Source organism: Molothrus ater, chromosome 3 (assembly GCF_012460135.2).
Source record: "Molothrus ater isolate BHLD 08-10-18 breed brown headed cowbird chromosome 3, BPBGC_Mater_1.1, whole genome shotgun sequence".
In the NCBI taxonomy this organism is placed as follows: domain Eukaryota; kingdom Metazoa; phylum Chordata; class Aves; order Passeriformes; family Icteridae; genus Molothrus; species Molothrus ater.
In genome coordinates this window covers 23392252-23536430 of record NC_050480.2, presented here as the reverse complement: position 1 = coordinate 23536430, position 144179 = coordinate 23392252, and the positions used below count along the sequence as shown (strand labels likewise).

Sequence of the window (144179 nt, the reverse complement as noted above, 5' to 3'; positions counted from 1 at the left end):
CCACAAGACACAGGTGCTCTTAATAAGTGCAGAGGACAAACACAGCCCTGAGGTCCCTGATAACCCCAATCTGCAGGGCCTTTGCTGGCCACACCACCAGTGATTGCAGAATAAAGACTATGAATTCTTCCTGCCAAGGACAAGGATGTGAATGCTCAATACACAAATCAGGAACTGCCATCTCTGCTCTTTTCTGTACTCTCATTAGATATCTCAGTAGGACTTTTCCGAACCACTCAGAGAAGTTTCCAAAAAATTTTTCAATATACTGTATTCTAATAACTGGGTTCTAATAACTTTTTTCCTCAAAAAAAAAAAAAAAAAAGAAAAAAAAAACAAACCTTTATTCTGATTTCTGGGTGGTAAAAGAGAAAAGACTTAAATTTAAAATGTTTTGGAGATCCTATGGGAAAACTTTATATTTGTGTGTGGTCCTGCAGTTTTGTCAGTTGTCTGACATTTTAATTTCCTGTTCCTCTCTTATGGTGAGATTCTGATTTCCGCTCTCTCTTTCTCCTTTCTCCATTACAGAAACCTAACAAGCATCTCCAGTTCTGCCATCTGTTTCCTATTCACTTTTATAAATATTGAAACAAATAATTAATTTGGTGAACAGGCATGATGTAGCCTGGCTCATCTTCAGTCAATATATAACTTCTAGCAGCCCTTTCCAGTCTTTGAATCTCTTATAGATATTAGCTCCTTTGCACAGGACTATTCATGGTCTAACTCCTCAATGAAACAGGTCCAGCTTTAAATGCTCCAAGGTTTTGCATTAGAAAGAGCCATTCTGTGTACTGTGTGTCCTCACAAAATGTTGTGTCAACATAGACCACTTGCAAGCCACTCTTTATAAACTTTCTCTATTTAGGCAACATAAAATATGAAAGAACTATCCACTGAGCCTGATAAAACAGCCATGCTGAGCAATGCACACTCTGTCCTCCGTGACTACACCCTCTGGCAGCAGGACTAGGATGCTACTGGGAGGAGAAAGATTGGGTCACCTTTTAAAGCAATCCAAGCTGTTCAAACTGGTATCACCCACTGCCTGACTATTCCTCTTCCACATGCCAATGCAATTCCCTGTGTACTGGGAATCTCAACCTAGGAGATTCCTCCTGAATGTCCAGTTGCCGTTTCCACAGGGCAGAGATTACCCTTTCCTTCTGTGGTTGGCTATGGGTAGTGTCAGTGTGATGCTAAACTGTGACAGAGCTGTTCAGTGTCTGTGCATCAAGTACAAGCCCTAACACAGTACCCAGGACTACTCCTATTGCTGCAGGAGCACACTTGTCCTACATGCCATTTTAATAGGTTTTCATTTTCATTTAACCATTTTCATTTTTCTTTACCCTTCTGAAATGCTACATCCTGCCTCTCAATCTACCAGAAAAGATTTTCTGTGAAAGATCATGCTAAACCTTGCTAGTCAGAGACATTCCAAAAAAAACCTCACTGTGTTGCAAAATACCAAAATCCCTTGAGGATGATTCATTTAATCCTCTATCTTCAAACCTGAGGAGGAATTATGGTAGCCCCAGGAGCACTCAGCATGGATGTGGATTCCCCTCAGGATGGTGGCAGGGAACAGGGTGTGCTGAAAGAGGATGAAGAGGCAGCTCAGAGCCCAGCTGTCCTTTCGGCAGTCAGTCCATCCTGGCTGGCCCTCCCCTGGATCAGGGTTGTGTTGCCCTGTCCCCAGGTGCCAGCAGCCATTGTGTCCCTTCTCTGCTTCTACAAACAGCCATGTGGACAAGCCAGACTAAGCCAGACACTCACCTTTATCTCAGTGGCCACCAAGGAGCTCAGCAAACCTTGCCCAAACTAACAAGCTTTTTCTCCTCAGACTTGTGACCATGACTCTGAATCCATCTTCTGGATGTTTTCTCAGATGAACATGCCTGTAACTTCTCCTTGGGGCTTAAGAAAACATTTTCCAATGCATTTTTCCATATCACCACACTCTGCCCCAGAGATGTCTCTCAGGAATATATATGGTGAGGTTACACATTCCTAGTCCTCACTGGGAATGGGGCTGCATAAGAACATTCCAATTATTTTAGGTTATGGAAAAAGTAATCAAGTATTTCACTCACCACTAAAATGTCATCATTTTATGCATTTCACAAAGAATTCTCTCATTATGTTAGATAGGCCTGGAGAGACTCCAGTCTCTGTGGGTTGCACGCATTCCCCCATTCTGTTCGGAAATTAAAAGCCTTACTCTCTTTTTCAAGAAAGCCAAGTCACTTGGTGCCCTGCTACTGACCCAAAACTTGATGGCAACACACCTGATTTCTCTTACAAACTGATCTGGCCTTTTCTGAATTCACTCCTAACACAGCTGTGTGCACAGCATATTCCCCACATGCTTTCTTAAAAATATTTGCACACAAAGAAAAAGAAAGCCCATGATAAGAATGACATCAGCAACCACTTGAGAAATATTAATGAGTGCTACCAACAGCACAGCCATTCACTGGCACTGAATAAAGACAGCAAGTCTATAAGGCCATTAATATTCCAATTTTAATTTAGCTAAATATTTTTATCATTATTTTGGCACAACGATGCAACAGTACATAAGCATTATACAAACATTTTAGCATCAGCAAGAAAGCTCAGCCTTTGAGAAAAAGAGTGTGTTAACAGCACAGACTTCATGAATGCAAGTAATTCTCACTGTAGGAGAGAGGCAAAGTGTTTCCTTACCTCTTACTCTCTTCCACATCACCACAGAGCCTGCAAGGCCAGAGAGAGACTGAACCTGGGACTGGGCACTGGACAAGCACATGAAAGGATGGTTCCAAACCCATATGTCCTAGAAATACAGCTCTAGGGCTTCAACAGCTGCTTGAAATCCAGTGGCATGGCAGTGATAAAGGCAGAGTAAGAAATGTCTGCATTGAGAAATACAATTGCTGTGCAGTCTATGTTGCTTTAATGTGAGCTCCTACTTAACTGGGTTTTATGTAGCAAAAGGCATCTACTGCAAAGCTTCTCATATTCAGCAGGATCTTTATAAAATATCTTTCTTCAAAATCAGGAAAGTTGAAGAGAAAATCTATTCCAGGAACAAGCAGAGCACATGTTCTACATTACCTGAAGGGCCAGGGTAAGGAGTGACCCTGATTGCATCTTAATAAAAAATGTCAGAGATTTCTTTTGAAAATACATACATATTGTTGGGACAACACACATTGGGGAGCACTAAAGTTCCCCTTCAGGATGGATAACTGTAAGCAGCACTTTTTAGTGCAGGCATTAGTGCTTTGTTCCAGTGAACCCACGATGACAAGAGAAAGTATCAGATATTACATCTGGTCCTAGACTCCTCTCATATGAGCAATCTCATTGCACTGGCAGGTCACACTCCTGCGCGTAACTCCCAGAAGGAAAGGTGTGCATAATTGAGAGCCGTTTCTGAGCCCCTCTAGAGCTGCCTTTGGTGGGGAGGAGAGGAGGGAAGAAATTGTGAATTATTCACAATTTTCAGTTTATCCCTAATCCCTTAATTCTGTCATTCTGAGGGTAGAGACTTTTGCTTAATGGCAGTGCCAGAAATAACAAGCTAGAATTGCATGTTTATGAAATGGGGCCTTAGTTACTTATTAGGATCAACTGAGCTTGAATTAATGTTGGCTCACATTCAAGAGCACTGAGTGGACTGAATAAGAGTCACAGTTTTAAAACTCATTAATGGTTGTTTGTTGTATATATTTAACGTACTAGAAATATCAAGCACTAGAAGAACTATACTTTTCTAATAAACACACAGATGTAGAAATGTATGGTTAATACAGAATTACATTCTTTGGAGTTGTAACTCTACTTACACCAGTGGTTGATAGATGAAAGACATGCTGAATTTAATGGGACATGTTATACACCCAAATCTGAGTTGGGCTGGGGTGGATAGACACATCACCCTGCTACCAACTGTGCTTTGATCTCAGAAGATAAGTGCATATTTTACAGGTGATAAGGCAAAATAGGGGAAAAGGTGAGTGTATGTAGAAATGCAGGTGTAATGCAAGTGGAAAAGAATCCAGGCCAGGTAAAGAGAGTAGCTGACACCGTAGATAGCATGGGGATGTGAAAAATTACTGCTGAAGGCTACTGAATATGGAAAAATAAATCCACATTTTGAACCGATAAAAATGCAAGATACTTGCTCCAGGTGACCTGAATGTGATCTGAAACATGGGATGGACAACCATTCACACAGTTTTAGTGTACTTTGCACATCACATGAATTCTTAAAGTACTTAGGTTTTGATTTTGAGGGGAGTTTTTTGGTTTTGGTTGTTTTTTGGGGTTTTTTTGGTTTGGTTTGGTTTTTTATTTTTTGGGGGGTTTTTTGTTGCTTTTTTTAGATGTGTAAAGGTCAAAAATGTAAAAGTTTGCCTGAGACCACAGCTGCATTTCTGAAGATTTAACCATGCAATGGAAATTCACATAGAGGCCACTGTGTCAGATATCACTGAGCACAAGAAATAAAGTTCAGCTCCACTGAACTTTTTATTATTTTCTGTTTCAAATCAGGAGCAAGCTTTGAAAGGAAATGCCACCATCATCCCACTTACCATCCTTTGGTTTGCACTTCAAACATCCTCAAGGCACACAAACTGGGTTATGAAACTAAACTGGAAGATCCACTCCAGTGGTGCATCTACTGCACTGTGACAAGTTATGAGGATGAGCCTCCAGGCCCAGACTGGAAACAGCTCAAGACAGGGCACCTGAAATGTGCTCCACGCAGACATCAGCTCCCAGCACCAATTGCTCTGCTCACACAAGCAGAATGTGGGAGCAGAGAGAGGGGACACAAAGTGCAACCTGTCAAGTTAACCCAGTTCTAAAATCTGTGTCCTTAACACATGATCAAGCCCCTCCTGAGCTCATTTCATCCCTACTGACAGACAGTATTTTACTAAATCAAACCACAAAAACAAAAAAAATTCAAATTATGGTCTCAAGGCAAAACATGCTTCTGAAAATAAAACCTAAACAAACTCAGAGATTTAACTGAAAACAATAGCACTAGCAACAACACATGGCAATAATAATAAAATAAACATTACAGGATATGATTTTTCATCAAAATATTCAAAACTATTTAAAACACTAATCTTGTCTGAGAACAAATTTTTTTCAATTTTGCTTGGTTGGTTGGTTTTTGTGGGGTTTTTTTGTTTGGTCACGTTTCTTGTTAGGGTTTTAGGGGTTTTTTTGAGAAAAAGAAGTCCCATTCTTTCATCCCCAAAGTAAAGGTAGGTAAGGCCAGACATATCTCAAGATGAGACACATGTAGAATTAATGTGTCCATGTAGGACACAGCCCTGTCATGCATACTCCTGACCATTTCCTACCAGAAGCAGAGGAAATTCTGCCTATTCTAGGCTGCATGGCCAGAAGCTTCAGGAGAGCAGTGTCATCTTCCTCCTCTTCTGGCAAGAAGGGAATCCTGTTACCAAAGATGGTTTCATTTGCAAACGCTTTCAGTCAGGACCAGAAATCAGAAAAGAAGAATAAAAACCTAGTTTAAAACATCAAATAGATTTACTCCTATACTGCAGAAAACACTGATATGCAATGAAAATCAGGAGTCTGTGGTACCTTCCCAAACACAAGTAGTTGTATTATGATTTGAAGGCTGTACTGTCTCATTTTTCAGCTCAAAGAATTTTCTTTGAAGAAAAGAAAACAAAAGTTTCTTGTTCTCCCGGATATTTTTTTGTGTGCTTCAGAACTATCACCTGGAGAGAACTGCAGAATGAAGACATTGAGAAGGATGAGGAAATGGGAAAAGCATACATCAAATTATAAATATGAAAGAATATAGTAGCTTTTAAACTAAAGCACATTTATCAAAGCAAGCAAAATAAAGGTTGCTGAAAAATCTGAAAAAGGTGATTTGGGCTGTTTCATGCAGTCAAATAAAAACCAACCCAGCATCATTCAGATCTCTCATCAATTAAGAGACATGATGACAACAAACTATAAGTGCATGCAGAAGATTGCACAGAACAATAAAAAAAGGAAAACATCACCATCCTGAAAATCATTTAGAGACCTAAGTCTTTTTGGAATCAGAGTGGATGACTTATCTACTCTACAACATCTGAGTAAAGAAGCAGATTTCTTGTGGATAAAGGGTGTCAGAAAGGATTCGTCAGACCCGGCATCATTTTGCAATCCCCCATAACATTGATTTCTTCATAAACTCATTTTGATTCCCTCATGGTTCTGGCAGTAATAAATCACAGCAGTTTAAAAGAAGGTCATGTACACATTTTCATATTTCATACACAATCCTGTTGCACAAAACAAATGATCTGGGGTAATTTGCTTGAGGGTTGTAAAGTCATCAGTTCGCTTTGGATTGACTTTAATATGTCTCTGTGGAATACTCTCATCCTTTTCTCCTTCAGAAGGACTCTGTACACTCATTTGTTCCCTAACTACTTTCAGTAAGGCCCAAAACTTATCCAAAATTTCACAGACCACAAAACTTTCTCTTACAGGCAAGCACTTTACATGAGATCACAGGGTCCACCTCTCTGCTCACTCTCAAGTGGCATCTCTAACCCTCGTTTTTTAGGTACCTCAGCTACCCATGTAGTTTGTGAGGAGGTAAAAGCACCCAGGAATAGGACACAAATGCCTAGTACCTGTCCCTAGCTGGAATCCTCTGATCTCCAGCTTTATCCCCTGGGGTTTTCATCCCACTGCTTCAGCATGATACAGCCCAGCAAATCCAGCCCTCAGGTGCTCAAAAAGTCTGCTCTGGTTATTATTGGTATGCAGGGACCTCATAACCTCAAAGTGACCAGGTTATGCTCAGCAGGGCTCATGTTGGACAAGAGTTAAGAGTTTCAGCTGTGTCAGACCTGGCTCCATGCTAAGTCAGTCCAATACTTTTGCTCCCCTTGTGCCCTGGGAATCTCTGTTATTCTGGTTTTCCCATCAACCGTGGCACGTCAGTGCTTTGTTAAGGAGAGCTGTGTGTGATGCTGCACACACAGAAATATGTCTGGTGTTGCAAGGCAGCTACACAAGATCACTCCAGTATAGAGCCTGAACATGAGCAATCTGCCCCTGAAGTATTTTCATTCCTTTTTGAGTTTAGTTTTACCTTTTGATCTCTAGGTTCAGTAATCTCTTACAATTATTACTGGTTTTGTTTGGAAATATGGTTGCATTTACTAATTTATTTATAAAGTGTCAACTTGTGCATAATATAAAATACAAACCAAATTTCTGAATTTCTGCATTTCAGGAGCTTTTTTTTTTATATATTATCATATACACACATCTGCTTACATTTTTATTACATTTTTAGGCCCACAAGAAAATCAAACTCAAAACAATACCAAGAATGAACACCAGTACGTAGCATAGATACTATTTTAAAACAGAGGTTTGGATTTCATAATTTAAGTGCCTTTTTTTTTTTTTTTGGCCAGACCAAAATACTTTACATGCTACTAACTTGAGCTACAACTTTTATTGTGGTTGAAATCCTGACCCCTCCTTGCAGCAAAACTGTCATGGTCCATGCTATAAACCCCAGAGCTAGCAAGAGATTAGGGGCCAAGGGGATTGCTCCAGACCCCATTTGCATGCTCCAGAGAGGAGTTATTGTACTATTTCTGCTACTGCTGTCTCCTCGCTTCACACATGGTCGAGAACCTTCCCTGCTCCCACTCTCTCACGCCTCCAGCCAGTCAACAACTTGTAATAAAAAGCTGATGCCAAAAATTAGAATCATAACCATATATTGAAACACTCCTCTGAAGTGCTTACATCCCCAAACCCATATGGACCCAACAAAGGATCTCAGAGAGAGAGGGGAGGGAGGAGAGAGAGACGAGAGCGTCTAGCTGAGAAGCACGTGGATTCATGCTAGCAGCAGCCCAGCAAGCTGCTGGAACTGATTTACCGCTAAAGCTGTTAAGCAATGACTGACTTCTTCCAATTATTGGTTTCACAAACAATAATCAGGTTAAAATTAGTCATCTGGATGTAAAACTTTGCTTGAAGGATAGGGAGTGCTGTCCTGTGGGAGTAAGGGAAGAGGGAACGCTCAGAAAGGGGAGACATGAGAAAGCATCCTAGAGGTGGGAAATGTGTTTTGCATCAGGAGAGAGCTGCAGGACACCATACAGCACACTTTCAGCTCACTCTCTCACCTCAGGGACTGCCAAATGCCACTGTGGTGACAGCAGGGATGAGCTGGATGCCAGAGTATGAGGTCTGGGGACATGTGCACACAAGAGAGGGAGAGAAAGAGACACACAGAGATGGAAATTTAAAGGCAGACATTAAAGTCTCAAACACATACTCCTGTTTTGCATGACTTTTCCTACTCTAGTCTCAGTTTGCAATTACAGACCAAAATTAACAACCTACTTTACCATCTGCACATTTATTTCTTTAGATTTAACCACTGCACTGCAAGCAGCCCAGTCTGTTTTAAGAAATATAGCATCATTGAGAGCTGATGGACCAAGAAACAGAGGTACAAAGGTATGGGATAACATTTTCAAAAGCAAAGGGGGCAGGTCCTGACTCTGGGGTGACCATCTAATTTATCACAAACCAGACACTTTTTTTTCAAAGCTTTGGTTTTGGTGACTGTAGCCAAATAACAAGAGAGAAAACTGGAGCCTGAGCACAAATTTCTGGCTCCTATCCTTTTCTTGGACCACCATGCTGGATTACCACCACTGCTAACAGCACTTCCACTGAGAATTGGCAGCTGGGCCCCCCGACAAAATATGGAGATATGCCGATGGGCTTTGAGCTGAAAACACTGAAGTATTTGCTCCATTTAATAAAGAAAAGCATCTAAATCTTTTAAGTTGAAAGTTCTACTGGGAAATAAGCAATAGGCATTGCTGTGTTCCAAATGTCAAGACTTCCATCCTTCTATAAATCGTAGTCAGGGCTCAAGCACGAGGGGGGAAATTCCCAGCACAATCCTGCACACCGCACACACCACAGCTCTAGAAAACAACAGCACTGAGCAACTGCATTATCCATACAGTTTTCCAGCCTTTTCACATCCCCAAAGAGAAAAAAGCTCACCCCGGGAAAGGAAGTGAGATACAAATTATGGGGAATACTTGTACAAGAAGAATTCAGCTTCCTACACACTTGGAAATATGACTGACTAGGAAACAATAGTAGTAGCTGTTCAGAGACTGCACCACCCCTCCCTAATAACTCTGTGTTTCTTTCAGTCTGCATGATTCTGTATAATTTTGAAGCCTATTAGAGGTGAAGGAAGCGAGGACCACTGACTATAAAACACAAAGGTCAAGACACAACCCCTGCCCCGGGAAGTCCCTCCACTGCAGATTAACAGCTGTTTTGACAGTTTAACAATTAAAGCATTACTCCAACAGTGCTCTGATTTTACACATCTTCTCAGCACATCCACAATGGAGCACTGCATCCTGGACCAAAATAAAGGGCGTTCGTATTTGTCTCAGCCATTCTTGAATTTTTGACCCATACATATTTTTGCTTTTAGTAGTACTTTCTTCCTTTTTCAGCAAGTAAAAACTTTTAAGCAGGCAAGCAACAAGAATTTTACAGCCATTATTTTAAAAAGCATATAGGAAATGAGACTCTAAAATCCACATTTATGTAATGAATGACTCCTAATCAGAGGAAGTCCTAGTAAGATTCCCTGATGTGCTGAAAGACAAAGATAAGCAGCACCAGGACTGCCAGGCTGACCTATACTGATCTCAGACAAGAGGCTTTCACATGAGGCTTCTTGCCCACAGTGTCACCACTTCCTGCTCCTCTTTGTTCCACAATATTGGAGACTTCATTAGATTTGCAATCTCAGGCTCATTTCCATGGCAACTGATGGCACAACAAAACACAAGACATTAAGCACCATACTCAGATTTCATCAGGAGAGAAGGAACTGGACTGTGGGCTGACAGAATTGTACAACTCAAAATAAATAAGTGCAACAAAAGAAATCAAGTGTCACAGCATGCTAAAGCGCCCGGAGGTAAAGGGGATTCAAACCATGCTGCACAGATCCCCATCCAGATCTGGATCTTAGCTGCCCCACTGGTTGGCATTCTTAAAGTCAGTGCTTCAACCTGTGGCACTGGGACTCAGGGAAGAATCTGTTCTCCAGAGAGAGTATCAGACCTAAGTCACAATGAGGCTCAGGGTCAACTCACTCAGAGTTCAACCAACTCAATTATTTCTCCTAATTGCACTTCTACTGGAAATGTTTCCTTATCTGAAGCCCCAGCTGAAAGATGTATTTTGAAGGCATGTGAAAGAGACTGCTTATTCTTACGCTTCACTCCTTTGAGTGTTTTCATTTCCACTGATAATACCATTTTTATTACCTGGCCTTTCTCTCCCTCCGAGAGAAATCTGCATCGGCACTAGAATCTTACGGATGATGGTGTCCCGCTTTCAAGCTGGACTTCTCTTTACAACATTTTCAGATTAAAAGACGTTGTAAGACTCACATCTAAGTATTTTTTGCAAGGATTCAAGTTTGCAAACTTGCATCCAATGTTCTAGTTTCAAAAGAAAATCATAACCATTTTTTGGATGGCAAAACAAATATCAGTATAAGAGAGAAGTAGAGGAACAATACATATTTAGATAAACCAGAAAGGTTTCAGACAGTGAACATTTGAATCAATTTTATACCTACAGCTTGAGCTAAGACTAAGAATTCAATTTGTGGGAAAAGCCCCAAAGCAGTCTTTGATCATAAAAAATTCACTGTGCTATATCCTTCAAGTAAGTATAATTCCCCTGGTTCAGATCTCCTCGGACCTCGTGTATAGAAGCTCATTTTCTTTGATCTGCTGTATAAACACAGTTGCACATTTGGGGTTAAATACATATAGGAGGTATTCCTGCATCCTGCTGGCATGGACATTTCTAAGCCATTCCCTACAGAGGATTTGTTCATTAACACATTTCTCTCCCTTAGTGTTCCACTGCATTGGCTTCAACGGGAGGAAAAAAATCCCAAATTTCTCTGATAGGATGTTCCTAGAAGCTGAATGAGGTTTAGACAGTTTTTTTTTTTTTTCAAGCATAATCTCCAAAAGGCATTATTTTAGAAAGACTGAGTGCAATGTGAACCAAGGTAAGCCAGGCTGGAAGACTCCATTCACAAGGACTGGTGAAAATCCGTCCTTAAGTACAGCTTTCAGAAGTTTATATCTATGAACTTCATGCGTGCACACTCAGAAAAAAACAGAGCGATAGCAAAATTTCAAAAATCTGGAAATCCCATAAAATCACTGAATCCTGCACAGCTTCTGTTCAAAAGTATAAAGTTACTGCAATTTGTTTGAGTCCTGTCAAAATCTGTGAACAAGTCTAGTCTGAACTTAACAAGAGATACTTCCTGTGCCTGAAGGACCTAACAGCAGCCCTTGAAGTTTGGAAAATGTCTCAGCATGCAGCTGCTCCATGGAGAGAAGCTGATGAGAGCAGCATAGCCCTGCTGAACGCCAAGTCCTGTGGAAAACCCAGGAGCTCAAACACAGCACTGATGGTTTCCAAATTCCCTTGAAAAATAAAATGAGCTCTTCTGAATTTCCCCTGCAGTGACAGACAGCTCCAGAGCCATAAATGATTGCTGATGTGGTAAGAAAGTCACTGTGATTTCACAAACATTAGACACATGGCTTGGGAAGGCATTTGGGAAGCAAGCTTTAGCATAAAGCACACTGCCTCTCCAGACTTCTGACCAGAGCACCTGTCTGCCAGCTTCCCAAATGAAATTGAGTTATGCACTTTTCTAGCAATTCATTCTCTTCCATCTGGAAGGACACTGTAATACTGTATACACCCTGTTTTCACCACACCTGTGTGACAGTGTGTGCAAGAGCACTGTTATTCCTGATACAGTCTCACAAGGAGAGAGGACACGAGAGCTAGACAAGCAGCACTTCTGTGTCTTTTCAGACTGGACATGTAATACAAGCATACAAATTTGACCCAGTGGTTATTGTTGAGGATGATGGGATATGTGTGGATAGTTTGACAAAGTGGAGGGAAATCCTGACTCCATTCCTCACTCTGCTAGGGTTTCCTACTTTAACTTCTACTAGAAAAATCCTGCAGCAAGAAAAATCAGCTGGTGCCTTGCCTTTGACATCAGGAAAGGTATGGTGTTATCTTTGGTATTATAGAAAATTCTTTTCTGTAGAATAGAGATTATTATAAAGTGCTCCTCTGTTTCCCAGAGGTCTCCATAGATAAACATCCAGAACTCAGATACTGTGATTATACAAGGAAAATGTAACTATAGACACTTCTTAAAACTTGACAGAATGAACACTGCACATTCACCTACGCGTTTTTTTAATTTTTCTTCTTTTTATGGCTTTGCCTATTGTAGTTCAGTAATTTTGTTTCCAGTGCATTTTCCCTAAGTTATCTTCATGTGGCATGAAAGATATCACTAAAGACAATGTCAGGCTGGAAACAGTCATCTGTTTTCTAGCTAAATCCTCCTACAAAGACAGCAACCAGCAACTGGGCTGTATAGAAGCTGAAACCCTAATGGTGCATACAATGTTTAATTGTGCATATGTGATACACACTATTTAGCTTTCTCATTGTTCCATGCAGCACAAGGAAATTCTCAGGAGGCTGAGAAGGGTCATATCCATGGCTGAATGAGAAAATAATCATTTAAAATTATCATTATAGGCCTTCCTCCCTCTGACTTAGCTGGGTGAACCCTAGAAGATTTAGAGTTCAGGTTCAGTTCAGATAAACATCCAAAAGTTCACAGGTTTACCCAAACTATCTGAATCTCTAGAGCCCCGAAATAAGCTGGAAATCTCCAGAACTGCCTTTCTTGAGGGATTTCCTGCACTTCCAGTTTTGGACAAAAATCAGAAATGAAAAAAAAAAAAACCACAATGTGAACCAAATATTGCAGAATCTCAGCAAAACTCATGTTATACTTTGAAAGTCATTGTCTATTCACATAGATCTATTAAGTGTTTTGATGATTTTTTTTTTTAAATATCAGCTTTTATGGCTAAATCAGAGCATATTTACTTTTTCACTTGACTTCTCCCAGTTTATTCTACTCATTTTTACCATCAAATTTTTGTGAGTGGAATCCAGAGCAAGTGGTAAAGGGAGGTTCTTTTCTTCCACACATTTATGGTACATCTACACAGCACATTTAGGTTTTTCACAGACTATCTCTCGATCTAAAATATTTATTAAAGCAGAGACTAAGAGGTAAAGAGAAGAGGCAAGAGACAAGGGGTAGAGTGAAGCAGTTTACAAAGTACTGACACTGGTAACAGATATCACTGCCATTGGCACATGAGCTGCTGGTTTCCCTCTCTGACACTGATATGGAAAAAACATCAGCAGCTCCACTATCAGCAAGAACATGACCCTCTGATCAGCTGCTGTTCACTTTCCCAGAGCAGATTTCCATCACCCAAATTAGCTGTGGCCAGTCATTTTCTCTGGTGTAAAGGTGTGGTTTGAATCACCTAAGACAGATGATCTGTATCAAACAAAGAGCACACTGCTTGGCAGCACTTTCCATCATCCTCTCCACTTGCACAGCCAGGGGAGAGCAGGGGCACCTTGCCACACGCCTGGTTCTCCTGGCAGGCTGTGCAGAGCCTTCCTCCTCACCCAACACCCTCCCCATTCACTCAGTGATGTGTTGTATCACTTGTACCAGGCCAACAAGAAGCAATTTCTTATCCTACCTAGTGGGGAAAAAGCATATCTCATAATTTGGCACTATCATCTGAGCCAATCAAAGGCCTACAGAGTTCAGTCTAAAAATACCTATAAGAAAAAGGGGGATGTACAGAGTAATTCTTTCCCTGCTGTATCCATCCAGCTCCCAGGAAGCTACCAGCCTAGAGACTTCCTGAACTGAGAGTTGGCACCTGCACCATCATGCTTGGTAGGAACTCACAAACCCATCCTCCTATAATTTGCCTGATCCCTTTCTGAACGTGCTGATGCTTTTCTCCAGGACAAAATGTGCCAATGAGGTCCACAACTTCATTGCACTTCTTTTTGCTTGTTCGTAGTTCTTTTTTAGCAAGAAACAATAAATATAGAAATATTTCCTTATTTAATTTCTCTATCCTTCATTCACTCTTATGGCTTTTAAAAATAACTATCATCTTTCCCCCACAGTCACTCTTTTCCAGCCTAGAATATCCATCAACCCCTTTGTCATGTAGAAGTCATTCCATACCATCTTTATGATCCATATCTTTGGGGTTTTTTTCTGAAAATGCTTAGGATTTTTAAATTAAATGTTTTCAAAGTTTCACATAGAAGATCAGGTGTGAATGTGGCAGGATGCTCTTGTTCTATACTTTGATTTCCATTCCCCTTCTACCAAATCCTAGCATTCTAGATGACTCTGCCATCATTTTGAGGTGACATTCTCAGAGACAGCCATAATGACATGTGAGATGTGGGAGTAGCTATTTCCTGCTAGTCATGGCATATGTGTAGTTTATGCTTGTTTCATCACTCTTCATTTATTCATATTAGAAAATAAGCTGAGAACAGAGATTCAGCATCCTAGTAGTATCTGCAGTTCTCCAGGGTTTTCCTGATTAGTTTCATGTCTTTAGAAAATCTTGTCCTTTTACTGCTTGTCCCCATTTTTAGATCAGGAATAATTTTAATAACATGGAACAGATTTTTGTCACTAACCTTCCACTCCTGTGGCTGCCATTCCTTCTATTGCATCATTGTGATGTTCTAGATAATTGGAGAAGTGTTGTCTACATTGTTTTCACCCATTTATTGGAGGCTTTCCACATCCATCCCCATGAAAGCATGAAATACCACTTAACTGACATAAGTTTTGAGTTAGAAGAGTGATTTCTTTCTCCTTCTTACCTCTTGCTGGGTGTCCATCAATGCTATGATAAATTAGCTCTTAAAAAAAGGACCTGTTATGGGAAGCTCAGCTTCCTACACATATTTTGTTTTTCTTGGTTGTTTATTTTTGTTTGGGTTTGGCTTTGGAGTTTTGGCTATTTTTTCAGACAAGTTCAGTGTTGATCTCAGGCTTGCATCCTACCAGCATTAGCTCAAATGCCTGAAATTATCCAACATGCCAAAAATGTTTTCAGGTTTTTGGTCCTGTCTCTCTTCCTGCACAACAAACATTGAGGCTGCTAAAATTTCACACCCTCCTGAAAAAAACCTCCCAGTCAATCAGGCAGCTGAAGGTGCTGTGTGCTGCACCACTCCAGAGCAATGTGTCTCACAGGGTCTGTGCAGCCCCTGATGAAAGGCAGCAGGTTTAAGCATGAAATCCCCTGTGGCTGCGGCAGCAGGTGGGAGTGGCTGTCCCGGTGTGCTGATGCTGGGGAGGAGGAGGGGCACACCACACATGAATAGCCAGGCACACACGGGACATCTTCTCACCAGATGGTGCATCAGACCTGCTGGAGCTCAACTCTTAATTAAACTAAGGGCCCCACTCAGTCACAGCATCAGTTTCCTCCCAACCAGATGTCGGCAAGGCACCACAAAAATTGCATTCAATGCAAGCCCAAACCCAGGCTGAGGGTGGCCACTGCCCAGGCCTCACGTACCATCTCTGTCAGGATAAGAGGTTTTCTCCAGCAGCAAACTGACAGCCCCTTTGTTCCGGGTCATCGTGCCATGAAAGCCCCATCTCTCCTCCATGGCAAACCTGAAACCAACACTCCTGCAGCACAGCACTGTTGCTAAGCAGGTATAGAAAACAGCCTGAAGCAGAGCAGGAAATTGTCTGTAGGGTTTACTCAAAGCTTCCCAAAGCACCCAGCTACATTATTTTTTCCTAGCAGATCATTACATTGACCAAGATAACCTATGTGTTGAAATCCCAGAGGCGCACCTGGCTAAAAGCAAACTGGCAGCAGGTGTCACAATGGATAACCTTGCTAGGCATTTGGAAAACATGGATAAATCTGTGAAGCCTTCAAAACCTCTGGATAGCATTTTCAGTAATGAATGGACAGAAATGAAAAGAGACCCAGGCCAAGCTGCATGTCAGCCCTACATCTTTGCCTCTGGATTGTCTTCAATGCAATACAATGATTTTAGGGAAGGAAGGTCCATAAGGCCCCAAAGAAGCAATAATGATTTAATTTATTTGGGTAAAACCTGAAGCCAGCAGCCTATCTGCAATTTTATTTGTTAAGCAATGGTTACAGAGTAGTACAGATTTTTATATCCTGGGCATTGACTCAGTATCAAATATTTAATGAAAAAAAACCCAATAAAAATAAAAAGTAGCTGATCCAAGGACTGGCAGTGACTGCATTCAAGGATCCAATCCCTCTCTTACCTCCAGTCCCCTCCTCTCACTTCACCCCAACTTTTCCCTCCTCCTCTGCCTTTCTCACTTGGAAGATGTTATTGTTTAACATGGCACATTCCCAAGCTGCTAGACCAGGACAGTAAAATTATTCACTGACTTAACTGTACTCTTCCACCAGTCACTCATTTTTTAAGCTTTCAGCTCTCCTTCCCTCCACCCCCACCTCCTCCATTCCCCAATGAAATTTGCTTTTTCCCTTCTCTCCCTCCCTTTTTGCTAGGCAGAATCTGGAAAAAAGAAACCAAGGCCAAACTCAACAAAACTACTGCTGCGTAAGAGCAGTCCTTTTTCACACACAGATGGTCGCTCAGAAGAATGAGCGCTTTATAAGACAGACATCGTGCTGGTCTTTGCAATCCTGTTCCCCTGGACCTCAGCAGGAGTTTTTCATCACCAAAGTGGATAATAACTCTGTCAGACACCTCATACACACAGGTATTAATAAAAAAAAAAAAAAAAAAAAAAAAGAAAGAAAATACTGCAGTGACTGATTTTACAAGAAACTGGGAATCTTAACGTGATGGCCAAAAATCGCGCACCATGATTACGCACAACCAATAGCTGTGTCAACAGGGGTTTATGGCAGGTTGCTAATCAGCATCCTGATTAATCAGCAGGGAATGCCCTTATGCATACAGCCATGGTTTTGCACTTTATGGACAACATTTCTGTGGCCAAAGTCCGTGTACCGTTGCACGGCCATAAACCTGCAGACGTTGTGTGCTTGTAAACACCCAAGTGTCCATAGGTTTCTCTGTGTTTGCATGTGGAAACCCCATTTTCATGGGTAAACAGCAGCGTACAGCATCACTGCTGGGTGCACCACAAGGTGCCAGAAGGTACTCATGCCTTTATTTTTCAAATTTGGCCTAATCTAAAAATGAGGTTAAACATTATTTTAAAGGAAAATTTAATTTTCCCCAGACTAAGATTTGATGACAAACAAGGTAGATTCCCATCATTGTTACTCAGATTCCAGACCCTTAGCTTTTCTTGTGATAGATCTAGAGTGTCAAGACCACATCTAAAAGACAAAGACAGCACCAGCATTGGCTAACTCAGAAAGATAGCTCCCTTTGTTTAAAATGGAAAAATATTTTCAGAATCTCTATATTTCACTACAACAAAAGAAGCAACACTAGAGAAAATCCCTGCAGGAAGCTTGAAGTAGGAGCTCTGTTCTAACAGTTATCTTTCTTCCACAAATGGAAATTCATAACACTTTTGTAACCCAGCATTTTCAAATTCAAATAGAATGAAATTATGTGTGAACTCTTGCCCTCTTGCTTCATTAGTCATTCCTTTCATTAGTCAAATGAGAAGGGGCAGCAGTTCATGCTTCTGCTCATGACAGAAGTTCTCACAACAACATATTTGAGAGCTATTCTGACATTAAAGTTAAAAATGTGCTCTGTATTTAATCTGATTCAATAAAGGCAGAGAAGAGAAATGCTGTCATCTCAGAAGCTTTAAGGTGGTTGCATTCCCAAACAGAAGTTAATGTGTGACGTCCTTGTGTCACCAGCAGACCACTGCTCAGGAAGCACTAAACAGTTATGGTGCACATGGAAGCACAAATCCCTGCTAAGGACCTGTGCTTTCCACAGGTTAACCAGCACCCAGTCTTCAAGCTTCCATCTCCATTTCTCCTTGAACACAGTGGTAGGAAATACCCTCTTTTCCTACTCTGACTACCCTATTTCTCCCATTCCTCCCTTCACCAGTCTCTGTTTCAGAACCATTTCTTTGCACTACTGAAGTTTCTGAGAAATAAACACCATTAACAACAACACGCTGATCATTTGTACTCTCCCCTGAGTGTAAAATTAATTCAGGATTTTGTTCAGGATCTGCCAAAGATCAGCACATTACTTACCATTAGAGAGATGCACAGACAAAGCTATGAGTGAAGACTGCCAAGAAATGGGCTTTGCTGTGCCCACCTCAGTTTGCTGCTGTCAAGCCTTCAGATTCATTTCCCAAACGTAATGAAACAAATTAAGTCAGCCTTTTCAGCATTAATCTCATCCATCATAAATTAATTTTTAGGGGCATTTTCCCATGGATTCAATCCAAGTGACCTGGATTCCATGCTTCTCTTCTACACCAATCATAAAAATTAACAGTAAGTGTTCAAAACTAGATCTCATACATATGGAGCATAGAATAAGATTTAGAAAAGTAAGGTTAAAAGTGTTTATAGACTTGGGGAAAAAGTTTAGGCAGCAAGTCTTTCAAAGTAACAAAGTTATTTGAAACAATTTTATATTAACACAGCACAAATAGATTAGCTATTAACTCTGAATGCACACAAATCACATATAGTCCTGTTTTCAATCAGTCTTTTCAAACATGTAGACAGTATTTTTTAATTATTATTAATGACAAGCACTCAGACTGCACTGCAACAGCAAAACTTTAATAAAAGAGGGTGAGAGGAAAGGAGAAACTCATAATAAAGACAGATTTTCAGCAACACATCTCTCAGCCACTCCCAATACCTTCTCTGGCATGGATGGTGCTGACCTCTGTGAAATAGAAATAGGATTGGTCTGGGGAGGAGGTTAACAGGCCAGTTCCTACAGTAAACAAACAAGCTTTTTAATTGAGGATCATAAACAGGGCAAGAAAAAATAAAAATCAAACAAACAGAAACCCAATAACAATTTTTCCTCTACAGGAAAATACATGGTGCAAAGGAAAATGTGTATTTCAATGTATTTTCTCACTTTCTTTCTCCACATGCCTCAGTCTGACAATCTGAGTTTCCCCTCCTAAGAGCATCAGCTGCAGTGATTACCACAGCAGCAATTTGTTGATGGCTAAAGGGGAGGAAAGTCTAAAAACAGATTGGGTGATGCATCCTCAATCTCCCACATTTATCAAGCCAACTTTAGAGAATTTTGTAATGCAAGATGAGCTCCAGAGTATTCAACAGGGACTTCTGTGTTTTCTTTGAGAATTTCACTTTTGCCGGGTGGGGTTTCAAAATGTTTCCATCTTAGTATGAAAAGAGGGGAGGGCATAAACCAACCCTGCAGTGCTCTGGCAACCTTGTGCAAGTCAGAAATGTATGGCTGTGAGTGATCTGACAGGGGCTGAAACCCCAGGCTCGTAAAACCAACCAACAGACTTCAGTGCTCTCAGTGGAGGCAGGATTGATCCCTGGCAATCCAGGATTATTAGGGCTGTATTTTTTCAAGCTGAACAGGGAATGTATTTCAGCTGGATTTTAACTCAAGAAAACGCTCTGATTGTAATGGTATTACTACCTTTCTAGCTTCCCCCTTGCTCCCTCCCTGCTTAGTTCCCCTGCCAGCATCTCCCCACCTTGTCCTCCAAAACACAAAGCTGTTTCTCCATCTCAGCCTCAGTCACATAAATTGCTCTGAAAGGCAGAATCCCCAGGCTCTCACGAAGCTCCTGCTGAAATTAATGAGACTTGGCACCACATCATCTTATAGAGAATTATTTGCAAGAGCAACACCTTACTTACTATTGGAGACAACACAAAAATCACTTCTCCACTGACAGTTTTCATCCTCAGCCCTAACTTCTACCCAAGTCAGGAATATTTTTCCTTTATATCTGACTTGACAGTTACTAATACTACTGTGAGAACACACCACCTGACTCTATATGATTTAGGAAGAGGAGAGAGCACAAAGATAATAGTTTCATTATAAGTTTTAAGTCTCTGTAAATCTCTCTACATTGAACCATTCCTGATCTCCCAGGAGGGACTTTCCAAACACTGAAGCCATGCCTATTTGGCAAGAACTACAGACAGGGATTTCTTTTTTAGTCTCCTTCGTCTCTACAGAGGGCAAAAATCTTGGACAGAAAACTTTGGCCCAGAAGCCTTTTTCTTTACTTGCAGCAGTTAGAGGCACAGTGATGGTTTTAATAGAGTTCTGTAATGACTCTATTGCTACTTTTTATGACCATTTCTTGGAGCAATAAAGTGGCAGAGGCAATGATATTGAATCACTAACTTTTCTACAGTGAAGAAGAGAGCATAATTAGTCCATGAAGTCATTTTCATTCAAAGAGCAAATGCATTTCTAACTCCCTCAAAACACAGTAAAAATTCTTTCTCACCTGTGTGCTCCTCTAGCCAACATCAGAAGGTAAACTTATGTTGCCCAGATACTTTAGGAGTAACTAGAAATGTCCCCTTGACTTCTATTTTCTGATATTCCTGCAACTGTTTCTCAGAGTGCCTGGAACAGAGCCCAGCAATGCATTCTGGACCACCCCAGGATCTCATGCTCCCCTGGGAACCACAGCATTAATGGGCAGCTCCACAGCCCTGCTTCTCCCACCTGGGCAAGTACAAGGCAGCTCCCTCCTGAACCACATCCAGAGGATAAATCAGGTCCCAGGTGGGATAAATTGCCCCCAATCTCTTCACTGGCCTTGGAAAGGGTTAAGGCTCCTGAGTTAGGTGCTTTGATTTGATGACAAAAGCAGGAGAGGATGTCCTGCTCATGCAGTAGTTTTTCTAATGGCATGGACTTTGCAACATAAAGGAAATACTTTTTCACCATGAATCTTTATAAAGATGCAGTCTGAAACTGAGAGACCCTCACAAGGGCTGCAGGGTAAAACTCAAGTTCCACTGAAGGAAACAGATAGTTTTTACCAAAGATTTCAATGGCACTGGAATTTCTCCTACTTGTGCCCTACAGCTAGGTTTATAAGCATGAGATCCCCCTATCTATTAAATAGAACATTTATTAACTTCACTTTTAGTGTATCTAAAATCACTATCTAAACCAATCACAGCTGAATGTGATGATTCTCATTAACCAAAACCAAATGAGTTTCCACTACAGTTCAGCTCTTGCTGCAGCTGTGACGTGGTTCTGTGTTATGCTGATCTCTAGTAAGGCATGTCAAAAACACAAACCAAAGGGGAAAATTATTTCATTTCCAAAGTAAATAAATGCTTTTGATCAGTACTAATACATGAAAGGCAGGTATTAAAAGTTAAGGGACATGTGGGAAATTGGTTCCTCACAAAGCTTCAATTAGCTTTCAAATTATCTCTCACACAGTGTGTACAAATACTACTAACCAAACTTCACTGAAAAATGGATTCTCAATACGTTTATTTACCTAATAGTTAGCACAAGGATAACAACACACATGCAAATGTAAAATAAAAACATATGTGGGGATCTTTTGCCCCAAATAAGAATTTGAAACAGATGTGCTCTTTTAACTGTATTTCTTCACCCAATGCTTTTCTCTTCACTGTTTGTATCTTTAATGTATTTTTTTTTTCAAAGGTACATAATAATTTATTCCCCCTTTTATCTGACAAGCATGGTTTTTCAAATAACATATTCTATCTTTATTTCTTGCTGGCATAACTCATCCATATCAATTGGTGTTTTGCACAAAGGGAGCTGACTGCAGTTCAACTGTAAGCTGGGATGCTATTTTCATTAGAACTGCATTTAAAAATCAACATAACAATGTTGTAGGATGAAAACATTATGATATTCAACATTGTTTCTGCAAGTTTTGTATTCTTAAATCTTCCATTAAACTCATGTTTTTATTGGACACTTCCATTCCACTTCTCTCTGCCTGTTTTCAATAGCAGTGTGTAATGTTTAGAGGGATAAATTAGCTGCAGCAGCTTTTCAGTCCCAGAACCAGAAAATATTGGAAAATATATCTGATGTCTCTTTTTGTCCTCAAAACTTTAATTGTAGCTTTTGCAGAAAAGCATTAAAAATTCAGTAAAGCAAAATTCCCTGGAGCAGGGAAACACAAGAGTCAGGTCTCTACCCAGTGGACCAAATCTGAATGAGCTCTGCAAGACGCAGATTTCAGGCTATGCTCACCTACACTGAAAGTTAGGAAATGCTCCTAAATTTCTGCTGGACCTAAATGGCAGGGTATGGGTAGCCAGGAAATGCAGGGACTGTGTTTGAAGGAGGTCCAGGGCTGGTCTCCACAGAGTCCTGCTTACTCCAGCATCACTGTTGAGCACCTCAAAACTGAAGCTTATTGGTAGAGCACCACAATTGAACCAGTAATTAAAATTTTGTGTTAATTTGCAATAAATCGACACAACCAAAATTCCCCATGTCGAGCTGGTTTACCCATGAAAATCTCATTAACAAAATCCTTATCTGTCCTTTCCCAGTGTTTTCATTCAGTCTTTCCAGTGTACTTGTTACATGACAGGACCATCAACTGCATGTCTGCTGGCATCTTTCACCACTGGACCCTGCCACATCCACCATGAGTCATCTGACTATGAGTGAAGAGAAAGTGTCTTCATGTTGATGTGACACAGGGCTTCTTTTCTTTTCCTTTCTTTTTTACCATCCTTACTTAAAATCTTTGAAATATCAGAATTGGGAGTTGACTTCTTAGTATTCAACAGTATTGGTAGCTTCAAAAGATGATATCCAAAAGCATTTTAAAACATAGTATCAAAGAAGACATCACCTTGGTAACAGCTGAGCAAAGCAGACATTTTCTGCACCCAGAAAATGTCAATGCTTCATATAATACAGACTTTATAAACTAAAATATTTTTTTAAATAATTCAATTCAGATTTCTCAAAAAGGTGATAATTTCATCAAATAAGGTAAGATTCCTCAAGGCAGTTGTCAAAAGACATATTTCTGGCCCAGTTGCTCAAACCTCTGGCTTTTTCAGGTATCTGATTCAAAATGTGTGGCAATAAATACTTTTTTAATCTTTTTAATGCCAAAGAATTAAAATATAAATGAAACAGGGTACTTTTTCTCCTTTTCATTACTCTGAAAAATGTTAGAATATGGTGCTATATTTTTTGACCAAGCAAACACATTCTGCTTGATGCAGACACCTGACAAAATTTAAAGCTACCATTTAAAGTCTGGCAAAGCCAAAGTGACTAAAAAGGGGGTCTTATTTAACAGTGTCCTATAAAAATAGTTTTATGGAAGTGGAGAGAGACAGGCAAATTCAGTAACTGGGGAACTTACAAGGACCATGATTACCAAAGAGTAAATCAGGATATTTTGAGAGCTTTGGCATGCTTGCTACCAAAATGCAGTTACACAACAATCAGACAGAAAGGGAAAAAAGTATTACCATCCAGCAGACCTGGCACATCTCACTAAAAGCTCACAAGAGAAAACCAAGCTGCAATAGCCCTACAGCAATCAAGAAAACCTACAAAGACTGAGACAGGGAGATGGCACTATAAAAATCATAATCAGACTCAGGAACCAGACTGAGTGAATTACATGTTGGCCTTTGAGAAGCAAATGAAAACAATCAGCAGAGAAATCCAAGCAGCATTTGGACATTAACCATTGGAAACTAAGAGCAGCAGCAATTCTCTGGGAGTTTTCCTTTTTTTTTAAAGTGAACTCAAGCAAAGCTAGTAAAACTTAGCAATTGTTAACATACCACCATAACTACAGGTTAATAATGTCCCATAAACTTCAAGAATTTCAAATTCATTGCTACAGAGCAGCTTATACATTCGTTTTTGCAACACACCCATTTTCACACTCAAAGACATCAGAAAAGCAGATTAAAGTTTATTTTTCTTTTGATAAAGAAGTTAAGCAGATTTTGGCAGCTTGCCATCAATTTGACCCCATCTCCCAACTTCCCCCCTGCCCAAATACTATAAATTATTCTTACAATGGTTGAGGGGAAAAAACCTGAAAAACTTCAAACATTCAAGTCCTTTGGCTGAACCTCTCAGGGGCATATCCCATGGTGACAATCTTTGACAGTGCCAAGTGGCTCCTACAATCTGCCATCAGGAACCTGGGCTGGTGAGTTTTGTTTGCCCGGGAAAAGGGGTGGTGTTTGTGTTCAGGGGCCTGTGGCCCGGAGTGGCCGTCTGGCTGCTGGAATTCTGCATTGCTCAGGATGCCTCCAGGACCCAAGCTGGCCCCAGTGCAAACTCAGGCTGGTTTGACAGTGCCAAGTGGCTCCTGCTATCTGCCATCTCCTGTTGATATAATTGGGGAATGAGCTCATGAGACAAAACCAGTAAAGGTGGCCTCTGAGGGCGAGCATAGCTGTGATTTCCTAAGCATTTGTATCCTACTGTGAAACTTTCGAACAAAAAAACCCTAAAAAGCTTCCTATTGCCAAAGTTTCAAATCCTCTATTTAAAAGGGGTTTCCTCCAGGTTCCTAAAGGCAGCTGATCAAAGCATGGCATTGTGCAGAGAGCACAATGCGCCTCACTTGTGCCCAAAGGCAGTTGCTCCCCTGTGGCAGCAGCGTGGCTGAGTGCAGGCTGGTGCTTCCTGCTCCTCTTCCCTGAACAAGCAGCTCTCAGCTGCTCTCTGGCCAGGCTGCTTTTAGGGAAGCTTAGTGTTAAGAGTGGGATTGCATTATAGCTATGTGGAATGAAGTGCCAAGGTTTTTTTGAGTGCTTGTAATGCTAAGTTGTAAATTAATTTGTAGCAGGCTCCAAAGGCAGAAGTTCTGACCCATCAGTTCAGGGGCTGGGACTCCCGTTGGACATCATGTACCGAGCTCTGACATAAGCATGCAAATATCTTGCTTGGAGCAAGAGGGGCTATGCTCTAATGGCAGCTTTTGGCCTGGGTCTGAAACTCAAATTTTCATAGATTTGAAGCAGCCACAGCTCCTGCTAGGATCAACAGGAGATGCAGGTGCTAGTATTGTGAATAGCAAGACTTAATCCAAGTTGGATACTCTTGATTTCTACTTGCAGTTGAAAATGGTGCTTCTATTGTCTCTCAGTGTCTCTTGAAGGTGTGGGGTGCTGTCAGGCTTGGCTGGCTGATATTTTCCAGCATTTTCAAGACCCCTCAGAAGTTTAAACAACTGTACATTACTGTTGTTATTAACACTCATAGAGTATTTATTTTATTATGACTTGGGCAGTATTTCATTCAGAGAAGCTCAACTCATCTTCTAATATTTATGAGTTATGGTTTGGTTCCTTGCCAGTCAATTTTCCAAAAACTAGTTGCTCTCAATCTTACTTTGTTCAGTGAGACAGTCTGAGCTCTTCTGGCTTTGGAAGCAGTGGATGTAAACATGTGACATTTCATCTCAGAAATGGCATCATTTTTACAGTGCCAGGGTCTGGTTCATCTCTGTTTTTCAGGTTGTGCTGCCATAACCCCATTTATTTCAACACAGCTGATCTGCAGTAATGCAGCCGAAAGTCAAAGAAGCTGGCCAAAATGCCTGTAGGGCACTACAATTTCTAAAAAGTAATACAGAAATGTGACTCAGCCTCTCAGATGGCAAAAACTCTCTTGCTGCATTAAAGTTACATGACTGGGATACTGGGATCTGTCTTCATTTCTTGCATATTTTATTGTGTTTTAAATGATGATTAAGGGAGAGTTGGAGAGTAAGGTATAAAATACAGAATGCTTGACTCATTAAGAGACAGAAGAGATTCATTAAAATGTGCTTTGTAGCTCCAAACCCATTTCTTACCCATTCTACAGAAACACAAGCTGCAGTTTCTTTAAAATCCACTGCCAAGAGGACAAAATGTTGTTTTCTTTCACGTTTTACCCCCCCCCCCCCCACCCCATACTTTCACTCTCAGATTAGTCCTTTTATTTATGAGCGAACCTGACTACATATCCATCCTCAACACTTTTGGGCCTCATCCACCAAACAAATGCTGTTTAATTTCTTCTGATTCCTTTTCCTGGTGAACTTCTTTGTTGTCTGTATTGTTACAGACAGAATTTAGTTCAAGCTTATTTCCTGGTTTCTTTTCAAAATAGAATCAGGATGATGATTTATTACTTGTATCATGTTAGGCCCTAAAAGCCCTTTCCTGGGCTCTTACTCAGTTGTTCCAGGAGCTGTATAAAACCAGAACAAAGGCAATGTGTGTGCTATTGCATGCTTTTAAACTGCTTCTTATAGAAAGGCAGAATTTCTCCTTACCCATGAGACAAATTCTCTTTTGCTCAACTCCATTAGCTGTATACCAGGATTGAAAAATCTGGTATATAATGCTCTTCATGCTGGCCTTGATAACTGCAATGGGAAGGAATGAGAGCTTGCCTGTTGCAAGAGGTTGCACTTCAGAGGATAACTTGATATTCAATTTTTAATGAAAAGGACACTTCATGTCTTTAAGTTATTTCCCTTGTAGCAAATCTGATGTCCCACTTATGTAAGTTCATCATTCTCAGGAGACTGAAAGTCTGGGCATTGGGGTGTCACAAGAAGATTTTGAAGGGGCTTAAACAGGATCCAGTTTAGTAAATTATTTGTACTTTTGACACCTAGCTTTCTAAGGCATAATTAATTTTTAAGCTAGCTGCTCTTGCTTGTGTAGAACTTCCCAGTTATTTGGAAGCCTTTACTGCTAATAATCTTTTCTGCCAATATATAAAAACAAATACTGGAAGACAGCAGAGCTCCTAGAGAGCCATGTTGCTTATATAGCTGCAGCTTCCCTGGGTATCTGCCACTGCCTCCAGGGAGCAGGATGCAATGAAACTGTAGATGCTCCTTTGAGGGATTCTCACTGAGCTGTTGACAAGTTCTTCATGGGCTGTGGACAATATACCACTATGCACTTGTGTCACACCACAGGGCCTCCCATTGACGCTTATCCTTCTCGTTTGGCCTCTGACCTCCACTGTTTGCCACTTAGGGAAGCAGCAGTTCAGAAAAGAAAGCAAAAGTCAGACCAAAGTAGCTTTCATCTACCTTGGATAGCCCCGCTTGTACTTCTCGCTGTTTGTCAAATTGCTCGTAATTAATGCAGATCCTGTATTTTTCCCCCATTTTGAAATGAAGTCCATTCTTGAGTATAAATGGACAAAACAGCATTGTTTCACTGCTACCCACATGTGTTATTTTTCACCTTGACATCATTATTTTTTTGTAATTTTTTTTTTTTTTTTTTTTTTTTTTGCATATCAGAGGCAATCCAGAACTAACCCCAGAGAGTTAAAAAATGTGCAAATGCAAATTCACAGGTTTAGTCTCTCTGCAGTGTCTGACTTTCACATGTTAGTGATCTGTGCTTGGGCTTACTGAACTGAAGGCCAAATGTAATATAAAAGTACAGTTTAGACAATCCATGCAACAATGATTTTGAATGTGCTCTTCTCATTCATCTGGGTAGTTAAAACATTCCCTTACAATTGGTCACTATATGAATGCCAATATTTAAGTTTGGACTGGAAGTAATTATATTACTCTGCATCCTGACTGTAGAGCTACAGCCCCCCCAGCTCTTCACTTGGTGATGCCAAATAATGACTTCAGTAGCCTCCAAGTCCATTAATAGAATTACAGGAGTGCTGAAAACCCTGTCTTTATCTGGGGTTCTGTGGTGTTGAGGTATTGTACAAAATCAGAATGAAAAACCACCTTTTATGATGTGTGGGTTGGAAAACAACCCACAAAGCCTCCTCCATTCCTCTGCTCAATCCCCAGTAGCTGCTTTCCCCCTCCCACTGGTTCTGGAAGTGGTCATCAAATGAAAGGGTAGAGATAGAGGGAGGGAAGAGGGTGATTTAATTAGAGATCTAAGGGGTTATTTTTTTCCCCCAGCATGTAGTATTTTTGTAACTCAGCACTTATTGATGTGTGATGGTTACAGACAGCCAAGAAACTGGCCTACACACACTCTCCTAGACTTATGATGGCAGACACAGAACCCTTTGATTTCAAGAATGAATAGTTTACCCTCTTTTTTTTTACAGTTAAACTAATCTAGAGGAAAAATTCAATGATAATAAAATTAGATGACACATACAGGAAGGATAGCCTGGAAAACAAAGCAAATGTTAAAAATTGGCAGTGGTCATTTACAAAAAGGACAAAGCTTTGTTGAAAATATATCCAAGAGATTCAGGAGCATAGATTTTATCAGAAGTCAGCAAGATTTAAATTCTAAGTCCCATATAGCATTTGTAGTATTTTCTCTGGAATTTATGCTTCAGTTTGGCAAAGATAAAAATAATTTTAAATGTTTAGTTTTGAATTTTAAGATGCAGAACTTCAGGAAATGACCGATTTAAAGATGTTAACTTACCAAATCTTCTGTTTTGATCAGAGGTTTCACAGTTTTAGCTGGTGGTCTTCAGATGTTACTTGCAAAACTATGCTTTCATTCCTTCACGAAAGAAAATAAGTTTCTGACCCTTAATAGGCTGAAAGAGCTCATGTTTAGAAACTATCTTGGAAATGAGAGTGGAGGGATTAATCAATGATTAATGGATAATCAACAGTTGTATGAATATATTTTAATACTTGCTTTTGGCAGGAGCAATACATTAAGTGAGAATCAAACCCAAAGTTCTAAGTGATGATTAAGCATTGAGACACTAGTGGTGAAAGGAAGCTAGTGGATATCCTAATGATTTAAGTCACTGCTGTAATCGAGTTACCTTCTTTCGCTGCTTCATTTCATGAGGCTAGGAACAGTGGAGCACAGCTGAACATTTTAATCCTTTCCCTGCCCTGCAATGAATTAAGAAGGTGGTCCCTGCTTAAAATAGATAGACAATTATCAGACCACTAAGACAGCCATTTGCAGCTCCATTCACACTGGTTCTCTGTGGATGCCAAGAGTTTGCAGGATCGAGGCCAGTATTTATAACTCCAATCTACTGCATAGCTCTTTTTCAGTTCTTGATTCTTAACAGGTGCTCTCCTCCGCCCAGTCTCTGCTGACTGTGAAAGCAATTGAAGGTATTATGGTTAGACACTAAATATATCACAAAGATTAACTTGATAAATGATCAATTCTGGCCTCATGCTTGAAATTTAAGTCAATTGTCCGGATGAAATGTGTAAATCCCTGTAAAACAGACATTTATCTCTCTCCAGACTTTTCAGTGCTCTGCACAAGATGAAAGCCAGTGAGTGGATAATTTTTTCTGGAGGTGATGCTATATTTTTTTCTTCCACAAGGAACAATTTCCTGGGATGTGGTGTCCAGCTGTGTGTATGCATGATTTACTGAAAATAAGGGACACAGCCACTTTGGAGAGAGTTTCCAGTGGTGAAGCTCTGAATGGCCTGAGATCTGATAGACATCCCAGGTAGAAAATGGGATCTTGCCTTCCAGGCATTGTCCCCAGTGTCCTTCTGGTCACACCCCTGTTCTTACGGCTTGCTCTAACAAGAGAAATGGGAGTATTTATTCTCCATAATAGCCTGCAGGCATTGTGCTGCAGTTGCTTTAGTGGGAATATTTTCTTTTTCTCTTACCTCTTTCCCTTCCTTTCTCTCTTGATCCTGGCTTCTCCTCTTCTTTTACCTTTTCTGGATGGGCTGTACATTTTCAAAGTTTAACACTTTATTTTTTCCTGTTATTGCCTAAGTGGCACGGCTGAAGTGTTACAGGCCAGTCATCAAAGTGCCTTTAAAAAGAAAATTGTCAGGGACTCATATATGGTTGAACTATATGTCTTTGCATAGTGATTTTCAGGGGTTATCAGAGGAAAATATGAGTTGCTTTGACAGTGGTCCCATCACAAGCTCTTATCTTCAGGAATTCAACCTCCTACTTTTACAGCCTATTCATAGTCCCTTTGGAAGTTTTAAACACAGCATGTTAGGATGTTGGTTAACAGCAAATAAACCTGTGTGCTGACCTGCCCATGTGCTAATAATAAGTCATGAGTCTGTTTTTTAAGAAACTCTGTCACAAATGGTGGTTGAAAAAATAAATGAAAGGCCAGATTCCTACAGATAAGACCATCCAGATGGAACTGCTGGGGGATAGGTTAATGAGTTGGCTCTGTAGCCTTGACAGTCTTCTTTCAGAAAAAAAGGGGCACGTGTTGTTCAGACAAGCCCATGGCCTCTGTTTTCCAAAAGTGAAATTTACCATAGAGTGAAGGGCCAGCGAAAGGTCTCTGCCTTGAGCTCACATGGGATTGGAAGAACAGATAAGGTTTGTGCTGGTGAACCTCATTTCTATGGAGCAAACTGGCTCTTTTGGGGAGTTCCTGAAGGGTAATTGAGCCTAGGCATGAACACTTTGTGCAGGCTTTTAATACACTCCTGATCCTTCAGGATTTACAGAGAGACCTGCATTTATGGTTTAGGGAGATTCGTGGTTATCTTGCTCATACCTTTAACTGAGTTCAACAGAGCCTGCATATGTGGGAAATATGCCATTATTTTTTGCAAGAATTGAATGGTTTTAATTTTTAACTTCATCTTTTCTTTTTGTTATATCACTAGAATAATTAGTTCCACTTTCCCATAATACTAATCAGTTCAGCATTTTCTGAAAGGACTTTTTGTATTGCAGAAATTACTTCCATTTGCATGGAATGTTGGATTTGCCTAAAGAAAGAAATTATGGGTTTTGCCAATAGACATCCCAGACATTTGGTACATTTTTTGGGGTGTTGGGACGTGGCTAGAGGGTAACACTAAAAAACCCCAATTATATGCAGCTATTATATCTTTTGAAACAACATTTCTATTTTTGGTATGTGGTGGCTGTTGCTTTATTTTTGGACAAAACCAGCATGGATAGCAACAGCTAAACTCCTTGGTCTTGGGAGTTGCTTCCTCTTTTGGCTGATGGACAATTTGCAGAGCTAGTTCCATGATTTCTAGTGTCTCAAGAGTGCTTTAGAGTTTCACAGCAGGAGATTTGTACAAGGGAAAGGAATGGTGTACAGGGAATTAAAAGGTCTGTAAAACTAGAGGCTCACTCTCCTGCGAGGAGTGATCTTGTCTAAATCAATAAACGTCCATGGTCTGTGTTTTTCAGCTCTGATTGTTAGGATTGTGTGTTCAGTCAGTGCATGCTGAGCAGAGCCAATATTGACTTAATAACATCAAAAAATGTATTTACAGCTATTTGTCCAAATTCTGAATAACTGTTCCTTTTGTTCTCTGTCCTTTGCTATTCCCAAACCATAATGCAAACAGATTTTGGCTCTGAGTCCAGTGAAGTATTTCTAAGCATGCTTAACTCCAGGCACATGACTACTCCAGCAAATATTTGGAAGACTTTCTAAGCTTAAAGGTAAGCACACACTTAAAGAGTTTGCTAAATGCAAGTTTTGTTTTTCCTGAGTATTTAGGAGAACAATATTTTTAGTGGCTGTGCCATGCACAATAAAAGAAGCTCCTGAATAAAGATCAGTATTACCTGTCATTCATTTTCCATTATTCTATAGTCAGCATTATCTGTGTTTCTTCTGAATTGTTTATCTGAAATCAAATATGCAGTAAAGGGGCATCTGTGAGAAGCTGCACTCTGATACATAGGGGGTCAGAAACAGTGGCTGAGCAAAAAATCTTAGGCATCCAAGATTTCTTTTGCAGAAATGCTATGTAAATACATAGGAAAAATAAATAAAGAAATATTGCTAATGAATAAGAAAGGAGGAATGAAGTGGCTCTGTGTATATTTTTACTGCTAAAGGGTATCTTTTTACTGCAGCTGAAGTGGTGCCTGCTAAGTCTTGCCCTGCAAGGTCCTATGGGCACTGCAGACACCCCATGGTAGTTGAGTAGGCTCAGCTCTCTCACACACAGCCCTGGCTGCCTTTGCCCACTCTGATCTCTTAGGAAAACTGTAGTGCCCAGCTTCTGCTAAGGGGGATAGCTAACATTTAATATTATAAAGTTATGCAACTACCAGAGTAGTATTGTCAGTGAACGAAAAAAACCTATTTGCATTTATAATGATTATGGTTCCAATTCCGGGGTAGCAGTTAGGGAAATGGAATTCAGAGGCATTAGGCAAAGATGTAGTCCCAGTTGAATTTTTAATTTTTAAAAGTTAGAACATGAAACTGAAAACCAACTGTCTGGTTATGAGGAGGACATGTTCTTTATGAGCTGTTCGCTTACATTTTCTGATGATTCATCTCCTGTGGAAATCCTTTGCCATGCCTTATAGACTAAAATATCATTCTGAAGATAGAGGCAGGATTCAAGCAGTACCATTCTCCCCAGATATCTTCTGATGAGGTGTCAGCTTCCTTTTGGCAGAGTCTGCAGGATAGATAAGGGACTGTGGCTACAGGCACAAAGGGCTTTTATGACAGGGTGAGCAAGAGAAAGTTTCAGATTAGCAGGAATTTGTATCTTTATTGTGCTTTTAACTTCAGTTTCAAATCTTAAAACAGATTTTTGCTGGTACATGAACTCAGTGAACTGATGTCCTTTTGCATTTTAATTTCATCACTCTGAGTCTCTGACTTCAAAGCCTGCTCCAAGTCTAGAGAAAAGTTTGCAATCTGCTTGATTTGGCCATAGAAATGTGGATTTCTTGTATGTGGTTACAAAAGAGGGGGAGATCTTGAAATTCACCAGCCATGACTAAAAAAATTCTACAATGTGTTTGGGAAGATCCATTGTATTTGCACCTGGATGAAGAATAATCTTACCCAGCTCTTTACTGTTGAAGTGAGGATTCCTAATTTTTAAGGAAACAAATAGAAGAAGCCTCAGAGATAGACTAATTGAAAATAAAGTGGAGTATAACAGCAAAACAAATATAAAAAAAACATGCAGGATGTATTTCTTTCTTCTTCCTGCCTTTCTCTCATATTTTATCTTACTTTGTGGTTTTATTCATACAAAAACTTTTTTAGATTTGCAAATCTCACCCACATATTCATGTTTTGGAGCTTTAAAATTATGACCTGTCAGAGTTCACTCTAAGCCTGAGGGATAGATCACATTCCATAAAATTGTTAAGACTGTCCATCAGATCAGATGGAAATCTAATATCTCACCACTTAGGAGTCACACTCAGCATTTTGTGTGGCCATCCTTTAAGATAAAAGTCAGTGGTGTGTGAATTCAATTATTTCACATCCATAAAACTTTCCAAATGTCTCCTGAGTTCACATGTTGTAGATATCCCCATATCTGTTATGTTACTTCAGGAAGTGTCAACTGTACTTTGACTTTATGGGAAATTAGATCAAAAAGAAATAAGTTTTAGTTCATTGGAAAAGGACAGTTAGAGCAAGTAGCTGGTGAAAATTAAGAAGGTTGGGTTTTAAATTCTTTAGGCTGCTGAAATAATCCATGTAGACCAAGAAAATGGTGATATTTCTAGCATTGCACTGTATAGAAACTGCAGAGCAGAAATCAGCAAAGGATATTAAGACCTCAGGTTTTGACCTGAACATTTCTCAGAGGTGATAAGAAACTTACGTCACATTCATCTTCATGACATCTTCATGAGAAACTGGATGTGTCCAAATGTAGCTCCTGATGTGTCAGATGTAGCACCTGATTCAGGTAATAAGCCAGGTGCAATTATTGTTCTTGTGGTGGCCCATCAGATCTATCAGTCCATTCTCATTTCCAGGGGTTCTCTGGCTAGTAACCATAATTTGACCTCTGGTGCTTTGGGAGAACTTTGACAACAAGGCAGGTAGTGGCCAATACTGAGCATTCCTGAACTCTGGTTCTGGATATGCATATCAGTCCGCAGACCCATCTCCATCAGAATCCACAAAGGTACATCAGGGATGTAGTGCTAAAAGTTGCCACTTCTCTTTGTGGTCCAGCAGGACTGCTGGGTACTCAAATGTTTCTGAAAGGAAGACATTTAAAAACATAAAAATAGCTGCAGTACCTAACTTTAGGAGCTTATCTCAAAAGTCCTGGTGGTCCATATTTGGGCAAAGCAAGTATCAAGGTCTTTGCAGTTTTGGTGATGTGAAGGCTGCTGGATAGGCATGTGGCTCCTTTTCCCTTACTCAACAGCAATTTGTTTATGTCTGCTCTATCTCACTATAGTCATTCAATGGCAGATGAGTATATAAACAATTCTAGGTTGGTCTAAACCAACAACATCCATCAAGAGTCTGGCCCTGTCTGCTCACTGGCACTCTGAATTTCTCTAACTTTTCCTTTTCTGTGTACTACATGAAGTCTCTTCTCATATCTGTGGAAGCAGATTTATTTGGCAGTAAAAATGTCCATTTAAATTGAAAGCTCAGTTATTTACTTTCTAGAATTGAATAGTCTTCAATAAATCAGTCTTTCTTTCTATTTCGTATAATTATTTATTGTTTACATCCCTGTAACAGACATATCTCCTGTAAAGCCTTTCAGCTTTAATCCACCAAAGCAGCGAAAATGTGATGTTGAAGTGCAACTGAGGCAAAGGAGCAGCCAGACCTCTGAATTTTATTTCCTACTGTTGGATAAGGGGCTGCCCTATATGATGTCATCTATCAGAAAAAGCAGTTTTCACTTGCTTTTTGAGGCAAAAATTACTGTCTCTTTTTCAAGGGGTTCTGAGGGCCTAGGAGAGAAGGACAAGGGTCCCTGAGAGGGATGTGTGGCTGCTGCCACTGAGACAGTGGCACATAATAGGCAGTGTGCTGCAGTAAAAATGCTCTATAAGCTTCCTAGATGGTAAGGAATATCTTGTGTAAAAACCCAAATGCCCAACTGTAACCCAGATACCTTTGTGTTTTTAAAACATGAAGTGTCTTCTGGAAGGAAGATTTAGGTCCTTGGCCACAGCTGAACGCCCTGTCCCTTGGAGTGCATCTGTGGGGATGATGAATCCCATGAACTCAGGGAGGATTTGTGGCCCTCAGGTAGAATATAGATTACATTTATTTTGTATGATTTCTGATTTCTACATTGGAGGTGGTAACTCTGTGCCAATATAGGCATTTATGTTGTGATTAAGGTGCCCTCTCATTTAATGCTATTCGATGACTTCATCCCTTCCGTAGATGTTTCACCTCTTTGTCTACACTTATTTACTGCTTCCTCTGCTGAAAATCATTCAAGTACACCACTGACTGAAAGTGCCTGACTAAACATTTTCTAAAGAAAAGCAGAAAAAATCTGTAACACTGGCTATGAAATGCACTTATCAGCGTGTGCTGTGGTATGGTAGGTACTCTGTATCACATGTGGCAAGAACCCCTGCTCTGTCCCTGCAGCTCTTCCTTATGTTGAAATTGCTTTCAAATCCAATGTTATTTCTGTCTACTTTTGGCAGCAGGGTTGGCAAGTTTAAATTTTGGGAGTCGGGGAATGAGAGAGTGACGGAACTGATTCGTGAAGGGTTCAGAAAGGACAGGCTGGCTGGAAGCAGACAGGACTGCTGGTGGGGCAGAGGAAGGTGAAATCCTACATGGAGCCCAGATGTCCCTCCCCCACACTTTCATCTCCCCCACCCTATAAGCTTCGTGTCAAAGCCGACCTCTTCCTGCTGGAGGACGGCTGAGGCGATTCCTTTCAGGGGCTGTCAGCGCTCCTCCCGCGACTGCCCTGTGGAGATGCTGTTGAGTGACACGAAACACTTTTTCTCCTGACAGGATTAGCGAGCCATCTCTCCACACTGCCCAGCTCCCCCTCCGTCTCCACCAGCTCTCTCCATGTGGCCAAAGAGGTATGCTTGTGTCTTGGACAACCGAATAGCATTGGGTCACTTCTCCCACATATGCTACTGACAGAGGAACTTAGAGAAAACTTTCACTCTTCACACACAGCTCCATTTTTGGAACAAGAACAGGAATTTCAGTCTATGTCTGTTTCTTTGATGCCTCTCCATTTCTATCTTGTGGAGGCATAGGGATTGTCCAATGTTCTGGCACTTCCAGATGCACTCCTGCTCTGTCCAGTCATCTCCTAAGGTGTTCTGTAGGAGTGAAAAGATGATCGTGGTGGTTAGCCCATCCCAGCGGAAATACCATGACTAATCTCTGCTAATTGAAAACTTTCCTCTTTCTGGGAAGATGTATGATGAAACTTTCCCAATGGAACTTCCAGAAGGAGGATTTTTATCCTGGATGTTCATTTTGACACCCCAGGTAACAGTACAAGACAGCCAGGGAGCTGTTTTTCAGGCCCTCCAGTGCATGATCAGTCTCACCATTTGCTGGGGGCAGGGGGAATCAAGACACCAGTAGTAACTTGCCTCTCCCAGGCTGATGTTTGGTGGTTATTCTGTCCTTTTCTTCATTGTCCCCTGACTGGTTTGTCTTTGTTGGGTGACTCAAGCAGATCTTTTTGATTCACTGCTTTCCCCTCATCAAAAAGCTCACTGTAGCTCTTTTGGAATGGCTGTGCTTTTGTTAACCCACATTAACTAAAGCATGCCAGCCACGTCTTAATCTTGCCCTGAATTTAAAAGTATACTTTTCTTATGCAAAAATATTGATGCAAATATGTATGAAAAAATACATTTTCCTCCAATTGCATAAATTAAAGAAAAAAAAGGAGCACAATTTTTCTTCATTCCATATGTAGTGTTGTTAGTATGTATTCAAATAATTCATTCAGATTGCAGTAAGCATGTGTATTGAAATCAGTGTTGGGTCTCCTTATGGGTTGAATCTGGTTCTGCACATTTACTTATATATATATATAAGTATATACATAATAATTTACTTATATACATATATAATATAATGTATTATATTACTACATTACAATATGCTGTCATGTTCAAATCTCTGAATTTATTAAGCAGAATGTAATGTGCCAGATCTTTACAAATTTCTCAGTGTCTTGATACTTGTTGTTGGCAGTATTATCATTAACATAGCAAGCCAAATGACCCTTGCACTAGATTTTCCAAGCAGATGTCGATGCAGGGAACTAATTTCAGTTTATCTCAAATTATTCTCCTTTCAGATGGTTATTCAATCCTTGAAGTATGGGACGATCCATATTCACATTATCCCAAGGGAAACTCTTTGAAAGAACTGTGACCTCTTTGCACTTGAAGGTTAGAGGAAAGCATTTTCTTCCAACTCTTTACAACTCCGCTTCTATATGTTGCCAACTCTACTAATCTTTTTGCCAAGGAAATCTTTTTGCCCTGTTGCTTTCTTTCCTATTCTACCCCTATTTTGTCTTGTTTAGGGTTATTTCTAGGGAAGAGGACTTGTTTCTTCTCTAAAGCAATCTTTCTTTGCAGCAGCCACTCAAGTATTATGGTCTTGCCATGACTTGATCCTTTTCAAAACACTGAAATGTGAAAATGGGCACTTGGATCCCATGGTGATGAGCAGGCATAAAAACACTTAGGTAGATCAAAAAGACTGAGTTGCTGAGTTTTGTGGCTTCTATTTGGATTTTTTATTTTGTTTAACCTGCAGTGTCAACTCTGAAAGGCATTCCAGACTGGAAAAGCCAGCAGGGAAATTATCTCAATCTGGTTTTGCACCATTCTTTAAAAGTGAGTCTTTTTATTGTCTCCAAGGCAGTGGCTACAGACAACTATAGCTGTGCTGTTACTAGCTGGTGCATTTCATGTAAAACTAGAAAATCCAGAAAACTCTCATTTCAGACTTGAAGTTTTGGTTTTCCTATGGCAGGAATTTGTTGTGTCACAGGGACTTTTCATGAGACACTTGAAATCAATTCTGAAGCATGCTGAAAGAGCCCCACGATTCTTCAGAGAATCGTGATTATTTTCCTGACACAAGCTTCCTATACTGTCTACCCAGCATCACTAAGATGGAACGAATGTCTGCTATGCAACAATAATGCCATAAAAAGGAATAAGAAAGGCAAAAGCATTATAAACCTACAAAGAAAACCACATGTAGAATGACCTCTCTTGATCTTTTCTATCAAGGCACCAAGTATGTGTCTTAATGTCCAAATCTAGCTAAATTTAATCTATATGCTGTCTACAATAATCCCTCTGGGGAATGCAATGCCAAGTGAACACACAGTGTTCTCACACTAAAATCCTCCGTCGGCATTGCTGTGGGTTGTCAGGCAGTCTCTTTGCTGCTCTAGCCTAAAAAAGAGGCCAAAGTTCAAGAGTTTCGTTAATTCCTTCAGGAAGAGAGGAAAGCAAAAACATGTATTTTCATTGATTGTCCATGTTTCATAGTTTGTCCAGACATCCAACTCACTTGGTTGTCTCTTTCTTTTGCTCCTTCTCCTCTTTTCCCCTTCTAGAAATAAAGGGGTTATAGAATTTTAATATCAGAAATGAGGATACTTAAATTATTCCATACTCAAGATTTTGCTTTAAACTTCTTGTCCTTCATTCATTTATCTGATAATAATTTTTAAGCATAAGCCCTTTATTTGATCGTGGTTCTTTATCCACTGAAATTTTACTAATTTTCTTTTCCTAGTAGTCACTAAACAATGACTGTTTCAGGAACACTGACTGCTTTGCAGGGCCCTAGCTGTATGAGATAGCTCCTTCCCTCTCAGAAAAGGCAACCTCACATAGCATGGAGCAATTAAACTGTTGGGAAATCTGAGAAACCCTGTGGTCACAGGAGATGCAATCCTACATTGACTGCAAAACTCCCTGCCAGATGAAATAAAAACAGCTATTAATTTCACTGTGTTATGAGCTAGGAGCCCATACGGGAGCCAAGCTCCAAAGCCATCCCTTTGTATGGGCTTTCTCTGAAATGTAAATGCAGTCATGCTGTCAAATAAAAACAGAGGCAATGATATTAATACTAGACACTGCTGTCACACTTGCAAAATCTGGTAAAAATGCTTTGTCTGAGGCTGATGTGTACCAGTTTGAGAGCCCCACTGGAAACTCAGAGATCACATTCCCTGTGCTAATTCATAGCTCACCCTTACAAATGCACACAAGTTATGGCATTGAGGCAAAAGAGATGAAAGAAGGGCTGGACTGGAATATGGAGGAGAGCAATAGATTACCTTGGTTAACTTGGTAGTTCAGGAGTTCATGAGAAGTTTGTGACTGCTGTTCTTTGTTTTTCTTCTGCAGAGCAATTTCCCCTGTCCTCTTCCGCCTCTTTCATGTTATTTATTTTCTAGTAACACCGACCTTCTGCACTGAAGGACTCTCCTACGTGAAAGGATCTCTCTTCAGCTCACATTTTGCAAATATATTTTCTCGCCCTTTTTTCTGGCTTGTGCATAAAAACTGTATTTCACATTTTAAGTCAACTCTTTAAAAGTACATTACTTGAAAATGTACATTCCCTCATTTTCATTAAGATCTGAATTAGTCTCTTAAGTCAGATTCAAAAATAAAGCTGAGCCTCATAAGTCACTTAGGTGCTCTTCAGACTTACTTTTAGGGTAAATCTTGCTAGTATTTTTTTCCCTGTGTATTGTTTACAATGATAATCTAATGTTTAGCCAATGCTTGGCTGTGGACCAACAGAGAGTTGTGAGATGACCAAGCTCATTTCCTGAGCTGCATCTTTTTGTTTTCATAAGAGCTCTTTATTTAACATTTCATTTAAGAAGCCTTGTGGACTATCTCTTGATTAGATTCTGTGTGTTTCCTGCCACTTGCATGAACTGAGAAATGTAGCCTTAAAGCCAGAGCCAATATAAATATTTTTTCATAGAGTGATGTAACAACCAGATTTCCGTTTCATGAAATTCAGATTTTCCTCCATTTTTGGAGGAAAGTTCTGAAAAATCATTTCAGTAGATTGCTTATCTAAGTGAAGAAGCCAGGGATTTAGCATTGTAGAAAAATACTGCAGAGACAATATCAGAAAATAAGGTTAACTTTTCTGGAGGAAGACTGGGATGTGTTCTTAGCAATATGTTAAAAAGTGGCTGAGGAAAACCTGTGTACACTTCACTGAACTGTCTGTAGGGTGAGAGTCCCCTTTGTTCACTCTTACATATTCACTGCTAGGCAGAGAAGTTATAAAAACCTTCATCTAATCTGTATAAAATTTTCCCTCCCTGAAAAATTTTTGGACTTAATTGCTGATTTTTGGGGCTCAGTTTGTAGGCCCATAAACTGCTCTTAGGATTCATAGTGGAAATCTGGACAGACCTCAAATGAGTGAGGTTATTCTGCAAATGTCCTTGTATGAGAGCAGCAGCCAGTCCAGAGGAAGAGTGTCGTGGTAGACATTCTAGAGAAGATGAAAAAGAAATTGTGCATCATAGTAACAACTAGACCAAGAGAAGAAAATGGAAATTTGTGCTATAGGCATAGCACTGGGGAAGAGGCCAGCCGAGATAGTCAAAACTAAATTTGGTAGCCCCCAAACACCAACGCCAGCGCTTTTCCTTTGGAAACAAAATTCACCATCCCAGGTTCCTGATGGCAGAGTGCAGGAGCCACTTGGCACTGTCAAACCAGCTCGAGTTCAAAGTGGTGACAGCTTGGCTCTGGGAGGCATCCTGTGCAATGTGGCATTTCAGGGGCCAGGCCAGCCAGCCACTCCGGGCCACAGGCCCCCGAACAACAACACAGCCTTTTTCCCTGGGAAACAAAACTCACCAGCCCAGGAATGGGGAAGCTGAAGACCTTAAGGAATCACTCTACTTCTCATCCCTTAAGGCTACACGCTGTAAAACAGAAAGGCATCCAAATTACCTAGACACAGCTTTCAAATCCACTTTCAAAACTCACTGGTCCTGTTCCCTCCACCCCCTTTGAAGTCAAAATTGGCTTCTGCTTGTGCAAGGAGAATCAGGCTGTTTGTCCATCTTTACAAGGAGAGGATCAGCCCTAAATATAAGTAGTGTCCCCTGGCTGCCACAGCTCACCAGCACGTGATCATTTCTTACAGGTTGTGGTTCTGAACAGAGCTGTACTCACTCCCTGGGATATTCAGTGTTAATGGAAGGAAGGAGAAGGAAATTGGAAACTTGCCTCTGCAAATCCCACAAAGTATTCTATAGGATTTTCAGAAATGATAGAAAAAGTCACTCACAAACCTCATCAACTATTAAAGAATCACAACACAAAAACAATAAACTCTTCAGAGTTCTTTGTGGAACACGGATGAGAAGAGTCTTTTGAACAAAAGCATAATAATTTGGCCTCTGAACATGGGAGGTTGGCTGACTTCAGAGAAAAACCAGGCAGCTTAAAGAGGCTGCTAAACTTCTTCTTCTCTGTCCAGCCAAGACTATCCCGCAAAAAGCCTATCCTGCAATAACAACAGGCAACTTGACTTCATTGGATGATGAGCACTGTAAGGAGATGCATAACAGAGAAAAAATAAGCAGAAAGAAACCAAAATTTACGTGAGTTCTATTTACAAACCCACCAATCCTTGGAAAATCAATAGTGTAGAATATGCACTGACCTTCAAGAATGAAAACTATGTTGAAAGGACTAAATATCACTGTAGAGTTAAAAGATAAACAGAATTCTTCCCTTCAACAGTCCCGGTAGTATGTGACTTTTAATAAATTATGTGAAAACAGATTTACAGGCTCATGCCCTAAACTTATGCCTCCTTTGATTAGAAAACATGCAAACATAATGATCTAGAGAAGCAAATTAAATTCCCAGGACTGGATCATATTCAGAATAAAAACAAAGAGGTTCTTCAAAAGCTAATCTCTCAGAAGTCTCAGCACAACATGATACTCTCTCAAGGTGCAGATTTCTCTACCTTGCTGCTTAAGTATGCTTTACTATGCAGAGCACAACAATAAAGAGCTTTTTTTAAATTCAGTTAAAAGGTAACAAATTATCTTAAATGACAAAAGAAGAGAAACCAGATCCTAAACCTGAAATTAGAAGCTGTAGGAATCAGATTCTCACACAGAGATGTCACTTTGCTTATTGGCTATTGGACTCATTTATTTTACTAAAATCTATCATAGTGTTTTCTTTATCAGCTATGTCAGACATTTCTGAATAAATATATTCAGATATCCAAAGCAACACCTGCAATGAAAGGAAGTGAACTTTCTCATTACACTGACCTGTAAACAAAGCCAAATGCCAAGGGTGTTCACCCTTATGAAACTGGAGCTGGCAGTTGCCTTCCTACTAATTTCTCAACATCCAAAATATGAACCTACAGGATGTACAGACCCTCCCCTCTCCAAAGCCTTCCCACTCACACTCTTTCCCAAAGACTTTGCCTGTAGAAAGGACCAGCACCACAAAACAGGAAGCACACCCCATTGCAAGAGGGCACCTGTGGAATCTGAGGTCCAGTTAAAGTTGCCATCATGGAAATGCTGAACAGGAACCCCACTGGCAACAAATTTGCTGACTGGTGTTCAGTCAGGTTGGGACTTTAGGGCTGGTGGTGAAGACAGAGCTATGGATGTCTTAGGTTCAAATAAACCAAAGGAGCTCCAATTTCATATCCCTCTGTGGGATAACTTGCGTGGCACAGCAAGTGAGCATGAGAGCTGCTATGGAGCAGAGGAGATCTCTAGGATTACATGGTTCTGAGCTCCCTTCCTGAGTGTTGTCAGAAATCCAGACCCAACACCTCAGGGCAGCAAGGAGACCCAATTTTTTCTGTAACTTTAGTTCATAATTTGTACTTCTGTATTGGCAGGATCAAGGACAGAGCCAAAAGCCCTGACTCCAAATTTCCAGCTTCACAATGATGCCTTTTCTTTCTACATTTATCTTCCTGATCCTCAATCTGACAATGCAACATCGCCCCAACCACTGTTCCCTAAGCACAGCTGGGGAAAAGATGGAGCACAGCATCCTTCAAACCTCTTCCATGGGGTCTAGCTTGACAGTGATGAGGACACAGACAGACAGCACTGCCTGTGCATGGACCAGTCCTGCCCGTGCTGGTGGGATGTCCTGCACATAGCTGATGTCAGAGCAGGCAGGCAGCTCCCTCAGCCAGAGCCTGGACACACAAGGCAGGTACAGCAGTGAGGTACAGACTTCAATTGATAGCTCCTTCCATCCTGCAGCAACCACCCCTTCAAAATCCCTGCAGAACTACAACTCCAGACAACTCTTCAAAGAGGGATGGGAGGAGTAACATATTGCATATTTACTATACCACTTCTGTGATCTTTGGTGCAAATTTTGCCCACCTTTTGCCTCTCAGTTACCACCTGTCACAGTTAAGGACCAACCCTATGAAGTGCTGAGATTATTAAATGCCTTTCAGCTGGGTTCATCAAGCATTCATTGAGTAGAGGGAACTGTCCTGGAAGCCTCTTGACTCAAGATCTAAACACACAGTTTATTGCCTTTCCCACAGTGTTTATTTGAATCATCTAATATTGTCTCCAAAAGGCCACAACAGAAGATTTAAAAAAGAAAATACTAAATACCTGGTTCCCAGACTAGCTTCTTCCTACAAGCTTTTCTGCAGAGCAAACCCAATTTTTGAATCAGGAAGGAAGATTTATACAGGCATATCTTGCCTTCTAGAAGCATCAGGTCAAGCACATGACTGATCTTATTCCAGCTGGTCACTTCAGACCAGTTACAAAAGCACAGACAAAGTTAACTTTAACAAGTAAGATCTTCTACAGATTAGAAGCACATATCTTTACACACATTCTCTTCTGTTGAACCTGAGGAAAACTTAAAGATATGTAAAATACCTGCAGGCTGATATCCCAATAGGTCACACAGCTCCTGGTTTTTCCATGTTCAGATTGGTCTTCGGGTTGTAATCGCTAATAATTGAGGGTTCATATTACAAAACCTGGGTAATTGGTTAAAAGCATGAATCTAAAAATTGTTAAATTATTTACTGTGTTCTCTCACCTGTATAGATATGAGGCAACAGAGTGGACTCTTAGGTTTACTTTATTATTTTTAAAGAAAGATCATTTTCTCACATCAAGTCCCTTATATGTGCATGTCCCAAAACTTTCTCTGTCTGGGAGGACACTGAGGACTGTTCTTCAACTCAACTGCAAAAGTTAAAACTGGGTTTTGGCATTTTGGTATTTAACTAGGGCATTCAGTGGTAATAGTCCTGCATTGTTCTGAGGAATATCTCAAATAATCAAACATGACTGAAAAAAAGACTAACATCGCTTTTATTGCTTTAAAATTAAACGTACATACGCATGATGCAAAAACTATATTAAGTAATCCAGAGTAATCTGTATAATTATTTTGAATGCATACTCTAAACCCCCTAATGTGTCAGCCTACAAGTCCACTTCCTATGTTTTTCTATCTGCAAGATCTGCAAGTAATTTAGTCTTGTTTTCACAAAGCGCAAAGACATTCCATTTGTTTACACTGGAGACAAATTTTACTCAATTGACGCAATTCCATTGATTAAATAATGGCTTTCTTCCTCATTTCAGACAATTTTAGCCTTATATCATGACATAAAAGAGGTAAGTGATTGTCATCTGTGCTCATATTATGTGACGGGCAGATGATCAGGTATGAGGCTCACTGCCCGGTGACAGGACCCTTTCAAGGACTGATTTCAGTCTGAATGCTCCTACCCTGCTCTGAAAGCAGCAGATGATTAAATAAGTCAACAAAGGGTCAACTATAGGCCAACTGTAGGTGATTTAACTGGAGGGACCTCTGGTAGGTCAAGTGAAATAAAGTAGATATAATTTGTCCAACTTCTGCATTAAAAATACTGTTGAAGGCCAGCTTCTGTGCATCTGCCATCTTTGTGAAACCCCTTTCTTAACAAGATTATTGGACATTCAGATCCTCTTTACAAACAAAATTCTGCATAAGCTATTCAGCATGGAGTTTTGCCTCAGAATCAAATGCAGATTTAGCTGTTGCCTTTGAAAGATAAGGAAAATAAAATCCTTAGCAGTCCTGGTGAATAAAGCAGTGTAGAAATACTGTCACAAAGAGAAATGTGAGAAATGGACACATTTTGTCGAAATGTGCATGCATGGTGCTCATCCCAAAAGCATTCCTGTACCTGTCCACAGGTTCTTCAAAACCTCAGCATATAACACAGTCCAGTTTTCAAGCCTTAAGCTTGAGGGAGGAATCAGCCAGCACACCATAAGCCCAGGATGGCTCTGTTGCTTGGGTCAACACAGGATGCCCGGTGGAGTGGGAGGGATGACAGCCCTTGCACAGGAGTGGAGCCGAGAAGGGTACAAGCACAGGGATGATGCCGGCTTGCACTTCATCCCTTTTTAGCTACCTACCAGAAAAGGCTGTTTAAATCTTATTTCAGCGAAGTACCAGTGACACCTAGTGGGCAGCTCTTCTGTAGTCACACATCTAATGGGGCAAATCCAGTTACTTCTCCAATTTCTTTGAGGGAGGCTACAGAGCAAGGCTCAGACTGAGAATGGTAAATTTTAGAGGAAGCTTCAAAGTTTTCCTACTCTATTTCCCTGCTCTAATGCAGAACCAACTACAGCATGAGATAGGGTTAAGTCAAGGAGCTTTACACCGAAAGAGTGTAGGTTTAGATTAGAGATTAGGAAGAAGCTCATCATTATGAGGGTAGCAAGACACTGGAACAGGTTTCCCATCCCTGGACATGTTCAAGGCCAGGTTGGATGGGGCTTTGAGCAACCTGATCTAGTGGAAAGTGTCCCTGCCCATGGCAGGGGGTTGAAACTAAATCTTTAAGGTCCCTTTCAACCCAGGCTATTCTGTGATTCTCTAATATTTGCTTTGGTCTTAACAAAAACTCACACAAACAGGTCTTAAAACCTTTCTGTGATGTAGCCACAGCCACAATGACCACATTTCCTCCTGAGTACTCCAGCAACAAGCTGGGCAGTGAATCACTTTCTGCACTACGACACTCTTTCCTTCCTCTCTTGCCCTACTCATGACAGACATGAAGAATGGGAGGTGCTTATAACTCACCTATTTACCTGGATGAGCAATTGCAGTAGCAGGATATATAAATGCCCAGACAGGTTAGTCACGTGCCTAGCCAGTCAACTCTGCAAATCACACATCCTCACTTTCTCACAAATGCATCACGCCTTGTCCAAAACTGGGTTAAATTTCACACATGCAACAAACAAACAACAACAAACAAACAAGGGCATACCTAATGACCTAATCAAATTGCAATACTTCATTCCAAAAGGAAAAGCATGACCCCTCATTTCTCATTTTCAGCAATAATTTCAAAACCAGCCTACTCAAAGGGCTCTGCTCACACACAAGCTAGTATTTAGAACATGTGCAACAGCAGCAGGGATTTTAGAAGGGACAAAACCAGGCAGTTGTAGCTCTATGTAGGACTTACCTGCATTTGCCTGTATATAATGTATCAGCAGCCAATCCTTTCCTAAATAACCCTGCCCAAATGATATTTCATTTCTTAAAACATGGTACAGACTTGTGAGGTTTCAGCAGCAATTCCAAACACTAAAACCAGCTAAAAGCTATAAAAACAACAGTAATTTATTTTCTGAATAAGATTCTACATAAGCAATTTATAGACACTCCTGAAACTTGCTTGAACAACACAAAGATTTTTTCGTCCTAAGCCTGTATCCAGACCTTGCTGGTTTCAGCTGCTGTGTGTGCTTCACACCACACAGCAACATCTGCTAGCAGTTAATTTGGAAAATGGGAGACTGTCACCACAAAATGTAGACCTTTTAAAATAAACACAAGAAAAATATTACCAAGCAAAAATAAAACTCCATCATAAATATAAGTGGGTGGTAGCTACACACTGGTAGAGAGGATTTTATAACAGATCAAACAAATCACCAGATTGAAACTGCCCTTCAAAGTGCCAGTTTCAAGAGACTAATGTTGTCAGGCTGAGATCTGGAACTCTCTCTCATCTTTCCTTGCCATTTTCCCTGAGGAAAAAAAAAAAAAAGTCCTAATCATCTATTTAGTTTCAAGTTATGGTAATATTAAAAATATAAACCTCCAAACCTAAATTTCCAAAGTACTCTGTCAGCAAGAAAATCTTGGTCTTTCTTTTTTATGAGCTCTAACTTACAGAGGAGCAATGGAGTACACTCCCTCCCAGCATCAGATGAAATATGCCTTAAAAACAAAGTCAGGACTCAGTTACTAGACCTTGGTGAAAGTGTTGTTCTCAAATGGACAAAACTGTTTTTATCAAATAATGGGTGTTGGGAAAAAAGCAAAGTTTTTTCTTATGTCGTTAAATTATTTAGTATTTAAAAATTTATAATAATTCTACAATCTTCAAAAAGAAAAAAATACTGTGAATATTTAATTTTAAAATGTAGGGGGAAAAAAATTCAGTGGTCCAGGTGGTATCAACTGTCAAAGGTCATTTTGTGAGCCTTTCCAAGTGGGGCTTAGTGGATTTTACTGTCAGGATCATATTGAAAGAAATGTCCTTCTCTCCTATGCCACTAACCCTCAGTCAGGAGCCACAAGCCTTCCTTTGTTTCCATTTAACTGGGAAGCCCATTGGCAAAAGGAAATTTTCAGCTACAACTATTGATGGAATCTCCTGTGCTGGCTTTTCTCCCAGCTTGGTGCCCTTAGGGAGTCTCCCCCAAGTTCTCACAAAGACTGCAGCATCTTTTGCCATGGAGTACATTGTCTCACACGAGACAGGCTCATGCTGGGCTCCAGCACTTCAGAGCTTTCACTGATCACAGGGGAGTCCTACACTCAAATGCTTAGGGAGAAGGGCTTTGTGCAAAACTTCCCAGGAATCACACCGAAAGGTACAATCATTCAAAATAAAGTTGGAGCATTAAGGCTCTCAGCTGGGGCACTTGGAGTGTTTTGGTATACAGGATGATTTGGATTTGGCCAGTAGGTTTGATAAAGCTGCAGCTGAAGATACTGGGAAAAAAAAAAACTAAACTTGTACTATCAGTGGGGCAGAATACAATCTCTGTTGAACATCAGCATTGCTGGGGGGGAGAAATTTAGACAAAGAGGCGAGCAAAACCCACAGAGATCAACTACCTATTTCCCATACACAGATATTTACACCTCTGTTGCTTTTTTCCTCATTCTGCCTTTTTTTCTGGGAAGAAAGGCAAAGAGTAAGTGCAGAGAGAGCCACTTCCATGGCTCCCTCTGAACATGAATGCTGTTCTCAGCAATTCAGGTTTACTCTTGCAAAGGACAACACTTCCAGGGGGCTCCAGGCAGTTCAGGCAGTGCCAGCTCCCCACACATGTCACCAGCTCTGGGAGTCGCACCTAGAGGTGAGAGTCTAAACCAAATTTGTTTACAGTGCTAATCTCTCACAAAACCAGCTGAACTTTTTGGAGACTCTCGACATCCCTGCTGCAGTCTAAAATTCTGTCTACCACTGGTTTGGGCCATTTTCGCCCCTCACAGGGGCAGAGTAAAAATTAATTCATTGATATGAAAATCTCAGGTAACTTCACAATCAGCACCATTAAAAGTCCACAAAAAATAAAGCTTCATAAGTAAAAGATGCTTTGGAAACATATAGGACTTAAAAAAGCCAGCAAAAAACACAGAATAATGATTCTGAATAATTGTTCATACATGGAGCACTGTCCATCCTGTCCCCTGTGCAAGGCTGAGCAGTTCCTAAGGTACAAGCTATGTACAGGTAGAGAGGAATTCTTCTGCAGTGAAAAAAGGCATTTTGGACAGTCTTGAGTGAAGAGTGCTGCACAGTGATTTTTTCTGGCCCCTCAGGTCTGCCAGGAGCTACAGGAAATGGTATTCCCTACAGCAAAAAGCTGGCTTTTGTAGACAACTGGATGTGCTGCAACTGATAGTACTCAGGTCAGATGTCAGAGGAGTTGTGGTGCCAGAAGGGTGATATATGGCTGGCATGAAAGGGATGGGGCATCACCATCACCTTCTATCTGAAGATATCAAAGACACAATTGGACATGAACAGATAACATCCACTCACACTTGGGGAAACAGGAATTCCAGTGCTTCCAAATATTTCTGTCCCCAAGGTAGTCCCAATGCGTTAACCCCTGTAAAATTTGTAAGTATGCAAGGATATATGGTTATCAAGATAGAAAGAGAAACGGGAAGAAAAGATTTCCACAAGCAATTTCAGGTGTGCCAAGTGACTGATTTTGCTGTTTGGTCTGATGACATGTACTAGCCTAGGCTTCCTCCTCCTGCAGGACAGATATATCCAGTGGACAAAGCCATATTTGCTATGGGGAGTGAAAGCTGTTATTGCCACCCTGAGGCTGACTCTATTCCCCAGACAGCCCTTGGCTAAGCAAACCTGGTTAACCACATCAGGTCTAGGCTGGTTTTCCCCCTCTTCTGTTGCCATGAGTCCAGCTACTCATTCATCTCCATCCTTTTGCTTTCAGTGGGGTGAGGTCAGCACACAGCACCCCTCGGACCCCACAGCACTGGAAATGATTCCATGCAGGAATCAATCTCTGCTGTCAAACCAAACCTGACTAGAGCTTGCCTGTTGGAGAGTCCTGTGTGTTTCACAGTGGTGATTGTGAAACTGGACCTGTTCACATGGGAAACATGCTGTGTGCTGGCCATGACTTCACCCATAAGCCATAGTAATCACAGATTGGGAATAGCACATCATCTGACACTTTTACTGGAGGTCCTCACTACCCTTTTATTACTGCAATATAAAGATACAGTCTGGCATTTAACTTTAATTACCTAATTATAATTGTCTGAGGGGCTCAGCTCTTTCTCACTGCATGTCTCACATCCATACTGAGGACTAGGAATCTTCCCAGTATGGTACAAGCGAATCCCTGGCGGCTTATCTGCCTTACAGGCTTTTACAGCTGAGATCTCCATATCCCTGTGTTGCAATCATTGTTTCTCCAGGAACTGCACTCCACATTTCAGAGCTGTAAGTTATGTTCCCCATTTCAGTTCTTCAGAGCAGACAGTTCTCCCAAGAAGCATTTACAGTTCTCCACTGACACAGCCTGGTTTGAAACTGGCAGGCGACCATGAAGACCCACACAAGTCAGAGCAGCCTTTGCTCACACGCTGGATTTGCTGCTGGGATTCCAGAGCTGGATTTTACGTCTGTCACAGGGTGTCTGTCATCACTTCTCTTCAGAAGCCCAGCAGGGTATCCCAAACAATACCAGCTTTGCAACAGGGAAGAAGGTTCCTTTCTTCCCAAGGTTTTAGTGGTAAAATCTGAAACAACAGAGTGAAACAGTGTGTGTCAGAGCACAGACTGGAAAAATAAAACCAAACCAAGCAAAAAAAAAAGAAAAAAGCTTTTCCGCCCACCCATCTTTCCTGTGAGCCCAAACTCTCCCTGACTTATGGCAAGCACCCTGGAAAATATAAGATTTTTCCAAATTAGAAGAACATATGTCCCAACCACAGTTCCTTTCCAGGGAAAATCATAGAAAGTCCTCCTGCATTTATAGTCTTCTCCAGTGGGAACCAGAAAGCATTGCTTACCCCTTCTCCTGGGAAGAATGAACAAGGAGTGGTTTCAAGAAGGACTTTGTGGTACTAAGATCCAGACATCACCAGCACCACTAATTTATAAACAGATGCCTTGGAATTGGTTACACTCTGCTACCTTCTCTCTGCAAAAAGAAAACAAAAGTTTTTCTTGGTTTCAGACTATGGTCTCAGCTCAGGACATGCACCACCACACTTTTGGTGATCTGTCCATCTGATGCTCTTGTCCCAGCTGTGTCCCCTCTGTTACAACCATCCCAGCATCCCAAGAACCAGAAGGCCACAGGCACCCATATGCTCAACACACAGCTGTGGACACAGGACCAGCTGAACATCAGCTGAGCCTGCACATCAACCACTTCCCTTCAGCCTCCTTTCATCCATCAGGTCCTACTGGTGGGGCCTGTCCCAACACAAAAATAAAAACTGTAGTGCAGTTGTCAAAAGGCCACCACTGCAGAGGCCACCACATGGGCCAGAGGACACAGGAGCCACAAGCAGGTGTCTCCCCAGGCCACCAGTGCACACTCCAGCCAAGGACTACGCTGAGATCCCTTCTCTGGGAGCCACAGCACTCCTTCACCACCTCTACTGCAACTCTGGGGTAAGATACAGGTCACTCCTAAAAGCTGCTCTCCTTCTCCCAGAAACGTGACTCAGATGCAAGACCCTTCCCAAAGGTTTGTCAATCAGCTCCCCATGTAGGGTCCCTTTAAAGTCCCCTTTTACCATTCATTAATCACACCAAATATGTGCTGCATTGTGCCTGGGAATTGTATTCTGAATTCTAATTATTTCTTCACAGTGATTTGAGGCTGTCCCAGCAAAGCCCTTTTTTTCCAGGGAGATTGAGGAGCATCATATTCATCTGTGGGCTCCTAATCCCTTCAGAGTAAAGACTGCTTAAAAAAGTTCTTTTCAAATTACTTTCAGCTTCTTTGGTTAGATCTTACAGGAAAGAATCCACAGAAGATCTTATCTGAACCCTGACATGCAATGACCTCTTTGCTCCATTTCATCACTGGTTCTACAGTCGTGTTATTAGGGATAATACTGGGAATTATAGGATTATCTCAGTCTTTCAGATACATTTTACATTGACTAATTTATTCTGTCTGTCCTTTCATGAATGTCTGATGTAATATCTGAGACAGAGGGTTCATAAGACTAAAGGTATTTGGCTTTCACCTTATCTCTGCTGTTTGTGGTCATATGGAACCTCAGCCTGATCTGCAGCTGGGTGCAACCAGTGTCTGACCCCAGCCATGTGATGGTACATTAGAAGTGCAATTAAAGTATCTGGTTAGCATATCCATGGATGGAAAGTTAATAACTGGTGCTCTGTGTGCACTGTTGTGAGTGCGAGCCATGTCTGGCTGCCATGTGTGCCCAGAAGCCCTTCTTTCTCAGGGGATGCTGAAAAGCTCTGTCACCACAAGTCAGGTGCACCCTTGATACTTTTCATAAGTCTCCAGAGGAAATTAATGTTGGTTCTTCCAGGTTATAGCATTTATATGATTAAAAACCCTACACCAACTGTATCATATGGAAAACAGAAAGGGATCACAACACAGACAGGTAACATAATCCACATGAAACGGAGAATTCAAGTACCAGTCTAATGTTCAGCTTCTGACAGAACAAAGGATGAGACCAGAGTTGTTTCCTTCATTAAAACATGCAATATCAGTGGGAGAAATGAAAGCAACACCAAAATGTGCAACCTGATTGTGACAGTGTGACAGAAGGTGAGCTGTAAAAAGGGAATAATCATCATTGAAGGTGACCTTTCAGTCTGTAGTTAAGTCCCCAATAACTTCAGCATGCTTTGTGCTAGGACATATGTGACCAACCTGCAGATATCAGATTTTCTGTATTCCACCAAGCTCTGAATGATTCAGTCCTGAAGAGTCCTTGTTAGTGTTTCCAGTTTTATGCACAGGACCAAAGGCACTCAGTTTATAAGGAGACTGGATGCTTAATAAATGCCTTGATGAGACACAGCGATAAGAGCTCAGAGGTCACTCCCATGGTGATACATCAGTATAAAACTGGAATAATGCAGCAGTGAGTCAAACCAAGGACATACCTATCAACCAATTTGAGGGCTCATTTCCTGACACGCTGCATGTGAGCTATGGGAGAGCTTCAAAGCAAACCCTCCAGGGAGAGCATTTTGGGTGAACTGTCCCTTCTGCCACTTAGTTACTCATTTGCAGACCCTTTTTGTGGAATAAGGCAAGACCATTTATACATACAGAGACAGGCTGTGTTTTAGGGAACAGAGGAGGTGTGCTCATAGTGAAACACATCTTGTGCCCAAAACACACCACCAAATTTTCCAGTAAACATCTGTACTAGTAGCTTGTGAATGCACCCTTTAAATCTTAGCTCAAATCTTAAAATATGTGAGTATAGCTGCACAGAACGTGACATTGTCCACACAAAAATTCCTCTTCAGAATCCATAAGTACTCCTGGATCCTAATTTGTTGTTTTCACTATCTCTGGATTTGCCTCATCAGAAGAATTCTTCTTTTAACCTGGTTCCATATCAAAGCAAGGTCTATCTTTGTTAACACACAATTTATCACAGAGAGGATGAAGATTTACATCTTTTCTGCCTGAAACATGAAGTAGTCTACCAATGCAGCTCAGCATGTCTGCAGCTGCGAAGTCACTGGAGCTCACTGTTGACTGGCAGGAGATCTTGGTTACAGAGGGGGTCCCACACTTTGCCAAATTTATAAACCTTAGAAGTCTAATTTTTGCATGGCTGAGCTGCTTCACCCACACAAAACTAAGGTGTTGAACTGGGGCTCCACTGTTGCAAACAATTAATTAATTGTAGTTCTTGGATACCACAGCAACAACATCTGGCTTGCTATGTAGAAGGCAGGTAACAAAATTTAAATCCCCATTCTTTTGATTTTGGCTGTTAGCTGTCACTCAGTGCATTCCAGCTTGAACCTTCTTCCACAGGCATGACGCAAATAACCCAGCTTGGGTCAAAGGAGACCCAGACAAACAGCATTTGCCTTTCACCAGATTGCTGTGCAGGCAGGTCCTCAGTGCCAAAGCAGAAACCAGTTCATTTTTTCTTTCCCATTCCTATTCCTTTCTCTGCTGAGCAAAGGAAAAGGTAGAACTAAAAAAGAACACATCAGACTTCTGGCCTGATGCATGCTTTCCTAGCTTGCAAATGCATTACATGTGGCATCTAGGAATAAAGTGTTCAGCCTCAAAAAGGAAGGGGAAATACAGAGGAATGAAACCTCGTGTGGGAACAGTCAGTGCTGCTCTGCCCTGCTTAGCAGGCTGAAAATGCCCTGCTTCAGCTGGGGCTATGTTTTCTCAACTTTCACTGCACTATGACCTTAGATGACCCAGCCTGCTGTGGATCTGGCCACTGTACATTTGATCCAGAACACTGAACAACCGGTGTAATTTTCAGTCAGTGCTAAATCTAATCTGACCTAGATTGAAAAGCCCTTACAGCCCACCTCTAATCCCTTTGGTTCCATCCAAGCAGTGAGGCCTATAAGCTAACACAGTGCATGAACTTTAAGAAAAGCAGGCAAACAAATCAAGTTTCACAGAAATCTAAAAACCCAGACTTCAGGAAATCAACCTCAGTAAAACTCTCCATATTCTGCAGAATAATATTTCTCTGTATTGCTCACTTTCAGACCATTCTGTGACAGTAAACAGATTTTACCTTTCTTCAGTCTCTCTAAGACCAGACTGAAGCAACACAATATTATATCTTTCTGGCCTTCTATAAAGGTACATCTTGCATGAATCTTGCAGGAAGCTAAAAAAAAAATAGTTACAATTTTAAAACATTTTGCTTCAGCATGCCAAACATTCCATTTCACATTTTTTCCCGTAAAATCACAATTCTCAGCCACAGCCACTTCATCAGTATAGAAATAGCTGATTTTCCCACAGTCTCTCCAGCAAGTCAGACAGCGAACCTGCACTAAGATGGTTCAATTTCATTGGAGTCAGCACCTACTGAGCAATGTGGTTTTGGTTTCTTTTAAGCATTCAAGAACTTTTCTCATAACAATGCCAGATGGCCTTGCAATCAAAACCTTTGCCTTCAGCCTGTCACCTCCAAACTCACTGCTGATAGTCTATGGACTTGAATTTGAATGCAAATACACAGAAGCTGTTTCAGATTTATTTTTCTGGAAAAAAACAAGTTACCTCTGAAATGACAAATCTTCCAACTGCATTATCTGTTCTCTGGCTTTCACATGCCTTTCCAAACATTATGTGAAAAAATGAGGAAGAGGGAAGTGAAAGAAAAATTTCTTGACTACCACCACAAAAGAAATTGTTCCTTAATTACAACCAGGACACCCTTAAGCTGAGAAGTGAAGGGCAATCTATATGACCTTTCCCCATAATTTCACTTTGAAATATGGAGTAGGCAGAACCAATTGATGTGAGCAGATTCAGCAAGGTAAACACCAGTGGCAACTTTTCATATTTAACAACATCAGGCCTTCTCCAGGACAAAGACTAAGAATGAGAACACCTGTTATGTACTCTTGCAAAATGTCCTGTGTATTTAAAAAGAAAATATTTGCTTATCAGTTGTTGCTGTATAATGTCAAACATACGGTAGCTACATGATATTTTAACCTCACCCCCAAGCTACAAGGAAATTGAGTAGATGGTTGGTTTTCTAGTGTCTTTAAAGTAACTAAACATGAAAGGTCAGACTTAGGAAGAAGAGTAGATAAGCTGCTCAGCAAGGCCAGCAGAGCTGAGGAAACATTTTCATATGCAATGGATATCCCAATGTTTGCTTAGAAACGTGTCATAAATGTAACATTTAGTGATGGTTTAAAGAACCCCACATGAATAAGTAGTGGAATTTACACAGGAAAAGAAAGGACATCAAAGACCTGATTCAGAGAGTATCTGAGTGGCTGTGTTAACACTCTTGTACCAATGCTAATTAACCTTATGATACACTACCACAGTTACTGGTCTTGTGATCATGCACCATAGTTAATCATACTTCCCACAGATGGCCTGCACTGAGACACTCAGAGCAGGGTCTTGTACGTATTTTTTGCCACAGTGTATTAGCCCTCTGTGATGACAAAATGATAAAATGCAAAAAATGTGCCTGGACCTGGCTGGGAATGACCCTGTCCCCAGTCACGCTCCAAAATTCTCCTGACACTTTTCCATGTGCCATCTCAGTCAGACAGCATTCACAGGGACACAGGAATGGGATTCATGGGACAGAAACATCATGTGCCTGCTTTGGCCATCGTCCTGAGCTAAAGCTTGGGCAACACTTCAAACAAACTGGTGAGTGGATGCTGTAAAATCACTACCTTAAAGGAGGTGCAAGTGCCAATTTGAATGAACTCTGTTTCATCTGATATTTTCCCACTGCAGACACTTTGCCCTAATTTTTATGAAATTTTGTTTAACTGAAGTTTTAAGTGTTCCCCCTGTCTTCCATAAGTTTGGGGTTTATTGTGCACCAATCAGTTCTCACACACACAGCATACAGTGCCCAAAAACTTCAGGTTAATTAACTCACATCTGGTTTTCCACAAACAGAAACACTATGTTCTGCTGCCAACTGCTATTGCTAGCTAAAGTGCTTTGTGCTCTCTCTTGTTTGGGGATGAAACCAGCGCATCTTTGATTTTTAAATCTACATTCTGCACATCTGATACCTTGTTAGAAAGCCAAGGGTTATTAATTTCAAAAACAGAAGGTAGAGTTTAATGAATAATGAATAGCAGCTGTTGGAAGCAAACTTTTGCAGCCCTGGGACCGTCTTTCCCTATGTTACAATTACACTTTGATTGACCTCAACAATAACTAACAAGCATGCCCAGCTGGATCATAAACCAAGTATATACTATGTCCAGATATGGTGTAAAATTTCACATCAATGAAACACTCACTGTCAGTCTAGCTTCATCCCATCATATGTCCATCAGACTTACAAATAAACCTACTAGAGCTGGGACATGGCATTTTCCTAGGAAAAAAAAAAAGTTCTTTACTGGCAATGAATGAACAGTTTAGAAAAATTACAATTACATTGGGATGGCTCGACAGCTGAAGAAAAGCCTTTTGCCATGACAGACATGTGAGGCTTGTTCACTGTGCAAATATTTAGGGCTTTAAGGAGAGGCAGGTTTCCAGGCTGCCTGAAAGAGCTATATCCCCATAGCTGGGAGGCTGAAAGCAGAAAAAGGTGAAGTTTGGGCTGATCAAGCAGCTGGAATATTTTCTCTATGAAGGAATGAGCTGCACTGGGATCTGCTGCTTTCAGGGGTCTGTGTGGGAAGCCCACGGGGTTCACTGGGGATACAGAACCTCTCACCTGTGGATAACCACATAGTGCTACACCTAAATTTGGGGTCTGACTGAACAAATGGGAATATAAATCCAGGGACAAACTGTTTACACACAAAACTAGAAAAATCTGGCCTGTGCTGTTTGGTGGATGAATTACTCAGAGTTTTACATCCTGTCTTGTCAGATAGGAACTTTGGTCTATAGCCAAGCAATATTAGGGATGAGCCACTGGTGAATAAAACACTGCAGCCTCTGGATTTATATACACTCTCAGCTTTCTAACACTTTATCCTCCCTCTCCTGACAGTTCCTGGTGAAATGGAAAAGCAACAGATCTTTCTCTCATTAAGTCATTGGATTCTCCACTTAGAATAGTTATATATTATTAGTATATGTTATTATTTGTATTATTATTTATACAGCTAAACAAAAAAAAATTGTCATAATTTCTTCCTGTCCATGAACTACATTATTATAGACACAAAAATCTTGTTACAGGTACTTTCTCAGAGGGCACAGCACAGCCATGCAAAATCACTCAGATACCCAAATATCCCAGATTTGGTTTTCCATTTTAACTCCCTTAATGCACTCTCTGAGACCCTATCATGGCACCTCATACAATCTGCACTGAGGAAGAGTCAGCTGAGCTTGCACGTGGTGCTTTCTGTACCACAGAGCTGAAACAACTGCACATCCTGCCTCTCTTCATCAGAAATCAAGGTCAAGCACATCCCACCCTCTTGCAGCTGAGAGTAAAGCAGATCCCATAACAAACACCAACACGGATTTTGCCTCTCCTCACACTGTTGCTTGTCTTTGCTTTGCATTCTCCAGCTGACATTTCTGCTCTATAATGGCTCATCACTGCTCTCAGTCTTAAAGAGAAGCCCTACTATCAGGGTTTCCTCATCTCATCCATCTTGATACAGAATTTCTTTATAGATTCATATCTGACCTCAAATGGTTTGCTCAGGGGAATAAATCCTACCACAGCAGGGATAGGTTGCATACACCCACTGATTTTGATGGAACAGAAATGTACTTAATTGAAAGGCAGCTGGCAATGCCTTGGTTCCAGCCATAGGGTTGCAGGTATAAAGTGTAGCTATGGTTTCATTTCAAAAAGCAATATACTGGGTTTTGGCAGAAGAGAAAGGAAACAAAAAACCAGAACAAAGTACTCACCAGCAGGTAAAATTACACACCACCACCAGGAGAAAGCAAATCCCCAGTACCTCACACCATCCCCTATCAGGTCATCAGGCACGACAGGCTGAGCTTGCAGCGCACACTAAGTTTGGACAGACCCCAGCCCCGGAGGGTGGATGTGGGAAGTGAATTCCAAAGCCCAGCTCAGGTGTCTCTGGCTGATTCCAGGTATGAGTGCTGTGCTGCAGGAAGGGAAGCAGCCTCCTGGGTAACCATTTGGGGCTTTATAGGTTCCAACTAACACCTTGAATTCTTCCCAGGAACTTATTAACAGCAAGCAAGGCTGATCTCAGGTGTTCCTGGCATGGAGCTCCACACTGTGCACCAGCTCCAGTTTCCAGGATCTCAGCACACGGCTCCATATGGAGTGCAGGGTGATAACATAATCCAGCATCAAGGTGTCAGAGGCATGGAGAGCTGGGACAAGGCTTCTCCACTGGACATAAAAGACCCATTTTTCTTAATAGTAGCATAAGGAGAGTAAAGACATGGATATTTTGTCAAAGACTTTTCTCAGAGTGTTTTTATGCCCTGGACACCACTAATCTTGGAGCCCTTATAAAAGACTGATTATTGACCTGGTCTGTGCTTTGAGAATTTTCTGACCTCACCCTGGCAAAGTTAATGAAGTTACCTATGTGTGAAAGCAGCATGGGGGGCCACAGCAGCCCCAAAACTCCTCAGGTGTGAAGATTAACTAGGATATACTTGGGAAATTTTAGTGGATAAAATGTCTGTGTCTGTTCTCCAAGAGTTTGTTTCTGCCATGCCCCACTGAAGGTTTAGTCAGTTCATTTCTTCACATTCTCAGGACTGAGCTGTACCAAGCAGCTTTTTGGGTTTGGTGGGGTTTTTTTGATCTATTTAAAGTCATATATAGCTGAGCTGATTTTCTCCACATTCCTTATTTTGTTACTTGCTTTCTCACTGTAATTACACGAACAATTCCAACTACTTTAGGACTGGAGGAAAATCTAAATACTTCCCTTGGTTCTAACAGACCCGTTGGACCAAAAGCAGAAATAAATACTGCTGAGTAGATTCCTACACACATAATGGCAATTTGGATTTCAGATAGTCCAGCTACAAATATCCAGCACAAGACTGGGGACAAAAGCACTGTCACACACAGATTTTCTCTGTCACCAGTTTAATAGCAATAACATGCAGCTGGGGTGCAAATTACTCTGGAGCAAATTAGTCAATTAAATAAAATTATTAGACACTCTAAGCAAAGAGTTATTTTAGTTTCTTGCCCAGTTGGAGATGAATAACAATCTCCTCTATGATTGAACTTGTACAGCACCTTATAGGCCCAGGCTCTGTGCAGAATTACCAAGGATGCATCAGGGTATTTGCAGTTAATTATCTTCCTCATAAGTGATGAGTCAACAACACAAGGCTCCTGGGCCAAGTAACAAAGCTGGCTGAAAAGTAGACATCAAAAGAGCACTTCAGTTAAAAAGCTTTCTAAGAGAAAGGGGTCACAGAAGCTATCTAGGGAGACACACTGACAGAAAGAGTGAGTGAAAGATAAGGGAGTGGGAAAGAGTCCTTCTCCATATTATGAACAGCAAGTATCAAGGAAAATTCAAGGATTCTGGTACCTTTAAATAAACAAAAAAATAACCTGTTGCTGAAGCAAAAGAATGTTAAAGTAACCATATCTTCAAAAATATCTCTTTAAAAGCCATTTACTCTACACTACTTGTCTAGAAAAGGACTTCAGGTCACTCTCCTCCTCTTGGAAAGAAGAAAAATGAATTAAAGTTCTGAACTGTTCCCACAGAAATGGTTGTACTTAGAGCTAGATATACAACAAGGAGATTATCTAAATGCCAGAAAAATGCATGATTAGGGGGTTGTCCCATGATTTTTCCCTTGCCTGGAAAGCAATATGAGTTGGACCCCATCTTCAAGCCCTTGTTTTCTCTGAATTTTCAATCCGAAAAGAAATTCTGGACAAGGAGAACCGTGAAATGAGACTGTGCAAGGCAAAAGAAAAAGGCAATATGTTCATTTACAACTGGTAATTTCTAACAGTATCAATCATATTCACAAGTTTCCAGAGTCTCAGCTCAGAGGCTTTGGAGGCCTAAGGATGGGAACAGAGAAACTGCCACAAAATAGCATCATTCAATGATATTTTAGCAAAGGTATCATGCTTCATGTGGTATAAACATTATTCCAGGAAGCAAATCTGCAGACAGACCATCCTTAAAAAGGTGAATGCTCAGATTCTATTAAAGTGAGCTCCAGCTCTAAGTTCTTCAGAGTACTGAAGAACTTTAAAAAGCTCACCACTATCTACTCTCAAAATCTCTGCACAGAGGTAACCATTTATTTAGGGCTTCACTCTAAGACAAATAATGTAATACATCATCTGAAAACCCTATGAATATAGAAAAGCAAAGCTTTTCTCATGTTGCTGTTCATCACCGAGGCAGAATTCACTCAGATATTGGGAAACAAGAGGTGCCTACGAGCATCACAACCAAATCTTACAAAAGACACAGAGAATTTAAATTAAATACATCTATGAATCTGAATGTCCTTATCTTAAGACTTTTTCCACTTCTATTCTGACAGGAGAGAACTTGCTCCAGAGTTTATTTTTACTTTGGGGTTTCCTAAACCATAGGACCCCTCATCTTTGTCAACAAATGTTAAGACAACCTAAATAAAAATCCTCTATCCTGTAAATTGTAATGTGTCTTGTATGCTGCACCAATTGTACTAGAACATACTCTACCTCCATCATAGGAAGAAAACATACAGCTATTTGGATTGGATTTGGCAGGACTGAAAATAAACCATAAAAATACTACAGAGATTAACCAGTCACACAGCACTGGAATCCAGAAACAGAAAAGTTTCCATTTGACAAAGAACTCCCTGTATCAAACCCTGTTGAGATGTACCTTACAGATACAGTCACAGTAAAAATGCACATGGATGTTAATTTTGTAATTACAGCTCCACTTCAGACTGACCCTGATTTTAATTGGGACTGACAGAAGCCCAGAACAGGGAGGAGTAAGAAATACTTGCTATGAAGTTGAAATCTTTCCTCCACTCCAACAGCAAATATTTTTATATTAGGTCACCGCTTCAGACTGTTTGAGCACCAAATCAAAACAGGTTTTTCTTTTGCAGAGGTGCTAGATAACCTATCTTTAAAGTATCAAAGGACAACATACAGAATTTGAGAAGATGCTTTCAGTATTCATGGACTTTTCAAAAATATTAGTATTTACTCCAGTCACTAGAAAAAAAATCTTAAAAACTGTAAGAAACACAACATCATACTACTAAAATATCATGAAAGTATTCTTTAAATTAAAAAAAAATTCAAAACTCCTACCACCTATCTCCATGTTAAAAGAAATCAGAGGTCAGATGTGAATCTAAAGAATAGCAAGTTAATAAAGTGTCCTCCTCTGAGCTTCCAGGAGAAGAAAAACAGAAGGGGGTGTTAAATCTTTGAATAAATCTCCAGTAAAGACAGCCAGAAATTATGCTGCCTTTAGCCACATGAAAGAGAATAGAAGGATTTCTCTTTTTAAATTACTCTTTATTGTCTGCTTTGTAAATCGTGATCACATGTGGTATTTATTACAATGAAATTTTCTTGTTGCTGTAGCCCTCTTGCTTGCATTTAGTGCTTTCTGTTTATTCTAAAAAGAAAAATGTCCAGAAATCCTTCAGTTCTGTGACTGAAATTTTCTGCTGGTGCACAAGCCAGAGGGTCACAGTGACAACCAAGGAGCCTGTGTAAAATATAGCACACATGTTTTTAAGTTGAGATTCAAAGCAGTAGGAAAAGAGTCTAGATCCCATTACCCCATCTCTCCATTTCATCCTCACACAGACAGCTCTTTATAGGTAGGATGGGAATTGAAGCCTAACAAGATTTTTCTGTGCCTGTGTAACTTCAGGGCTTGCACTCCTTATTCTAAAGCCCACCAGAACCATCCCATTAGGAACAATTATTTAAGACCTTCTACAACTGACTTTACAAACTTGCCAAACAGGCAAAGCCAATTCACGGATTGACACAAATTCACCTCCCCACTGAGGCCATGAATCACCACATATATTAAACTAAAGAGAGGCACTGATATGACCACGGATAAACACATTCCTGGCATTTTTTTTTTCCAGTTGAAAATTGACCCACGTTTGGTTTGAATTAAAGATTCATCGCGCTGAAACAAATAACTAAATGGAAAGATATGAGACCCTTTGAAGAGCGTGCAAATCAAATTTAGGTGATAATTAGCAGCAGACAATTGAAACCTACTGTTTATTTGCACAGAACCTGATGTTACTGAAACACGGCTTGAATTCAGGCACACTGTGAACCCAGCGACTGAGTTTTCAGGAATTAATTTAACAGTTTTGTAGCTGAGGTAGAAACAACCATGCTCTGAACAAAAAGAGACAAAATGACATGTGCTCAGACCCCTCACTCCAGCTACTGTCCCTTCCTGTTCAGTTACAGCTCTTCCAAGGTTTTATATGCTGTAATTTGTTTTTCCCCAGATTACTTCTCCTCCTCTTGGGAAAGCCAAGCATGGGGATGCCATAATTGGGAAGAAGAATAAGCAGCTCATAGCTGAGTTATAATGAAGTATTACCTCCTATAATGTCTGCCCAACTTAGTCCCTGTTTGTTTAACTTAGTTTGCCAGGGAGCATAAATATACGTGTCATCAGCTGCATGTTTGGCAAACGAAGCAATTTTTCTCAGGATGTGCTTGGCCTCAGCCTAAGAGGAAGCGCAGCTCTGCAGCACAAGTGAAGAAGAGAAAAATGTCTCTCCAGCACAGAGCAGGCTAGAGTAGCAACTCCCATAAGATAGATTTGGCCAGAGCATTGAAGTGAAATTTTGGTGTATTTTTCACTTCACCACATGTTTTATAGATTGGGGTTTTTTTTCAGTCAGCCTGAGCTACCACCAAATAGGAGGAGGATGATAAAAAATTTTAAAATATTAGAAATAATATATATTTTTTGATAAAGGGAAACAGTTATCAGATTCATGAATTCCACAGGAAAAAACCTGCAATCCTGAAGACAGAGATCTCCCTGTATCAGGAAACTGGTCCCAGTTTGAGCTACTAAAGCCTTCATTCCAAAAGGAAGAGACAGTATTCATTGCACACTCACTTGTATCTGCTGGAGGTAAGACCTGTGACAGTAAAATTTGATTCCTATAGATTGCTAATGCCTTCTTTTAGAGCAATTCTCCATGACAACAGGGGTGGAGGGATAGCCATGAGTGGGCAGAGAAGGGAACCCCTCTCCCTTACAGGCCCACCAGCAAGGGAGCAAGAGCAGCACCCCAGGCTGAGCAGGCTGCTGGGTCATTTCAGGAAGCAGCAAGGGCACCTCCTGAGGGGCTGGATTGTTGTTTCCAGCCCTGAGCATGGATCAGCAAGGGGCCATCCCTCACCAGGGAGAGCCCCTTGGGCTTGTCCTTGCTCCAGCCCAACCCAGTAAGGAAGCCACAGAGCTTTCTTTGCAGCTCCTCGCTGGGTTTTGCTCTGAATCTGCTGCTGCTAGAGAATTTAAGGCAGTCCCTCTCCTCATCACTCAGAGAGAAAACTCTTCAGCTTAAGAGTAAAGCTTTAAGGAATCTGCTGTCCCACCCTGCTTCCCACAGAGGTATTGCCCAACTTGAGTCCTGTGTCAAAAATAAAACAGCAAAGCCAACATGCTTTCAAGGACTCAGGAGATAAGTTTTGCCTCTTTGGGGACAGATAGCTCACATAATTTAGCACAGCTCCAGAGATCAGCTAGCTCTGGCCAAGTTTACATCCTTCAGAATAAATGTGGGTTTTCTTCAAGTCATTTAGAAGGTGTTCCCATACACCTACCCCTCCACCCAGAGAAAGCATATAACCATTAAATTTCCACATTACCAAAGCAGAATAATTTCTATTATAGCTAAGATTCTACTTATCATAAGTATGGTCACCTGAATTTTAAGCCTCTCAAGGGGAATTGGGGCCTGGTCATCTGACTGCTTTACCACACTAAAAGACTGCCACTAAATCGAGTCCTCAGTAACAAAACACATTCTTTTAGCTGTAAAAGAAGCTGGCAAAGCTTGATCCTATAAACCTTTTTCAGAAGTTTATGCTAAGATTATGTAGATTGTCATAAGGTAACATATATGAAGGAAGAGGGACCAAACCTCGCCTGAAGTACAGATCATATATCCAAATTTGTTAGAAATTTCAAAGTCCTGCCTGTGAGCTAGATGAGTTACTATCACAAGTGCATCAGTCAGAAGCAAGAAAGAAGTATGGCTCTAACTGGCAAGGCTATGCCAGAAGAAGCCCCCATGTATTTTGGCCAAAAGAAAAAAAAAAAATTTGTATTTCCTTTAAGGAAGTGGCACAAATAATACCAGTAAAGGAAAAAGAAAAGAAGGAAAAAAAAAAGAAAAACCAAACATCAATTCAACCAACCAACAATTTGTCCTTCCCTCTGGAAAAGAAAAGCTTTAGGACATAATAGAATACACTCCTTCTCACATTTAATAACATCTTCATGGATATTTCCCCTGATACAATATTATTTCTGAAGTCCACACCTTCCTCACGTCCCAGTTCTTTTTAACCTCACATTGCAGCTTTCAGATGTTTCATTTATGGCAACAGAATGCTTGTGGGAACACACAGGCAAACAGCTGGTAGAAAATGTTTGGGCTAAAAGGAAGCAAAAGGAGTTTTCTGCAAGCTCACAAGAGCAATCTTCAACAGGCCTCTGCCAAGAACACGACAGGCTCAGGGGATCGGGTATGGAGGATGAAATGGCTCCTCAGCACCCCTTTCCAGCCTTCTTTCCAAGCAATTCACTACCTCAGTCTGCAGTTTTGCTCTTATGTTCACTAACTGCAAATCACCTTGATAACACCCCTTTCCAGTGGCTTTTTATCTGGATACAACTGAGTTAGGCCTGCAATGCTGAAACAACCTTAGCACAGCTGCAAACACATTTTAATGCCTTGAAAAGTAAGTCAAGTGATCTGCCATAAGATGATCAGGTAAAATACAGGTGTTATTGTGTCATTCACATAAGAGTATCAACAGATTTTTTGTTTTCAACAGAAATCCACTGAATCAAATTTTAAAACTAGTATTTTCTATTTTGGGCTTGACATGCTTCATCACTGGCAAAAATAAAAATCAGTTGGGTGAGGGCTTCAGACAGGGAAAAGAAAATTAAAATTGAATGGAGTTTGATGTTCAGGAGCTGCAAAGACTGAAAACACAGGACTGCAACAGACAAGTTCAGGGACAACTGTGCAAGGTAAGTATTTCCAAATCTCACCACAGTCAACAGAAAACTTGAAACACTGCTCACAAATCAGAACTCTTAGCAGAAATCTAGTGTAAGTTACAACATTTTTAATTACAGACACCAGCTGTTTTTTTCCCTATTTGTACTTTATCCATAAAGAAGAGCAGTTTTTCAGTGAAGCAGCCCTGTAGTACTGAACACACTGCACCACAGCAAATCTCAGAGAAACAGGTTTATTCACCAGGCCTGGCTGAATGACCACGGACAGGCAGCATGGCAAATCTCAGAGAAGCTGGTTTATCCACCAAATCTCAGAGAAGCTGGTTTATCCACCAAATCTCAGAGAAGCTGGTTTATCCAGCAGCCCTGGCTGAACGACCACGGACAGGCAGCATGGCAAATCTCAGAGAAGCTGGTTTATCCAGCAGCCATGGCTGTATGACCACGGACAGGCAGCATGGCAAATCTCAGAGAAGCTGGTTTATCCAGCAGCCATGGCTGTATGACCACGGACAGGCAGCATGGCAAATCTCAGAGAAGCTGGTTTATCCAGCAGCCATGGCTGTATGACCACGGACAGGCAGCACACAGCTGTGGCACCAGCTTCTCCCATCACACTCAGCATCCTCCGTGCTCGGACAGGGCTCTCAGGCACATCCCTGGGGATGCCCTGTGCAGGGCCACGAGCTGGATTTCACAGATCCTGTGTGTCCCTTCCAACTCAGAACATTCGGTGAGTCTGTGCAGCCCTTCAAGACCTCCTGGTGAATCACAACACTGAGGTCCCCGTTAGGGTTTTTAGAAGGAGGAAGCCAGCAAGGAACGCTTCCGAGCCCTCCTGGAGCGGGGCTGTGGGGCTGGCACTGGGAAAGGGAGCAGCAGGAGCCTGCACCGCTCCCGCAGCCCCTGCCCGCACCGCAGCGCGAAGCACAAGCTGCTTCCTCCACCTCGTGGAGAATCGTGAGAATGATCTGCAAACCACAGACACCAAAAATTGATAAAATTCACAATATTTAAACCAAAAAAAACCCCAAAAAACAAAAAAACAAAAAACCATCTTTCCCGGGCCCAGAATGTTCCAGAATTTTTGGCAATACCTTCCTATTCTATCTGATCTATCATAGGTGCTTAAATCTCCCCTTTTTCTTATTAGTGAAAAACATCATTAAATAAACAAGAGATTCAGAGAAGCAACTTAGAGATCACTACTGAGAAGGAATGGTCAGATCTCAAGCTACTTGGAAAGTTCTAACATTTATATAACATCATTAGAAAGTGGGGAGCAATCTCTTCAGTCAGGGTGAGTTTCTTCATCTCACCGTGCTCAAAAGTTTGTACCAGTAAATATTATTGTTACTACACAAGACAACAACTCTGTTACTACTATTCTGGAACTATATTCTTAATAAAAGTGGGTTTATTTCGTTGGTGCTTATCTTTGTTTCATCAGCCGTCTTATTCTCCTTTATTTCAAGTTTACATGACAGTATCAGATTCATCTTGTCCTGATCAGCCCATTTGTCAGGTTCTAGTTTACTTGATACCTTTAAAAATGCTTTTGTGGATTTAAAATTTCCTGTATCTCAACTCTATTTTTGCTGGATTTTTTTTTGTTTGTTTGGGTTGTTTTGGGGGCGGGGCTTGGGGGGTTGATGGGCCTTTTTTGGGGGGCTTTTTTTTTTTTTTGTATAGGAGTAATTAACATTTCATTCAAATACATTTTGATAGCATTTAAATATTGCCAGTTTTCCTGACATATTTTGCTTTCATTGCCTCAAATTTTGTTTGCTCTTTGACTGTCCACTTACCAAGATGTTTTGGTTGAAGTATCCATAATGACACCCACCCCAACACAAAGTACAGGACCACACAGCTGAACTAACCCAATGTATCCACTGTGTGCTAATTGCATAGCAAGCAGCAGTGAAATTAGGTTTTAAAATCAACACTCCATTAAGACAGCTGGAAGAAATTCACACTTTGCAGTGCTATTGTGTCTGTCTGCCTACAGAATATACATACTGTTCTTTCTGAAAGGTAGTCAAAATGTAGAATAAAAATGCTCTGCAGGGCAAATTTCAGCTTTTATGCAGATTTTAGTGTTTACCAGCCCTCCATTCCTTCTCCTGAGAAAAAAAGGAAAGCTAAAAAACCTCAACCAAACAAACCAAATCCCACACTCCTAAAAGCTCTTTATCTAGGGATACCAGTGATTTTAGCCTAAACCCACTCACCTGGCTGAGGGCAAAGGAGGTCAGAGCCCTGTGTTAGGCTCAGTGCAGCCAGGCAGGCTCTGACATCCACACCCATCCAGTGCTGCATGTCCCTGGTTTGTGAGGGCTCTGTCCTGGAGAGTCCATCCATTGCCACATGCAGGAGAGGAAACAGGAGTGCACAACCCTGAATACAATTTTTGTATTGTATGTACATTTGTATTAAATGTACCCAAACCCCCTGCCCCTGTAAATGGCTGTTGCCAGTTACCAGGGCCAGCAACACTTTCACTCCACCTTTACAGGCAGCAGCTCCCAGCTGGATTTACCCTTTTCCCTGCTGCGGCTGTTCCCTGCCCAGCCAGCTGCATGGTAGATTGCCCCCTGGCTGCATCCATCACACCACAAAGGCACTAAATAAGTAATCATGTTTTTATCACAAGGGACACATTCCAAAGGACAGAAAAAGCAGAGGCTCAAGTGTCTGCACAAGGACTGGCTAAGTTTGCCATCTGTGCTCAGAGAGCAGCTGCCAGCTCTGCTTTCACCATGAGCTGAAGGGAGAGATTGAGACTGGAGGGGGGAGCTGGCAGCTACTGCAGCAGTGGGTAACAGACCAGGCAAGAGATATTAAAAATATTCTATGTCCATCCATGAAGATGGACATAGAATATTTTTAATAGTGAAAAAAGACAAGACATGTTAAAATGAAGAGCATTCACTGCATCCAGTGAACATTTTATGAATGACTGCCTGGAGTTAGAGCTACAGCATGTAGGAGACTCCCCAGCAGAGCATCAGTAGCTGCTGGCATTTGAATGTTCATTCACTAGACAGCTCTGCTGAAGATGATGCCTACTTTTCTGACAGTTGTTATTTTCTGTAAAATACTAACCATTTGACTGGTAACAATTTTTGAACATCTTTATCACAGTAAATTCTCTTTCTAAGTCGTAAAAAGCAAAAATTAATGCATTTTTCAATACATACCATCACTTGTTTATTTGCACAGAACCAGAAGTTACTGAGCTACCTCTGGAATAGACAAATAGAACTGCATATTCTGCTTTCCACCCTGCTTCTCATTTTTAAACCTCTTACAGAACATTGTCAAAGCTCCTGCAATCTTGTTAAGTAAATGAAGGGACAAAGGAAGCAAGTGAAAATACTCTTTTTTCTGTTCTTAAAATCAACAGACCTGTAACAATTTACATCTGCTCCATCTCCTCTTCCTCTCCATACATAAAACAATACTGGATTTCAAGTACCATCACTTGTGTGATCCCATAAAGTTCAGTTGAAAACTGCAGCCAGTACTGTACACTTAAATAACCTTTCTCCACAATGTTAACTGAATATTATTAGCATAGAGTTGTTAAGAATGAATAGGATGACTGGAGGTCACCTTGTCTAAGGCTCCTGCTCATGCAGGGTCACCTGGAGCATGTTTCCCAGCACAGTGTCCACATGACACAGTACTGCAGGATTTCCACAGCACTGCTTGATCTCCTTAGTCAATCACTCCATCAGACATGTCTTAAATTGCCTCATTTTTTCCCTAGGCTTATAGTTTTCAGTAGGTGCTTTTGGTGAAGGAAAAGGATGAGGGATTGTTTCAATGCCCTCAGAGATTGTTGGCTGCACTACTACAGACAGAGGAATAAATACAGTCTGTCTATAAAGATTAAAAGGATAATTACTGCAGCACAAAAAAGTCTGTGTGAAAGACCAACTGGCTCAATGCTGCGTAAGAGAAATAATATCTGGGGGGGAAAGTCTTCACAATGAGTCCTGGTTACATCTGTATAACATTAAAACTTCCTCTCATTACTCAGAGCCCACCAGAACCACCCCATTTGGCACAATTATTGAAGACCTTCTACAGCTGACCAAGCCCTTTACAAACTTGCCAAGCAAGCAAAGCCAATTCACAGACTGACACAAATTCACCTCCCCACTGAGGCTGTGAATCACCACATACATTAAACTAAAATTAAACTGATATGACTGTGGATAAATACATTCCTTGCATCTTTTTTCCAGTAGGAAATTGACCCACGTTTGGTTTGAATTAAACTCACTCACTGCACTGAAACAAGTAACTAAATGGAAAGATACGAGTCCCTTTGAAGAGAGTGCAAATCAAATTTGGGTGATAATTACCAGCAGATAATTGAAACCTACTGTTTATTTGCACAGAACCTGATGTTACTGAGCTACCTCTGGAATGGACAAATAGAACTGCATATTCTGCGTTCCACCCTGCTTCTCATTTTTAAACCTCTTACAGAACATTGTCAACTCGCCCATGTCAAAGCTCCTGCAACCTTGTTAAGTAAATGAGGGGACAAAGAAAGCAAGTGAAAATACTCTTTTTTCTGTTCTAAAAATCAACAGACCTGTAACAATTTACATTTGCTCCTTCTCCTCTTCCTCTCCATACACACAACAACACTGGATTTCAAGGTAAATCTTGCTTTTGGATTGCAGTACAAACATGCAGCTCTGTATTTGAGTATAAGGTTCTAAGGCTCCTGGTCACACCATTTGTGGCATGGTTTAATCCAGTCTTCAGTCTCAAATTCTTTCAATGCCTGGACCCTGGTATAAGATCCATAAAACTACTACTAACACCTTCAAGTCTGAAAAAGCATGGCAGATGAAAAAAAAAAAGTAAATAAGTCCAGTTTTCCCTGTCATCAATAATCTTGCCCTGGTATTTATTTCTACTCACCCAGCCAGGTAAGGAAGAAAATACCTTCACTCTGATTGGGGTAAATGCTAAACACATCCGCATGCAAATAGCAGAGTCTCTTAACTAGAGAGTTTACAAATTCAAGACATAAACATTAATTCCTCCAAAAGTTACAGAAAATTTATGGAAAATGGGGAGCATGTAAAAGATGACAATTTTTTGTAGGATCCTGCTTTATCAAAATTCCTCTGAAACAAACCATGCAGCCTCTGACAGAACACTGCTGAAGAAACAGGTCAAAGTGACTTAGGACTAGAACTATCCAGGAATGATTTATTACTTAGGTGATTAAAATTTGATTGCCAAAGGTTAAAACAAACAAAATCAGAGTGGGGTGGTATCTCTCTTTTAGCTTTAACAAAATCGTATGTGTTAATATTTCACTTTAAAAAAGCAGTTCTCAACTTCCTGGGAAGTGAGAATGAACTCTCAAACTGGTTGTCACAGGACTAAACTACCCTTCTCAATAGAGGAGAGTAACATAATGCATTTTCATAAAGGCAATGCTAATTACTACAAATATCTTCATGTTGTATGTTGTTTTCACTAAAAACTCAAAATTAATCAAATTTAACCTCAGAAAAACACAGTATAGTAGCAAATAGATTCCATACCTTCCTTGCCTCTTAATATAGACTTACGTTGTCAATGACTCGTTCAGTAGCATGAAAGTACCTCCCCCATTCCAAATACTTTGGAACTTACTCAGTTTTTAGCAATGTTCTTGCTCAAATTAACATCAAACCTTGCATATTAGATGTGTTCTTTCACAAACAGCTTTCAAACTGTGTGTGATCCCATCCTTGCAACTGTTAAGACACACAAATCCTCATCTGAGTAAAATATTCACTAAATCCATTCTTCACCCAGGTGCAAAGGCAAAAAGAGCAGTGTGTTTAGTATTATGTTCTCTAATACATGAACAGACACAGTACTGTAAAATTTCCTGTGTCTACAATACATCCTGTGTTTTTAAAATAAAGTTTAAGTCAATTAAACCTCAGACCCCCAAAAAATCCATCCTGCACACACCTACACACCCTCCTGCTCATCTCTTTCAAACCCTGGAGCCTCATCTCTTTCAGCCTCATGTGAATTTCCTTCTGGAGACACAAAGGTTTCCAAGCTGTTCCTGAGCACTCAGTAGAGCACCTTCCACAGTCTCAGCAGACACTCTATTTGCCCTTGCTAACAGAGGCTTCCAAAATCCCTGATTGATTTTGCCATGAAAGCAACATGGAATTGTTCAACCCCAATAGTATTAAATCCATGAATTTTTATGCTGTTGGCCATTTGTCAGCCCAAGGCATCCAGCAATGTCTCACTGTGAGATGAGCTTGATCAAGTTTCCAGTGATGGTTACTCCACTCCCTGGGCAGTCCATTGCAGTGATGAACAACCCTTTCAGTGAAGAAATTCCTGTTATATCCAGCCTGGCAGAGATTTGAGTCTTTGTTCTGTCACTAGCTGCCTGGGAGAAGAGGTCAATCTCCACCCTCCATATATATACATACATACATATATATATATATATATGTATGTGTGTGTATATATACCTCTCTGTGTGTGTGAAAAAAATACAAAGAGTCTTAGAATTCTGATGCAGCTAGTTCCTCCATTTATAGAACACTTTTTCCCCACAAGGTAAGATATAAAATCTATAAAAAAATAAAATGAGGTTTATCCTCAGCACAAAGCAGGGCACCTTTAAAGGTTTTTTTCTTTACACCAAAAATACTGGTTCAGCCGGACACTCCGTGTCCTTTGCAGGTTTTCTCCCGTAGCACAGGAGGCTCCCTCAAGCTTACTTGTTGTTTACCTATTGTAACTCATTATTATGCACACTTTTTTCCATGTCCAGTATGATGACCAGTTGCAAGATTAGCAGCACTCACAAATGCCAACCCATAAATCACAAATAACTCAGTACACCGACCACTACTCATCTGAAATCTGTGCATGCATTGCATCTGTGCACCGGAGCTATGAGCGGATCTCCACCAGACCTCCTTCTTTTCTCCAGTGATTTTCTTCAGCCAAGGTGAGAGCTGACCTCTGGTCACAAAGATAATTTCTCCCATTTCTTGAAGCTGTCTGACAAATGCATTGTTGAGGAAACTCCAAGGAAAAATGTGTATGATTTGAAAGGAAAAATTCAAAGGCTTATTAAAAAAACTTACTGAAGAAGAGAGAAAATCCTCTAAGTTTTAAAATGTTTACACTTACCTTTCCTTGTACCAATCTGAACCTGGCTTTTTTTTTTCCTTCATTCAGATCCCCAAAATGAATAGTGTTTTGACTTTCTTAAATCAGCTATGTATTAACACACACTCAAATCTTCATAAATTCTGCCCATAAATTGGAATAAACAAAACAAGCCCCAGTATAAAAATGTTATTGAAAAGCAGTAACAAAAATAGGCCATAAATTCTTTTAAGAAAGATATTCTCAGGTGAAGACACCTGCACAGTAGACTTCACATAAAATGTTTAGGAACACAAAAGGTTTGCCTGGTGATTAAAGGGAAAAAAAAAAAAAAACAAGGGTTAGCCATCCTAACCCAAAAAGATATTAAAATAGCATATAACTGGTTTTATGCATTTTGTTGCTGTCTGAATCCATGTGGGAAGCACTCAAAAGGCATATTTATTTTGTCTCATTGACAAAATAACAAATACTAACCATGAAGATGTCTACCTTTCAACAGTGCAGGCCCTACTCCAAGATGAGAGGCAGTGCCCATCACCAATGTTCCACTTCCACAGCCTCCAAAAATAAAGTGAGGTAGTTCCAGGCATAAGAGCTTTACTAGATCAGTCTCAGCATATTCTCTGAAAAATTCAATCACAGTAAGAAAAGGTTCATCATCCCTCTAGTAAAAGTAGGAAGATTCCCTGTACCACCTGCAATTGCAGCATCTTCTCACAAAATAACCCAAACACAGCTATCTATGACCAAATGCAGCTGACATGAAAACCAGCAGTGTGGATGCAGTGACCACTTCATCCAAAACCTTCTCATCTTCCATCTCCCTGAGGCACCAGGAAGATGATGCCTCTACCTTGTGAAAATACACCAGAGAAGGAGAGCAAGATGTCTCAAGAGCCTTGCTGTGGCAAGACTTCTAATACCAATAAGGCAGGACCATTGGCTCTCTCGGAATTTGGAGATGAACATTACTGAATGTAGTTATAACACCACATGAACCAAATCCTAGTAGTGTATGCTCAGAAAGATGCATAAGGAGTATGGAAAGTTGGCCTACTAAGTATATTACAACAGAGCTGCATCATGAAAAGCAGAGGAGTAAGACTTAAAACTGACACCAATCATCTTTTGGAAATGTGAATATTCAACTTGGTTAAATCAAGACAATCACAGATAGACATTTTTTCCCAAATCTTTGGCTGTATTGCAATGGTTGTTTCAATTTGTAATCTCCAACTAAACATTTCCTATCCATGGATTAACAATATATTTACTGACTTGTGTCTTTTAACAGTATTTATCCAACATAACAAAATAAACTGCAATTTGTTATACTTTTTTTTTTACAAAACATTTTATAAATATTTTTACAAAATGTATACAAAGCAATTTCAAGTGAGACATACTTTACAAATGAAGGTATTTAAGCAAATAAAGTCCATACCACGCTGACAATAAGTGACACATCCTCTTTAAGTGAAGTCAGTCTGTAAGGCCTCCCTACTCTAACAGATAAATTATACCAAAATCTTCAAAATGAACATAGTTTTCTTAATTGCCAGTTTAAAATTTGTTTTAATATTAGGCAGTATTAAATAACATTGAAATCACAACGCTGATCCAGCAAAATAATGAAAACATGTTTAAAGTCATGCATATTCACAATACTTTGCTGGACTTGAGCCCATATGATTAATAAATTTTTTTAAGCACCACAAAAATACAATTATTTCATTTTCTGCTTCACCACGTACCAGAATTCCTTTAGAATTGAATTCAAAGGAGTGAACAACAGAACATTAACAATCTAAGATCAATCTTACTAGGATAGTTCAAGGGGTTCCTCTCATCAGCAGTTCAGAGAAATGTGTCTGACCAAATCACTCACAATTACTTTCTGCAATTTGTCCTTTTTTATATGCCATTGTCCCCCCTTCCCAATGAGACCCAATAGAAGACACACAACCTGATACTTCAGTTTGTATTTGCTGTAGAGAGGCTGGAAACCCCATACTCATTTTGAGGTGGTACAACAAGCAAGGGGACTGATGAATGTGCAACTTCACTTTTTTTTCCTCAGAAGAAAAATTTAACTAGTTAGCATACAGCTGTGTAACTTACTGCTCTCCTTCCTAAATAGTTCAGAATGATAAATTAATTAAATTTCCAAAATGATAAAAGATGCATCAGAATACACAGCCATGAGAATATTATTAAATCTAAAAAGGCAATAGGTGAAGACTATCTTGTCAGTTTTGCCAATAAGAAAACAACTAACTGCCTGAGAGTCTACTCTGTGGACATCCAACCAAAAATTTAAAACTGGCAATACTTATTAATAATACATACAACACTTGGGAATGTTGGGTTTTTACAAACACGTACTTTAAAATTGGCACATTTTTTTAAATGGCAATTAGTAACATATAAAACCAGTTCTTCCATTCATGTTGAAGGGGAAATGAATTTTAAGGAAGTTCATCTCTCTCTCATTGCTTTCTAGATTTGGTTTCCTTTAGTGGTCAGACAGTGGACTGCAGCTCAGTACTGAGTTGCACTGTAATGTTCTACTATCCCAAGGATCTAATTCTGCTTCCTTCCGTGACACTCAGATGGAGTGAGTTACACACCAGCAAAACCTTTTGGTTTCTCTCCTGGCAATCTGACAGACAACCACAGCTTGTCACAATGAGCCTCTTACATCGTGAAAATCATAATCAGCAAGTCTGGAAAAGGGCTGGTAATGTTTCTGAGAAATGGTGGAGAAGTTCTGGGGGAGAACATGAGCATACCTTAGAAACCACAAAAGCTGTATCCTCCTGAGCAGACATATGTACTACACACACGTGACCAACGTCAGCGCGCTTATGTGCACAAAAGCACTCATGACCAAAGTAAACTAGAACAAAGCAGCATGGGCAGCAAAAAAAAGTCATAGATTAAAATAAATAAATAAAATAATAAGATTCTATCTTAACAACATGACAGCAAGCCAAATGCAAACCATGCAATGGTTTCACTTGGCTTTACAATATGAATTAATAATTACACATTTTTTTGATATGTTTAAACAATGGGATTGCTGATCAACTTTGGTCTGTACATATCTTGATAATAATGACTGCTACGGTGGATGATTTAACATTCTCTGACAGCAAAAAGCAAAAAAAATCAAAAATAAACACTGGCCTTTATATTTACTCAGAGTAAGGCTAACATCCTCTTAAAATATAAGCTACAAATACAGTTTTCAAATCAAAGTGCTTTTGACACTTGGTCTAAAAAATAAAAAAAACAACAAATAAAAAAAAAAAAAATTTATACCACTTCAGAAAGACTCAAGGCTGACTACATCCAATTATAAAATGCAAAATCTTTTCCTCAAGAGATAACATATATATGTATTATATATATAAATTCATGGCTCTATCATGGCCTCATCCTGTACACTTTGCTATTTACTGGCTTCCGTTCTACCTTCCTTAGTCAAGCATTTATTACTTCATATCATGCCACTGTGACTAAGATCATATAATATCATCCCACAGACTAAAGTTACCCACTACAAATATATCAAGTACTAGTTTCTGCTCAGAAAGCAATAGAAAAGCACTTAAAGTTTAAATTATGAAGCCTTGTAAACACACTGATGATTTCCTTCCAACTTAAGAATCCTAGAATACAGATTCATTAACAAAGCAAATAATCACTTCTGAATAGAGGTACAGTGGGTTTTCCAGAAAAACTAAAAATTTGATGATTTGTGGAAGAGAAAGGTAGGGGAGAATTGTTGCTTCCATCACTCTTTAAAAACATTTTCTTAATAAATATATCCTTTCAAATGACTGTGATTGTCAGTATATTACCGTATTATATAGGGCCTAAAAACCTGCAACCCTGTTACGTTGCAGTACTGCTCAATAATCAAAAGCACTATTATAATAATACTTGAAACAGTAAGGCCCTAACAGACTGCATTCTAACAAGGATTAACTTTACTTGGATATCTCACTGTAACCACAATGAGTATTGCTCTCAAACACAGAACAGAATCTAGTTTAGAAAGGTTAACCTTAAATGCATGTCAGGCTGTACTTGTGGTGTCATTCACATTTGCTTCTGCTAAGAGAAACAGAATTTGTCCATGGTACTGTAACTATTAACACTCTAAGATACTATTTACAGCTGCTTCTAAAATAGAGTCAGTTTCTACAACACTTTCACTGTGGTCTGGAATAAATTTTTCCAGGCAGTTCTCTTGTGAAGCAATAGGTGAAAAATTAGGGAACTCTAATTCAACCGAGCCACTGCTTGCCGCCTCATTTTGTGGCTGCCTCCCAGCTTTTTTAAGTTCCAAGATGTTTTTAAATGTAGTTTCTAAACTCTTACTGAGCAGTAAGTCTTCCTGGGGTTCACCAGAGCTTTTCCTGTTATCAGGATGCAAAACCTCATTCTTTGGAGAGCTCCTCAGAGTTTTGTCTTGAAGTGAATTATTACACATTACCTTTGAGAAAGACTGAACTGCATTCCTTGATATTTTATTGTGTGTTCCATGACTGCCTCTTGACACTATTTTTGACAAGTCTTCAGAACTCGAAGAATTCTCAGTGGACTTGGCAAGATCTTTCCCAATCATCCTTTCTTCAGAAAGGGCCACGTATTGGCTCTCAGAAGAACAATTAGCTTTTTCAAACTTTAAAGCTTTAGTGAGGCTCTCGGATTTTTTAGTAGAAGCTTTTCCTTCTTGTGGTGTCAGAATGTTGTTAGGCACTATAGGAAGTTTACTGTGATTTGTGGACTCTACTGAGCTGGATTTTGGTCGGTCTCTGGCTTGGGTTTTGGTAGTCTGACTTCGAGAAGGTAATGTTTTGCTAGACTGATGGTCACTTTTGCTGGACTGTGCTTCTTCAGCTGCTTTCTCAAATTGTTTGGCAGAACAACAAAAATCGGCCTGATAACCATCTGTAAATTAAGTAGCAACATTTTATTAAAATTACCTACACATCCAAATAACTGACACTGAAATTCAAATAACATCCACAGCTTACAGATCTGGGTCTTTAAGAGATGTTCATATGCTTACGTGTTCTGCTGTGTACAGTGCAGGAGATTAGCACTAAATTAATCAGCACACTGCTCACGCATGTGCACTGTAAAACCAGATTAAGGGCACTTCCCAGCATTCTAAATATGCAAATATGGTCTCTGAAGATTAATACTTTCTACAACACAACCTGTGAATGTCTTTTAAAATATGCAGATCATGCAGAACCTTTAAACAAATCGTAGCTGTAATCCTACACAATTAACGTGCTTCCAGGTGCTATGTTTAACAACATCCCAGTTAAAAACACTGCCATTTAAATGGCCATGGCACTCCAAGAGCAACACTTCATTAAGATGAACAAGAGTATTCATGCTTCAAACAGTGCTGGTCTTTCTGGCTGCAAGTAAACTCAGAGATTCTTCCCTGCTAGGATGGAGGTACTGCAGAAGTCATGACTGTTGTCAAAAGAAACTCGAAACATTTCTCTGCAGAACAGATAACTTTTTTTTTTCCCCACAAATAACTGCTTCAACCCTACAGTGTCTTTGGATTGTTGAATTCTGGAGTTATAAAAAGTTATCTTGCAAATGCTTATTCAGTATTTCACTAACTGGAATCCACAATAATCACTGCCTCACTGTGGCCACAACTATTTTTAAACACTCCACACTTAATAATGAAGTTCAGCGTTCCTTACCAGGATCCACAAGTGCAAGACGCTTTTCCCGGGTCAGAGATGCTCTTTCCTCCTGGTTAAACATCCTATCAATCATAACCATTTCTGCAGAGGGATTTATCCGCTGGAGGAAAAGGGAAAAAACAACCCATCTCTGGAGTGACTCATATCAATCAAAACATTGATAGCTTAGTTAAATTTCAGAGAAAAGAAACTTCTTTTATTATGTATTTGCGAAGAACATTCACAATTCAACGGTCCTGTCTCTGACCCAACCACTACTGAAACTCAGTCACGAAATATTACTCACATTGTACTGCAAATTTTATTTGGGAAAGACTTTAAAACACAGAATTGCTATTCCAGTTGGATGAGTTGTACTTTTTCAGGACTGAGTATGCTTACTACTGTATACCACAATTTTTTTACTTCATACAGTATCCTTCTCTTTTGGGGATCAACCAGCAAAAATCTTGAACTGGGACCATCCTATCATCTTCCCTGCACTTCTCTCCTATCCTTGTAACTAGCTGGTCAGAGCTGCATTTTGCTGACAATGCCTTCAAGCCACTTTGATTCATCCATCACAGAAAATGGTCACTGCACTAGGCCATAACATAGACAACTAGTTTCAAACCTGAATGCTACGTGAAATAAACTTTCAAAATTACTAAAGGGGATTTGCCATACAACATAAGAGATGCTAAAACAACAAATCTCAACCTCCATCCTCTCTTTGCATCTGCAAATACTTGCAAATATTTAATGGCTAGGATCTATTACAATGCAACTGCTATTTGTAGAACCATAGTAATTCTAACAGTTGTATTATGTACCCCTGTCTCTAAATATCTAAATGCCTATTACACTCAAATTCAAAACTTTTCCAGGTATGAAAACTAGCATATCTGAGGTCACAATGGCATTTCCTGATCCTTGTAAAACACATTCTTTAACTTTGTCAGTTTTATTTTATCTCATACCTGGGATTGTGAAAGCACTTAAATCAGAAGTACTTCTGATGAAGTTCCACCTAGCTTTTAAGGACAATGATTTCCTAAACTGTAATATGATTTGGCTTTAATTATAATATGGCTGGAGGCCTCTGAATGGACAACATCAACACTACTTCAGGTTCCATCAGCCACAGAAATACACAGAAATCACCCTCCTGACTATCACAGCCTGTTCAGTGTAAGAGCAAAGCAGAAGCAGAGAACAGAAGTTCATGCACCTGTTCTGTAGATTTTGTTTCAACAAATTTAATCCCATCCCTTAAACAGAGTGTACCTGGGTTCTACACCTTACCATTGCATCTTCTATAAGCAAACATCTGTATTTGTTCAGCATAGCCTGTGTCCTCTTCAGAAGTTGTGTAGCTACAGATTCAAATTCACTGTCCACTAGAAAGACAAAGTACACTTTCAAATACTGTTCTTCAAAAACCTGTACAAATTTTAAAATGATCCTTTTCTTATTGCTCTAATTTACATTAAGAATTCTCTCAATACAAACTGATTACAAACTTACTGCCAAATTTGAAAAAGAAAATTACCTTTTCTTAAATCTTCTTCTGTTGGAAGTGATCCCTGGCACACATGGTATGAAAGGAGCCTCTGAACTGCATCATTTAATGATCTGAACCGACTTTTATCTGGTGTCACAGCATGTACCTGATCCTTCTGTAACTGCTGCAGAATACTACAAAAAAATTAATGGTATATACTTAACGTACTGTACAGAGTTTTTACATTGACAAAAGTAAAAATTAAGGTTTCTGCAACAAAATTAAAACGAAATAGTGACTTACAAAGCTCCTTTAGTTAACTGTTTAGCAGCAGGCCTTTTCTGTCCAACTAAATGACCATCGACCTAAGTTCAAAATAAAAGACAAATTACAATATAGCTCCTCATTTGCAAAGCCTACGTTTCAGGAGTTGTTTCTGTCAATTAGGTACATCACCAACACTTACTGTAACCACCACATAAGTATAAACACTTTCAGCTATCTCCTATTTTCACAGGGCACCGTGTATCCACAAAATATCACTTCTCTATTTTTTGTATCCACAAAAAATAGGGAAGTGACATAAACCAAAGTCCAAAATGCTGTTTGTAGACAAATTCCACTGTTTTGCATTATACATACTTCACTAAGAAAGAGAAGATCAAAGTTAGCAGGTGCAAAGAAGGAAAGATAGAACTAAAAACTTTTTACAAATAAATCTGCTCATACAAACCCTCTCTGCTTTTCTCAGAAGATGTCATCTTGCCTGACATTGATGGATTAGAGTATCTATGAGGAAAGCAGGCTAAGGTTGTGCACTTAAATTCTCAAAAGCCACAGCGGATGGGGGGGATTGTAAAAGTCATTCTAGGAATTCTATTTCAGTGTCAATGCTACAGATATGCCCATCCAGTAGCGATCCAAGTCATTTTCTCCTTTGCTTAGACATTTAATGAAATCAAGATTTTCCTGGGAACACTCTCCTAAGACCCAAGGCTCTCTGAGGGGGTAAAGATTCATGGCAGACACACTGGAAGAGTATTTGCCTCAAAAAGCCTCCAACTTCAGATCACAAAAAGTAGTCACCACCAAGCAGAATGAACATCTGACCAACTATTACACAACCAGGCTGACCTCCTAACTGAGCACTACTGTACCTTCTGCTCTACTTGTACATCAATAAGACATAGAAAAACATTCCTGTCCTACTGCATTGACAAATACATTTACAAACAAAAATTTTAAGTCAGATCCTCTCCAAAAAAAACTCATACTGGACAGTGTTTTTGTACATACTTGCATTATGTGGGAGAACTTTTGATGGTAAAAGAAGACTGCAGTAAGGAATAAAACAGACAAAGACCAGGTGGAACTGTTCTGCTGCTTCTCACAAACCACTGTCTCCCAATCAGCCAGAGAACAGCTGAGTTTGTAAGAAATAATGAGAAGAGTAGGTCGAACTACTGGCCAACTCAATGAAGAATTGCTAAGTCATACAAAATTATATTCAGGGAACAGTACAGTCAGACTCTACTTAATGAACTGAATCTCAAAGCAGCATTCAGTGTATCAATTTGCAAAATAATCAACATTTATTATGCCAAGGTAGAATCTGTCAAGTTTGAGGGAGTTCATATACTCTACAAAAAACCTACAATGATTCCTTATTTGTTTACTCACTACCTCCCCTCACCCCAGTGGAGAAGAGAATTAGGAAAAAAAGTAAACCTTGTGGGTTGAAAAGAACAGTTAAAAAACAGAAACAAAATAAAATAAAGTTGCAATGAAAAAGAGCAAAAGAGGGAATTAAACCCAGAAGAAACAAGTGATGCCCAATGCAATTGCTCAGCACCCTCTGAACAATGCCCACCCCATTCCCGAGCAGCAACAACCAGCTCACAGGCAATTAATTCCTACATTTACACCCAGAACACCATGGGATGTTCCACAGAATGGGATACTCCTCTGGCAGTTTGGGGCAGCTGTGCTGTGTGTCACTAGCACAGCATGGGGCACTGGAGAGGCTGTGACTCGCAGAGTAAGCACTGCCCAGCAACTAAAACACTGGTGTGTTATCAACATTATTCACAGCCCAAATCCAAAACACAGCACTGTACCACCTACTAAGAAGAAAATTAGCTCTATCCCAGAAAAAAAACAGGATAGACAGGGAAACATATAAATAGAAGTGTTCTCTACCTGTATACTCTGCTGAACTGATGATGATCCTATCACTTTTTCTTGTGGCTGTGCTGTTCCTAGAGATTGTTGTATGATTTTTCCTCCAGAGTCCTGTCCTATAAAAAAAAAGTTTAAAAGATTCTTGTCATCCTAAGCAAGAGGGGAATAATTTTGTATCCCTATCCTGATAATTTCACTTGAGTTTTTAGGAAAGCTATATCTTATGCTTAAAAGCATTAGTGCAACTATCCTGTGGAGAAACCAGCCCATAAAAATTAAACAGGACTGTTATTTTGCCTGGAAAACTATAAAAATCCTCAGATATAAATCACATCACACCATGGTACTGCAACATAAGAAGAAATTCAAGTGCTGTAAGTTTAGCATCCCAACAATTTGCCTAAAATCATACAACAAATTTTATCAAACTTTTCAATACCAATCCTCCCTCAAGTGAATTACCCAAATTTTTCTAAAGCTCCTGGAAGTACTCTTCCAGGACAGCAAGCGTATTTCTTCCCCTAGATTTTTTTAGATAGGCAGACTTCCTCCAATTGCCTTGCTTCATAATCCAAACAGCATCTTATCAGTCATGCTACCTTACAACCAAAACAAGTAAGAATTTATTAGGTTTCTTTTCCCCAAAGACACCCAGCATACTGTGCATATTGTACAGAATTGCCTGGACAGCTTATACATAACAGTACACAAGGGGGAAAAAAAACAAGGTAGAGTATAGGACCTTATTCAAAAGGTTACTTATGTACAAAGAGAACAGGAAGGTTACTGCATTTTTCTGCTTGCCTTGAATGTACTGGTTTTGTTCTTTCAGTAGCATGGTGCTGCTTGAAAAGCTGCTGTTTTGCCATGAACAATGCACGAACTATTCTAACTGAAAGGGACGCATTCAAGAACAAAGTGAGTGATGACAGCCTGCACATAACCTTGTAATACTGATTTCTCTCCCCTCTCTAACTGAAGCAGCCACCACATTCAACATTCTAGAACTTTCATGGAATTTTAGCAGATGTCTATTTTGAAAAGTAAGTATTTCTATCTTCCTAAGCTGAAAAAAAAAAGAAAAATGAAAGAAGGTATAATTTTGGTGAGAGAAATAATTGCTAATTGTAAATATTCAACTGTTCTCTCTAGAAAATGAAGTGCCACAGTTGAGAAAAATTAAAGCATACATTTAACACTGAAAAAATATAGTTTCAATTCTTCTAAAAATAAAATTCCAACAACCTTTAGAACCCTATGAGCATGATGCATCTATCTAAGTGTGACACATTGAAGTAGAACGAATCTGTTGCTGCAGAAAATTAAGAAAATTATGTTAAAAAGACCTTAGTTGACCTGATAGTGTGTTGCTCAGAAGATTTGTTAGCTGAGGCTGTCTCAAATTGTCCTGTGTCTTCGATGCAGAAACTGGTGATGTCTGGTTCACAGCCTTTTTCTGTGGCACATACATAAAATAAAGAACAAATTTTTTAAAAATCACTGTGAAATATTTACTGAAAGCTTTAAGAAAAGCAAGGTAAAGGCACCTAAATTTCACCTCCATGTATACTTTTTTAACTTCAAACTCATCAGTGGTGAAATTTCACATATCTCAATCCCTCCAAGTTCAAGAATTTTATAAAGTAAATCAGAGGGGAACAGAAATTACACTACCAGCACAAATATATACCAGTTGCATTCTAGAAGACCAGTCATTTTCCACTACAAGTGGCCCTCAGAAAACACAGCTTCTCAGAGTTCCAAAACTGCAAGATGATGAAGTTGCTTTCCCAACAAAAAAAAAAAAACGCACAGTGGAACAAACCCTCCACTGCTCAGCAACTGAATGATACATGGTTTAGTATAAAGTACAATGTTTAAAATGCAAGTACAAACAAACTAAAAAGATTCTGGCAAATAGTGGCATTTGTTCTCTGTAAGTGCCCATTTACAGCTCTGAAATTCCAGCACAAGAACAAAATGATCTTTTAGAGCAGTAAGAAATAATCTGCTTTTATAACTGCTGAAACTGACTGACCCAGCACGTGACCTGCAAATAGGAAGATGTAGACATGTGAAGAGAAAGTCGGACAGGCCTCAAATTACTCATCTGCAAACAAAATGTTACAATCTGCACCAGAAGTCTTGGCAAAGATTACAAATGTGTTTCTGCAACATGTTCATACTGATTTTTTAAATACACATTATTTTCTAACACATTATTATTTCACTGCAGATTTTGGGTTTGGTTAAAAAAAAATCCATCAGGCCTTTGGAAAAAGAAAGATCTAAGTAAAAGAAGAGAAAAGAGAAAGATCTAATTAGTGCAAATGCATTCTGAGAGTGTTTCAAAATGACAAAAAATGACGACAAAAAAAAATTTTAAAAATGATAGACATTGAATAGCTTGTTGTTAACTGTGTGAAAGGTCACTGAGTTAAAATTGGCAATTCACTTTGTAACTTTATGAACTTTTTTCTTTTAAACTTTTGACTGTTTCTAAGTTCGCTTATGAAAACAGAAAAATTTGAGTTGAATATATACTGCAAGTGTATCTACTGGACAAAATAGACAACATCAAACCTTAAAAGTGAATTCCAAATTTTTTTTAAGTACTAGCTTGACTTCTTAGAGGATTATTTTTAATGTTATGCTTTTACAAACTGCTTTAAAAGGTATTTATTTTTAAGGATTCTAAGAAGCATTTTTTGTCTTTGCATCAAATTTGAAAGCTTCTAACAGCTCCAGACACACATTAACGGAAGTGCCAATGTGATAAACAACAAAAGAAAGCCCAAGAAGCCTTTTCATCTCTAATTTCTATAAGTCAAACCTTGAAAATGCATAAGTTTCAGTGAGGTCAAAAGATTTTTAAGTGCTAAGAATGAACTTGAGCCTTTACATCTAGCCTATGGTAAGGTTTACAGGAGAGCTTGCAATTGTATAAACTTACAATGCCCACTCCTTAAACAGGAGCAGACATAAATTAATGCTAAGCACTTCTGAAAATAATACTATAAATCACCAACAAAATCTTTGGGATTAATCGAAGTGTCAGAGTTGTTCACTGAGTGACAGATTTAGAAAATACCATGTGACATGACAACTCTGGGTTGCAGTAAATTTCAGCAGGTCCACAGTATTTGTAACAATACAAACCAGCAAATTAACATTCTGTGTATTAGCCAATTTTAGCACAGCTTAGAATCCTTTCTTTGGCCTACATTCTCAAGCAGCTTTCATACCTGACCAAAGGCAAACTGTTGCTGTGTTACTCCCACAGCCGTGTGACTAAAGGTGCTGACAGACTTGGAGGAGGATGCTGGAAGACGATGCGATGCACTGACGGCAACTTGAGCTCTGTTCTGGCCCAGCTGATCTCCTGTGAAGTTCCCTCCCGATGCGACAGACTGAACGGATGCTCCCAGGCTGGGGTGCACTGAACCAGAAGAACTTGCAGCAGCAAATCGACCAGAAGCTGACATATTTGAGGCTGTGGACTGCCCAGGTGACATGGTGGTAAAACTAGATCTGCCTTGGGAAACGTTAGCTTGGCTGGGTGACAAATGCAACACCGTTGGTGACGCCTGCTGCAGTGGCACCTGTCCACCAACAATTTGTGAAGTTCCATGATTTACTATAACTTGGTTTCCAGGAGCTGTGAATGTCTGGCCTGAAACAAGCTGAACAGCTGTGTTCTGATTATTCAGCATCTGTCCTGAATACGATTGGTTGGCTCTTAGCATGTTTGTGGAGTTCCTGTTGAGCATTACGTGCTCAGCAGACACTTGGCCAGGAACCAGCTGGGAAGGCTGAGTCTGAAGAAGTTGTCCATTTATGGCCTGGACATGGTGAACTGAATTAGAATTAACAGACAAACTTGTAGGTATGAGAAACTGGTTTTGAGGTGCGTGAGGCTGTCCCATAGGAGAATGGATAACAATACTACCTCCAGCATTGCTAACTGTCTGAGGTGTAACTGATTTTCTTGTATTTTGTTGCTGATTAACAATATTAACAGACATATGAGGACCAACTACTGAACTTTGAGGTGAGTTTGCAGAAGCAAATGGAATCCCTTGCTGTACATGATGTTGCTGTATTCCCAAGTTATTCACATTGTAAGCAGTCTGCTGACCCATCTGAATAGGCTTTGGTTGGATATTAATAGGAACTTTGTTAGAGTTTGGTGCCAAACCCCTTTGAATGATGATATTATGGACAGGCAATGAAGTCTGAAAATTTGTGCTGTTAAATGGAACAGTTACAGGTTGTGCTACGGGACTTGAATTTGAGTTACTGAACAGCGAGTTCCCATTTGGAGTTTGTCTATGAACCAAGAGGCCACTGCTCATGTTCGCAGGTGTTTGCTGACCATTGCCTTTCAGTATTATCTGAGATCCATCGAGGTTATTGATGGTCATCATGGAAGGTTGATTACTAAATGAACCAATCAGCTGTATCTGCCCAGAACTACTAATCTGGCTGCTATTAGACAAATGCTGGCCAGGAACACTAATTCCGACGTGTTGCATAAAGCCATGTTGCACACCAACTGTATTGCTTGCAAAAGATGCTCCAACAGGTTGCTGTACCACTTGAGTAACTCCTATAGGTTGCAACGTCTGACCTGAGTAATTAGAAACATTAGAAGCCTGAGTAAAGGATGCTGATGAAGAAGGATGAAGCTGAGCTTGTGCAAACTGTTGGCTAGAACCTACACTGGCATCCAAATATGCCTCTTCCGCCAAAGTCTGTTCAGTAATATTGGCCTCCTGCAAGGACTTCTGAAGAATATCAAAAGGCTGATCCTCAGTAAGATCAGGTAAAGGAGAAGACACAAGTTCATCTTCAAGAAACTGAAGGCTACTGGACAGCTGCAGTCCATCACTAGGCCCCTCTCCAAGCTGACCACTTACACCTTTTACAGACGACTTAGGATCAGTGTTCTGAAATGCAAAACAAGAAGTAAATCACTTTCAGAAACTCCAGTATCTGCTTTGTTTCCTCATTAGTTATTTTTCCATGCAAGCAAACTTTCTACACAGAATTAAACTCTTCCCATAGCATGTGGAGGATGATATTGACCCCATACAGTGAGCCAGCACAAACACGTCACAGATACCACACTCACACCCTCAGACTGCTGGAGAGGCTTCTCTCCTTTCCCTTCTCAAATCTCTCAATACACAGCACTTAGCTCTGCAGCTGCACTGTTTCAAGAGGACATGAAACACTCTCTAAGTGCCATTTTCCCTTCCTCGAGCTGAGCACTCTACTGACAAAAGGATAAAAGAAATGAGGAGGGAAAACACCTCCACTCTGATTCAGTTTGGGGCAAGGCTTCAGTAGCAACAGTAGAAGCAGAGAAAAGGCAGAAGAAAGCTTTTCTTCCACCAACTTCTATCAAATAAGATTCGCCTCCAAAATCCTACCAGCATTTCCATAATCACTTACTGTAAACTACTGACCATTTCATCAAGTTAAGGCATTATGCTAACTTCATGTTTAAAAAAATTTTAGAAACAAGGGAGTAAGAAAAAAAAAGTGTTACAGACTGTGGTTTATGCTCATAAAAAGAATACTGAGAACTATAAATATTGGAACTACCACAAATATTAAGTGGCACCTTTAACAAAAAAATCTGTCAAATCCACATCCATTAAGGCCATGATAAGGAAAATCAAAACGTATTTACTCTGGCCTACTGTCAAGATTTTCCTAAAACAAAGTTCTGTCCAGAAACTCTAGACAACACAAGCATCATGCTTCTGCAGATAGAATGACAAATTTAAATGCATAATAATACTCATGATAGTTTTAAGTTAGGCAAAGTACACCTTCTAAATTGCATGATCACATCTCAGCTATTCAGAAGCAACAACCAGTTTCTTTTTAGGTCAAGATAAATGGAAACTGTGGGTGTGCAATTATCAGTCACACTCATACTCTGAGCCTTCACTCCTTGAAGGTCATAGACGCTTGTTTTCACCTCATGTAAACAGTGTGAAGATGCTGCAAGCCGTAATTATCACATGCAACGATGTCCCCACCCTAACTTCAGTTCCCCAAGCATACTTACTCAGAATTGTACCCTAATCTGTATTTCTGTACCCAATCTGTATTTTCTGAAACTTCAGTCATGTTTTAAAATAGTAAAAGATTTTTCTGAAGATGTGATAAAATATTTTCAAGTTATAACTATTAAACTACAGCAAGCTTTTAACATTTATGTTAATAGAGGAATTAAACCACTGTTTAAATGTCTCAGTGTCTGAACCTCAGGAACACCTAAAGCTACAAATCAGGTTCTCAACTGTACCTAGCTACCACTGGGCAGAGTAAAAAGTAATCACTAATTAGGCCATAATTAGGACTCTTAATGTCAGGTTCAGAGGGATTCCCTATTGCATCTCTAAGTTGTCCCCAAGTAAATGACCAAACTCAAATCTTTTACAACTGTGTAACCTAAACAGTCCCAGTAATGCTATTCCAGTTAGTACAAACAATACAACTATTACAACTACCAATAATAACACTAATTATATGATTAACAGCTTAGAACTCTCCCACTGGAACAGAGAATCCCAAGTTTCATTCCCTGCTCCCAGGACTATTTAACATTAGAAAATAATTTTATATGCAAACACTGTAACCTTCCAAGTTAACATCTGAATCATTACTGTCCAGATTGAGAAGAGCCATGCAGAATGCTATGCTAATTTCAAGAAGAAACCAAAGCCTCTGCAGCTTCATGAATCTGCTTCCCAAGAAGAAGAGTCTTATTCTCACTGGCTCCATGAATATTCTGCTCTCTTATGCTGTCCTATTTTACTGTAACAGGAGAATGGAAGCAGCCACCCAGTACAAGCCAGGTAACAGAGCAATGGCTGGGGAAGCCTGGGGAAGCCTCTCATGACAACAGCCACAGGAAACCAACCTGGAATCAGCAGAGGTGGTACAGACTCAACTCGGGAAAGGCTGGGATGGGGCATGGGGGCCAGTGTAAGGGAGTGGGAAGAGTGCTTTCTTTTCCTTCAGTCAGCAGGAACTTCATCTTGCTTGTGTTAGGTGTTGGCTGAGCATGCTTACCAGCTGAGGCACTTGAACCCTTGACACTGAATTTGTAAACTCTGCCACTGAAAGGCTGAGACAGGCAGCAAGATCTATCTCAATCCTAATTTATGGTAGCAATTCTGAATATATACAAAGACAGAACTTTCAGTATCTGCAAAAACTTTAATGGCAAAAGCCTCAGAAGCGTTTAACTTTTCAGGTATCCCATTTTATAAGCAGGGACTATGAAACTATCTGTTTATGGTAACACTTGTTCCTTCCCAATGAACTGTAAGTATCTGTATTTGTAATCAAGTCATTCTTCACCTATGTCAGCACAGGGCTCTCACAGGAGGGAGGAGGGAAGAGAAGATGGAATTGGTGGTCCTTGTGAGACATAAAAGGACGAGGACAGAGCATGCTGAGCATTAAACTGTAGTATGTCATCCAAGGAACATGTACTAGGAATCCCTGCTCCTCTGATCACCTGCCTTCTAGATTACTTACCCCAAATTTCACACACCAGAAAGCTCTTAGCTTTCACCAAGTATTTTATTTCTTCCAACTGCTACTCCCACCTTGTCCAGAATCTCCCACTGCCCCACAAAATTACTCAAGGAAACTCACTTTCTGAAAATACACCTGAAACACCTGACTCCTGTGCCTACCTAGTCATGCATCAGAAGGATGCCTACAAAGAACTACTAGAAAGTCTAGGCTATGACAAATGCATGTCATGTCACCCTTTTTCCCCCAAACCTGTTTTTTTCTTAGGAAAGTCCTCAAACCCCACCTCTGCCAGTGCTGCATACAGACAGTCTGCTAACGGCCACAGCCTGGTACCAAGTCAAAGCCACGGTTCCCCATCAGCTGAAAATTGGGCATGCCCTGTTACTCTTGGTACCCTACTCCCTCACCATTATCTCAACAGTAGTGTCTTACACTACTGTGCCTACAGGAAAGTGACTAGTTCTCCACACACAGATTAATAGTTTTCAGAATTTCTGCATGCCAACTATTTAAGTCTACAAGTGTATCTATGTATCTATTATGAAAATGAGGCAAACAGATAAGGTAACAGTACAACAGAAAGAGGAATTACCAAGAAAATCCTATTCTATGTATTCAAATAACTTTATTGTGGGATTAACAATTTGGTTGTTTTAAAAAACACACAAATGAAACCAAAGAAATGTGGATCTAAAGGAATCTCTTAAGTCCTCCAGTCCAATGTTCGATCAAAGCATGACTCACACCCACACTAGAGCCTTGAATTTATCACCAAGGATTAGGATTCCACAACCTCATTGTGTGAAACATGGTCCAGGGCTGCACACTCCTGCCAAAATTACCTCCTGAGTCTAAAAAAAATTACAAAAAGCAAAAAAAAACCAAAAACCAACTCACTCATTAATTTAAAAAAAAACTGTCAGCTCAGAATCTGCATAAACTAAGAAACAAAAGGGATTCTAACATGCACAGAGAGCATATGAATGACTAGCTTTCAAGGTCTATCTTTGAGCACTACTACTCCTACAGTCACTAAAGCCACAAATGCAGTTTACTGAAAAATTACACTAGAGAGCATTTTCACTGCTCAGCAAGCTGCTTTACATATTTACAAAACACATCCCAACAGTGCAGTATTTTTCAATTAATTCCCCACTGAAATGCTTAAAATACTAACAGCACAAGATAGGTTCTATGTTGGTATTCAGAGCTTTCACATGAAAAAGCTGAAACCCACATCTACTTCATTCAGTTTTATGAAGCCAAGTAAAGCCATACAGAAGCATGCAATCTCAATACTAATGTAATTTATCTCCGGACCACTTACATTGGAGTTGGCGAAAATTGAATTTGAGTTGGCTACAGAATATTCTGCATTAGTCAAGTCTTCATTGCTCTGGTAAAAGACAAAAATAATGTTTAGAACTAATACAGTCAATTAAGTTTATCTATGTCTAATACACAGCAATGTACTTACAGATTTACTACTAGGTCCATGTAGAAAATAATTCAGCGCTTGTGGGTCCCTGAAGGGGGAAAAAGAATAAAGACATTAACACTTTTTGGAAGTCCTTTTTACTAATAAGGCTAATTTAATTAAGCCGCATACTGTACTCATGTAAATCAAGTTTCTAGTAAAAACACATCTTTCATCGAATACAATGCAAAGCTGAAAGTTTGTGTCATCTGGGGCTCTGTGTTTCTGCATCAGCACAACTTCCAGATGCTGATCATATCTGCTGCCATTGCAACAAGGCATTTCAAGCAAATAAACTATGTGGATCACAAAATGTTAGCTGTACTCTACTGTATTTCCCTTTATGAGGGTGATACTCATATTCTCTTGAAAAATATGGTATTTTATGACAGCACACAGTACAAAACCTAAGGAATATACTACCACCAAACAACATGAGAACTAAAACAGGTACCACCTCTTCTACAGCTAAACTGCAATGCCTTGTTTAGCTAGCACCTAATAGGGTATTTACAAACCTGATTCTTTGACGGGTTCTCTGTCACTTTTGAAACAAGTTAATAAAAATTTATGATTGCCAGAGTAACAGTTCCCGCATGAAGAAGAAGTGGCACCTTTTCCAAATGAAACCAACCATAGAAATAATTGACTAAATATTATGAATTTCAGTGTATTTAATTAACTTAGCACTAGCATGAAATAAAAACCATAATAAAAATGTAGTCGGATAGAATGAGTGTCAGAAATTCAAACAAATACAAATTACATTAATTTAGCTGTATGTATAGACCAAGTAAAAAGAATAAAAGGCTGTGTTACATAGGATTATTATAATGCAACAATTATACAGCATTTCCCTTAGCATGAGGAGTAAATTGACATGGGATTCTTTGATTTTTAAAACATGTTTATTGATTAACAAGTAATAATAAAACATTTTTTAGAAGCAGGAGATTATCATGTAAAAAAGCAGTAACTAAAAATGTCTCCTTCTTGCTTGATGGTCCTAGAAAATAAAGATGCATAAAGTCAAAGATCTTTCAAGCTCACAACCCTCTTCTAAAAGGACAAACACAACTCTACTCTTTTTTTTTTCCTTTAAAAAAAAAATCCCTGTGTTCATGGGTTTACAAAAGACCTGACAGTACTTGGCAGGGACGTTATTGTACTATTACGCTTACAATATTGAATTGGTTACATATATTTTTAAAACAAATGTCATTTTCATAGTAGATTTCACAGAATTTCAAAAATTAAGGAGCACAGAACTCATGATCTCATATAGGGTTCTATTATGCTCATGAATTTTATCAGTAAAATAACCAGGCCATTTAATACTAATCACCCTCACTGTCTTCCAATCGTGCAAAATGCAATTAAAAATTAAGAACACTTCATAACCTCAAATATTGTCTTTAGTAAGGAAGGAATTTTAAATGGCACTTACCAAATTACAGATCAGATTAAAAAAAAGTTTTCCGTTCTTCTAGATGCTTAAGACAATAATTGCTGCCAGCAGCAGCAAGAACACTGTAATTTTTCACACAAACACTTGTCTGTATAGAGAGCACTTCATTTTCTGGACCACCTGTGATCTTGTAGCAGGATCCTAATGATTCATGCTCATGACAGAGCACTTAATTGTGCCATGATCATCTTTATGTTCATGTTCCAAGCAGGAAGTGTTTCCACACGGCCACAATCAGAAACCTCGCACAACAGTTACTCCACAGAATGTAACTGAGCCTTCACTGGCAAAGCTTCTGCTACAGCATCCAGAGCAACCCTCAAACTACGGCAGCCACCCTGGGGCTCTTTTGGTCTTTCTGAAGTTACAGCTCTAACTGCTTTCACTGGAAGTTTTCAGGTGTGTGAGAAAGGTAAAAAGCCTAATTATTTCCTACACTTAGTAAAAAATTCTCGTATGAACTGGGAATGATCTTTTAGCAGCAGCTATGAGACTGATATCAATCTAATTTCTAGCAGAGTTTGAACAAAGTATTGGACATGAAAAGCTCAATCCTCTTCCTGTGTTTTATATGCATTTATAGCATATTATCTGTTCCTGAATACTGACACAAATGATAGCCAAAGGAAAGCAACTTGTCACATATACATTCCACACAAAACTTGTTCAAGCTTCAGCTATCCTAATTACTTTTGGAAATTGCCACACAGAATTATCTAACTCCATATAAATCTGTTATGGAAGTAAGGGGAGGGGGCCACAAAAAAAGCCACCAACAACACGCATGTCCATTCAAAGTCCCTGATTTTATTAAAATCAAGTATCTTCGACCAAAATGCTGGTAAATTCTTTGTTGTGAATAGGAAACAGTACAGAGAGCTATTCTTTTATTCTAGCATTTAGATGCAAATGTATATTACTAGTAGAAATAAAATATTTAAGTATTTTGAATTAAGAAAAAATAATTCAAAATAATAATTTTGAATTAAGGAAAAAAACTCTTCCCTTAAAATACAAGCCTAGTATTAAAAAAATATCTAGTTTCATTACTCAAAAAATTTAACATCTTTGGGGATTTGTTTAAAAAAATGTTATTTGCTATGAAGTTTGTAGTAGCATCCCTAGTAACATGCATCAACACTGATCTGGTATTACCACTACCTGAGAAGAGAATCCATTCTCCATGAACATCCATTCCTGAGCCTCTCCTGAGGAGAATGTCAGCAAGTGGACTGTCAGCTAGCATCCATTGGGATTAAAGGCTTTGCACTCCAAACATCTCCACATGGAAGACATGTAGCATGTCTGCTCATTTCACTGCAAGTCACCTCATCTTTAGACAATACCAAGATAGAATCACCTTCTAAAAGATGATTTTGCAAAATTATGATTCCCAACTTTTCTGCAACAATTCTTGTGGAAAACTTACCCAATAAGATCAAGGAGACAGGATTCATCATCGTCATCATCCATGACAACTAGAATAAAGGAGAAGGTGGATATTTGATATGTATCACACAAAAGTTTGTTTTCAACAACAAAATCAATTTGGAATATCTCAGTATTTTTATTAAACAATTTAAGAAGCTGACAGTTATCTACTATTGACAAAGTTTTTAAGTAGACCTGCACCTTCTACAGATGTCTGCTGATTTATCTCAAAATCAAATTCAGTCACATGCAAAGATTTACAAAATCCCATGCAATGTTTTACCACCCAGGGAATTTTTAGAATTTTAAATCAGAGAAATAAAAATGATTGACCAAACTGATTAAAAAGAACTCCTAAGACTTAAAGTAGTATAAATATCAACACTGAATGCAATCTAAGACTCCAATTAAAATGCTTCTATAGGAATTTATTCCCAGCTAATCCCAGAGAGGGAATAACTAAATACTACAGAGTCTACAAAGACTGTTACAAATTAGTGGCTGTAGTCACTAATTTGAGCAGCCAAAAAGGTAAACAAACTTAGGTCCATGTCACAAGGACACTGCTACAGTCTAGAATCAAAACTATAGCCAAAACATGACAAAGCATTAAAAGAAACACTGTTTTCTAACAGACCTTCCATAGCAATAGCCAAGTGTCAGTGTGACCACTTCCAGCTCCCCCTCAGCAATATTCAGGAGTGTATTTAAACTTGAGTTTAAAAGTACAGAGTTCTGACAGTCCTTTTAACAATGGGTAGGGAGGGAATTTATGTGCACTGCCCAACCTGAGGGCAACAATCAAATGCAGAGCACTGTAAGCCTCACAGTGTCACAACCACCAACTCCTCACACACTGCCTACTCCATCAGGGACTGCTGCACCAAAAAGTCTCACACTCACTCTCCCCTCCAACTGCTCCTCCTTCAAAGCTTCTGGCATAATAGGAGAGCCCAAAGCATATTCTGAGCTCTCCTATTCATCCCAGACTATCATCCCCCTTGCCCATAACTGTGAGGATCCCATCTAATCCACCAGTTCAATTATCAACTGATGTTACTGTTTCCAAAATTTCTTGGTACCCTGGCTTCCTTTAAGTTATCCACTCTCATCTTTACCATATTTTCTACTCAGATCAAGTTGATCATTGCATTCCATGCTTGGTTTTTTTCTTGATTCCCCTTAAAAAATTGTGCTGTCATACTGATCACTCAAATGTTATAACACAGTTTTGGCTTTAATTCATTCTGCTCTCTCTCTTATTTCTTGACAAATAGAAACTCACTGTCCCTGACCAGAGACCCACATGAATCATTCCTCATCCTGATCTCCGTAATGATTAAAACACTGAAGGGACTGAAGCACCTGCTATACAAGAGACTGAGAGCACCAGTACTGTTCTGCCTGAGGAACGGAAAACCTTAGGGAAATCTTTATCTTGTATATAAATACCTGGTGAGAGAGTGTTAAAAATACTGAGCCAAATGTTTCTCAGATACCCAGGGAATGAACAAGAGGCAAAGGGCACAAATCAAAATACAATAAACCAAAAAGTTTATGTAGACAGAAGAAAAAACTTTCCTCTTTTAAAACTCTGAGGGTAGCCAAATACTGGCACAAGTTTTTCAGCAAGGTCTCCATCCTTGGAGATACCCAGGACACAGCTGGACCACAGCCTTGACCTGAGTGCTCTGACCCTGAGCAGCCTGCTCTGGTTGAGTCTGCTCTGAGCAGGACAGGGGATAACGTGATCTCCAGATATTCATTCCCACCTTGGCCGTCTTGTGATTCTGTAACCTCTTTCCTGAAATTTTTCTATACTCTACTGGTTCTGAAAATAGCTTATATTGTAGACTAGCAGAGGGTACTGTGTCCTCTATACTGCAGAGCCTTATTTGGATTTTGTCTCTGTGCTTTAGCTTACAGTGATGGTGAAGCAGAAATGAAGCACATGTCAGTGTGAGGATCATTCAGTATCACCTCTCAGGGAAGACAGAAAAACAAAGCACAGCTACAGAGAACTACCTCAATGTTAACAAAAATCAGCATTCAGGAGGTGATTACCCACATTAAGAAAAGCAATTTCTCCCATGATTCAGCAATCCAGCTGCTTACTCTTGCATAGAGCCACCAGCTTGAGCACTGATATTGCAATTCAATGCTAAGCAAATGGCATGACATAGTATGATGTCAGGAAATTTAAATATAAATGTGTATTACTAAGAATAAATTAATAAGCAATTAGCATTCTGTTTTAACTGTACTGATAGTACTACTTACAGAAAGCTGTTATTTCCTCTAACTGCTGAAAGCATACCCATGTCTCAAGAACAAGATTCCAAAGTCTCCTAGCTAACCAAACGCAAAAATTTATACAAAGTCAAAATTATCCTTGTTTTCACACTGCAAATCTACTTTTGTATATCCCAACCCATGTGTCTGTGGAAATACTGACAGCATTATTTAAACATCATAAAATGTCTTTCCTTTACATAACCAAATATTCTCCATGATTTTATCATAATAAGGGTTCACTAATACCTGAAGTGATACCACAGAACTTTCTTCAATTAATACTCTGGAGGTATTAAAACAACTGACACAAATCAAGATAAATTTGTTAAATTCACTGAATTCTTCAAAATTTGCATAGAATGATCAGAAGGAAAATAAAATGCATGTAAATACTGGTGTGAGAAAATCCTAATAGCAATACATAATCTTCACCATTACACCCCCTTCTGAACATACACTTGGCTTTACGAGCTAAACGTGATACAAGAAAAATCTACCCAACATACTGCAAACTCCTGCGAGTTTACCCCAGATAACAAAGTTTTACTGCTCCACATGATGCCATATGGTATGGGACATCCCTTTGGTCAGTTGGGGTCTGATCTGCTGACTATTTCCCCTTCCAGCTTCTTTCACATCTCCAATCTCCTCACTGGTGGGGTGCTGTGAGAAGCTGAGAAGTCCCTGACTTGGTGCAAACACTGCTCAGCAACAACTAAAACATCAGGGTGTTATCAACTTTATTCTCATCCTAAATCCAAAACACAGCTACTAGAAAGAAAAGTAACTCTACCCCAGTCAAAACCAAGACAACATCCACCCTTTATTCTATACCAACCTCATCATGCCCAGATCCGACACTTTCCAATGCATCCCACATTATCACATCCACCTTTCCTGTCTTTTGCCACATATGCAGACATACAGGCCCATAATCTATGGGCCACCCCTCTAAGATGTCCACTGAGTTCATTTAGTCCAGGACTTTGGGCTCCATCTGTCATACCATTCCTTCAAAGTGAAAGAGATGGGAAATGCTGTTGGGATTATTACATGCTGAAGTCTGGTTCCATCACTGCTGTGCTCATCTGGTTCTACCATCGCTGCACTTTGCTCAGTTTCACCAGCACTCATTCTTCATTAATCTGAGCAACCCTGACAGCAATACCATTGGCATGGCATAAAGCAACCAGAGTAGTGATGAAATACAGTAGTATACAGCAATTAACGTCCTCACTGGTTGTTCTAACCCAAAATCAAATACCCTTGAGTACATACAAGACTTCCTCATCCCTCTGCATTACCCACTAAGTGCACCCAGGTCCTTGAGCAAATCCAATCCCATGGATGGGTCTGTCTTTGCCCAAGACAGGAACAACCCAGATTGCCTTCCACAACACAATTTTCTGTGTGCACTATAGGAACTTTATCCACTTCTACAGTATGTGAAAATTTTGATTGGGCAGGACCAGCCCTTTTAGCAGATCCCCTATCCCAATGTCTGTATGTCCCAGTACCCCTTGCTCTCAGAGTGGCCTTGAACAATCCTTTGTATTGTTGGATTTTCCCAGAGGCTGATGCGTGATAGGGAAGAATATATATCCAACTTTTTCACCTAGGAGTCCATGTGGTTGCTATGGAAATGAGTCCTGTATGTCCTGTGGCTTCCACGTGCCAAATCCACAGTCCAATAAACCTGGTAGTCAAATCTGGTAGTCCCCTTCCTTCACCCAGCAGGAGGCAGGGCCCCTCTATTCCTGGTCACAGTATTTATTATTACAAACACAAATCAGCCCCCACACTGGCGGGGTAGTATGAGAAGTTGAAAAGGCCTTGGCTTGGTGCAAGCACTGCTTTGCAACAACTAAAACATCAGTGTGTTATTCTCATCCTAAAGCCAAAACACAGCACTGTTCTGGCCACTAGGAAGAAAATCAACTCTGTTCCAGCCAAAACCAGGACACTGCAGGTTTAAATCTTTTTAACTAATGCCTATTTTCAACAAGGATTACCAAACGATTAGTGCCCTGTTAATTTCAGGAGAGCAACAGAGGCAGCAGCAAGCAATCTGACAGAGTACTTGCACACCCAAAAACAAATTCACCCAAAAGTCTAGTTCAAAAAGAGGAATTTGAGCAACATGTGACCTTGACACAGATGATCATTTAAAAGTGTGTTAACAAAAGCAAGGCTGTCCTGAGGAATTTTCCTAAAATCTTTCCTATGGCACAAACGAAAGAAAAGTTTGTCACTTTTCTTGCCAACTATCTTTTCTAGTTTTGTGACCTCCTCACTGTTTGTTAACATACAGAGGGCCACAGCAACAAGTGATGTATGGAATGGGTATAAACCATATTAAGCCATGAGAGTTTGAAAATAAAACCTGTGACAATGAGTGAAGTAAAGAGTTATGAAGCCTAAACCAGTGGTCTTCAAAGCAGGATGTGTGCAAGAAAATCCAGTGGGGTGCAAGAAGAAAATATTAAAACTTCACTAGTATATGAAGGTTTAATATACACACATATGCTTGTGTATGCAAAATAATATAAATATATTGGGGACACATGTTCAAAAATCTTACCAATAGGAGTGTGCAATCAAAAACATTTGGAGACCATTGGCCTAGACCCTTAAACATTGATTCACTTCTAGATTTGGACCAGTCTTTGGAGACCTCAGCCAGTGGAAGCTCTAGGTGAGGCCTGGCTGGGCCATTGGGACCCATCAATGCATCCAGGGCTCTGCCAAGAGCCCACACTAGAGACACCTGGGGAAAATACACTTTGGGAAGAGTCACACAAACTGCTGGAGCACTGTTACAATGTAGCCTAGCAAATATCTAATTATCAATACTGGTCTACAGTGTCTAAAAAAAAAAAAAAAGCCACAAAAAAAATCTGCTTATAAGTAGGCCAAATTCAGCTCTGCTGGTGCATCCAACTAATTTACAAAGGGCAATCCTCACTAATTAGTCACAACCCAGCACAGATATTCCCTGTAGCTTATTAGCAAAGCCCCTACCATTTTATTTCTTATTTCTGCTACCACAATGTGAATACAGGATATATTTCAACTTGGATAACATGTACTTGTGCAAGAAGCCCTGCCTATCCCGTCTGGGAAATAGCGAGAGTGCCCTTTATCACACGTTCCCAAACGGAACATAAGAGAAGTTGAAAGTAATAAAACTGACAAGGAAATCCCAGCTGTGCAAGCCAATCCTCTGGGAGACTCTCATTACTTGGCCTTAAAGCCTCTGCCTTCATTTCAACACTCTGACCTACTACAGAGCAAAGAGCAACAGAAGATGAATAGAGCAGTCCTGCCCTCCTCTCATCCACTTTCCCTGGGTCAGCTCAAGGCTTTGAAGAGTCATCTGGAACAAAAACTGATCTGATAAAATACATTGATCTGTTTCAACTTAGGATGAGCTTCTTGATTGGCTGTGGCTTGCCACAGGGCTACAGCAGCACCAGTGCCAGCACAAGAGAGGGAATGAGGTAGGTGGATAGTTAAACACAGGGAAGGCAGTCGTGCTTCAGTCAGCTTAAAGCACATGGGGGCTGTAGCACACATGTGAATACACACATCACCACAGTGCAGGCAGCGGGCCAGGGGAGCGATTATTCCCTTTCTACCAGCACTCGTGAGCTCCCAGCCAAAATCTGTTGGGCTTTTACACACAGACACTGCTCTTAAGAATACAAAACAACCTGAAGGAGTCCAACAGAGGGCAAGTAAAATCATGTGCTCACAGGAAGGAACTGCTTTTCTTAGGCCTGGACAGCAGAAGGCAAACCCAGGTGCTACCTGCAGCCTGCTAAAAGAGGGACAAAGATGAGCCAAGCAGGGTGCCTCTTGTCAGCACACAGCAAGACACAAAGCAAGAGCCAAAAGATCTAACACAAAAAATCCCAACCAGATGCAAGGAAAAACATTCACAAATAAGAATGTTCAAGCAAGGGGTTGGAATCATCCTCTTTGGAAATTTTCAAAACACAAACGGCCCTCACCAACCTGTTCTAACTATGAAGCATGTTCTGCTTACAGAAGAGGGCAGGGCCAGGTGGACCTTACCACCCTCAATTTTTAACCAACATGCTACACAATCCACAGTATCGTGTAACACATGCAGGGCCTATGACCTGCAGTGCCATTAAAACCAGATTTGACCAAAAGCAGTCCAACTATTCACACACACTTCAGATACTATCCATATTCTAGGAGCTGCAAACACTGGATTTTAAATTTACTTAAGTTATATTCCAGCTTGCAACAAGAGAATTATACTTCTTTCTCAAAGTCACTTATAATTTCATACAGCCTTAACAGATCGTTTCAGATACAAAGCAATAAACCTATTTTCACTTCCTGTAAAAAGCACAAGCTAATCTAGAACAGTAATTTCCAAAAAGTGTGATATAATCAACATCAAAATATGGTAAGTCACACATAAATAAATCTACCTGCAAAACTGTTGGTAAAATCTAGTTTTGTGCAAATACATGAGATCCATTCCTGATTGGCAGCATGACTCCTGAGAGTGAACAATGACCTTTGGAAATCGATGCTTTAGAGCAAGGTAATGACTGCTGTTGCTAAACCTTTATAATGGGAGATAATCAAACTTGCACACAGTAACATCCCCAGCACCTGAAGCAATTACTGTTGGAGTTATGACATACACCCAGTGATCCTCACAACTTCAGTATGCCTTTGTACACATCCTGTCAGCAGGAATTCTGACAAGATCTCTCTCATGCTTTATAATGAACCTGTCCTATAATATCTTCTAAATTGTTCTGTTGCTCTATCATTTTCCATTCAGAATTTTAATCTACAATCCCAACACAAGTATGGAATATCTGAAGTGCATTGCCACTGGAAAAACAATCACCACAAAACAAAACCAGAACAAATCAGTTACTGCAACAGTCACTGCAGAGAATGGTACTGCTGTGAACTGAGCGTGCTACATCAAATTCGTGGCATTTTCACCCCTCACAACCTTTCTGAGCACAGAGTAAGATAACTCCATTTAACCCAATCCATCCCTTGCTAAATTACATAAAAGGATTGCAGCAGCATTAAGTGACTCCACACTGACTGCAGAGATCAAACACCCAGAACTGAAGTCCTTACCTCACACAAAATTCCACCAAAACTCTCATTAATTTCCACAGTGCTAATATTTTGCTCTGTGTGCTTTGAACTAGGGGGGAAAACCCCAAGCTGTTTCATCATCCCCTGGGTAACATATCATCCTAGTGTGCACTTCTGATTGCTAAGGCGCTGTAACCACTGCCTGCCTTACCCTGTCAGTTCTCTCTCAGGTTCCTATCCAACAGGCAGCCTCGGATTCAGTGAAGGAAACTCCTAGACAGGAACAACCAGACCTCATTTGCATTCTCTGCAACACAGAAGTGTAAGAAAAGAGTGTAAACTCAAACCCTTATTATCATGCAGTTTATTCTAAAATTTAAAGTCAATACTACTTTTGAGCAATCTAGTATCTTGCAAAGTGAATTTCAGACTCTTGTAAGTAACCAAGACTCTATCTTATTATCAACTTAAGAGCTGCTTACCACGTCAAGCCCTGTGTTTTCAAGAAACTGATTTTTACATGGATGGAATACAAAAATTTATATTAAGAGGTATTTCCACTCCCCCCTCCCATTACTGTAAAAAAATTATATGCTGCAGGACAATGACAAGTACTCAATGGAAAAGAGGTAAATATTGAAAAATTAATTGCAAATTAAAACCTCACTCGGAAGTTGTAATTATCCAAAAATGGTCATTTCAAGACAACAGGAGTAAGGAAAAATAATCATTTTAAAATGCATTTTGTGAAACACAAAGACTTACTATTCACTCATAAACTAACTATGCTGTACTTATATCCTACAATATGGAATTACTCCTTATGAATATTTTCTTCTCCAGAGTAATCAAAAGTTACTACACTGTTGCAAAATCTACCAGGAACTGTGCTCTAAAATACAGCTAAAAAACTAAGAAATTTGGAATTCTAATCTAGTAACACAGTGCATTATGCAAGCATTACCTTCTTAATATTCAAAAATAAGTTTTCATTCCAAGAATCTAAATCTGAATGGTACTTCTAAGATAAATTTGCAGTGCTTGAAATTAGCTGTAAAACTGAATTAAATCATCAATATTTCAGACATCTGTATGCCACAAAGTATGAGAAGAAATTGGTAATTTTAAATATTCAAAAGAATGATGAAAAGCCTCTCTAAGAAAAACTACTCTAAAAAATAGAAATAATTCAGGAATCAGAAAAACAGCAACAGGAGAAAAACCACAAAAGTGCTTCCTCTCAGGAATTGCTAGGTGCAACATTATGCCTCTTCATGGTTTTTAAGATCTGGCAGATGAACACCCAAGAGCATCCAGCTCCACACACAGAAGGGTAAATAAAAACCACAGACAACCTACAATAGGCTGTTTATCCAACGCCTACATTTCCCTTTAGTAGGCCCTTAAAAAAAATACTGATTTGAGTTTGCCAACTGCAGTAACTTACCAAACTTCCAAAAACTACAGCGATATTTTAGTATGTTAGGGGGGAAAAAAGGAAATGTGCAGTTCAATTAACAGTATGTATGATAGTAATGGCTAATCCAGCTACAGGCAACACACCAGCTACACAAGTGAACACCCTGTGTGGCTGTCTACAGTCAGCTTCCCTGAGATACACATGTTCAGCACAGAATTTCTGATTTATTCAATACATTTTTTTTCTACTGCATCCACAGCTGTTCTTGGCAATATCAAAATCTTAACAAGACTTGTATCAGGAAACAGATTTTTTAAACCACATAGAGAAAATCCAGAGTAACCTCAGTCTGAAGGTCAGGACGCTTCCTTATCCCATGGGATCTCCCAGGCTAAAGGCTGGGCTCAGACCTTTCCTCCAGCAGTGACTATGCTCATCACTACACTATGGCCTGTTTTGGGCTCTGTCCTCCAAGCTGCTCCACCACATACCCAATTCCTCAGGAATTTCAATATTTATAAAACATTTTGAAAGGTCCCGGTTTCATCCCACAAGACGCACAGGAGGCAGGATCTCAGCAGTTCCATAGGAGGGAAACATTCACCTGCCCAGAAGATATGAGGTGCTCTTAAGCATTTCTACAAACTACTGTATGCTATAGTACAGACTATTAGCAGATGTTTTTGTGCAAAATAATACTCCAAGAAATGTTGAGTCAGTCCCTCAGATGGTTTTTACCTTGTTTCTGCTCAAGAATACACAAGCCCCATACTTCTCATTGTGAGCATATAGTTTTTAGAGATTTTGAAAAAATATTCTGCATGCCCATAACTTCTTTACGAACTGAGCGTTTCTCAGTTGATTTATAAACCAATGCCCAATTAATACCTTTTCATTGCCACTCTATTCCGTACTAATTTAAAAACCAAACTTTGCCACAAGCATGTTCAGATGAGCTAGTTAGTATCTGCTACCAACTGCCAATAATTAGCTGAACAGCCATTTATACTCCTTTCAGTTATTATGTTTGGGAGGTCTACTGAAAACTGAATAGGACTAATTGACAGATGTGTAACTACTTCAGCAGTGCAGTCCATATCAATCCAAATCCAAGCTGAAAATCCTCCATGCTGTCCTTCTTGAAGCCAATGCCTTGCTGACTGCCAATGGAAATTTCACCACCTATTTCAGTGTGGCCAAGATAACTTCTGTAGTTGCCTTATCTCAATAAATTCAAGCTCCCACACCAGATCGTGTAATTCCATGCTTGGATCAAGTTCACAGTAAAACTACTGCAAGATCCACCTGAGACAAGGCATTAAGATCAGACTTTACAAAAATAATCAGTCTCTTGCAATGAAGTTAAATCCTCCTCTCCAGACCTTCCCTCTCCATTTCACCATTGAGAAGGTATTTCTCAATACCTTCAATGAGAAAAAGGTTTCTGTGTTAGGTTTTTACAGTGATTTTACCTGCTTTCTATTTCTTTTGGTAAGGATTCCCTTAGCCCTAGAACATTTTTAAACTAGTGCAAGAAAAGAAAGGAATAATTTAAAAAAAACTTGATAGTCTCTCTGTGCTAGTTAATGATGGTAATCTTTATTTTGTCTAAAACCTCAACAATTCTCAAATAAAGCAAAATATTACAGATTGAGTAGCTGGGGTTTTTTTCAACTATGAAAGCAGGAACAAATTAACACTTGAAAAAAAAAGACACACATATTCATTTAACTATGTGATGATCTGAAAAAAACCTCAGTTCAGATTAGTGCTTACACATTTATGGTGGTGTAACAAGGGCACTCCCAAAACTGCTCCCTCTTTCAAATTACACAGTGGCAGGTCACAATGAATGTTAGAACAGTTTATTATTGTCACTGCTTTTCCTCTACCATAAGAAAGGAAAACACACTTGTTTTTGTAGACAATCCCCATGTCTATATGGCAATAAAAAAACCTTTCAAGTACAGATGCAGCTTATTCCAGCAGAACCACTGTAAGGAATTCTGCCAACTCTCTGAACAGTGACTACATTATCAAAGAGGCTCTTATGCCTGCTCTGTAGCCACTACTTAGACAGCAATGACACACTTTCATGCTGGCTGCTACAACTACCCTAAAAAGCAGCAGCCATTAGATTTACCACATGCCTAATGCAGCATGAAGAGGCACAATCATTGACCATTAGAGCCTCAGTGTGAAACCCAACTGCAGTTGTGCAGATACAACTTCTCTGGAAACCATGTGAAGTATACCAGCAAAACTCTGGAAAGGCAGCAGGCAGCTCACCCAGGCATCCCAGAGCTCTTCAGCTCTAGCCATGGGCTTTCCTCTGCTGGAAAACTCCATTAATAGAGAAAGGGACCTTGGAGGAAACTGGAAATGCAGCTTATACTAGCACAACTTTGGGGCTTTCCTCTCAGTAGAACTAAAATAAATACATAAACTGTACTGGAAAAGGACACGCGAAGGAGCTGCACATCCATAAAGTGATGTAAATACTTAGCAACAGTACAACCATCTCTGTAGCTGGGCCCACACATTTAGTGAGAGCATTTTCAAACCCAGGATACAGGTACTGCACACAAAACAAGCACTCCAAGTATGCCCAAAACAAGCACACACCTGAACACCCAGGTATCACACCAGTGAGTAAGCAAAGGTGCATCAATGGAAACACAACCAGGCTACTGTATCAACATGGTGAGTGAGCTCTGCATTCCTCCACAAGTGTAAACAAGTGGCACCCAATGCAAAGTGCTACTTGCAACAACAGCCACAAACTTTAAAGCTTGGAGAGACAAAAACACGTCTAAAAAGAACAGGTCTGGAATATTTAAGTAGTAGCCAACACAGATCTCAATGCAAGATGAGAATATACCGTGCTTTAATGCAAGCAGGCCGCTGTGCAGATTATATATAGTCATTTGGAAAGTACTAGGCCCTGAGAGAATATAAACCAGTCATTTTTATCCTGTTTCTGCCATTTCTTCACTATTTTCACAAATTAATGAAGAAAATCACACACAGTCTTCCAGACATTCAGACGTAAGAGAGAAATTTTATTACTTAAAAGTATGCTACCATTAAAAAAAAAAAGAATTCACCACCTTAATCCCAAGATTCCTGTTAATGAAAATAATCACTTCAAGAAGCAGTGAATTTAATGATGTAAAATTCCTGAAATATGTGAACAAATACTGCATTCTACATTCAAAATCTCTGTAAATAAGTTTCATAGCTGGTGTTTTATTCAAAGCTAAAATGCTAACAAGTCCCCAGGAAAGTCTTTTAAAAAGACAGTTTATATCCAGACAATTTTTTGTATATTCCAAGCAATAAGGGTATTTCACAGAAATGTTGTTTAAAACCCTTCAGCAGGCAAAAAAAAATTTAAACATTTAAATAATTAAAAATTTATAAGATTATTCCTGAATTTTAAAAAATCTCCCACTTCTATCAGGAATGAGCAGTGAGAATGGGGAAGCCATCCTCTGATGTGTCAAAAAACAGAAATCCAAGAACTACACAAGCATTCCACACTCCTTAGCAGGCACAGCATAAGCTGGTTTGGCAGCACACTTTGCTCTTCCCAGGTACAGGTGATGTTGGAATTAAGCTGAAGCCTCATGAGCTCTGAGCAGATCATACAGAAATGTTAAAAGGAAAAAAAAAAAAAAAGGTGGTTTTGGAAAAAAAGGTATTTGCAGAGCTCTTCCTAAAAACAGCACCAAAACAAAACTTCAAAAATATATTAAGGTGGAGCTGTCAAATTAAGTAATTTGGAAAAAGCAGCTTCCCCTTAGACATAAAGGAGCAATAAAAACTTGAAAATATGCTAGTCCCTCCCCCACCAAAATATTACTAGGACAGTAAGAGCAACAAAATAAGCAACCGACCCACCAAAAAATTGCCTATGCTTTTATTTTTGCAAGCACTACTGAAACCTCTTCAGTGAAGAATACCTTGCCCTATGCACTACACCGGATCATCTTTTAAAGGTGGATTTCTTTTTTAATGTCATGTTTTATTTTTCGGCCATCGTTCACAAAAAATGTTCTTTCGAATCTTTTTTTAATTCCTATACGCTGAATGACCAGAAACACGTATTTCAGAGGTAAAGAAAACAAGCTTGTAAGGGCTGTTGGCGGGATTGAAGCTGCGCGCACGGGCCCGTGCGAGCCCAGGCTGTTTAACCTCAAGACGGTGGCCAAGGATTAGCAAAGGAGTGGGGGGGTACGGGAGGGAAGCAAGGCTTTGAGGATTTCGGGGAGATCTCGGCTCCCAAAGCCCAAAGCAGAAATGCTTCCCAGACAAGACACAGAAATATGGCCCGAGCTGGGCGCGACGGCACCGCCCCACACGGCGCGGCGACAGCAGAAAGGACCTTAAAATGGCGCCCGTGGGGGAGGAGAGCGGGTGAAACTGCGCAACAAACGCTGGCAGGGAGCCAGGCAGCGCCATCTTCCCGCTCCCCCGCGCAGCCGGGGCTGCCTGCCCGCCGAGCCCGGGCACGGCCGGGGCCGCCGCCGGAGCCGCTCTCCTCTCTGCCCGGCAGTCCCTGGGCCACCCCGCGCTGCCCAGCCCGGGGAAGGAGAGGAGCGGCGAGCACGGAATGGCGAAAGGCAGAGGCCTCCACATCTCATTCCTCCCCACAGTGATTAACAACAGCTCTGAGGAAATATATGCGTGCCCTCTACACGTCGTTCGATTTTGCCCAGCTTTTAACGTCTCTATACCTGTTTTCTGCCATCATCTGTAACTGAATTTTGTAATAAATACCAAAAAGCAAAATATAATTTACATACTGAATACCGCCCATGACTCAATAAATGTGAACAGTGACCCTTTTAGAAAACCCCCTTCACAACCTACTATTCTCTTAAGCCACAAGTAAAAAAATCTATTTACAAAATATTGCTTCTTTTTACGCAAAATAATCCCAGCAGCACAAAGGATCGGGTTCACATCCACTCTACAGCGAAGCCAAAGGGGTCACTCCAGAAAGAGACGCTTTATTGTGTTTTAAAGAGGCGTTACAATTAAATATTTTCTCTCTCCAAAAGAAAAATAAAAAAATACATAAATAAAATAAAAGGCACATCGAAAAACTTGATCCCGAAAAGGCGAAAAAAAAAAAAATCGCATTAGCCCAAACCTACCGCCCGAGCATTTCGCGCACCCACAAAAAGCGGCACCGTTTCCATTCCTCGGTTAAAAGCAGGAGGCACGGAGCGATTCGGAGGAAATTGCAAATAAAAAACAAAACAAATCAAATCAAATCTAGTGGCGACACTGAAAACGAGGAAATGAGTGAAAAATAAATCCCCAGCAGGTACAACTCTGAGACACAAGCTCAAAGAAAAGACAAGATTAGGGTGGTGGCGAGTGGAAGGGGGAAAGAAAAAAATCAAGCCATGAGCGAAAAAGGAAAAAAGAAAAGAAAAATCCTTCCCAGCTGCACAGCCAGGAGAGAGACGAAGTGTCTCCATTTTCCCGACGAGGAGGAAGAAAAGACTGTTTCACAGACCACAGAGCTTTAGAGAAAAGCAAAGAAACGAGGGGGGAAAAAAAAGAGGGAGGAGATTTGAAAAGATTATTTTTCTTTCTCCCTCACACACTCTCTCTATCCCCCTCTCTCCCTCTCACTCTCTCACACTCACACATACACACACACACTCTCTCTCCCTCCTCTCCTCTTTCCATCCCTCTCTTGATGGCCATCAAGGGGGCGGAAAAAAAAAAAAAAGACAACAACAACAACTAATTTTAAACCGGCTCAATCAATGAGTCATTAAAAGAGATTTTTCTTCCCTCCTCTCCTGAATTTGCATGGCATCAGCAAGGAAAAAAAAAAAAAAAACCCACCCCAAACCTCTCCCCTCTCTGCAGCTATCAGCCTGGACCTGAAACCTTATCTCTCCCTTCAACCCCCCCCCCCCCGCGCCTTTATTTTAAGAAACAACTTTTTTTTTAAGTGCCCTCAGCAGCCACCACCACCATCCTCGCGGAAAAAAAAAAAATTAATATATATAGTTCATTTCCATGTGAATCCACATCTGCCCAAACAACAGCCACCCACAAAATATCCCTCTTCTTCCTCCTCGTCTCCCCTCTCGCTCGCTCTCTCTCTAGATATATATTTATATACATAGCCCCAGAGCCAATAGCTCTCTGGGCTGAAACCTAATATCCTGGTTTTGGCAACTCCTGGTTGTTAATTTGCTCCTCTTTCTTTTCTGTCTGTCTGGGGATAGATTTCCCCCCTCTCTTTTCCCTCCCCGAAGGAAGGGAGGAAGGAGGTTGTGTGTTTTTTTTTTCCTTGAAATTTTTATCACAAAATTATAATACACTCAAAGGGAAACTCACCGTCATGAAAAAGCAGTGCCTTGTCAACGGGGTTTCTTCGCCATCACATCAGGGGCTGGCAGTGTAGGAGAGAGAGAGGGAGAGCGAGAGAGCGAGGGAGGGAGGGGGGAGAGCGAGCGGGAGAGGGAGCGAGCGAGAGAGGGGGAAAGAGAAAGCGAGCGGGAGGAGAGCGCGGCTCCGCTCGGCTCCGCTCCGCGCCCGCACCGCCGCCGCCGCCACCGGCACCGGCACCGCACCGCCGGGCCCGGCACGGCACGGCCGCGCAGCTCCGCCGGGACACAACGCCGCAGACCGGCGCCCGGGCACACGCACCGCCGCCCTGGCATGATGAGTCCCCAGCCCCGGCGCGATCCTCGCTCCGCGTTTAAAGCCAGGCCCTTTAAAAACTTCGGCTCCTTTTTTTTGGGGAGGTTGTGTTTTTCAGAAATCCGTAGGTCTGGAGACCTAGCCTAGGATGCTGGCTTTAGGTTAAAAGTTGGGGTTTGTTTGGGGTTACAGGGAAGTAAAACAAAGTTTTTATCCTATTAAAATGAACGTTAATGTTAACAATTTGGCTGATTTCCTTCATATTAAAGCTGTAAATCACTATAAGCTTGGTGGGTGGGAGGGGGTCCCCAGAAAAGTAAATGGAAGTGCAGGGGGCTCCCCAGAAAAATAAATGCAAGGTCACCTTGAAAAATACAAGATTTGATCCCCTGGCAAGCTATACTATTTAAAGTATTTTTAGATATGTTCTTATCAGCCTTGCTGGAAACAAATTACATGGACTTCAACTACTTTAAAAAGTTTTGGGTAACCTAAAAATGTTAATTTGAAGTCAAAGGTTATAGCACTGAGAATTCATTAATGCTATTCTACAGTTTACTTCAGCTAAAAGCATTAATAACTTTGTTCAAACCTTTTTTGTTATAGAAAACTATTCCAATTTCCACCATTCACTTCATTAATTGATTGAAAACAATTTAATTCTAAAAAATTAATTATTTTTGCAGATAATTCAGAGAAGCCTGGTTTATTAAAAAAAACCATTTTGATTGAAAGCAGATTTTTAGCATGCAGATAGATATATGTATGGTAATGCTTTTAAAACAACAACAAAAAATCTATTTAAGACCCTTATTCTGCTAGTTATGGTAATTCCCAAGGACTTTACTATTTTATTCCTAAGTAACTTTATTAAAACTCCTTAGAGACAAGGATTTGAAGACTTTACTTAGTAGCACATCCTTCTTTATTAGCTTCACCCAGCTCAAAAAATCCCTCTCACAATGCTTTAGGTTTTTTGAGCAACTATATCAAAATGGTCAAGGGCAGTGCACTAAGTGAATCTTCTCAAAGAACTTGGCCAGATTGCTTATCTTAAAAAAAAAAAAAATCTCACCACCTTAGCATTGTTTTTCAATTAGAATCTGGTTATATTATTTTTTTAATTAATCAATCAATTCCAAACTTTTGCCAAAGCCAAGACTCACCTACAAACCTTGTTTACATGCACAGCCCCAGTAGAAAAGTGAGGTGAAGTTTCAGATCACTTCCAAAGTGGAAGGGTTAGGCCCAAGCAAACAAACCTTAGCACGAGTCCAGCAGATCCTTTGTGCAGCCCAGACCGAACCTGCACGTGGCTGTGCCTTGGCCATCAGCCAGATTATTAACTGCACTTTTCATGAATGCAGCAAGGACCCCAACAGCCACAGTATGGACACAAACACCACATGCCAGAGAGCTCTGCAGGAGCTGTAAGCCCATACTCCTGACACCAGCATTAGAAAATTCAAAAGGCCAACATTTCAAGGTTCCTAACTTCAGTAAATGCTTCAAGGCTAACCTCTGCCCTGAATTCAAACCTGCTCAGCTTCACTGGCTTTGGAGAATATTGCCCAAGTGAGAACTTGTATGGAGGAACACCACCAGCATTCTCATTTGCTTAACAGGAAGGAACTTTGCTTCGGAGGTTACAAGGCCGAGCATCTGATCAGTATGTTGTTATTATTACTACTCTCCCAGTCCTACAGAAACCACAAATAGGAAGCAGGCAATACGATATAAAGAAGGAACCGGAGAAAGGAAGGCAAGTGATTTTGAATGGATTCTGTTACAATAAGAAACACAAGGAATCCTACGTAAGTTTTCCATGATGGTACCATAACTTACTTTCCCTAAAGGATGTTTCAAGGCAGCATTGACAATAGCATTACTAAGCAGGTACAGTACAAAAAGGGAAGGAGAACTAACATCATCTATACAATGAAGCACCCTGCAGTAACTAGATTTCTCCATATCTACACACATTTGCTATATTTGTTCACAGGTAGAAATGGTTACCAAAAAAAATCAAGGGTTGGATGTAGCTTTATAGGTCATATTGAAGTACACACTTAATGTTACCTTCAATACTAAGAGGTCTGAATGCAGTCATCAGCTGTAATGTCACCACTTTCAGGTGTACTACAGAATTTCTCAGACCATGTTTGTAAAGAACTACTGCTTTTTCCTGGCAGGTACTCATGCTGTTTTAAGAGCATCACATGGTGTTTCAGAACTGGGTGTCTCTGCCCCAAGAGGTTGCCCCTCTTCTCACTGCCTTACTGCCTGAATACAAAAGACTCTTGTATGTCAACATTCTTCTACCTCAAGGTCACCTGCTCAGAGCTGTCATCTTCAACCAGAGTCCTATGTACAATGCACAATCAGTTGCTGCCTTTCTTTAGCTTTCACCATCACATTAATACATTTTCTTTGCTGTAGCAGCTTTAGAAGGAGCAAGGGGAAATAAGCACAAGAAAGGAAAGACCAATGTCAAAAGGAAGAAGAGAAATCTTTGGAAGACTGAGAGACGTTGGTGTAAAAACAGCTACTGGGAACGTCGTGCACTCATCACACAACAAACTACTTGGCTGTATTTTGACACCAGCTGTCAAACTGCGACCATGCTGTTTAACAAATACCACTCTCATAGGTGTGCAAAGACACCAAATGACATTTGGAGTGATCCAATACATTGCCCTGAAATGACAGACTCTGAAGAACTGAAAACTATGCTTAGATATTGAGAGGGAGAAAATAAGAGTGTACAAAACACCGTCATTCATTCTGTCTCCAGGTTTCTCCTACATCAAGTCACTTTGCTGATATTCAGCCCATTTTTTCAGGTCTGCATCACATGCACTCCAATTCTTGTTCAATCATAAATTAGTACCCCAAAAGAAGGTAAGGCAGCAATAGATTCATAATGAAGAATGTAAGGACTAAACTAGTGCACTAAAGGAATTCTTTCCACAGCCATCCCAAGGTTTTTGCATGAATAGATGGTTTGTACCATCAACCCACTGCATCCTTTCAGAGATATATTGCATAGAAAAGAATGCCATTTTTTTCACTGCAGCCTTGCTTCTTCAGACTGAATCCTTCAGCTCTATTGATGACACTTCTTCCTCCCATGCCTTCTCTTTCCATTCATTGTGTTTCTTATGTCAGCTCATCACCAGTCACACCTTTTACCTATCTACATATGGCTTAATTAATTATTTAAATTTTAAAAAATAACTAAGCTTGAAGGCACAGAAACAAATAGGTCATCATTAAAGGGCAGAAGCAATAGAGAGGTAGAGGTCACTTGAAAAGTAGGGCACCCAAATACAGTGGCATGAAAGCAGACAAGGACTTTAACTTGGAATATAAATGTAGCATATAACATGAAAAATGCAGTTCAATATCCACCAAATTCTGAACAATTACCACCACTATTTTGATGACTCACCCATAAAAGTTACCTAAACATTATAAGGTTCAGCTTGATACCATGCCTTCCTTACCCAAAACAGTACTTACAAAACCTGGATCATAATTGCATGATGTAATTTGTAAAGCAGCATGACTCCAGTATCAATCATCACACCAAAGACAGGACTACTTAACCAAAGGTATCTTAAGGGGTGATTGGTAAGGACATAGGCAGTAAGAGGGGGTAATGAAGAGTGAACCTCAGAACAAGAGATTTCCACCAATACAGAAGACAGACAGGTTTCTGTGACTGGAGATTGTGTGAAGGCAAACAGGGCTGGTCTATGATGAATCTAAAAACAGGTTTTGGAGAACTGTGCTTCTCTGAGATGAGCATCTGACATACAGCAGACAATTAAGAAAAGCCAAAGAAAACATGGTGACTGGATGTTCCATTTAAACAAATGGCAATTCAAAATTATTACTGGAACAGATCAAGAATTACTATATCATTCTCTAGAATATTTAAATATAGAATATATATATTTAATATAGTCTCATATTCTTCAGCTTAAAGTACCCTAAAAAGGAGAATTAAGTTTGAAAGATTACTAGCTCTCACTTCCAAGTTAGAATAATCTTAAGATATTCAGCCACTGAAATGTATCAGAAAAAAATAAAAATACCCTCACCTCTGGAGACAGAGCTTTATTACAGAAATAATGGAGAAGTAATCTTGCCCAACTAACACTGTCAAAACTGATGGAAGAATTTAAACTAAAACTGATGGCAGAAAATGGGACAACATTCTATCATATTCATAGTTAATTTGGCTAGCACAAATTAATGGAAAAAATCAGATAAGTAAGGATACAGAAATACAGATGAACATATTAATGAATAGTTGGACACAAGGATTTGGGTGTCGGTGTTTTTGGTTTTTTTTTAAACATAGTACTAATTAAAAACAGCAGCCTGGCAATGAAACTAACAAGAGAAGCATTCCTAATACAACCGAGGTGTTGTAGATGTTGTTTAAAAAAATAAAACCAAACAAAAAATGGGAGGAATTTAAGCAAAAAAAGGAGGCCTAAAACATGAAATAAGGCGATATAGGGATACAGAAACACAGTGGAATAGTAAATTATACCAAAGCCATTTGTGTTCTTGAAAGCAACACAGACCTGCTAAGCTATACTTGTATAAGGACAAGACAGAATGGACAAACAGAAGGGACCTTATGAATAAAGCACCACCTGACTCAGAACTTTTGAGACAGAATAGTTTTACTTGGACATTTCTGAGTTCCTGCTATGAAATGAACTGGGTAAGATTTGGATATGAATGAAGATTGCTGTAAAAGAAGTCTTTTTATTATGACTAGAAAGGGTATCAATATGAATGGAATTTATTCTCAGATTTAGACTGGAGAACAAATGCTAATAATAGGAGGAGGAAGCCCTCATTCAAAATTATAGCTGACAGACTTTTTCCCAAGATGAATAAATGGCAAAAAGAATACAAGTATAGTTTTATCCACTAGGGAATATACTGCGGGAGAGCTAATAGGAAAACTTGGATATGACTTGGAGTTAATTCTATTAAATCACTCAGAAAGATAAATGGAATATGTTTGCAAGTAAGATTCACAATTCTAAAATATAAAATATTTTTATATGCTATTGATCCTAGGTGGTCCATTGAACTGGCTAGTCCAATAACCATAGTTTTCTGAAATGCATTTAAAAAATAATTGTAAAAGTATCTGAAATGTAAAGCAAGGCAATGAAAAAACTCTCAGAAACTCCATAACTAATAGAATAATTGCCTCAAAGGGAGAGTCCATAAAGCAGTAACTGTAGCTTACATACAAAGTCTCCAGAATTTACCTACAGTCAATTAGCAAGTTAGGATTCTATATAGCAGCCAGCAGCTAGACCTGGACCAAACCTAAGTCATTTCCTGCTCTTGTGTTTAGCATATTTGGGCCTTGCTTTGTTAATCTGAAAGTACCTTTTGTCATAAAGTGCTATGCTTTGAAGCCTGTCCCTGGTTTTGAAGGATAACTCATTTTTGTAGAAATTAATCTGGTTTTCCACCTTTGGCATTGGAAATACCATGTTCTCAGAAGGGAGCAGCTCAGACTAGTTTCCAAACAAGTGCACCTTGACTGGTTGGAATATAATTAGTATCTTACGCATTCCCAAGGATTACATTCAAAGTTTTGGCATTACTCACAGCAATTAAGTTGCACCAAGCAAGTCTCATAGTTTTAGCTTTAACACTCAATAAGTGATTTTAAAACACGTGTATTTTACATTGTCCTGGCTTTCCATATGGCCAGATATATATAAAGCACAACATTTTAGTGCAAACAAAAGCTTTAAAAAAAAAATCAGTATGCCATACGTAACATTCAAAGAATTTCTTTTTTCCAAATGAACCGAGATACAGTAACTCAACATTCACTTTTAATGAAGCCCCATTGCACCGTGACAAATGTGCAGCCTACAGTATCTTAAATGAATCATAATATGGCTTACATCTTTAATGCCTGATCACAGAGGCAGAGGAGTTCAAAGAGCCCTTACTAAAACCATCAGTAGAAACGCTGGTTGCACAAGCCACTGAAGTACCTACTTTGTAGCCAGAAGTAATTACGCTGCTCTGCTAATCTCTGCTGCAGAAACTCAGTCTAACAGACAGAGATCACATCTATCAGATAAGGGCTCCATGCAAGGCACAGAGGCTGCTGCTTTTCTTGAAAACACGCACAGCATTTTTGTGTGTGTGATGGTGCAACATACATGCATAACATCCTTTGGAATAAAAATTGTCAGTGCTGGGAATACATATTGATGAGAAGGAATAACTCCACTTCCTTCCTTCCTCTGCTTGAGAGACTGCAAATCTACACCTTGAGATCACGCCGCATCTCTGAGGTCCCTGACTTTTACAAGCACAGGAACCTCAGGTGTAAGAATCCATTATTATGAGGCTGAGCACACAGTTGCCTCTGTGGATCTCCCTTTTATTCCCCACTCTTCTTAAAATAATGATGGAACAAGACAGGATCTTGAACCTTCAGCTGAACTACACAATACATCTCACTTAAAAGGCTATGAGATAATGCTGTTGAGCTATAGCAAATCAGTAGGAAATATTTCAGGCAGATAGCATTCGTGACTGATAACCATGGGACACAGACTTAAACCTGGAAGCACGCACGGAGCTCATGTTTCCACACTTTCACAGCACTAGATCAAAGTAAACAAGTGCAACCTGCACCTTCACATAAAATAAATGACACCGTAGAGTTCAAACAATGGCACAAGGTCTCACTGAAATGACTGCTACTACCTTCAAACCAGAAAGGAACAAAAGCACAGACAAGAGGGAAAAAATAGGAAAAAATATAACACAGAATTATGTACCTTACTTTTTCTCATATCCTCAAACAGCCAAACTACTTGTTACAGCTTACCCAAGTGACTCCAAGCCTGAGCTAGAAAGCTTACATTTTATTCAGGTGGTTACTGTCTGGCACACACAGCAGCCTCAAAACATAGAAGTTGCTGCCAGCAAAGTTGGGAGGAAAATTGTCAGTCTTTGTGTGACCACCCAAAAAAAAAAAAAAAATGCACATGCCAATATAAATTATACAAAACCTCAAATTGTAAGTGTGGAAAGTAATTTTGGAACATCAGGATGAAACAGTTGGAAGAATTTTACAGCTCCCTTTTGAATTTTTCATTATGGTCACACATTTTACCTTCTTGTCTCTGGGTATACTTTTGCTTTTGACCAAAATAACAATTGTGCACATTAGCAAGGTGAGAAGTTTCCAGTCTCTCCCAGACGCTCATATTCACAAGGGTATTTGGTCCTCATGAATTTAAACCTCTAATCACCTATAGAAAAAACAATTCAGAATACCTAGCATTCCAAGTGCCCAGATACAACAAGAAGTAATTAGTAATTATAGTTCAGCATAAAATACTTAACATTTATTCTGTGCTGTGCACACTAACATTTGCTTGCAATCCTTCCAAATGAAGTTCTTTTACCCAGTGCCGTTCATCTACGGGCTCACATCTGCATTAACAATACCAAAGCCATACTCCAGGAATATTTGTGCATATGAAAAACAGCAAAAACCTTTTTCTGTCAATATCCTCACATACAGGATAAGCCCTTCCATCACTGTTACCACCTGTATTAGCTAGACTCAAGGGAGCATAAGGCAAACAGAGCCTCCCAGCTAAAATGAAACTTCCACATCTTTCAACAACATGGAAATAAGGAATTTTTTTCTTATGGAAAATTAATTGCACCATATTCCTGCCTAAGGGAACATTGCTGGAATAACTACAGGAGTGGATTTACTCTTTATTAGAAAAAAAATAACCCTAATGATACTACTAAATGTATCATTTAAACACATTGCTAGGAAAAAATACCAAGTGAAAATATTTCAATACCCTTCCTTTTTCATGTCTGAGCACAGTGCCATTCTACAGCATAAGAGGTTTTACTTTTTAAGACTCAATCTAATTCTTCAGAACCAAAATTCTGAACACTGCAGTAGTGCAACAGATGTAATGCTGCATTAAGAGCTGTAATGCATCAAACACTTCACCTATCCCACTGCCCATGCAACCTGCTCCAAAGTGCTACTGTTACGTAAGGATCCCTTGCAATCCCTTTAGTTTATATGCTAACACTGTTAAGGAAAGAATATTCTCTATTTTAGTGTGAGTCTTTTGCAAGGATTAAAGGCATTTCACTGCCTTTCCTCTGTCATCCAAACTGGACTGACATTATTGCATATAAGGTTCAAGCACTCCATACATTCTAACAACATTATATCATATCTAACACAGAAATTAAACCACATTCTCAGGAAACAGAAAACAACAGCTACTTTGAAGCTAAAGATACTTTTAAATGCTAACCTTAAGGGACATAACAACCTATACTTCCAAACAGGAACGTAAGGTAAAGAACCCATGCTATTGCCAAACAGAAGACAGAAAAATCAGATTATCTCCTCTGGGTTTACCACCTTTTTGTTTCAATGGACAGTCTTAGGTCCTGTGTCAATTTGCTACAAGTAACTTCAAAATGACAAGGGGAAGGAGATGGCATTTGTAGAAATAGACAGGAGTTAGATTTGTTTCCATATTACTAAAAGAGTGCTTAGTGTTAACTTTCTTTGCACAAATTAAAATCCAAATAATAGGAAAAAAAATCTCAAATGAATACAGCAAAACAATGGTCACTTTCTTACTTTGCAGACAGTGTACTTAATTTCTGGTTCCTGCTGCAAATTTACTTTAATACACATCTCCTAATTATAAAAGCCTTCCTTCCCGTGTTTCCATACAGGCCTCTGTGGATTGCTCATACAGCCCTCCCTCAGGGGCACAGTAATCCACTGGCACTGCTCCCACTTTTGCCTCAAGAACCGAACTCTCTTCTGGAACAAAACACTCCAGGAACCAAATAAGCAGCGAGGAAGAAATCGATCCACCTGGCAGCACCTTTGCAGTTACCTGCAAGGCTCAGCAGCCTTTTCCTCGGCCACTTCACTGGGGAGAGGGAGGCAGCAGGGAAGGTTTATTAGAGCACGGAGCCTCCCGACGGCGCCGGCCGTGTGAGGCTGCCCGGGGACCCCACCCGGGCACGGGGCCGCGACCGCCCGGCGCCTCCGGAGAGCACGGGGCAGCGCGGGGCGCCTCGGGGCGGCCCCGAGCCCGCCCGGGAGGGCAGGTGGAGCTCTGGGCTGCGGCCCCTCCGCCTCCCGCCCGAGCCCACACCGAGCCGAGCCGCCCCTTCCCGAGTCCGCCGCTCGCGGGAGCCCCCGCGCCCAGGGCCGGCGGCGACGGGCGCGGCCCGGGAGGGGAGGTGTGGGTGTAAGCACAGCAGCGGGCAGAAGCAGGCAGCTCCGCGTGGGCACAGCGGGGGAGCGGGGCGGGGGCTCATTTATATCCCGGGAGCTAATTTGGGAAGCGGGATAACCCGCCCCGCACGGCACCTGCCGCCAGCACTCACCCCATCCCGCGGAGAGGCGGCGGCCCCTTTAAGACCGCGGGGGACCCCTCCCTCCGGCCCTCCCGCCCTCCCCCGCCGCGCGCCTCCCGGGCCGCCAATCGGCGGCGGCGACGCAGTCAGGGCTGCGGGCAGCCAATCCGCGCGCCGCTTGGTGACCGCAGGAGAGGCGAGCGGCAAGATGGCGGCGCCGGGAGAGTCCGCGGCCGTGGCGGCTCCCTCACAGCCCGAGGTGGCCGCGGGCTCGGCCGCCTCCGCCGTGGTGCTGCCGGAGCGGCTGCAGCGGCGGGAAGCGGAGCGGCAGCAGGGCGTGGAGCGGCAGCGGCAGAAGAAGGAGGCGCAGGTAGTGAAGGAGGAGCAGAGCGAGTTCTTCCTGGCCGCCTTCGCCCGGGAGCGGGAGGCCGTGGAGGCGCTGCTGGCGGCGGGGACGCTGGAGGAGGCGGCCGCCCGCCTGCAGGCGCTGCAGAAGCTGCTGACGGGCAGCGTGCGGTTCCTGGCGCCCTACGAGGTGCGGCAGGGGCAGGAGACCGTGGCGCGGCTGCAGGGGGACTTGGCGGCACGGCGGCAGCAGCTGCAGCCCAAGAAGAAATTCGCCTTCCGCGCCCTCAAGAAAGAAGCGGCCCCGGGCAGCGCCCCGCGCCCCGCCGAGCCCGCCCCGCCGGACCACGCCGCGCCCGACCCCGGCCCCGGCCTCGCCGAGGGCGAATCGGGCGGGCCGCCGCTGTGCGGGTTCAGCGGCGCCCAGGACGCGGAGCTGGAGCTCGGCCCCGCGGAGCTGCTGCAGCGGGACGTGCTGCTGTCGGAGCTGCGCGGCTGCCGGGTGCGGCTCCGCGGCAACCCCAACACGCTGCGGGTGCGCGACTGCAGCGGCTGCACCGTGCTCTGCGGGCCCGTGTCCACCTCCGTGCTGGTGGACGGCTGCAGCGACTGCCTGCTGGCGCTGGCCTGCCAGCAGCTCCGCACCCACCGCACCCGCGACTGCCGCGTCTACGTGCAAGTGACCAGCCGGGCCGTGATCGAGGCCTGCTCCGAGGTGTCCTTCGCCCCGTACTCCTGGAGCTATCCCGGTATCGAGCGAGATTTCGAGTCGTCTGGGCTGGACAGAAACAGTAACAACTGGAACCTGGTGGATGACTTTGACTGGCTGGCGACTGACAGGCCTTCGCCCAACTGGAGCCTGATCCCCGAGCAGGAGAGAATCACTTGCTGGGACTGACTGCGGAGGCAGCTCTGCCGTGCTAGAGATCCTCGTATAAACGCACTGATCCACAAACTGTGGGACTTAATCCCCGATATGCCATTAAATTATTCCATTCTGTATTCAAATTTCAAATTACAATATATGGCTGGGTTTCTTAGTTGAAACATACCAGTCAAATAGAGTTTACTCTTCTTGCACGAGTTGCTGCTATATGTATCACTGTGGGATTTGCCAATTTCTGAAGTACCTCCTTGTGAGTTAAAACCTATTCAGGTGGGACACTTAGGCCACTGATACACAAACAACAATGAGCCTCTGTTAGAGCCGTTGTGCTGCTTTCATTCACCTAGGCAGACTCTGAAATAGCTGCAAGTAGTGCAAACTCTACCGGAATGAAAAGATCAAATACCAAATTTCCCATGTTTGTGTGGTTCTCATGTTCTGATGGCAGCACAGTGTCTCTTAGGGGGAGTGCGGGGCAGTGCTGCTGTGAGGTCATGGGGTGAAAAAAGGTTCATTTAAAGGGAGAGTTTGCAACTGCACGGTGCAGCAGACTGAGATGCATCATAGGCTATGGTGCAACGATGAGCCAGTTCCTGTTGAATTGGGTTAAATCTATAGGTTGGCTTTAGCCTTTATTTCAAGTGAGAGAAGTCTAAAGGAAAAAGGCGTTCCATTAAACATCTAATGCTCTCCTAATATATTGATTACTCAAAATTCAGAAACCTATGGAGTCTGTATAAATACTAAAGCTTCACAATCTATAAATGGCATGTGAAAGGATGGTGCTTCTGTAAGCAGCTCGGAGGCATTCAGCAAGTGCTGATGAACATCACAGAAGCTGGGTTAACTGTTCCTCTGCAAGCTGAAGCTTCAGGGCAGAGATGTTCAGGGATGTCCCACTAGTTTTCCAGACAACAGGCTTTGTGTGCTGTGATCCTAATTTGCAGCACTCTGCTGCTGCATACCTGCAGTGTTGGCAGAGAGAGTCAGCAAAACAGAAAGATGAAGCACTATATTCCAATTCCTGATTTGCATGTTACCTTGCATAAAGTGCAGAATGATTTAAGTCTCTTCACTCTTGCTAAATAATAATAATAAAAAAGTAGCAGCACTGTGGAATGCAGTGTCTTTACAGTGCCCTGTTAGTGGTGCTGAAGTGACCAATGTCCATATATAAAGTATACACAGCAGTTTTAGATTTCTAAAACCCCTCCTTAACTTGTGACATTTTTCAATAAATAAATTGTTTATCTTGCCTTAGCATAAAGCTTTATTGTAAAACTTAAAATTCTTTATGCTATGCAGCCATCATCTATGTGCCTCTAACAGACACTAAATCCTAGATGAACCATCAAAAACTGCATCACTCACAGGAGAAGTACCTGAAACTTCACTTAGGTGCTTGTCTGGTCTTGAGCAGAGAATGTTTTTATATAAGTTGTTTTCAGCACATTTAATTTAAAGGGGGAGGGCAAAAGGGATTTTTTTTATATTCCTGACAATTTTCAGTTTTGTTTACTTCTGTTAATGTATATTTTTTGACTGAATTGGATTTTGCATTTCAAATATACTTGTTTTGAATTATTTTAGTTGTTCCTTTATTAGTGAGTCTTCGTTGCACTGACAGCATCATAAAATGATTTAAAGAATACACCCTCAGTCTTACTTTAATGTAATCATTTATATCCTTTGTTAGAGGGATGTGATCAGTTGTGGCTGTCAAGTTATTTTAACACATCCATCTTGGTACAGAACCTGATTTTGTAGTTAATTGTTCTCCGGATCAATCCTGTTAGCATCATCTAGCCTTGAGATTGCAAAATGTTCAGCCTGTAAGAATTACAGTAATGCCTTTGTTCTGCTTGCCCCAAGCTCTAAACATGGACACCTCCTTCCTGTGGCGATGGATCTCAGCAGATCCAGACGGGGAAAGAGACCCCAAGCAGTACCAGGGGTGCACTGCGTCTTCCCAGCCTTCCTCCCATGGAAGTGCCATGTCCTGTTCCAGCTCCTGGCCCATGGCATGCAGTACTGCCTGAATAAACAGAACAGGAGTCAAAACATGGAAGTTTGAACTTCAGTTTCTCTCTGGAATTACTTCCTTGGGGATGTTTTTCACAAACCAGTTATTGACATCCCAGCTCCTACTGTTTTCTTTCCTCCAAATACTTGACTTTGGTCAAACCACAGTTAGCAGGTAATACTTTTCAGGAACTTGGTGCCAGACAATTACCCTAAAGATTTAGCATTACCTTTGTAATACAAAACACATAACTGGCTCTTGGTCTCAGGCATGGTGTGAAACAAGATTCAATCTGAGAACAGTAAGTCCAGAAAATTTGGTCAGGCAAATACCTAAATGTGATTTATAGTTCTAAACATACAATCTCATATAACCTCATATATATATATATATATATATATATATATACACACAGAGTTGCACAGGTTTCCATACACTTTTTTTGAATTGTACTTTCCTGATGTAGAATCATAACAGAAATTCAAGACTCTTTTGAAACAACAGTCTGTTAATGCTGTATGAGAATTTAAGCACTAGTAAAGGTTTACTAGCATGCGTATGGGCTATTTAGTATAGAAATTGCAACTTTTTTGGGTCTCTAAGGAAGAGAAGGCAAACCCCTAAGTATTTATAATCAGCTAGCAATCACTTATCCTGCATAATGTACAACTGAAGTGAACAAAGTCTCTTCAAGAACTCTAGCTCTGGTTTGCATCACAGTGCCACCAGTTCCACCAGGAGCTTCTTTAAAAATAATGTACTTTAAAGAAATTAATGATGCTAGACATCACAAGGGGCTGAAAAACAAATGCCTGCTGGAGGCATGGGATAACAGAACATCAGCACCAAAAACCTTGTGCAAATTTGCCCTGAAGAGAAGCTACAGGCAGAAAGTTTATCAAAATAGTGGGGGGCACTGAGCTGCAGAACTATTTTCCACAGGGAGTCAGGAAAGCAGTTCTGTGTCAGACATTTTTGAAAGACAGCCTAGTTGGACAGGCCTCCTCCAGCCAGTGGCCTCACCAAAATCTTTAAGGCCAGTGAAAGTTCCTTAGCCCCCCACAGGGCTGTTACTCAGTGTTGTAAAGCTCCTCTGTGTGTCTGTGGAGGGAATAAAACACTTCCATGCAAAGATACACAACACTGAGCGTGTGGGAGAAAACTGAGGCTGTTTTTCAGGCCACACAGAGCTTTGAGTGTTGCCATTTATTGAGGCTCTGGGGGGTGGCACAGACCAAAACTTGCATCCAGAGAAGCAGCGGGAGCTTTGCTGCTGCTTCCATGGGGCCATCCCCTCACCCCGAGGTCTGTCCTGAGAGGGATCAACCTCCCTGGGTTCCCTTTGGAGTCCAGGCTTTTCCCTCTGTCTGCCCCTGCTTCTCTGAATCACAGGAACAAAAATGAAAGTTACTTCCATTCTCTCTTTAGCCAGCTCTCTTTCATTTAAATAGATTCTGATGTGAGCTGTAGTAGAATTGTTTTGTGAAAAAAAAAAAAAACAGGTAAGAAATACATGCATAAGACAATTTCCTACACACTTCTATGCATTATATATTTGAAGGCTTGGATTTTTTTTTAAGTTTCTTATTTAAGCAATAGCGGCAGGTAGACAAGGTTCAAATCTCAGTGATTTTACCTGGAATTGCTTCAGGTTTTACTAAACAGCCAATTTCAACACATACAGGGAAAGACAGGAATAGCAAGAAAAATAATCTATGCAACTTGGGGAAATTTCAGCATTTCCATTCACATCATGATCTGATTTATCTGACTGACTGGGGGATCCACCTGTTGTTCTGAGATGTTTTCCAGCAGTAATGGCTATAATGAGCTTCTTGTAAGCTTCTTTTAATTCCCAACATATTTCTTTCCTGTTTCTGCAAATATAAATTTTGATTTCTAACTCTTATTTTTTCAGCAGTGAATGCTATACCCCAGGCATCACAATAATACAAACAAATACTCATAATGACCATCTTGGAGGTCAAAAAAAAGCTGTGTTTTCTGAACATGTTACACACCACCATATGAATCATGGCTGAAATTCTGGGAATTACCCAGAGCAAAACCACACCAAAACCCCCACAGTGTGCCCCAGCCAAGTACAGGAGCCACAGAGTACAGCAGGTCAAGTCGCTCTTCCCAGAATTTACAACTGTCCCAGCAGTGAATTTAGAACTTGCTTCTGTTTCCAGCCTCAGAACCTGCAGTCACCTTACATGCCACAAAAATAGTAGCCTACCAAGTTACCTGTGTAAGGAGGTAAAAAAAAAAAGTCAAAAATCAGACTTTTCTTCTCCTCATAATTGTACAGTGAGGTACAGCATTTTTATCACATTGTTCCTCGAGAGTGTCCCTGTTCACACCACCCAGTTACAACTGAAAGCAAAACCATAGGTGAGGGTACATGAGCAAACCTCTCTACACAATAGCTTCCCATCAAAGGTAAAGCTAGACATCATTATTCCTGCAGTGAAATATAGCCACTCCTAGGGAAAGGAAAAAAGAAAGCCTCAGAAAGGCACACATTTCATATCATAGAGCATTGTGAAAGAAAGATTGGGCCAGGAAATTATTCTTTTTGCCAAGGGCACTTCCATAGTTTAGGTATTTATGTATTTTATATCTTACACCCCTGAAGATGGAAAGATTAAGATTGGTCCAGGGCCGAGCACCAGACTGTTTAACAAACACCAGATTAAATTGTTTATGTTCCTCTCTCTTAACTGATAAATTTGTAGCTTATATGTAGGTTAGCAGGCATAACTTTTTGAAAAGGTATCAATATTGTATTGTTATACATACACATTATAATTTTTAACTAGATTTTGAATTTGAACAGATTCATGGTGAAATCAATAATAATTTGAATATTTTATTCTACCATTTTTTCTCCAATATTGGCATATGAATTATACAGTTGAATTTAATAGACAACCTCTGAGGAGACCATTAACTCAAACATTCTTGCAGCAATTAGCTTTTATCTGCTATAGATCAATTTCAGCATTTTCTATTTGAAGAGGTAGGAAGTGCCAAACTAAAGACAAATAGCAGCCAAGAAAAAGCTTTTTAAGAAAAGCAGATGCCAGGCAAAAAAAGCTTTCTTTTTTAAACTATCCCCACCCCAGAACGCTTCTCGATGATCGCCCATCACCTTTCTCTCCTCCAGGCTGCTCCGCCAGAGACAGCCCTCAGCTGCCCGGTTTGTGCCGATGCTTGCACAGGGGTTTGTCTCTTCCAGGCCTGGGACAATGGGGAAGCATTCATTCCCACTTAAAAAGTGTTACCCAATCCCTTTTAAAGCCCCCAAGCACGGCGAGTCAAGTTGATGGGTGGGGTAGTTTTTGCCACTTCAAGTCCCCAGCTGTTGAAAACAACTTAAATAAGCAGCGCTTTTCCTAATCCTGGTTGTTCTGGTAGTGTTGATTGCTGTCCCTGATGACCTTGGAGGGACCACCCGAAGTCTCAAAGGTCTAATTAGTAGGTGAGTGTCCCTTCCTGAACATCAAGTCCTGGATTTTTACTGATCATCTCCCAGCAGTGATTTATGAGGGGCCCCTCCTGTTTCCTTTGTTTATAGGCAGAAGAGTAAATCTGGAGAGATCAGTGAGCCCTGAAGCATGTCCTGCATGTTCTACTTCACTACTTTGATTCCTGAATTAGAGGAAACACTGTCGTTTATACACTTACATGATTTTGCTGCATCAGATTTATCATGGGTATCTAGATGTTAAATTATTAAGCTGACAGGAATTCAGATTCACCTGTGCTCCTGAATACGAAATTACCCATATCCAGAGCAGCACCAGGCTTACACCTGCTGTGGGCAGGAAGTATTTCACTGTATTTCCTCATGACCTGCAGACCTGGTACAGAATTCTTTTCCACTTTAATTACAGTTTCACTGTCATCACTGTCAAGAAAGAAAATGGTTTCAAGTTCCTTTATCTAGAATTAACTCCAGGTTGTCAGATAAATACATTTTCCAAACTCAAGTCTCTTAGCTGAGCCCCAAAAGAGTCAGTGAAACACAACACGTGCTACAATGGTTGTGGGATGTTTTGCCAGGAGAGATGCTATTTCAGAGCCATTACTTATTGCACAAAAACATGAATAGGCTCTCTCAAGAAACAGCACTTCTCATCCTCTTCATGGCAAGAGGACAGAATAGTCCCTGATGGATAATCACCTTCCCTCTCATTTTACGCACTCACTCTTCACCAGCAAGGGCAGCAGCAATGCAAACCACCAGGCTTGCTTTAGAAAAATCCCAGTTACCAGCTGCTCTCCAGCTCAGTGCAATAGCGCCAGATGGGCTGGGAAAGGTCCACCACAAAAACCTTCTATTGGGACAGGAAGAAGTAGTGAGTTGCCAGCCTTTGTCCTTCCTAAAGGAACCTTCAGTGTTCCTGGATCTCAAATAGTAACTGAGAAGCATCCACGGTGCCGCAGAGCTGCAGACCATCAATCAAAACGTTATTTTTCGGTGCTTGGGCTTTTTAATTATTTGTGTTATTATTTCTCACACTTGCCTTCATCCTGGCACGTTCCTTCCCGTCTCTGTCCCCGGGGGCTGGCGGCCATGCTGCTGGCAGCCACTAGAGGATGCCCCCAGGGACTTGAGTGGTGGCAGCAGCAGGTCTGGTTGACAGGCAGGAGAGAATCCTCCCAGTCCCTCTTCTGGGGCTGCTCCTTTCTCCCCTGCGGCATTAGCACCCATGCCCTCACACGCCTGCAGGGATATTTGCCATTGCTGGGGGTAGCCTGAGGTTAATTTTGCATTGTGATGACAGGGGCAGGAGTTCCCCAGCAGCTCCAAACCCTTGTGGGGCACGTGGGAGATGATGTTTCAAAGCCAGCAGAACTCCTGGAGCAGTGGAGCGGGTGGAAGCCGGGCACCGCCGAGTGCCGCAAGGAGGAGGCGGCAGCCGCAGGTGGGGTCGGACCCTCCTCTCTGCCCGCCCCAGCCTGACAGCACAGCCGGCTCCAGGTCCTTCTGCAGAGCCGGAGGAGCCCCGGGATGCCTCTCTTGCCCTCAGATACAACATCCCCAGGGTCTCTCTCCAGCTGCGGAGTTGAATTCCTCCCTGATGTAAGCTCGCGGGTGGGTCTCCTTGGGCAGCTCTGCTCCCCTCTCCGGCCCGGTGATTATCCAGTAAGCTGCTCATGCCAGCTCACTTTTTATGAAAGCACCTCTAGATTTCAGCCCAGGGTTTATTTATTGAGTTTCTCTGCACTTTTCCTTTCTCCTGCTCTCCTGCCAAGACCCAGAGATGGTACAAGCCCTGGAAGTAAATAGAAAATGCCAAGCTTAGTTTTTTAGGTCACCGTAAACTACGCGCTTATCTGCTTTCAGAATACATAAGCCACAGGATGTCATCTCAAGTCAGCACAGGAGGATAAGGACTCAAACGTAGGTCTGGCTGTAGATATGAATATATTGGGATCACAGTGGGGAAGTGTATGCTTGTATACAACAGCCTTTTTAAATCCAGAGACTTCTTCCTTTTTCCTCAAAGGTTCCATATTCTTCTGGCAACAAAGATCTTTTTATATCTCTGGGGTTTCATATTCCACCCAGCAGCCTATCATAGGAGAGCACAAATCTACTAAATAGTAAAATGAGGGATTACTTCCACTCATCTGTTGACAGACATTTCTCCAAATTGGATCAAATGATTAAAGGTATTAGAATGACGTCTTGCAGATCCAGATCAAATCATTTGAAACCTTGAGAGTGTTTCTCCTTTGCTTGGAAGAAACCACCAGAAATAGTTGTAGGTGCTAATTGCCCATTATTCTCACTAATGTGAAATTCTTAATTGGGACCTTTGAATATTTTACTTACTTGAATCCTAACCGGGGGTCTTCAAGATGGAAGGACTGTGCAGCGGCTTGCTTCCCGACGCGCCCTTCGGGATCTCTTCCAACGCCTGAATGGTTCTTCCTCGAGTTGCTTACGCTGAGAAGAGGGGTCCAGGCTGTGAAGTCTTCCAACATCTCCCACTACAAAGATGGCACTGCTGAAAGTCAAATTCAACCAGAAGAAACGGGTAAAACTAGCACAGGGACTATGGCTCATGAACTGGTTTTCGGTGTTTGCTGGAATCCTTGTTTTTAGCATGGGATTGTTCCTCAAAATTGAGCTCCGGAAGCGAAGCGAGGTGATGGACAATTCTGAAAGCCACTTTGTGCCCAATTCTTTGATATTGATGGGTATATTATCCTGCGCCTTCAATGGTTTTGCTGGAAAAATTTGTTATGATTCTCTGGATCCTGCTAAATTTGCCAAGTGGAAGCCTTTGCTGAAACCTTACCTGGCACTGTGCTGCGTCTTTAACATGCTCCTTTTCTTCGTGGCTCTGATTTGCTTTCTCATGCGGGGCTCCCTGGAGAGCACCTTGGCCCAGGGGCTGAAGAACGGCATGAAGTTCTACCGGGACACAGACACCCCCGGAAGGTGCTTCATGAAGAAGACCATCGACATGCTCCAGATTGAGTTCAAGTGCTGTGGCAACAACGGCTACAAAGATTGGTTCGAAATCCAGTGGATCAGCAACAGATATCTGGACTTCAGCTCCAAAGAAGTGAAAGAGTAAGTGACTCGGTGGGGTTTGTGTCACGTAGTATCGATGTTTGGTCAGTGCTGGCCTCAAGTGCCAACAGGCGCTGGCTGGAAGGGGGTCTGTGTAAAATGGGGTCTTGTTTAACAAATCGTCCCAAATGACCAGCTGGATTGCTTCCACCCCTGACAAATTCCTCCAAAGTCATCCATAACATAAAATAAAAAGCACCAAACTACAGTTCCCACTCTTGATCAGTGTGATATAGACAGGCTAAATAGTTTTTACTGTCTTCTACTGCTTTATAAACCCATTACCTTGAGCCACACTCCCAAAATCAACAGGAAAGTATCAGAACTTTACTAATCCTTAAGCAGATGTCAATGTGATTGATTAATTTCCTAAAAAAAGAATTCCCTGGAGATATACTGTTGATACCACTTTTAAAACTCCACTCAGATATTGGCAGCTAATCATGGAAGGAAACAAATAGAGGCAAAAACACTTTGCCAATAACTCATGTCTTTTAGATCCTTAAGATTTAGAATGTTATTTTTATATTCACTCAATGGACTGCTTCAGTGCTGTGATAATACTGAGCATCAATTGATGTTCTTAGCTTTACACAGTGGCCCTTGTAGCCATATGTATTTTAAGTTCTGTCCTGTGCCTGATTTTTTAAAACCTCACATGAAAGCAGCACTAGTTTATTGTTTCTGTACGAACCAGATCAGGTTGTTGACCAGAAACACCTTAATGGCTTTGATGTCAGTGCCCAAAGAGGCAGTAATCCTAAAATCAGGTTAGGTGCAGTAAGCTCAAGCAGAAAATAAGCATGAGAACAAAATGAACTTTTGAAATTAAAAGAGTAGCATTAGGCATAAATACCCACAACCTTTTAAAAAATTAAGCACCAGGGAAAGAAATGGTTATTCCGGGTTCTTTGGGAACATCATTCATTAACATTTATGCTCTGTGGTTGCATAATGGGTCCTGTAAACTGGAAGCAATCTGCCTTTTAAATATACTGCCTGTATTAAAAATGTCTGAAGTAATTTTGAAGAAAAGCTTTGTGTATCTCTTGGGATCTCCTGGGATCCCTGCCTGACTGTGTAAATGGTATTTATCTTGTGTGTGTCTCTCTGTGTGTTCCTTTGACTTGTTGGGTGGTCTGGTTGTTTTTGCAGTTCTGAATGAGGACTTTTTTTAGTGAAAACTGTTACAGATTTAACCCGTTGCACTGCAGGCTGTTATAACAAATACATTCACTATTGAATAAGGGGATGTTCCCATTGCAAAGGTATGCTCATGGGTATAAATAACTTCTTGAAAAAACCTTGCCAGCATTATATGGAGATTTGAGAGCTGTAGCTTAATCCAGCAGCAGTGGAAGGGCAAGGCACAGGAGGAAAACAGGGTTATACTGTCCTTAATAACCCATGCCTTGTTTGGGACTGAGACTCAAGGTAATTTCTTTGTACTACTGAGGCAGGAACTAGGGCATTAAAAATCTACAAATGGGTTTTAGTGAGTTCAAGGTTTGTACTATGTGGTGGTGCACAATCTCTGCTCCCATTCCTGGTGGGATAGTCTGGCCCCTTTGAAGCCAATAGTAAAGTTCTCCTTAGTTGCAAGGAAGGTGGGAGTCTGTCCCTCACAGTGGGATTTTTATATTATTTGTAGAGCAAAGGCCTGATCTAATATCCAATCTCTCTGAAACTGGTGGAGCATTTACACATGAATGGGAATTAGACCCAATCCAGAGCACACTTTACATTTAGAGAGAAAACCTCAGCTGCATTTGCTCTTTAGATATATTTAGGTCATGATTGCAAAGTGGAATTTCCCTTCACCAGGTTGTTGGAATCACCTCTCTCTCTATGACACAATTTTAAAATATCCATATAGAAAGCTACAATGGACACTCAGATATTTTTTTCACCTCTCTACACCACAGGGACTCTCCATTCTGTGATTTTCTAAGCAAAATGGCCTGTTTTAAAACTGCACTCCTTTTATTATAGTCTTTCTGCAGAGTCAGTGGAACTACTTGCCTTCCAAGTTATCTTGCATCTAAACATCTCCTAAGACACCAGGAAAAATGACTGTTAACAGAGAGCAACCACAGTGTCAGATGAACAATAGTTGGGGGAGCTCCTGCAAGGACTTTGGAAATTTTAAAATTTTGCAACATCCTGTGGCTGAAGCACATTTCATGTTTTCAATACTGGCTACCTTCCCAAGCCAAGAATAAATGCACAGCCCCTCCTGGAGATATTATAGTCAAAAAGAAGCTATTAGGTTTGCTGGATCAATAGGTATAGTGGGTTCCGAGGTTGTTCTGGGTTCTTTTCCACGCTCAGGTAGCTCCAGCACCTCTCTTCCATCCTAACTATGCCGTGATCACTCTTTTCTGACTGCCCTTCCTGAGTTCTCTCATCATTCACTTTTGTTAAAAATTAATTTCTTTGAAGAAGTGACCCAAGGGTGTGCATTTCCACCAGGAGGAGTCAATTACAGACTCAGTGTAGCCTTGCCATAGAAGAGGAGAGAAAGGACACCCTGGACAAACACCGCTATGTGAACGAGGGGACACAGAGAAAAGGCATGGTGGCACTTCCTCCTTGCCTTTGCTTTCTGTCCTCATGCAGATTTGCTCCTGGAAATCTGTGTGTGTGTGTCTGTGTGTATGTCTGTGTCTGTGTCTGTCTATATGTCTGAGTCTGTGTGTGCATTCACGCTCCCTTCTGCCCTTGCCCACAGCCGGATCAAAAGCAACGTGGACGGAGGTACCTGGTGGACGGAGTCCCCTTCAGCTGCTGCAACCCCAGCTCCCCCAGGCCCTGCATCCAGTACCAGGTCACCAACAACTCTGCCCACTACAGCTACGACTACCAAACCGAGGAGCTCAACCTGTGGCGCCGTGGCTGCCGGGAAGCGCTGCTCAACTACTACAGCAGCATGATGAGCTCCATGGGCGCCGTCATCCTCCTCGTCTGGCTCTTCGAGGTAACCCTTCTCCTCAGACACACTGCAGTCAAGTGCCAGCTCTGCAGGAGCAGGGGGTTTGCTGAGTGAAAATCAAATCTGGTTAAAATAAATTTCCCCATTGTTTGGCTGAGAAAATATCTGATAACTGAGTAAGGGCTGAAAGGTCCCAGGCTGGAAACAGAGGTGGAGTGGGTGTGGGATCAGACCCCTCTTAGCAGGAGCCAGAGCCTCGAGTATCCCACAGCAAAAGGGGAAAAAGGGAGTGATCTTCTGTCCAAGGCAAGGTGCTGAGCAGGGAAGAGAGTGCAAGAGCTCTGCTGTCCAGATGCATTAATTTTACATGTGTCACCTTTTGTGGGTAATGAGAAATACAAAAAAGCGGCACATCAGAAAGATGTGACAGTAATTAGTGGGACAGAAAATGCAGCTAAAGGGTTTACACCCTGAACAAAGTAAGGCTTTAAGCCATACACAGTGGAATGATTTTAAGGCAGCATATGGACCTTCATCAGCTCCACCAAAGTATTTGATCAGAAAAAGTGGTTTAGGTGGAGCAAGTGGATTAAATTAATTTTATTCTGCTTCCCAAAACACGACGCAAATGCAAACAGGTGCCAGCACTGCCCAGGGCAGGTGTCTGTGGGCACCATTACCAAAAGTGCAGCTTGGCTGATAAAATACTGTTCATCCAATGCAATGAATCCCCTGCCTCTGGGAGATGGCCAGTTTTCTAGCCCGGGTGTTTAATCAACACTAATGCTCAGGGAGCGTGGGCTGGCAGTGGCACGAGGGCTGGAACGTGAGGTGCTGGATGTGGAGATCAGGCAGGACCTGCTGATAAAAGGAAGGGTGCAGCTCCCTGGGGTGCTGCAGATCTTTTCTATCCTTGGAATGGCTGCTGCAAATGGCATTGCCTATTTTAAATGATTCAGCTGCCTTTTTAAAAATTTAGATACAGGCAAATTAAAAAAAGATGAGTTACATTTTGATACAAGCACTGGCCTACAGCCTTCCAGGAATGAAGATGCTTTTTAGAAAATAAACACCTACCTAAATCTGTGAACTGAAAAAAAAAATCATGAAGTTACTCCATGTTGCGTTGTTTTAAAAATAACTGCTCCAAACTGCAGAGAAATGTATTACCTCTTTGCACTGTTATTCTGCTAAGAAAAGAAAGAGGAGGTCTTTATTTTAGCCCAGATTCAAGTGCACAGCTCTTGAAGAGAGGGGAATTTCAACTGTGTTCAAAAGTCAAAGAAATTCAAAAACTCAGGGGAAAAATGCACAAAAATACCAATGCCAGCTGCAAAAAATCATGACTAGGAACTTGTAACATAGCTCTGCTAACTTGCAAGAGATTAATGACAGTGATATGTTAACATTAATAGCAGTGATAAAAATGTAGTATTTTATGCCTAACTCTTCAAAGTACACCTGGGTATTTTTTTCAGCCTGTGGCATAATGAGAAATAAGATCTCTTCTTTTCTTTGTCTTTTTCAAAATTGAAGGTGAGACTTTTTTCAGGCAATCAGAGGACTTTTAGGGCAAAACTTGAAAGAAACAACATGATTCTGGGTTACAATAACTTGCCCTCCTGAGTATTTATTACTTGCATGATATTCTACCATAAAGGGACCAGATTTGGGTTTGAAATTCCCTTTGAAGGGAGGAAGCAAAGCAGGAAACTGACATTAATTTAGTCTCCCTTGAAATATAACAACTTCCTTTAAATTCCAGTCAGGATAGGAAACAATTTTATGCTGAGTAGGAGGGCAGCAGAGGTTCCAACTCCTGGCCAAGGGAAGTGTGGGTCTGAGCAGGGTGAGCCCAGGGCCAGTGGTTGTGCTGGCTCTGTGCTTCTCATTTCCCCTTTGACTGACTTTTGGGAAGGCACAGAAAAGTGCAAAAGCAAAATCCTGGGTTGCTTTGCACCTGCAGCCACCGTGGACTCAAACCAGGGGCTTCTCCAACAAAGCCCTTCTGGGGGCCATGGACAACTCTCCCAGCTGGGTTGCCGGAATTCAGGTGTGGGAAGGGGGAGAGAACATGGAGGGGAAATACTAACCACAGCTGTTATTCTGAGCTGTAGAAAAAGGTAACATGCCAAACAGGCACAGGAACCTCAGGGAGGGCCATTTCTGTTTCACCTTTCTATACTAGGCACAAGGAAGAATGAACCTGTATTTTGAAACATCAAAACTTCTGTTTGAAAGAATGCTAATATCTAGAAGCTGCTTTTCCTAACAAAAGCTGTAGGCTTCCCATGTGTGACAACCAGTCATGAGGATGACAAAAAAAGATCACACCCTGCTCTGGCTAAGCCGCCTCAGGCTAAACCCTGGCAAGCAGATGGGCTTCACTGCAGAAGGTCAAGAAGAGCAAGCCTGGATGTCTTCTTGACCTGCCTCAGCCAGCAAAGGGGAAAAGAGGAGTTCAAGGGTGCCCTGAATAAAGCATTTCAAAAGGAATAGAGAGCTGAGGCTGGTTCCTGAGATGCTCCAGGTCCTCCACTTGTGCAAACATGTGGATCTCAATAGGTCACAGCTTCCACAGCAGCCAAACCCTGGGATTCAGCTCCCCTGTGCCACAGACCGGGCCCAGGCTGAGCTCCAGGAGAGCACTGAGGCATTCACAGGAGGCACATTGTACTCCTGTGTTGGAAAGCGACCTCTCTGATGCATTAACAGTAGGAGTGAACCCTGGAGATCTCCAAAACCAGCCCACAGGCAGCAGGGACCTTCCAGAAGGACACAGTTTGCTCTGTTGGCCCAGCTGGAGAGGCTGAGCCTGCTGGGGTGCAGGGGATCCACCAGTGCAGCCCCTGCAGCCCTAGCCCTGGAGAAACACTGTGGCCATGTTCTTCCTGGCACTTTAAAGCTGCTGTAAAGTGACAAGAGTTTCCATGACAGGGAAATCATCCTCAGCATGACTGGCCTTGCTCCGGGGCTCTGACCCCGCAGCCTTCTGTGCTGGGTTGTGGTTAAGGTCAAACCTACAACTCACAGACTGGTTAAGGCTGGAGGTTTAGCTGTGGGAAGAAGGATCACATTCCTCAACCTTCTGGCAGTTATTCCTCTAATGCAGCCAAGGATCCCATTTTCCCACTTTGCCACAAGGGCACATTGTTGGCTCAGGGACAGCTTGGTGTCACCCAGAGCCCCAAGGCCCTTTGCTGCCAAGCTGCTGTCAGCCAGTCACCCCCAGCACATACTGGTGCATGGGGTTATGCCTTCCCTGGTGCAAGACTTCAGCTAAACTGGGAGTCCCAGACTCTCTGTGATCAAATAGGAGAGAGACTAATTTACCAGACACTTGTCTCAAACTTCCTGGGCTCGCTTCTCATCTGGCAGGGAAGACAGGCTCAGATCAGTAGAGGCGACAAAGAGACAGACATTTCACATTGCTTTTAAGGAATCTCAGCTTTAGGGACTCAAAATCTTGCTTAGAAAGTTTTTTAAGAAAACAAAGTCTTAAACTGAGAGAAAATACCACAAAATCTCTTCCAAGGACAGGTCAGATGCTGAGTACTGCACAAGCACCTTCCTTTTTAAAAGCATGATAATATTTAGTGACTTAGAGCCGTCCAGGAAGCCAGTCCACCTACTTTGGCTGTCAAATAGTGGCACTTGGCAAGTCAATCACAAAACAAAGCTCCTGCTGACAGGCAGCAAGGCAGCACAAATAGAGAGCAACGTGGAGGCCATTTCCTGCACCCAGCCCTGTTAATCTGCACTTGCAACAGCCTTTGATTTCAAAGATATCAGCCCCATGAGTGAAAGCAGCAAAACTGGGAGTCAGAGTGGAAGGAAGATGTCAAAGACTTTAAATCTCAAGACTAACATGATGGGATTTGTCACTTGTTGTGACTTTTATAGAATAGTGCTCTAACTGATTTAAGTCATCATATTATTGGCTAGATGAGACTATTTCCAGACTCAGAGCCACTAGAAACTTCCTTAGTGACCAAAGTGTGGCTAGTCATACATTCCTGTGTTAAGCTATATGAACATTTGCCTTTGGATATGGAAGTATTGGATGAAACTTGTCTGTTTGACCAATGTTTTTCTCTTTCTGATCTTGAGTGAAGGCAGAGAAACACGAACATGTGCACAGGTTGAGAGTAGACGTGTAGCTTTAGTCTTCCGAGAGTTTGGAAACACTGATCATATACAAGTAGGGTGACCACAGCAGACAGGCTGATGGATGGTCCATGGAAGCACACACCTGGGCAGTGCCTCCAGCCCAAAAGCCAGATGTGAATTCTGCCACTGCTCTTGCCATGCAGCTGCATCCCAACCTCAAACCTGCCAGCCTCTTCAGCCATCAGGGTTGAGGAGGACCAGAAGTAATCAGTTCCTTGGGAAATTGGATAGTGTGACAGAGGCATTGTACTTCCCTTAGAGAAGAGATCCTCTGAGGTCCTGACAGCAGTAGGTGTTCTCCAACTGAGCTTTACCCAGCACATGAAGACCAAACCAATCTTACTGCTGCCCCATTCCAACCACCAGCCCTACCACGTCAGCAGGCTGCCTCTTCTGGGAGCTGCTCTTCTGTCCTTCTCTACTTCACTCAATCAGTCACTTTCTTCAGAAGCACCCCAAGGGTGAGGTCAGATTGTTCTGAACAGTATTAGAAGGCAGGAGACTGGCTAAAAACACACCTTCTCCCTGGAGGCAGGTGCAGGGTGTTGCCAGTGTCAGCAGGGTTACACAGTACAGTAGAAAAAGTCTCAGTCAGGGCTGCTGGGACTAGGTAATATTTAATCAGAAATATTAAATTTGTTTTAGGTGGAACCAGGGAGGGATCACCTGCTGCCTTGGTTTCCTTATTTGCACATACCTATATTAAAACAAAATCAGAATCTGAACCAGACAAACTAATGGCTCAAATCCTAACTCTGCTCCCTTCTGCAGAGACACTGATTGATTAATATCTCCTTGATCAGCTTAATATACTCACCAAACATATTAAGGTCAATGCAAAGCCAAAATATTTAGCTAAAACTAAGTGGGTGGTGGCCAAGGACGGTGCTGCACATCCAAACTGCCTTGTGGACACCCAGTGCACAGCAGCCAGGGATGCATTAAAGCCTCCTGGGAAGGCACCAACACTGATGGGGCTCGTGGAGAGGCCCCTTGGGCACACGGCCCCTGGGAGCAGGGCACAGGCTGAGAACAGCAGGGCACAGGGAGGGTGGGACAGCAGCAGAATGCCCAGGCTGCCCAGAGCAGGCACAGGGAGGGTGGGATGGAGTGTCCAGGTCTGGCTGACGCTCTCTGCCTCTCCCGTTGCCCGGCACAGATGTCGGTGATGGTTGGCCTGCGCCTCCTGCACACCTCCCTGGAAAGCATTGCCAATCCTGAAGACCCCGAATGTGAAAGCGAAGGGTGGGTCCTGGAGAACAGCCTGAAGGACACTTTCAAATCCGCGCTGGAGAACTTGAAAAAGCTGGGTAAGTTCAACCAGGTGGAAGCAGGAGCCGAAGGGGCCGAAGGAGAGGAAGGTGGGAAGACGCCAGCCATCACAACAGTCAGCTGAGCTGCTCACTGAGGTGGACTTTTTCTCAGAGAAAAATAACACAAACTGAGAATTGTGAATATATCTACATTTTAAAAGCTATGTATCAACCACCAGAATACACATTTCTACGCACGTGCGCTTTTGTACATGGGAGCATACAACATAGTGCACCTTGGGATAAAACACTTATCCACAATGTGAGTACATCATATCCATATCCTTTTGGGAATATGACCCCAACTAGGACTTGTAATATTCACATGTTCCCTTATCAGAGACAGTTAGTTTAAGAAAAAAAAAAAAATTAAAAAAAAAGATTGCTGGCATCACACGGCGATCCATTCCATCTTATTTTGAAATTAAAAGTGGAATTTGAAAAGTTAATATTTTTTGCTCAAGTTGTTCCATAAGCATACTTTCTGTACTTCAGCTTTTAAGGACAAACAGATTGGGTTTCTGGAGAGTAACATGATAGAATTCAAAGAAAGAAGGATTTCCAGAATTGTATATAACTTAGCATACAGGTATTTTGACAAACCTCTCATATGTGATTTTTGTTAATGTGCTAAGCAATGGTATTTTCTGCTGTATTTTTAAGACGTACATAGAACAAGATGCAAACTTATGCTAAGAATTTATGTACTAAGCAAAAATTGTAATTTAATGAAGCAGCCAAGCATCATAAAAACAACATTCAGGTAAGATTGAGGGGGATTATTTCTCGGGGTTTTTTGCAGGCTGTATATCTTGAATGTACATGTTGTAGACTTATGCTTCACCTTGTATTTAAATTCTTTGCAGAAGCTTAGACGATTCATCTTTTAGTGGGTGGAATCCAGGCTATGAGCATGTGCCAGTTATGGTTACTCTGGACATTTTACAGAGTATGTCATCTCATAACTCGCTCCAGAATATTCAAGCCCAACTATTTTTAAGGCAAGAAAAAGACAAACCCAAATCGAGACCCAAATCCAGGCCAGTTAGAACTCACACTTTAAATGTTTTCCAGGGGCCTAGAAGGTGGATACCATTCATCCACGAGAACATCAAGCCTCACCCTTTCAGGCCAGGGAAAACCGAGTTTAAATCAATCCCCAATGTGCAAATTTTACTTTATCAGTGATGGAGCACTCCTCATTATGTCTTTTAAATCAAAGAGAAGGCACATTTTGCATATGCTGCATCTCTCCAAACATAGCGTCATAGCTGGAGGATCCTGTTCTCAAGTTGGAATAAAACATGGAAAGAGTTTGCTGTGGCCTGCAGCCTCTAATAAGGGAACAGATCATCATCTTGAGTTTATTTTGCCAGGTAATTTCAGCTAAAGGGAAGGAAACCCTAGAGAACAAGCCCCAGCCCCATGCAGCAAGGATTGCAGACACCTCAGTCCCCTCCCTACAAGCCAGGCACCACACTTACTTCTACCCTGGCTGTGCAAACCCTCTACTTCTCAGGGTGTACCAGGGAGAGGTTTCTCCGTGGGTCCCTTCTCCCTGGCTGGTGGCCAGCCCTCAAAGGGAGCAGTGTTTGCAGCTGTGTCACCACTGCACAGCCCCCTAGCTTTCATTCTTAATCACTTGTGCACTTGCCCCAGCAGCACTCAGCTCCTCCAGCTCCTGCCCCAATTCCCTCTAGGATGGACAGATCAGTTCAAGGCAGGACAAGCAGGGATGCGTCCGTGCATCACGCCGTCGTTTCCATCTCAGTGCCCAGGCTGTTTCAGGCCACCTGCACGCAAGGCTTGATTCTGACAGGTGTCTGTGGTGTTCTTTCACCTTCTCAAAGCTGGTCAAAGCTTTCAACTTTAGTTATGGTCACGAATTTAGTTACAATAATGAATTAAAAAGTCACTCTTCTGTGCATAAGACTAGGACAAGGGCACTGACAAAAGGCCAACTTGCTACTCACCACAGCCTATCGTCTCTTGCTCTGCTGAGGGACAGAACTGTACCAGCCAGAGCAGCTCCTCCCTGCTCAGCAGGATGCCACTGGGGCCAGCTGCCCCTCTCAGCTGGCCATTAGAGAAGAGCAGGATTGTGCATGGCACACAATGTGGCCACATGTACCAGAGAAGAGCTTTTCAGAGGAGTCACATGTGGCTAGGAGCTGCGATACAAGGATTAATTACAGTCTCTCCTTGGGAGGCTTCAGCGAGCTGTGATCTATACCAGTTATTTGACTAGACTGACTTTTCAAAGAGATCTAGACTTATTGCTGCCCTAGAAATCTGGCTTAGACCACTAATTTAGACAGGACTCTCCAATTATTCATGGTCTCTGGTTTTTATCAGATTATTGCTAAAGCAACATAACAAATTTTCAAGCCATTCTTTCAATGCCACACTGGAGAAGCCAGTTCCCAGAGCAATGGTATCAGGCAGGTAAAGAGACCATCTGAGACAGGTTTATGAAGAACAGTACTGGAACCAGGGAACAAAGAGTATATGGGCTAATGCTGTCTAAAATAAAGCCTCCTGGTTGATGAAGATCTTTGTGACATCTTATGATTACCACAAGATTGTAATATGACTGCTTTGTACAATATTACATGTAATATATCACTTGTCCAATCTTACACATACTTTCTTGTGATACTGCAAATGCTGTTCTAGATAAAGATATTTCTGCTGACTGCAAATGTAATTTAGGTATTAAAATGTTATTGCAAGTAAAGATCTCTTTAAAGAAAATGTTTAAATATATACAATTTAATACAGATTTCTTTAATTTGCATTACTGCTGACTTTTTCTTTCTGATTTCATTTTTTGGATCTGGTTTACATGTTCCTATATGTGGGAAGGTTTTCCCCTCCTCTATATAATGCTCTGAGAGAAAGCAAACCTTCCTCTTTTCACAGCTAAGCTCAGGATGTGCAAGCAGACCCCTAAATCACCTGCTTCTTACTAGAAACAAAATATACTGTGCTGTTTTAATAGCATTCTCTAATAGTACATAGGAATTAAAACATCTTCACAGCCATGAATGTGATGTTCTGGTCATGCTGAACCAGTGAAACCACTGGCATCCCCAGGGTCTTTGACAATCAGCTGGGTTTATAACCCCTTTTTCTCCCCCTGTTTAAATCTAACTTGCAATGGACATTCAAAAGAACATTGTTCTTATTTTAAATTTAAGTCTAAAGCTCACAAAGTCAAATCTCCCCGCAGCAATCCGACGACTTCCAGAGCCGTGCCCTGATTTTCAAACTAATAAACTTCAGAAGGATGTGAACTTAATTCATGCAAACCAGGCCACTTCTTTTTAGGTACCTCCATATGGATTAGCAGCTTAAATCCAAGTACCCAGACCTCAGACTCAGCCCAAGGCCTTGAAGTGTCAACTCTGAAGAAATATCACATTTAAGAGAATGACAAGAAGTACATTATTTTACCAATGACAATTATTTGAAGGGACATAGAACATTGACTAAAGTGCTTTAAAGGAGGAAATATAAACAGCTTCCTTAAAGCTATTAGTTCCTAAGTAGCCTTAATACAATTGATAAGATTAGCCTCCATGCATTACATGGGCTTGGGCATTTGTGGCATACCACACAAACACAAGTGTGCAGCTTAGCAAAGAGCATAGGAATGCTATATTGGGCTCACAGGCACCATGGGCCTCCTAGCTGATGGGCTGGGAAGATTTTCAAGGCTGATATAAAGAAAAAAGGGTCCCAGCAAAACAGTTCCTGATTTACACCCAAAGTGCTTGTTTTGTGAAAGAAGCCAATGCTGTTCTTAGCATAATCAATGGAAAAAGGGGACGGATCACAAATGCTTATTAAAAAAAAAAAAAAAAAGAAAGAGCATTATTAGAGATTAGTTAATTAAGAGATAAGGCCAGAAAAATAGAATGGAACCATGTGATAACAGCCCCCTGTGGGTAAGGCACAGGCTTAGGCAAATTTATTTCTGGCAACCATAATGCAGCTATCTCAAATCTGAAGTCATGCCTATGTGGACCATTTTCTGATTTATATCAGACCTATAGTGTTCAATGACTGACTGAAACACCCAAGTAGTAAAACACCACTCTCAAAGCACCTGCATTTGCTGCTCCCATGTCATTTCACAGGTATTTCTGAATGTGAATCCAAAGCACAGTTGTGAGGTGGGACAGCTGGAGGAAACCCTTGCCTGGAGCTCAGCTTTGTAGACTCTCCATCACAGTCTCTGCAGCACCCTGCCCTGGGACCCCTTTTTGCAGTTCCTCCCTAACATTCGGGAGGGCTCCACAGGGGAAGGCTGAGCAGGATTCCCACCTCCCATCCCACCAGCTCCCCATAAAGCACACACAAAAAACTACTCCTGCCTGATTCTTTCTACCAAGAGCTGAGTCCATAAACCACGAGGAATTACATTTCCAGTTTGTTCTCAAAGCTCTCCAGAGCAAAGGGTGGTGCAGAAATCAGAGGAACCAGTCAAATAGAGAAACCAGGACCAAAGGGCAGGTCTGCAGCCTGCCACCAGACTGATGCACACCCCCTGCACCAGGCAACCAAGCACCACATCCCCGGGAAAAACAGGGTCAGGCATTGCAAAGCAGAAGTGAGGAGACTTGGGCATGTGGAGCTTGGAAAGGCACAACTGCCATCAAACCATCAGCTGGAGGGTGATGAAAGAAGGAGAGCAAAGCACTAAATCTCAGGCACACTGACTCCCTTGGTAATAGGGTGAAAATGTTTAGTTCTTGAAAAAAAACCCCACAGAAGTCACTTTGAAGTCTGTGATGATGCAGAATTTAACAGCAGCACCAAAGACATGCTGTCCTTCCCAGCTGGAGACACACAGAGCCCTCAGTCCAGCCAGGCAGCAATGTCAGGATACCCAGGCTGAAAGGAGACTCTGGCTGTGTTCATCAGTTCCAGGGCACACACAGTCCCCAAACACAAAGTTACAAATCACCTCCTGCCTTCCCAGCCACCCAAATAACCTGTCCAGAGGTGGCACAGCTCTGCCTTAGACAGATGGGTGTGAGTTTTCACATTTACACACATTTTCTCCAGCACAAACAACAGGCTAAGGTTAAAAATGACAAAAACACAGGGGGGACATATCAACAAGGACAAGGTGAATTCACAACTTTGTATGAATGAATCTTTCATTAATTACATAAATTAATCAAGAGCATAAGTAAAATTGATTCTGTAATGTTGCTGTAGGCATATTTTAAGTAAATTCTGACAGCATTTCTTGTTTTCCCCCCAGAATGTTAAATGTAATTACAACTTAAAATTCAAATTTGTTCTCTACTTCTCTAAGTTGTTTTTATATTGTTTTAGAGTATTTTAGATTATTTCTGAGATTAGGTAATATTCATCAAATGCATTTCAGGAAACATTTTATTCAGGGAAAAACTTGCAGTGGTATGTCTAGATTTTAAATAATTACCACCACACCATATCCAGTGGGAGAAAACAACTTTCTGTCCCCTCCCTCTTTGCAGCACTCGAGCAGGAGTGCTGCTTACACAGGTAGACATTCCCAGTGCCAAACACCCTCCTCAAACACCTCTCAGCCAGGTCCAGGTCTCTGTCACTGGTGAAGGCTTACAAGTAGATCCCAAATCTCTGGGAGCAGGATTCAACCCCTTCCTTGTCTCACCACAGCCACTGCTGCTGCAGCCCTGGAAACCATGTGCACCTCAGCAGCCATGCCTGGAGCAGGGTGAGCACCCTGAGCACCCACTGTGCTCCCACTGCTCAGGGCAGTGAAGCCCCCACGTGTGTTCTTGGTTTTGCTGTCCTACATGGATGTGACACCTCTCAATGCCTGGATACCTGCTCTTCCACATCTGCCCAATGATTTGAAATGCTGCCCACACAGAAATGTTTGTCTCACACATGTTGGCATTAGAAGCAGCTACCTCCAGCCTCCCAGCTGAACACTCTGTACTACTGCATGCTCCAAGTGACACACATGTTGCTAGTGTAGAGCATTTACCACTCCATTAGAAAAAAAAACACAACTCAAAATTCCTTGTTTTCAGCTCTATCCTGTTCAAGCTGACAGACTGGATCCTAAAGACTGCATTACAAAGTAGTACACAGAAAAAAAATCCCACAAAGTTCTTTGTTTCAGAGTTCATGCCATGCTCCAAGCTTTATGAATTACCAAAACCTGACCTGGAAGGAATTATTACACACAGATGAGATGCCTGACTAGCTCAACAGCATTCAGTAGATGCATAGCAATTACTGCAGATTTTTTGTCTTCTTCAAGTGTATTTGGTGCTAAATTGCACGTTCATTCCAAGACTGATACAATCACTGCAAAAATACTCCAAGGCTTCTTGGAGCTTGATGGGGAGGAAAGAGCACCTTCCTAATGCAGCCATCTCTAGTTAGAGGACACCAGTGAATTACATCAGTGAACACATCGCTGATCCCCTCGCCCTCGTTATTTTTACATAATCTTCTCTCCTATTCATTAACACACTTTACCATCCTCCACGCTTAAGAGTACTGCAAGTACAGAAATACATTTCGCACGTTGTTCCTCAAATACATGGTTGATTTCAAATCAACACTTAGGTTTTATAAGTCACTAAAATATTCCGCAGTGGTCTGCACAGACACCATCCCTAACCTGAGCTCAGCTGTCCCACCCTGCCCAGGGCTCTCTACCCAGTCTGGCTTTCCTTCCAGGATCCCACGCAAAGGACAAGCTGGAAAACTTACCACCTCCAAGCTCACGCTGTCTGAAAAGAGACTGTGAAAATATATATTCACAAACTGATGAAAAAGTAACATTTAATCATTGCTGTCATGGAGACGAAGATCAGTACTTGCCATTTCGTAGCTCCTACACCTGGCGCACTGCGAAACTCCTCATACTCTCCCTCTTCTTTTCTCCTCCAAGAGAGGAGTGCTTGACAAATCTCTCCATCAAAGATGTAAGATTTGGGCATCTAATGTTTGCATGCCAGGAGAGGGGGAAAGGTGGCAGAAGAGCAGGGAAAAAAAAAAGAGGATGAATATGCAAAAGACTCAAGATAAAAATATGCGAAGCAGTTTTTATCTGTGGAACAAAGATTTGTAGAAGAAATGTTAAAACTGCCACAAATGAAGTATGAATAGAAACGTACATGTATGAAACAGCAGAAGAAATAACTGAGCAAGCCTTTGAAGAGCAGCATGTATGGATAACAAGGGATGTG

At 41.0% G+C, this 144179-nt stretch overlaps 3 protein-coding genes and 1 long non-coding RNA gene across 7 annotated transcripts; 2 read left to right on the top strand and 2 right to left on the bottom strand.

Moving 5' to 3' along the window:
• Nucleotides 1-73606: 73606 nt before the first annotated feature.
• Nucleotides 73607-118732, bottom strand: BICRAL (BICRA like chromatin remodeling complex associated protein). 4 transcript variants are annotated; one of them, XM_036380264.2, is made up of 13 exons: nucleotides 108943-109137; nucleotides 101365-101460; nucleotides 93754-93802; nucleotides 90857-90905; nucleotides 90707-90775; nucleotides 85059-86762; nucleotides 83170-83269; nucleotides 81832-81929; nucleotides 79936-79997; nucleotides 79681-79826; nucleotides 79434-79528; nucleotides 78147-78249; nucleotides 73607-77364 (listed from the first exon to the last, which is right to left on the bottom strand). In XM_036380264.2, exons 3-13 carry the CDS (start codon nucleotides 93795-93797, stop codon nucleotides 76562-76564), a joined length of 3273 nt encoding a protein of 1090 aa, XP_036236157.1. In that variant the 5' UTR covers nucleotides 93798-93802; nucleotides 101365-101460; nucleotides 108943-109137; the 3' UTR covers nucleotides 73607-76561. The 4 variants fall into 4 exon arrangements, with proteins under 4 accessions (XP_036236157.1, XP_054370314.1, XP_036236156.1 ...); XM_054514339.1 differs by lacking the exons at nucleotides 101365-101460; nucleotides 108943-109137 and adding an exon at nucleotides 118717-118732; XM_036380263.2 differs by lacking the exon at nucleotides 101365-101460.
• Nucleotides 118733-118894: 162 nt separating this feature from the next.
• TBCC (tubulin folding cofactor C) lies at nucleotides 118895-121576 on the top strand. Its single transcript, XM_036381270.1, has one exon. It carries the CDS (start codon nucleotides 118895-118897, stop codon nucleotides 119927-119929), a length of 1035 nt encoding a protein of 344 aa, XP_036237163.1. The 3' UTR covers nucleotides 119930-121576.
• A 3214-nt stretch (nucleotides 121577-124790) lies between these two features.
• Nucleotides 124791-128406, bottom strand: LOC118684508 (uncharacterized). The gene is made up of 2 exons (XR_004979852.1): nucleotides 127792-128406; nucleotides 124791-127228 (listed from the first exon to the last, which is right to left on the bottom strand). It is a non-coding gene; the product is annotated as an uncharacterized LOC118684508 (long non-coding RNA).
• On the top strand, nucleotides 127958-137047 carry PRPH2 (peripherin 2). The gene is given in 4 exon segments (XM_036379321.1): nucleotides 127958-128538; nucleotides 131270-131292; nucleotides 131295-131515; nucleotides 136800-137047. Coding segments are annotated over 4 exon segments (1062 nt in total). The 3' UTR covers nucleotides 137037-137047.
• Nucleotides 137048-144179: the final 7132 nt, after the last annotated feature.

Coding starts and splice junctions, on each gene's coding strand:
- TBCC (XM_036381270.1), top strand. CDS start 118,895: ATGGCGGCGCCGGGAGAGTCCGCGGCCGTGGCGGCTCCCTCACAGCCC.
- BICRAL (XM_054514339.1), bottom strand. CDS start 93,797: ATGGATGATGACGATGATGAATCCTGTCTCCTTGATCTTATTGG. Junction 83,270..85,058: donor AACAGTTTGCCTTTGGTCAG/GTATGAAAGCTG, acceptor TATGTGCCACAG/AAAAAGGCTGTGAACCAGAC. Junction 79,998..81,831: donor CAGTTCAGCAGAGTATACAG/GTAGAGAACACT, acceptor TTTTGAACTTAG/GTCGATGGTCATTTAGTTGG.